Source organism: Bactrocera oleae, chromosome 4 (genome assembly GCF_042242935.1).
Source record: "Bactrocera oleae isolate idBacOlea1 chromosome 4, idBacOlea1, whole genome shotgun sequence".
Lineage (NCBI taxonomy): Eukaryota > Metazoa > Arthropoda > Insecta > Diptera > Tephritidae > Bactrocera > Bactrocera oleae.
The window spans coordinates 56,884,603-57,024,674 of NC_091538.1; the positions used below are offsets into that span (position 1 = coordinate 56,884,603).

Below are 140,072 nucleotides of genomic sequence, written 5' to 3' on the forward strand. Positions count from 1 at the left end.
CTTTTCTTTTTACATTTTTACGAAAGTTTATTTATAACTTAATGAGTTTAATTGTTTATAAAAAATTTGATAATAACTAAATGTTTATAGGTTGTTTAACTCATATAGTCAAAAATTGTATTAGATGTCTTCGATTCAACGTTTCTCTGCTCGCTATCTTTGCCTCAGAGGGCATATTAGCGCAAGATTATTTGAGCAAGTGTTTTTTGCAGTGTTCGATACGCTACTCTCAAACGCTTGGCGACTAGCAGATCGTTACTGTTATTTTATTTTATTGATTTTAATTTATGTCAAAAACTAAATATAACATAAAAGTTACTTTTTTTCTTTCTTCTTTTCTAGTGTCAACAAATGTTTAATGATTTTCATCAGTAAAATACATAAGTAAGTGATTTTTAATTATGATATATTTGAATATTTTAAATTTATTAGAAAAATTGCAATGCAGAGCTAATTTCGAATCGTAGCGAACTTTAGACACTCTCAAAATTTGTAATAAATATAGTGAAGCGAAATATATGAAGGTGCGTGAACAGAAATCATATAAGTTAGGCATACGTTATTTGGTGAAATATATAACCAATTCTTGTAACTAAATTTTAATATTTTATTTACATTTATTTTATTACATTCCCCACTTATTTCTATTAAAACACAAAATATCCACCTTAAAGTTAAATAAATATAGTATATCGCCATGCTAGTGCTCTGGAAGGGTATCAATTAATAATACTAGTTTTTGATACCGAATCACATTATAATAACTTATAATTCGAGTTCGGGATTCAAAGTTTAACATTCTCATCTGGAGTTACTGAGATTTCTTTCTCATTCAACTTTATGTACGAGAACGGTCTGATAAGTACTACAAATGGAAAACGGACATTTTGACCCGTTTGAAATAAACAGGATACGTAAAAACCCTTGGTTGACTCAAAATCCTGTCCGACATTTCACTTATTCAATTGTGCAAAGAATAAGAAGTCGCGTGGTATCAGGTACGAGATGTAGATCACATTCTGGTAATTCTAAAAAACGTTTGATTACCTTTGCAGCCGATGGAACAGTATCCGCTGGTTCAGATCAGGTACGCCAGATGAAGTCCACTATTTCGATATGTACAACATCCAAGCGTTATTTGATTTCGCTGCCAAAATCAAAAACTCGAATCACCGGCCGATATTGCTTTTTTTTAGTTTTTTTTTTCAAAATTCTCAGAGGTCTAAACAAAACTGAAGTTTTAGAGTAACTGTCTAAAAGAATATAGGTACTACGCATTTGTGAACTTCCTTTGTCATAGTAACGCCACTGAACGGAGCGGCTAAGGAACAGGAATCATACTATTATATGAGGGGTTAAGGGTACGGATGGATTACATTGTATGCCTTTTTTTTTCAATAACATCCGTTATAAAGAAAAAATACGTTACAATGTCAATCGGTGATACTGAGATCCACATATCTGGTAAATAGGTCGAGGGAAAGTTGAAACCTATTTGGATCACTTATAGGTCAGATTAGTAACGGTATGAGTATTTTTCGCTCATAGTTTTATTTGAATATCCGTGTTTTTTCAAATTTGCTAATTAACAAGTAAGGAAGCACTAAGTTCGGTTGTAACCAAACATTTTATACTAGATGGCAAGGATCAAGGCCAGCGAAATAACTATCTTTTAGGTAGTTTATGTTAGTTTGGGTAATATGTGGACCAATTTCACATATTTGCGTCATTAAACTATAGTACAAGTATATCCAATATTATTTTTGCTAAGATATCTTACTTACGGACCTTTATGTATAGTATAAAATCATGCAGATAGGGATAGTATTGACCCGATTTTATCTATTTGTGCTACATATTATTAACATAAAAAGATGCTCTTTGAGTTTGGTTAAGTTACTTCACATACCATCACCAATACATGAGTAGAGTCAGCTAGATGCTTGAAAATCTTAATATTAGTTATATGGGCGCTAGGGCAAGTCTTCGTCAGGTACGGGTTCTCTCTGAATTGCAATTATAGATCTCATACATTGAATGATAATTTCGGTAAATTTTCAACCATGAACACTTGGGTCCACATCTTCGGTATATGGGGGCTTGAACAGTTAAAGCCCGATTTTGACAATTTTTAGACTTGTGATGGCATATCTTAAAGGCACACTTTTTGCAAAGTTTTTTTTCAATAACAACCGGTTTACGGCGCCAAGAAACATGTGTGAGAAATTTTACCAAAATATCTCAATTTTTACTCATGTTACAGCTTGGCCGGACGGTTGGACGGACGGACAGACAGTCACCCGGATTTCAACTCGTCTCTTCATCGTGATCATTTATATAATATATAATATATATAACTCTATATCTATCTCCATTAGTTTTGGGTCTTACAAATGACTGTTAGGTGAACAAAACTATTATACTCTCTGTTGCAACATGTTGCAAGAGTATAAAAATTTCGTTAAATTGGAAGTGCGCGTAATTATAGTCAGAAATCGCCCATTTTCAAAAATAATTATAATTATTTGATGAAAAGTATAAATAAAATTGTGTTCAAATTTTGAAGTAAGTGAACCACAGTACACTAGCCCCAATGTTGAATTTTAACTTTCCTAAAGCTATTAATAAGCGTAATCGGTTATATAAGCGGTTATTAATGCGAAATGCAATGTTTCCACCAAATTGTTGCTGCTTCTTAAACATTTTTGAAACCACTTATGGTCTCGTCTTAACGATTGACCATGTTGCTATATATTACCTCTATATGTATTTCGATAACTACTAAGTGTAATAAAAAACCTTTATATGTGCAAAATTACTATTCTCTGTGCAAGATGGAGCAAGTTATAATATAAAAACGTATACAAGTATAAAAGTATGGGATATATAAGTATCTCGACTTTAAAGCCAGCCATATTTTGATACAAATAAAATAACCATAAAAAATTGGTATTGAAATCTATTCAATTATGTTTAGAGTAAAATTCAAAATTTGTATTCTACCAAAATATGTGCCAAATAACTGTCCCAACCTAACCCAAATACACTGCGTATACGCAATATTTTTGAGAAAATTAAATGCTGTTACTTCCTTGACAATTTCTCTATAATAATTTTCTGTAGAGTGTGTTTACGTGCGTGTAAGTTCTTGCATCGCCAAAACAACATTGCCCTACGACTATATCAAGTTACTTGTGACATACTTCCATATCAAACTCGAACTATGAAATACCACAGCGTAATAAATATGCCGCGTGTTCATGTTTCTTGTAGCGATAAAAGCGGAACAACGAAAAAATATTCACATGCGCATACGTATATTTGTTTTATCAATAAATTTACAAGTATTGATAGCAGCAGAGAGTTGATGATGATGTAGCAAAACAAAAATTACGACAATTATTTGAAGAGAAGTAACATTTCTATCGTTGACAAATGCAAGGTTAAGAGAAACTGCTATGAACTTGAATTTATTTTGAATGTATATATGTCTTGGAAAGCTTGCCTTTCCACATATAGAGGGACTTTTTTGTTATGTACCTTTACCACTTTGTTATATGTCCTATTTACTTGTATATAGTCTGGAAGCAGTGCGTCATGAACCATGAAGAGACATCCATTGTATGAAAATAACATAGAGTAATATTATATAGCATTTCTTGTGGTTTTGAGCTATCCACAATCAATGATTGCATCATCGATAATTGCCTATATTATTTATATCGAATTTAATTTATCATAAAATGGATTATGAAAAGTACTCAAAAGGCCAAAGGAAAATAAACAAACAACAAAAATTGCAACTTGTTGATTTTTAACTTTTTTGTAGTTGTTTCCAATCGCCTAAAGTAGTCAACAACCAAAACTACTTGTAGTCAAGCCATCACAATCAAAAAATAAAACTATAGTGGCTGGCAACAGCACGTGACTAACTTGCCTCACAGCCGCTGACAGGCTTATACAATCTCCACACTTTTGAAGTATATCTTTATACATACGTATATACCATTATAGCTATATTAGTAAGCTATATAGTCACCAGCTGCCGCACTCAGCTGACTGCAATGACAAGCGTAGGCAAAAGAAAGCAAAACAACGAAAAGATGCATTGCAAGTTATTGGCAAAGGAAAACGGTAATCGAAACAGCAAATTATACACCAACACATACATACACACAACACATTTTTTCCATTTCACTTTATGAGTAATGGAGATAAAGTATTTTCCGTCACAAAAGCAACGGCAACATTGAGGTTATTGCTAATATTATAGGCAAGTTGAAAGTGAAATGCCAACAACTGCAGTTTGTCATTGTATACGAGTGTACGTCGGTGGTAATAACGGTAATAGATAGCATAATAAAAGAGCAAATGGCGCTAATGTTGGCTGCTACTGTTATTCGTTAACATACCACTGTTAAGCGTCAGTGTCAGGAGCAACGCAGCTGCGTCGAGTTAGATATTAGATTTTTCAAATCAAAAATGCATACATTTTAAGTGCAGTTTTTATCCTTTTGTCGATTTGAACCAACAAAATTATTATCAAATTGTTATATTATATAATCATATCAGTTAAAAACATTTTCATATATTTTATCTATGCATCGGAACAGAAGTCTAGAGATTTCTTACTTGCAATCTAACCTTTACCTTATAACTAATCTTATCTAATCTTTGGCACTTGCTAAATTTAAATATAATTTAATTTTCAAAATTTTCTCAAAATCACCTAATAAAAATTTTTAAGTAACACATTTGTTTATTTAATATTTATATATTAATATGATTAATATTGAGTTATTTAATGCTATAATAATTAACGTACCATAATTTTGAAATATAAGTAGACCCTTATATATAAATATATATGTTTTCCTTTTGAAAGTATTTTCCAAATTTTTGTCGGAATATCCTTTTAAAAAAATGTTTATAATCCAACCGAATATTCTTTACACCGGGTCATCAGAGTTTTGGATATAATTCTCAATATCGCGCCAGTCGGTTTTTTTATAGCATAAGAAAGTACAAAAAGATCTGTATTCTGATTTGGATCGGTCAATTGTTGTTGTTGATTGTAGCGTAGCGTATATACGTAGTTGTTCGACGGGCCCAACAAATGAGCAGCTTCTTGGGTAGAAAAATATGTGCGGATCGATATTCAAAAACTGAGAGACTAAGTCGCGTATCTACAAACGGACGTATATGACTAATTCGACTCAGCTCCTCAAGCTAATAATTTATATATACTTCGATAGTTCGTTTTGGGTGTTACAAATATCGTGGCAAACTTAATGTACCCTGTTCAGTGAATAATAAAGATTTAGTAAAGTGTGTTGTCAATATAATCTCTTCTTATGCTAAATCGGATATAAAGACTCGGATGAGTTTCTAACGACTTTTTCTTAATTTTTTCATAAAACAACAGCCTCTAATTATGTAAGTCCTAGACCGTTAAAAAAATAGTCTCATCATAATTGGCTTAGTTCTGGATACAAAATAATAGTCACAACGGTCAATTCCATCTCAATATATTATATTCAAATACTTCCATAACAAACTTTCTATGGATAAAAATGTTACTTGTAAAACTGGTTAAATACTTTACCCACTGAAATTCTAAACCAAGTTTCGAATTTTCTAAATAGTCCTTAATATTCATTTGCATCCCATTGTTGGTCAAAAAATAAAAAAGTAATATATATGTGCCATATAAACGTCAAATTTTCACCAATATTTTCAATTGAAATTTCGAAAATTTGCAAATATCCGGACGAAGAATGGAAAATACATTACTTTTGTATCGGAACTTACTTTGGCATTGAAAGTGTCTCTCTCGAGTTCTCCAAAAGAAAGGAAAATTGAACTTGCTATCAATACACTGAAGCTTTATCAGCTACCAAATTCGTTTCAAACTTCGAAAATTCGAAAACTTACAGTCAACCTCCAAACGTTGGAAAAATTTAATTAGAAACACTTTCTCGTGCTATCCAGAGACATATTATCGCAAAGAAACCTTCTACAATATCGGTGATTTAGCCGTAATCGTAGATCTTTATATGCTGATTTTGAACTTTCAAAATGTGTTTAAAATTATTTACTTTTTTTCTGAAATCTATTTAATAATATTGACGCTTAAGTAAATAGTCCTTAAAAGCTCTTATATTTCTGAATTCAGCCATAACCTCTCATTCAGTTGTAACTTCCGCCGTTAATTTTACCATTTCACACACGTTATTCAATCTTTCTGCAAGTAACTCCAAAATAGCACACTGTTAGTTGGTCTCTTCACTTACCACCAACGACAGCATAACAGACGCAGCCGACGTCAACGACGCCACGAAGCTGTACATCGCGTCAGCTGTTATGTTAGGCCACTAACTAACTAACTCTTTCTGCTGCTTATGCTATCGCTGCCGGCACTACTAATGCCGCTGTAAACATCACTGCTAACTGGACAAGTTGGCCGTTTGCCAAGCAGCTGACTTGAGTGGCTCACTGCCGAACAGAATGGCATGGTTTAACCGGCTTGATTGACTGCGACTGAAACTGACACTAACGCTAACACACGACGCTAACGCTTGGTGCCGGTCGCTCGTCTGTTAGCTTTTTGCTGTGGGCTGTTTGTGCTACTGCTGCTGTTGCTGCTGCTGCTGGTGTGCGCGCCGTTTTTGCGCTGCAAACCACTATATCAGCTGAAATCAACTGCAGACTATGTTTATTTACGCTCGAACACCGAACGTGGTAGCAACGCGAATACAAAGCAACAACAAACGCTGCAAAATTTCAAACAATTTTTCAATTGAAAAAAATTGTATGCCTAAAAAGTGAAAATAAAAACTAAAGACTCTCGAAAATTACAAATTTTTAAGTGTAGAAATTACGCGTAAATTAACTGAAAGTGCCTGCAAAAGTGTGATCGAATCGCTACTTGGCTTAGATAAGCCAGATTGAGTTTGAAAGTAAACGGACAACAACGACAACACATGGTTATCACCAGCATAGAAGGTTGTTAAACAAAAAAATACAAACTAATTAAAATATGGAAATCGTAGCTCATGGTTTTTTATAAAACATATCGCAATTTTTTTAATAAAAAAAAATTACGGTTTTTTATTACAAATAAATTCGGTTTAAAAAATTACGGTTTTATAAAACTTCTTACAAAAAATTTAAATTATAAAATTTTAAATTAAAAAAAAAATCGTTTTTTATAAAAAAAAATCGTTCTTATATATAAAACCATTTACGTTTTTGTTTTAAATTTCGGTTTTTATCATAAACATTATAGTTATTTAATAAAAGAAAATAAGTTTCTATAAAAATAAATTTGAAAAATCGGTTTTTATAATTAAAAAAAAAAACGGTTTTATATAAAAAAAAATCGGTTTTATATAAACAAAAATCGGTTTTATATAAAAAAAAAATCGGTTTTATAAAAATACTAACGTTTTGTATATTAAATTAGTTATTTAATAAAACAAATTAGGTTTTCTTTAAAACACTACAAATTAATGGTTTTTAATTTCTAAAAAAATTAAAGGTTTTGAGAAAACTTTCTTTGTGTTTTCGTGTTCGAATTTTTTTTGTGAAAATTTTGTGTGTTGGCGGATGTTGCGCGCAAATAATTTGAAGATTGCAATTTGTGCGCTAAAAAAAGTCGGCAAATTTTTTTGTTTTTTTACTTTTACCAAAACACCTACGAACAATTGAAGCGTAACACTTTGGCAGCTGCACGAGCCGCACTTTCGTTTTCTTTGCAAGCATTTGGTTTTTACGAATACTATAACTATTTTTTGTGTTGATTATACATTGCCAAATACATTAACAGTTAGCTGCAGCCGCTTGATGGACAATATGTGTACGCCAACAATTGCTCAAGTGAAATTGCAACAAACAATTTTGCCACTATATTTGGTTTTATTTCATTTATGCCTTCCACCAACTTTTAACTTTGATTTTATGGCGCCCACTCGCACGCGCCTGCACATCCACCAACACACACACACTCACACACATACACGCTATTGTGCGCGTTGAAGCGTTGATTTAATTGTGACTTTCATTTCATCGAATGCCAACTCAGACGCATTTCTTATAGCTACAACTAGCCCTGAGCAAATTTTCGTATTGAAAAACAGACACACACACACGTATATAGTCAACCCACATTCGTTAGCTGATTTGTTGTTATTTTGCAACGCTTTTAATTGCAGACAAGTGCCATTGTGATTTTTACTAAACAGCACCAAATTAAAAGTACAAAACGAAAACACTTTTTTTCGCTAACACAAAATTCGCATTGCGAAAACATATTTATTTCCACCAACAAATAATCGTATCGCCAAAGCACCACTTAAAATCATAACAAAGCAGCAATGGAGGAGAAACGCGGTAAGTAAATTGTTAGAAAAAATAAAAAATCTTGAACAAAATATTGTTAAATGGCTATTGGGAAACACCTTATAGTGGGTCTCGGCAAAACACTTGTTCAATATTCAATGCCACATTAGGCATTGTTAGACAGGCGTACATACATATGTATGTCTGCATTATTATATTTGTGTTTTCGAAAAATGTGAATTGTAGATGAAATTTGAAAACAGACAACAATTTCACTTGGTTTTCATAAAAGGTAATAAATTTTTTTTTTCCAGAAAACAACAATTGGTTTTTCAATATAATAATAATTCAGGTTTCTTTATTTACAATAATTTCACTTTTGTACCAGTAAAAGGTGTTGAGCGTTATTGTTAGGCCGAAGAAAACAAAATCGACTTCTGTGAGCACGGTCTCAGCAAATCAAATGTTTAAATCACTGCACTTAAAGCATTATTAATGATCAACAGAAGTTTGCTTACAGGTGTTCAATTTCTCTCCCCTAATAAGTTTTTGCTAAAATGGTTTATATATTAGGGTATAGCATTAATGCTCCGACATATGGATGGACAAAATGAAATCTTCGCTAAAAGATATATAATTATCTACACTTCGGGTATTAGCTAATGTAAGGATTGGCAAAGACTTGTGCAGTAATGAAGTCCTGCAAAAATTTTGTAGCCCTGAAAAAACTGAATATATTTTATAATGGCACACTACTCACACACTCCTGCTTTGATAATATCAAATGAAGTCACTAAAGTGTCAAATATTAGTTCCAATAATATCACATTTTCGAAATTAAGGTGGATGGTTAAACGAGCTTTGAGAAATATTTTCTTACTAGTTTAAAATTTTTAATACATTTACCTTAAACATATACTTTCTAGTTCTTGTTTTTTTTTTCTTTTTTTTTAATTTCTGATTATTTAATCTTGCAAATGTTGCGAATTTTATAAGTATGATAACTGAGTTTAGATTAAACGCACCTTACACTACGACAGCTACAAGTCACCGGATTCATATTCATATGTATATTCCACTTTAAATGATTTACCTTACTTTCTTGTAAGGTTCCATTCCGGACTGCGGATACTACCTTTGTATTGTGCAATATATGACGGTTTATACAGTTGAAAGTACGAATTTCTCAGAAATCCATAGAGCTTTGTATTTATGTGATCTTCTCATTATTTTTAATTTTGCTAATTATTGTACTAGAGAGTCCTACTACAAATGTATTCAAAGTTGGTATAAATTTCTTAAGTCCGATTTTAAACAAATCTCTTGTAAGTTGAATCGCTCATCCCTTTCTTAACGCTTCTTTTAGGTTTTTGCAATGTACGTATTTATAGTTGAGTCACACTTAAGTACGGAAGCTATCACAGTAAAATCCCAAATTAGGTATCTAACTTTTCGGAATTTATTATATTAGGTATACGGGGATTGGACAAAGAGTCCAAAAGGATTGTTACAAAAAGTTGTAAATTGAACTTGGAGCTGTTAAAAATAAGGATCCTTCGAAACAACTAAGACTTATATTAAAAAAAAAAAAAACACTTAAAAGGGAATGCAAGAACTTGCTGAGAATCATTACTGTTTTTTTTTGTGATCCCAAGAACATGCAAGAATAAAACGAAACATTTGTCTCAACTTTTTAAAAATATATATTTAAAATTAACACAACTGAAGTTAAATATTTTGGTTAAATTATACAAATTAACGAGAACTAAGCATTTTTTGTTTATTTACATAAAATTAAATGAGTTAAATTGAGTATTATTGAAAAAACTAATTAATCACATTTGTTTTCGTTGTTTACTTTGCTATTTAAATCAATTTTCTTCTAATTTTTATAAATATTTTATAATGCTGCCTTTTAATAATTTCCTTCCATTACTTGAATCATGAATCATTAATCATTTTCAAAATAAATATTTATAAGATGTCACAGCTTTGATTATTATACCCTGAACTGGGTATATTAAGTTTGCCACGAAGTTTCTAACACCCAGAAGGAAACGTTGCAGACCCTATAAAATATATACATAAATGATCAGCATGATGACTAAGTTGATTTAGCCATGTCCGTCTGTCTGTCTGTCTTTTTGTATATATACAAACTAGTCCTTCAGGTTTTAAGCTATCGATCTGCACCTGTCCATTTTTTACTAAGGAGCTGCTCATTTATCGGAACGCATATAGCTGCCATACAAACTGAACAATCGGAATCAAGTGCTTGCATGGAAAACTTTTCTATTTGACGAGGTCTTCACGAAATTAGGCACGAGTTATGGTTAAGGCAACAATGTATTCTCCACAAAAATTGTTCATCGATCGAATTCAAGTTCTTGTAAGAAGCCTTTGTATTTGTTTGGGTATTGAGCTTCGGTACAACCGAAGTTAACGTTTTTTTTGTGACTTGTTGCACTATGCTGGTATTGACATACTAGCTGGAAAAAATATTTCTCTTCTTTGATGAGTGCAAAGTTCTTTCAGAATTTACCGTGCAATTAGCAAGTTTTTTAAAGTAATATCCAAGAGTTTAGAATGTTCTTCCATTGTTAGACATAATCTGCACTACATTTGTTTACATTGACAATAAGTTTGAAAGCTGCGGCTTTAGAAAATTATATACCTAAAAAAAACACCTTACATTTATATGGATTGTATTCAAAAGTGAGACTTTGAAGCCATAAGACCATAAATCTAATTTGAAACATTAAACAATTTTTAGTAGAAAAGAATTGGACAATAGCAAATACAATTTAAAGAAAATTGGCAACAATAAAAGTAGTCAATGCGGTTAAATACTAAACTCCCCATTCAAATTCAATAATCGTGGGTTGCGTTTAGACATTTTTCATTATTTGCTAACGACTTTGCAGAAAACCAATTTTTTAGTTTACTAAACAATAGTGTGTAATGTGTCGAATATTAGAGCAGAACGACCTATATCTATAACGTCACTTAAAATGCAGAAAAAACGTAAAATCACTTTTCGTAAGTTGGTGAAAGAAAAAACGATATAAAATAGAAAATACTTATGCAGAAAAAAATTTTAATTTTGGTTATAAATTGGTTATATCTGATAGCAGCAGCTAAAAATGTTGTACATATGTACGAGTATATATATGTAATATGATGTGCTGAATCGTAATCAATTTCAAAATTTTTGATCATTTTTAACACAACTTAATAAATTACAAATTAAAACAAAAAATTAATGAAATATCTCCAAATATTTTGTAAAATCTTTAATTATTGCTTTAATTTCAAGTTAAACAAGAAAAAACGTTAACTTCGGTTGCTATTATACCCTTTACAGCTACAAAGGTTCCTCACAATAACTTGATTCAGATTTAATTTCGTGAATCGGCAATAAAAAATAAAATTTTTTTCCAAGCAGCCACTTTACTCCAATCGTTCAGTTTATATGATAGCTGTATGACATAGCGATCCGATCAAAACAATTTTTTCGGAGATTATATTCTTGCCTTAGAAAATAACTAATGCCAAATTTCGTCTAGATAACTCGTCAAATGAAAAAGTTTTTCATACAAGGACTTTACTCCGATCGTTCAGTTAATATGGCAGCTATATGTTATAGACATCCGATCTGTACAATTTCTTCTTAGCTTGCACTATTGCTTTAAATAATATTCTGTGCCAAATTTCGTGAAGATACCTCGTGAAATGAAAGAGTTTTCCATACAAGCACTTGATTCCGATCGTTCAGTTTGTATCGCAGCTCTATGCTATAGTGGTCCAATATCGGCCGTTCCGACAAATGAGCAGCTTCTTGGTGAAAAAAGGGCAAGTGCAACATTACAGATCGATAGCTTAAAAACTGAGGGACTGTTTGCTTATATACAGACGGACGGACGGACGAACAGAGGGACATGGCTAAATCAACTCAGCTCATCATGCTGATGATTTATATATATATTTTAGAGGGTCTCCGACGTTTCCTTCTGGGTGTTACAATATATATTATATATACTGCCATTTAACCACATTTGTATTGTTATACTTAAATAAATTAAAAGTGCTTTTTTTTAAGTTAGAGTAATATAACATTTTATCAAGAGAACAGAATATAAATTATTACATTTTTTTTTGTTTTTGTATTTATTTTGGTCAACGTGAAATGCATACATAAACATTTTCTTGCACTCTGTTGTTTTTATAAGCCTGGAATAATTCTTACGCCGCAAAACAAGCAGATCATTATTTACCTGCACTGTTTTCATAATGATATACGTACTGACATATATAATATATATAAAGCTATATAGATTCATATATTCGTATTCGTTTATATATGTGTATGATTTATGTATATGTATGTATATATTTTTGTATTTGCAAGCATGTAAACAAAGAATGTTGAATAAATATGCAGCCGTCGTTTGCAGTCATTGATGTCATCGTAAAATTTTGAGATCACAAAAACAGTTAACGTCTGAATTCAATTTAACTTCTTAACCCCTTTTCACGCTTATATTTATGCCAAACAAATACACATTTTATTGCAAAAAAAATAAATAAAAAGACAGTTTAAAGTACAGATATAATATAATATATATCAGAGGCGCAGGCGGTTATATAATTAGGGGTATGAGGGTTAGGCATATTGCTATTAAAGGTAAAGCAATTTTTAGAAAGATATTTTTAAATAATTTGTGACTATACAGCCTCTGGCCAATAAATTATGAACCAACGCAATTCGAGGTAATGTTAATTTATTGTAGAAACTCTTCTTCTGTGTGAGACAATACTAATAACGCTTCCCGGCATCATCAGAAATATTGCACGAAGTTTGTAACACCCAGAATTAAACGTCGGAAACGCTATAAAAATATATATACTTGTAAATGATCAGCGTGACGAGCTCAGTTGATTTAACCATGAACTTCTCTCTGTCCGTCTGGCTGTATATATGCACGCGAACTAGTCTCTTAGTTTTTGAGATATCGATCTGAAATTTTGCACACATCCTTTTTCTCCCCAAGAAGTAACCATTTTTTAGAAGTACTAATTTTTCGGAACCACCAATATCGGACCACTATAGCATGTAGCTGCCATACAAACTGAACGATCAAAATCACGTTCTTGTATGGAACGTTTTTTATTTTTGAAGCGTATTCTACCTTCGGTGCAACCAAAATTAAACTTTTTTTTGTTTTTATTAAATAAGGGTTTGCAAGAAATTGAATTTTCGCTTTTCAAGATTTTCTTAACGTTTTCTCTTAGTTTTTCTTTACAATGGTATAAAAAATTTGTTTGAAATTATTTATGTGAGCTTTATCCACGGTTTACGGTAGTGTAAGATTAACCGAACGGTAGTGAGAGATATAACTAGATTTAATGTTCGATCTCTCGGTATATTATAAAAAGACTACGGACTGTTCTCACTAAAATCCAACACTTGGTGTTGATGCTTTTGAAGCTTTTGAAACTTGAAAGGGTGTTTTTTTTTTAAGGAATAGAACTTTAAATTGTAATAAAACATCGATGGATTACTCGATTGACAAACAAACCAAATTGAGAGTAAATCACTTGACAGCTGTTAAATCGGTCGCCATCTTGAACAGTAATGCCAACTTAAAGTTCTATACCTCGAAAAAAACAACCTTTAACATTCTGTAATATAATTTTGGAGTTAGTTTTACAATTTACATAAAGAAATTTGAAAAGTTTCATTTTTTTACAGTCTAAAAATTAATTTATTTAGTAAATAAAAAATAATTTTAAACATTTTTTTAAATATTTCTTGTGATTTTGCCCTTACTCAGAAATTATTAAAATTAAAAAATATTTCAATACTGTTGTCAGAAAATAATAGTTCAAACAAAAATGCATATTTATGAATTTATATGTATATATTTCATAGTTATATGCTACATACTTTCCCTGTTTTAGCTAACCACACGATTTCGAAGCCTCACCTCGCTCACAACCCTTTCTAGTACTGCTTACCTACACCTCTGCCATACTTAATATTATATATGTAATATAACTTTCCTAACACTATAAGCTCTTTAAATAAAATCTCGCGAATATTCCACAATATCGCTTGAAACAGTTAAGCCGCTGCTGGAAAAATGTATTTATGTGTGCGTGCTTTTGCGCAGCGTTTCCTTTGATAGCAATTAAAAATATCAAATGTTTATATGTATATACATATAATATAATGTTTTTTACAATCTACCCACAGCCGTAGGTGTTGGAGAAACCCACAAATAATGAAAATAGTAAAAAAAAATAAATAAAAAATTAAAAAAATAAACTTACGATCATTAAAAGTGAATGAATAAATCAAGAAAGTTACATTCACATTTTCAACTTCTGCAAATTGTACTTTTCCATCTTCGGCAAACTTCCTTCGGGTAATTTATGTGTTTCACGCTGCAATTTTTTTCTCTCGACTGATTACACATATACAATACTTATAGCATTTATTCACATGTGAATTGGTGTGTTCGGCTACCGCCGGGACTACTGACCGTTGCACGTCGAGTGTCATCAACTCTGTTTTGACTTCACCGGTGATTTAATTGAATGTTTGAATGTTTTAGTTTGTTGTAGTCACGTTTTACGCGCTGCGTAGTGCGGTTTTCGCCGGCTAAACACACATACATACACATATATGTGTGTGTTTATGTATATTTTTATGCCAACCATATTTCTTGTTTGTTTAAAAAAATATTCGAAATTTAGCTTCAACCTGCTGAAGTTCAAGTTTATCGTGACTAATATCCGCGCTTAGGTGATTGCCAAGCAAAAATTTGTCGGAATTTTTTTTCACATTTACCAGCAATTTATGTGGCCACCGGCAGTAGATTAACGTAATTTACCAACTGGCTCTATTGAAATTATAGTCAGCCACTATCGAACGCGTCTGGGGCCATAAATGTGGCGAGATAAAAAATCATGCACACAAAATATGTTTTGTGTATGTATAATATATTTGTATATATGATTATAGATTATGATATATGTTAGACTGTAAAAATAGAAAGAACACTTCAAAATTAATCTTTCCAACTAACTTTTTGTATAACGCTTTTTGGTTTGTTTATTCCTATAGCTAGAGTGTTAAGATTCATAGAAAACAGGATCCAATAAAAAGAACCAAAGTGTCGTAAAAATTTGTTAAGATATGTTACCAAATTATTGGATTCGATAAAGTGTTTTTTAGACGTTGAACAGTTGATTACTAGAAGGAATATAAACAATATCTGCAGATTGAAATATGATCGTTATTGGGTTTTAACTACTATAAATGATCTTGAATGATTTAAGTATCAGATTAATTCAAACTCATTTCCGCTTCTAAAAACTGTTTCTTATATGTGTGGGTACAATCAGCTGAAATTTTCGCGAGATGCTGATCGCTGAGAGATTTTTTTTCGAGAGACTAGTAAATTTAAACTATGAAAGAAGTTAAATAAAGAAAGAATTAAAGTAAAAAAAATGTAAATACAAAAAGGTAATAATAATTAAATGTCAATGTCAACATACGCTTTATTCACTCTGTGATTACAAACTGATAAACTTTTCGATTATATAACTGCAAAAAGGTGAAGTTAATTACTGTTAAGAATTTTAAAATAATAATTAAACCACATTTTTATATTCTAAATTTGTAGCTGTCTACAGAGAAACCAAATAACTTATTAAGTAGGCTCTACATCTAATAGCTATTTAGGGTATCACATGCAGTATATATGTATTTATAAAATAAATATTTCATAAAATAAAACAAATCTTCTTATCGATTACTTACCTCTCATTAGGTAGAAACACTTGTGCTGCATTTGAAATACCAGAAACAGACATATACACAGCTGTTTTAAGTATGTACAATAACAAAAACTATAGTAAATTCTTGAATATTTTTTTATCTATAAATTTGCGATTAAAAAACTAATAACAGTATTATTAGCCCCTTATCAGTTAGCTAATTACAAAACAGATGTAGTTAATAGTACCTGCCAAAAACAAATGTATCTATATATTTCCTGAAAACACAGTCGTAAATCAGTTAAATAATGATTTGTAACATTTTTTCATTGAATTAAAGGTTATATTCAGCATAGCTAGAATGAATCGATATATGTAGGTCAGATACGCCACTCTCATAGAGTTCTACAAAGTTATCTTGAAGGAACACAATTCCTATTCTTTTGACCAAAGCTGACGGCTTCTGGGCGTTTGCGTTATTCAGAGCGTCCAAGCGTTGACTGTACAGATCCGAATTAAGAGTTAAGAGAGGCTGTAGGAAAGCAGCTCATAGTAAATGCCAACCCCACCAAACACATAAGAAAACCTTACTGACTAGCAATCTTGCCTTGGCCACAGTTTACGCCAGCTCACCGCAATTCGACCACAACCGTTTCCGCTTATTACTATTATTATTATTACCAGTAGCTTAAATGGTTACAAACGGTTTTTTTGTACCATGTTCAGCTTTTGAGCATTCGAAACAGTGCTTACGTGGTGTTCGGACTCAACAATTTTCATTATTTTCTTCACATTTTCTACAATTTACCTTCCAGAGCGTGATTCAACTTTGATATCATATTTACCAGAACAAAACCAAAATTTCGCGTGATTGGCCGTTACAGTATCAGTACCATAAATAATATTATTTACAGTCATCTGGCTTACTTTTTCGCCTTATCGAATTCTTTCCATCTTTGACGCGTGCTCATTCAATCGCTGAACTGTCTGAAAATAATTTGTAGTATGACATTTCTAAACTAAAACTATCTTTTAGAAAAATAATAGATTTCTTTTTACAAGACCTTATATATACTATATACATACATATGTACATATATATAAAGTTCCACTAAATTTAGCTTCCCTGCTTACTACTTTTTATAAACAATAAAAAATTTTAATTTTCGGATTTTTTTTTGTTTATAGATTTAACTATTTTTCATATTTTTATAATAAAAAATTTAAATAATTGTTACAAACTATTTGTTGATATCATTTAAAAATAAATAGTTCTTAAAATTGTTGGTCGAAGGTGGAATTTTAAATAGATTCTCTACGACTTTTCATGCCGCTTCCAAGGCTCTGAATGAATAAGAAAATTATGAATAGGCGGGCATTGGTAGAAATTAATAATTCTAACCTTACTTTTAAAAGCTGCGCATCCATGAGCAGTCAAGTGATAATCATTTAATTTGCTCAATTGTGACTACATAATTGCTTTTCAATTGTATGTAAATTATCTAATAATAGAATATAACTGTGCTTTAAATTGTATAAACTAACATTCAATTCACTTCTGACACACATCGTGTGAAGTATATATTGATTTTGATTATTAAAACAACATTGAACAACGGAAATTCTCCGTTATTATTGAGCTATTTCAATAAGCAAAAATTTAAATTGATATTTTAAACATTGTCTGCGCATCAAACACAATCGCGTTCAGATAATTGTTTAACAATGATTATAATAATTACTGCTTTTTAATTTCCGTATTATACCCATTAAAAATACGAAATCAAATTTTTTTCTAAATATGAAACGTTTATGCATTTATATATATATATATACTTGTACGTATGTATACGTACGTATGCCTACATGCAATTAGTGAAAGAAATTCAAAAAAAAAATTAATAGTCATCTTCGTTATGGTGAATTATATTAAAAAATGTAACCATATTTTTCGATCTTATAATGTCTCTTATAACAAAAGGAATAACGAACCATTTGCCAGAATTTTACATCATAAAAAATATATAATTAAAGGTTCAGAGACAAAATTTAGCCTTTAGGTGATTATAGGATTGAAATAGATTTGAACACCCAATTAAATAAGCGGTTATATCTATTTGTGAATTTCAAAAAATCGAATTGAGAATATTTTGCGATCGACTAGAAATATCCACACGACCTTCTTAGATATATTTGTCATGTAATGATCGAAGAAATACGATTTTTGATAACAATTTCGATTTTTTAATACAAATTTATATATTCATCCCGTAATAAAAGAATTTAGGCCAAAAACCATATATTGTATATAATCCAATTTAGTTTATATTATATTTGGATGACGCTAGAGTCAATATTACTTTAAATCTAATTTGCCATATATTTTTTAAACGCTTTTATTAGCTTGTTTACATGAGAATTTTTACACTTCCAAAGAAATGCCTAATTTTCAATATGACTTAAGTTTTAGATTGTATAGAAAAATTAATAATTGTAACTTTATTGACAAACAAGACAAGTTCGACTTCTTGACTGCGTTGGCAGTGAGCAGCATTCATTAAGTTTGGTCAAATTTGACCCGGACTGACAACATTATTATTGCCTTCAAACTAGGCTCCTTTTCAGCTAATACAAACATGTCAACGCGTAATACAATTTTCCATGTACTTGTTATAAGTCTCGGCTGAGATGGCCTTCTGTGTGCCTTCAGTTTAAGTTTTTTCAGCTTCAACTAATATTTAGATGCGTGATTCGCTAGATTATTGGACGGTTTGGACGTCATATTCAAATACCCACGTTTCGCCAACAGAATTAAGTGTTTGATAAATGTAGAGTCCTCCGCTACATTGCTATGCGAAGCATTTCATATGGAACTATACTCAACATCGTTTTTGCAAAAAATTCTGGTCTTTTGGTACGAGTCTAGTATTGACACGTTTCATAACGAAAACATTAACCAAATGTGTTGAGTCAATCTAAAAGAGATCTTAAGATTTTCTGCTATCTTTCTGTTTTTTCAATGTTATCGCCATTAACAGAGTTGGATGGACGACTCGTATACAGCAAGTTGTCGATAACTTCACGATCTTCATGCTTGGGGCCACTAATACCCAATTTCCATTAAAAATTTTAAGTGATTTAATTACACTTAACCTATTCACTAATATAGACTGTTCTCACTGCACACTTGGAGATTTAAAAGACTAGCCGAACGTACAAGTAGGTGCGTAATTTTTCTCGCCACAACTCTATTAAATCGGCTTTAGTAGCCTCACTGCACATTACTCTCCTCTTGTGATACTATTTGCTGCTGCTATTTTTCCTTATTTATTGCTTTAATTTTTTACTTTTTGTATTATTTTTTTGTTTAATTTTTTTTTTTACTTTGACAGTTTGTAATGTCTAAATCAACAGTGATAAGTAATAAATTTTCCTACCGACAAACAGATGGCGCTCAATCAAAGTAACACAGGGAGATTTCGAGTAGATTAGCTTCATATATCCTCTGCGTCGAGATTAACAAGTGTCATTTTTGTATGGTGAAATTTTGCTAAATCTAATAAATTAGTAAGATAATCTACTTAACAGCCGAAACTCGTGATTAATTGTTGGTGTAAAATATTTCGGTTCACAATAAAGTAGACTCCCTCAAAATTACACATCTGCTGCACTTCTGTAACATTTTCAACGATTCCGTTGCCGTGTCTCCATTAGAAAACCAAAATTCAAGTAAACTAGTTGTTAAATTTTTTTTTCGAATATAAACGAGAGTAATTTTCTCCCCATCACAATCACAGCTAAGTCATAGAGAACAAACGCTTGAAATCAATACATTTGCCAAGACCATAGTGCCGCTAAAAGAGCATTCATTACGTATACGCAAACATATGCACAATCTATAAAAAGAGAAAAAATTAAAGATAAAATTTTTTGCCATTAAAACAGAAAAATATCAATTAAGCCTAACTACATATATCTAGTGCTATAAGTTTTCACATTTCCGTTCCAACCGCACTACTAACGCAAATTAAAATTAAATAATACTTGCTGTACTATTCCACTAGGAGATGACGTGTCATATAACAACTTTATAATAAAATTGCGATTATAAAATTCTAAAGCACAATAGTTTTTCAGCTAAGTATTTTTATTTTTTTATTTTTGTATTTTTGTTGCACCTGTGTGTGTGTGTGTGCTGCTTTATTAATTACTTTTAATTGCATAATAAACAAATTAGGGAATACCAAAGTGAAATGTGCTGTGTTAGGTGAGCGCTAGAGTGCTTAGAGTGCTCATTTAATATATACACATACAGTTACTAGTAAATATGAATGTGTATGCTGTCAACTTTTGCGTATTTCAAAGACAACCGTCATTTAGAAGTCATTAATTAGATCTATAAAAAGCGTGAGAAAGCAATTTATTTGACAAATAATTAAATATAAATTGAAGATGAACGGAAAAATTCATCACTTGAAAATTATTTACTTAGTGATGACAGCATTCAACTTATTTTAGGTGTTTTTTTATTCCGACAGACATTGTAAAATGTAATTTATTCTTACTCACAACACAAAAGCGCCAATTAACTCAATTATTGCGCCTAAAATTGCAATATTCTGAGAATTATTTTCTCTTACGTGAACTGTTTGCGATCATATTTTATAGTGGTAATTAAAGTCACCTTTTAGGAAAGTACTAGGTATTACCTCTTAAGTGATTTTTTTAACAATGCATATATTATATTCGAACTGTTTATGCAATAAATGTCTAACAAAAAAAATATATTCAAACAAATTTAATTTAATATAATGTGAAGGTTCAAAATAATAGTTAATGTAAAAGTAGATGCAAATCGCGCTCTGAAGGACATGCAAGTGATTTGTGAGGCAGAGGCAGAAAAGATCCCTGAAATAATTTGGAGCAAGGCCTCCGAGTTAATAGTGTTTTCCGCATAAAAATACGAGTCTGTTACGGTTACGTAAACGCGACTGTAATGACAACGGTTCTCTTCCTATATTTCTTCGCTTGGCATTTAAGCATTTCTGTGTAGAGAAGTGCTAAGTTTAGATCTCAATAAAAAACATTTCATTTATAATGCCCAAGAGAACGCCAATTTTTATCTTAGCGTTTTAGACTGTACTCTGTTTATACCCAAAAGTTGAATTACCATACGGCCTTACCTGCTTGAATATGGTATAAAGCTGCTACAACTAAATTTCTAAAGATATTGAAGAAACTTTTGGTCAAACGAATTATTCAATTATATTTTCGATGTAAAATACTAGATTATAGGTAAATATGGAATATCATACTGAGATTTGCGTTTAAATTGCTTTTTATGTCAAAATTTATAATTTAAAATTTTTATTACGACCTCTCAAGTCGTATAAGCTTCGGCAATAGTTGATTTATAAAACAGTATCGTGCACAACTTCAGCAGTATAGCCTTACAACCAATGTTGAAAAAAATATAACTACAATTCAAATATAGAAAAAACTTTAAAATATATAAAAAATAATAAATTTCTTAATAAATATAATAAATTATAAAGAAACTGCTTGCAAACAGCTTCCTTCGAAAATGTTCAATTATTCTATCACAAAATCTAAAATAATTCACCATAGACAAGAACAGGTAGTAATGACTTAATGCCTAGCCCAAACTGTATTGGTGGATTCATAAAAACCTATCAACCATACTCCTAGAGCTTCTGACGCATCACTATTGATGTGTGTGGCTTGAATTTGCCTTGATGGAACATAATTCCTTTCCTGATGGCCAAAGCTGACCACTTATGAGCTCACACCCATATATCGAGCTTCTTTTTATAACTAGCGTTATTTACATGGCACCAAACGGTTTTTTGTGTCATGCCTTGCTCTTGATCAATCGAAATAGTAATAGTGGTAATAAAAACCGGAACGGAATCGACGAAACCAAAATTGCGCATGATTGACTTCTACAGTATCAGGACCATAAACACTATTCACATTTTCACCCACTTGGCTTGCGTTTTCGCCTTTAACACAAGCAATCACAAAACTATCTTAAAATATATTTTTAAACAAAATTTTATCTTTCTAATACTATATTGTGTAACCCAATCGAACTTATGCAACGCGAGATACATTTCTTTTTACTTTATGTATATTTATGTACAAGTATATACAATATTATATTTTTTTTAATTTAAATTTACCTGTCTGTTAGCAATATAGGTAACACTTTTGTAGAAATTTAACAAAACAACATCGCCAAGCTTATAAAAACACGTCTAACTTTAGCAGCTGCTACAGACAAAATAAGCAATGAATACAGCTGACCAATCTTATCTTCAACTTCAGCGGCATGTATGTATGTACATATATCAAAATTATAAACAAAAAAAAATTTGACAATTGAACTCTCTAAACCTGTGAAATTTTAATTGTTAAAATTCCCGTTATTTTCTGAATACACCTTGTATAAATTAGTCATATAAGTACTTTTTTTTTGTAAATAAGATAATATTAGTATTAGCTTAATTTTATTAGAAAATATGAAATTTCTTGTACTCCAAGTTCAAAAATTCAAAAATTTGTCTTTTTCAAATAGTTTTCTTTTTGCTCAAAATGTTTTTTGTGTAGTTTGCCTTCTATCATAATCAAATTACTCATAACTACTCAACTGTCTTTATTTAGACTAACAGTTTTAAGAGACACTTAATGTCACTTATTTTAATATACAACCAAAATATTAAATACTATATCTAACTACTGGAGGTAAACATATAAAATAAAAAACTTATTTACTTGAGTACTCTAAAGTAAATAATATGCTATCACAGTTCACCTTAACCGCTTTCATATAAACATCTGCTTATACCATACGAATCTTAGCAAATAATTCTACTCAACAACAATTACACGCACGCGCTTCGTAACATTGCCTTAAACGGTTTTGCAGCTCAGCATTTATTTACCTATACTCTTAGAAAAATATGCCAATACTGTTAGACTTTCCTAATCTGCTTACTTTAATACCTGCTTGTCATGCAACCACATATTTGTATCTATCTAATATGTTCGAATATGCTGGTGCTGCAAGTTTAAATTGTTGCATGTCTGACTTTCCACCAGCTCACTAACTCTCCAACATTATCTTTTGCGCTTGTACTCATATATCATTACTTCTTCACTTTACTTCGCTTTTCTCTCCTCTCCCATTTTGAATTTCTTTCGTGTTTTGCTCGACATGTTTAGAAAGCTAAGCACAAAAACAGAAAGTAAACGCAAGTTAATACAATACAACAACAAATACAATGCATATAAAAAAACTAAAATGTGCCATTGAAAACAACAACAACACTGATAACAATAAACAATTTAACTGAATTGCCAAGTGAATGAACTCCGCACGTCACTAAGTGCAGAAACTCATCGATACAACAAGAAAGCAGTAATAACAATAATAACAATTAAGTTGTTGTCATTTCCGTAATACTTCTTAATGGGTGGAATTAAAAATCAATGACCTAGTAATCTGTTGCCTTATAAGGTGCTCGGTAAATACTTTGCAATTTTTTATTTATAATGTTAGAAAAATGGGAAGGTAAGCTGATTTGGAAGTACCATGAAGAATTAAACGTATAATACACAATCACATACAGTATACAGTAACAGTCTTATCATTTTGGTTATGATTTATGATGCCACATTGCTGCTGAAATAAATAAATACAGCTAAAACAGCCGTTAACGCAAGATATTACAATGGTTATAAAATATAGACACCTAACGGTTATTTGTAATACCTAAAAATAGTTGAGATACATATAGCGATTTTTGTATGAATGTGATCAGAATGACAAGACCAAATATTTTCTCGATATCTATTTAAATTGCCGATCCTAACAGGGATTTCACTTGTGCAGCTTATATCGCCGGTCTGTTGTCGTACTTAAAACTCCTATATAATTGTACATAAAGATTCTCACAAATCGAGGATGCGTTTTATGTTAAAAAAGGAATAACCACGCCTACTTCTCATAGAAGTCTCTACGCTTGTTTAAGGTTACATAATAAAACTAAGCCCAAATAAAGTTTTCTAAATCTGACAACTCTCATGTGAAGTAGGTTGAAATCAGTTCATTACTTTTCCTAACTTTTTTCTCATTGGTATTTATAGTACAAAAGAATTGTGATCTCAGAAGAGTACTTTGGACGAGCTTTGTTTTATAAAAACTATCGGTATTTCTTCCCATTGGTATTATTATTTTGTGACATCAAGCACTATGTCATGGTTTATTGGCTTTGTGTCTGCGAAATTTATCTGTATTCTCCCCATCAATCACTCAAGTACATTGTAGTTGTCTGTCTCTTTCCTTTACCTTGAAACTATTGATTGGATTTATATTTTTTACTGCTTATCCGTATGTTTTTCCAGCACCCAAAGCTCTACTCACAAAGTCTGATCGGTAAGTTTGAATGACAGCTATATGCTAGCTGAACAATAAATAGTCCATTCCACATTTCGTTAAGATATGTTGTCATACAAAAAAAGTTTTCAATACAAGGACTTAATTTTGAACGATCAGTTTGTATGGCTACTTTATCCTATAGTGGACCGATAATGGCGGTTTCGAAGAATGAGCAATGAAAACGACGACGCGCTGATCATCAGTTTTAGTTCAAGCTATAAAAGCAGCAAATTGCTAGTTTTAAACAATGCTTCTTCCAAATAATGGAAGTTTTCAGAAAATTAATTGCATGTCAGCATAAATTTTATACGAGCAATTTCTCAGCTGATGATGTAACTTTCGAGTGCATTAACTCATTTGCGAGTCGTTAATTATAGCTCTCATAAGAATTTTATAATTTTTGGAAATTTTTTGAAATTACTTTCCATTAGTAAATGCAGCAGACCTAAACAATAGCACAAACAATTTATCATATATAGCTATGTACATACATACATACAAGTATCTAGCAACACGCGAGCCGTCACTAAAGTGACTTATAATTAGATCATAGCGACACCTTTCCAAGTATGACTAAATTTGTAAATGGCAAGCCATTGAATGACAGGCTGTCTATTTTGCTTTTGTTTTTGTTTTCGTTTATCGGCGAAACTTTATGACCACTGCAGTGAGGTCGTTAAAGAGTTACAACGTAATTGAAGCAGGTTTAAATTTACTTATGTGGTGAAAATAAATAAACAAGGGCAAGAAAATATGACGCGTAAGGTTGGGCATTAAAAATGAACTAGCCTTTCACAAAATATATATGAGTAGTTGTTTGTAGGTTCATGAAGAAGTGTCCCAGTGACATTGACAAAGGCTGATTTGCAAATTTAAATAAATTCTTTATGTTCGCATTGACATAAGTGAAGTCTAATTATAGCCAGTTGCAAAACAAGCCAAATTACTACGTCAAAAAGCTTTCATTGCAGCTAGAGAGGGTTTAGAGTCATTTCATTCTTCATAGTATTTCTAAGGCTAAGTGCGTCTTTAAAATATAGTGTAAATTTATATATATATCTATATATATATATATATATATATACAACTTTATTAAGTACTCTTTCTTTAATAGCATTTTCACTTATGCGTGGACAGACCATTTGCATATAAGAAGAGAACTGTAAACTGTATATAATAGCCTAGCACATAAATAATGCCACGATACAAACACCAACTGTGGCACTCATGACTGCAGGTATTGTCTAGACTTAAAAATGTTACAAGTGTTTAGTAATATGTCCACATTTCTTATTTATAAAGGTATTACGAATCCTTACCTGGCTGTCATTAAATATAATACACTTGTCGGTTTTAGTGTGAGTATGAGAATGGTTTTAGAAGTCAGTAAGCACAAAGCTATTTTATTTTACAGGAATACCTTCGTTGAAATCACTATATTTACTTCAGCAATAGAGTCTTTATCAACAATAATTTTAGGTTTTGGTTTCACAGTTTTTAACATGCTCCTCCTTCATTATATCAATGACAAAAGTTTCCAAAAATAAATTTTACTTATTATCTAGTAATTCAATCGATAATTCTCAATGATAAATCTTCCCAACAATAATTAGTCAGACTGGGCCGAGTACACAAAACTTCACCAGCTACCTCTATCCTTTGCGAAGTCACGCCAGCTGCACATCCAAAAAGCAAACAAGCCGCTATGCACTTGCTCCTTCGGCTGAGTGCGTGGGTGCCCTTGCTTCCGTTGTCCATCCATAGGTCTCGAATCGAAGTTGCTTTTCGATTTAGTATCGTCATCCATATGTAGGACATGACTGAACAAGCGCATCTGTTAGGTTTTTTTGCGTTTAACTATAATATCTACATATGTCGCCATAGAGTTTATACAGTGGTTCCATCTTCGTCAAAACTCATCGCTCACGAGGTCGGCTCCAAATACCTTTCGGAGAACAGTTCTCTCGAATGCTCCAAATGCTTTCTCATCTCAGTTCGTCATCGTTCATATTTCCACGTCGTATAATGGGTCGGGAATGATAAGAGACTTATAGATCGTAATTTTTTGTTTTATAGTCGATATAGGGTTCTGCTTCTCAATGACCTTAAAGTAGCACTTGTTGGCAAGAGTTATTCTGCGCTTGATTACCTGGCAAGAAAGACGTTCACTTTTTCAAATTTAAAGCTGCCAATAGCGACTTAATTTCTAAGGTTCTAGGAAACTTTGTGAGTGGCCTCTAGGTATTTTGTCTTGCCCTCGTTCATCACAAAACTAACCGCTTTCGCTTCTTTTCATAGGCTGAAAAAGGCTGCACTATACGCTCTGTTATTAAAGACTACAATGTCAATATCATCTGCCTATCCCAGTAGCATACACTTTTTAGTATAGACAGTTACTTATCATGATTTTTTCTAGCATTATATTGAAGAAAATTATAGAAAATCAACCTGTAAAAAACTCGTTTGGTATCGAACAGCTGACTACGGGATCTCCCTTCTTGTGGATAAGGCAGTTGAGCTATAGCAAACGTTGCTTTGTTGTTATTTCAGTAGAAATATACTCAAACCAATTACGTATTTTTGTCATTCTGAGAACTATGTTGTTGTAAATTTTATTCATTTTGTTCTCGAGGGGCTTCGAAGTTACATTTTTCGGTTAACCGTTATAGTAGATGAACCTACAATTTTCGCGCGACATCTTATTTTTTTGTTTTCATTTAAGGTTGCGCTGAGTGAGTTTCGATGAGATTAATTTCCTTTTTCAATATTCATGTATAATAAATAACAGTATTATATTATAATTCTGCCAAAAATTTTGATACCTGTTTTCTTTCTAAACTTGTGATGAGGTGTTCCCATTGCCTTAATTGCTTTTATGCTCCGTAATGATTTTTTGAGTACAGTCTATTTGTCTATGAGATTATTCCATCATTACTATAAGAATTTTCTTGGTTTCGATAAATCATAAGTAATAACAAGTAAGGAAGGGCTAAGTTCGGATGTAACCGAACATTTTATACTCTCGCAAAGTCAAATGGTATACTCGTTTGAGATTTCTTTGTGGATTGACTGATATTTTCGGTAGAAGGTCAACTATAGGCACTGGGGTCCACATATTTAGTACTTAGGGGTTTGAACAGTTTTGGTTCGATTTAGACAATTTTTGGCCGCAAGGTGGCATACTTTAATTGCATTATTCACGCAAAGTTTTACCCCGATATAATCATTGTTACCTGATTTGCATAGTGGAAAGTGAAAGAATCAGATGGAATTTAAAATGGTGTTATATGGGAAATAGGCGTGGTTGTAGTCCGATTTCGCCCATTCGCACTATGACATAGAAACATGAAAAGAACGTTATGCACCGAATTTGGTTGAAACCGGTTGAGCAGATCTCAAGATATGGGTTTTCACCTAAAAGTGGGCTGTGCCACGCCCACTGTCTAATTTTGAACGCGGTTCCTATAAAGCCAATTTATACCATCTCAGAGATAAAATTTAATGTCTCTGGCGTGTTTAGTGCTGGATTTATCGCGCTTTTAGTAGTTTTTAACGGTACCGTTATATGGGGAGTGGGCGGAGTTGCCACCCGATTTCAACTATTTTCACACCGTCAATAGAAGTGTTAAAAACATTTGCTTCTAGTGAATTTTGTTATTATAGCATTAGCGGTTTAGGAGATATGCACATTAAACCTATTAGAGGCGGGACCACGCCCACTTTAAAAAAAAAGTTTTAACTGCAGATGCCCCTCCCTAATGTGATCCTGTGTACCAAATAACAGTCTTGTATCTTATTGCGGAGCTTAGTCATGGCAAGTTATTTTTTTTTTGATTAATGGCGTTTTGTGGGCGTGGCAGTGGTCCGATTACGCCCATCTACAATACCAACCGTCTCACGGTACCAAGAAACATGTCTACCAAGTTTCATAAAGATATCTCAATTTTTACTCAAGTTAGAGCTTGCACGGACGGACGGACGGACAGACAGTCACCCGGATTTCAACTCGTCTCTTCATCCTGATCATTTTATATACCCTATATCTAACTCGATTAGTTTTAGGTGATACAAACAACCGTTAGGTGAACAAAACTATTATACTCTGTAGCAACAGGTTGCGAGAGTATAAAAAAAAAACGAATATAAATCCACTTTACTTTCGTATTTTATGTATTTTCAACACTTCTCGAATATTTCGAAACTTCAAATATATTTCAAAAACATATTTTAAAACTTCAGAAGTCGTTTTTCATAATATTATATATCAACAGTTTTCAAGCGCGTGTGCTTCGTAATTGTACTTATTCTACTTCACTATTTTATTTAAATAACTTAAAAAGTAAACACAAGCATATATGTCCGTATGAAAAAGAAGCGAGAGACTCGTTCCAGCCATTCGGTGCGCATTGTCCCTGATTATAATAACTTCAACTATCCTTCGCCGAATTATAAACGGCGCACCTCAAGATCAGCGTCAAAATCACGTGATGGTAGTGTACCAAGAACATCTAATCAGCCAAAAAAATCGGCAAGTAATAGTTCTAATCCCCAACACAATTACTTATTCACTTCCTTAAACACAACTTGAAAGTTTTAGAAGTATACCTATATATATAATATTTCATATAACAAAACATTAAAAAGCAAATGCAGGAAAAAAATGCAAACTCGCTTTTCAATAAAAACTTTTCGACAGGAAGTTGCAAAGAATGGAATAGAGTTTCCGTTAACTTAAAAATATGCTAATCACTTCCTACACAAAGCAGGCAACAGCTTTTTGGACACGCCACGAAATTCTCAACTTGTGCCCCATTCAAAGCAACACAAAAGCGAAAAAAAACCTTTGCCAGCCTTGGCTAGAAGTTTAGAATGTCCTTGATTTGCCTCCTTCTATGTAAATGCAAACAGCAGATAGCACACGTTAATTTATTACTAAAATGAAATATGAGCAATTCAGCTAAGGTCCTTTAAAAGTTGTGCACTCATGCAACATTGCAAAATGTGTGGTCAGCAGTCAGAGACATTGTCTGCGACTATATTTATTGTGCAAAAACTCTTCGATTGTACTGTGTTATGAAATATCGATTTCACTCAACGTGTGATAGGGTAGTACGAAAAAAATACGCAATTAACTCATTTTTTTATAGGTAATTAGTTGGGAAAAACAATTTTAAATTGAAGTCTCGAAACTATTGATAGTTTTCTTTAATTAGTTATTCCACCATATTTCCATTTAATTCGGAGATCAAAAGAAAGAAATATCGAAAAAAAGAAACCGTATAAGCTGATTTCTGCATAGTGGTCCGACATAAATCTGATATAAAAACTAGCACTACCCATCCACCTTGTTCCATTTTTGGCTGTGACTTTACTGTTGCCTCATGTAGATATCTCTTAGAATAAGATTTTAAAAATAATTGATGATGAGTTGAAAAAGCTAGCCCAGCAGAGACATATAGGAATATGGAAAATTGTAGTAATACTACAATGGTTCTTCCGCCTTAAAATCGACGACAATGATTTGTGGTTTGGTTACAAATCTATAGCTAAGAGATTTTTTACCTAAGCTTCTTCTTTTTTACTTGAAAAACGATGTTAGTATAACGATTTCATTTTCTTACTTTATTTTTAATCTTTAGTAATATCGATATTACGGTCATCGCTTATTTTACTATCGATAGTACCTATATTACAACTCTATTCAGATCAATTAACAGCACGAAGCCTTTTGCAAATAAATTTTTTTTCGAAACAAATTTTGTTTTAGTTTTTGCTTTCTTATCGTTAAATTTTATGGCCAACACCTAACTCTTCGTGAAGTTAACTATTCCGCTAAAAAACCGTTCTGTAGCATGACTTTTGCTTCGGCACTTCAAGACACACCTTTGTCCTATTTTGCCCAGCAAGGCCTACTTTTCATATACATAACTTATTCCTTTGATCCAAATCCTTCTTTATGAATGTAGTTGCAAATGAATAATGAAAGGTGTGGACTAGTGAACTACAAATATATACTCGTATATGGTATATACAAACATAATTACTAGTATGCACCTTGACTTATTGTAGTTTGACATGTAAAGGTGCGTAAAAAAGGAAATGAATATTTAGTGTGAAGAAGGTGGTAATAAAATATCATTTGTATAACTCAGTTATATATACATACATATATATAGATAACCACTTTCATAAACTTTATTAAATACTATTCTGCACAAGTATTTGTATCTTCGCCTTCCTTGAACGCACGTGCCTCGTTTATTATTTTCATACGCTCAGCTGATTGACATGCGTGTAATCTTCGCTTATGTGCTTTATACACGCTATCCATTTTGTTTTGTTTTCCTTTCTTCAGCACCCATAAAATTTATAAAGTATAATAATATTGGCGGAATGTGCACGAGTATTGCAGTGTTTACCATCATATATTAGTAAGATATTTCTGACATCTTAATGGTGTTGCTTTAAATAACGGTACGCACAGTAATTCGCAAATGGAAAAAGTGCAGCAAGACTTTTTATGTACTATTGAAATATTTTGTATATAAATGTATACAATGCTGAAGTGTTAGTAGAATTATATTATATTACACGATAAGATCTCGATTAGCTTTTCAGTTATACAGCCTACTGAAATCTTTTCAGAAAATGTGATATTTGTATTATTTTTCCCGACCTCATATTCAAGGAATTTATTTGCCTTTCAAGACATTTCATAAAATTTTGTCTTAAAGATAATAATAACTCAGAAAATATTTAGTAGGCAACGTTAATTTCTAGATAAGTTAGAAATAATTGGCGCAATCTTGGTGTACAAAGCCGGTTCGAAACTTGAAGGTCCCTACATTTGCTAGATAATATGAAGATACACTCTTCATATAAGAGGAAATGCTCGTTAAAGTATCTCGTGGAGATATGTAAATGTGTAGGTATACAGATAACAGCTAAGTTTGCATTTAAATATATTTTTTTGTTGTTATAGCTATATTATTATCAACAACGAAACACAAGTGCTACTAATTTTTATAAATAAACTCTTGAAATACCATACCATATTCTAAAAAATAATTATTATGGCTAACCGAAACGTAATCAACGAAATCTCAAGTTAAACCAAACGAACTGACGAACTCCGACCAACACGATCTACTTTATAAAAACAAAAGTTTTAAAAACTGATAACTTGCTAATAAAATGCCGTCCAAACAATTAAACACAATTATTCAAATACAAGAATTAATTTAGACACTTTTTCATTGTTGATTGATAAAAGAAAACAAATAAAACAAATCTCTGTGAAATTCCGTTAAAGCAAAGGTGTCGATAAGTAAGTTAATGTTAAATGAAATTGATAAATGAGATGATTAAAAATGAGAAAACAAAGCAGTTAATTAAAATGTATTTTATGTTGTTGTCATAAAATTGCAGGTCTTTTTACCTTGTGATGAGTTATAGTTGTAAAATACAGGGTGACGCACGAATCGTGCTACAAAAACAAACCGTAATAACTTTTTCTTAATCAATGCATCTATACATCTACATCTATTTTTTTTCTTTATTGTATTGTAAATTTTTATTTTATTTTATATAATTAATTACAGCTGATAACAAAGAAGTTTTAGAGTATGCCGAATTAACTCACTCTGAATACCAAAGGCTAGTTTCTTATGAAAGAAATATACAAAAATGCAAATCACCGAATTTGCTAGTTAAAATGGGTGAATAAAAAAAAATCATTGCGTCATAAGATTTACAATGATCATAGTAGATAAGTAATGCATTAACTATCACCCAGAAGGTTGTAATTCATATTGAAGCCGAAGCAGTAACTAAAGTTATAGAGCTTATACATTTGTACATTTTAGAAGTACTACAAGTAGCTGCTGTTTCAAACCTGTTACCCAAAATATCACTAGCACTGCTAAAGACAGTATTTCGTAAAGCTAGAAAGCTTCTATAATTAGACCATGCGTATTGATGTAAAATTCAAAACATGAATTTAACCATGATCCCACAGGAAAACGAGAGACAAAAAGAAATTTTTTATGATTTTACCAAGCAGACTTCTTTTAAACAACTTCTCCAACTGGTATTCTTTAAGTTTTTTACTTTACGCGTATCTTTTGTAAGTGATTTGAAATATCCCACCTTTGTGCTGTTGCATTTGCTAATACTGTCCATTTTATAACAAGTCTGTTGCTTTTTATAATAAATATAAAAATATATACTACAAGTACATAGTGAAATGCTTTACTCACCGTTCCAGTATATGCCTAGCCTTATTTCAACATGGTTTAGGTAACGTTATAAGATACATACATAGTGTGGAGGTATTGTATTCGTAGTATATAGAATACAAAGAATGCAAAAAATATTTTTGTGAAGCAATGAGGCTACAGGAAGCTCAGTAAAATGTTAAGCCATAAATTAGGCGGAGCTGTCTAACGCTGTAGTAAAATAGGAAATGGTAAATTGCAATGCGGGCTTAAGGCCGGCATATGCCCGATGACACCTAAACAAAGGCATTGCCAATATACCTATTTTACTTGAGAATAATGACTACAACAATTACCGAACCTTTTAGGAGGAAATTTTATTTGATCAGTTAAATGGTGTAGAGGCTTTTACTTAAGAGAGGTATAAGTGGAATTTGCATATAATTGACATTTAAGACAATTTTGGTCTAATAGAAAAAGGATTGGCAAATAATGTGACAAAATAACTGTTACTTGATCATAAGGGCGCTGAGATCTGTCTCTAGAGTACTAATGTATTATTTTGAAACAAACTTTTCGAATTTTTTTGAGTTTAACATACTCTTTGTGTTTTGAAGATTTAGTGTGAATTATACCTTGAAGGAAATAATGTTCTCCGTGCAGATTAAACTCGATCTGGGAAAGGTTTTTCAAGAAAATACCTATATTTTAATAATCGTATTAACCATTTTTCATTAAATACTGTACACTTTTATTTACTCATAAGCTATTTTACTAAAAATAATTATGTACATACATATGAACTAGTGAGGAGTAGCATGCAAAATTTAGTAAGGCCAACAATGCCACTTATTTTAAAGTAAAGTGAAGTGTAGATAGCCCCTCGCAGTCATAGATTAGACTGCATACTCGAATCTGGCATTTAAACTACTGCGATTGAAATGGCCGATAAGTTAGGTAACGGCATTAAACTTGGCCATAACATGCATTTTAATACTTAATGGCCTTTTTTGTTAAATTGTAGTTGCTGGCTAGTACTTCTGACGTTGTCTTGGTCAAGTTTAAGAATTTATAAAAGCACTCACCTGTTTCTACTAAAAAAAAAATTTGATGTTTTGCATATTTTTTGTTTTCAAATTATGTTTATAACTTCGTAAAGATATGACGATAAATATTAATGATCTCTGTACAATTGTTCCCATTCTTTGATAAGTGTTAGACATTGTAGTCGTATATCTAATCTCAGGACCAACCCACGTACGAGCAGTTTTTGCAGCTTCATATTTTAATGTCGAGAGACTTTCGGAGAGTATTGGGCCTCTCGAGGTATTAAAAAGCGAAAAGGTCATTGAAGTCACTAGAATATTAGGTGATAATTAAAAGTTAAACAGATTGAAAGCCCTGAAGAACCCTCTGTTTGATTCTAAGTTTAAGTTCCTCAAAATTGTATCGACAGTTCAGATAGCATGTAGATGGACTATCACTTGGGGTAGGGAGTATTGAAATTTCTATGTTGTTCGTGGTTGACCGTGCCAAAATATTTCGACAGAAAGTAAAGTGCTACTAGATGTTTCTCTAACAGGGCGTATTTTAGTTCAAATAAAGAATTTCTGGTAATATACACCTTGCAGAAGCCCACTTGACGCCTAGCAGATCCAGGTAATCATCAAGTGTGCTAAACAAAACTGAGTAACAAATAATTCATTTTAATAAATAGTTAGTCAAACCTTTTTAGAATATCTTTTTTGACTATGGTCTTATACAGTCAATTAATTCGTTATACATACATAACCCTTTATTTCCAAGAAGAATTTCAATAAATATCCCTAACTTTTTCTATTTTTCCATATGCCAAATGAATAGCCTTTAGTACATTATATAATATAACTATATTAAAAGGAAATTATTAATACCCACATTGCCATAAATTTATATAAAGCTATTGTATTTTAAAGTAGTTTTGCCCTACTTCTTGTCAGCAACTATTATTTACTATTTTTACACTGATAAGATTCATATTATTTATACGATATTCGTCACCAATCAACATGCATATTAGGTAAATATTTTAGTTGTCAGCCTATAACCATAAATGCACAACTACAAACTTAATCAACCGAAAAGAAAATAATTTAATAAAAAATACTATTGTTTTATGTTCTTATCTCGGGCAGTTTATCACTTAACTAGTTTATAGTTTTAGCGGGTTTAAAGTTTCATATTCAAGTTATGGCCATGTGGAGCAAACTTGGGTCATTGACAGTATGTTGACGCTTGGTGAGCTGTTATAATATAAAATTTCTTTGAGGGTTGTTACTTCACTAAAATTTAATAGCACATTTTCGCAATTTACTACAAAATTTATACCACTATCTTTTAATATCAGTCGCCGTTCAGGTTCATTAACAGCCAGCATTTTTGTAGTTATTGTTTGTTTCCAAATATCGCAAACATACTATGGAATACCCATATATTTTTTCTTCCACACATTAGTAATTAAAAGGCAAATATTTTTTTCTTTCTAAATTTTATTGCTTTCGTCATCGGGGCTAGGTTTTATGTGTAGGAAAGCCTTCTATAAAAATCACATAATTATTGTCATAAAGGTAGTGCAAATATTGTACTGATTTACAAACATAATCTAAAAATCGTTGCTGAATGTATTTCACGTGCTTTCCCCAAAAGAACAGTTATGACAGTGGCGGTTTCTTTACTTTTATGTGCCCTAAAAATTTTACACTTTATCGATTTATGATTTGCAGCGTGCATTAAGCACTAATTTGCCGAATATTAATATCATGCCAACACCCAAAATTATCTTTTATGGCAGATTTATCAATGTGATTGGTTGTAGTTTAAAATTTTGAAATTTTCCATTAGGTATGATGCATATGTATGTAACTACATCGGTGTTTAACCTTATTTACACATAATATAACAACTATAAAAAGTAGCAGCTGCCAACAAATATTTAAAGTTTATTTTTTATAGGTCTAAATAAGAATTTGTTTAGATTTGATTTAGAGCAAATATTATTAAAAAAATTTATTTTTGAACTTTTCGTCGCAATTGCAAAAATGTTCACTACATTCCTTACCTAAATTAATATGACAGAACCTTTTCAATTTCTATATATACTTACGACATTTAAAGTAGATTCTTCAAACATGATATAAGTAACATTTTCATCTCCAGGAGACGATTTTTATTATGGAAGCTCTCTCTAGAACTCCATGGTCGTACTTACCCACAAGTTATCAATTGTTACCAATCTACAAAAATGAGAGATCTAGTATCGTAAGCATAGAACAATTTGTTGAAATATATAAGTCAAAGAAAGATGAATAGAGTTAAAAGTTTTCGACTGAAAAAATTTCGAAACCGCTTCACGAACTTTTACATTGTGGATCATTTTCATCTACTCATTAAAATATTTCTTTGAAAAATGTTAATTGTTAAAATACTTACATATACGAGTACACGAAAATATTCTTAAACAAGTATGAATATAAATGTGAATAAATCGTAAATATTGAGAAGAACTAGCTCGTCGTTCTTTATTAACATTATGATATTGCACAAAGTTCATAAGTTCAAAATCTGTAAACTTATTTAACTTTTTATGATACTGATCAATTATCTCTAATGCCAGAGGATGTTAATGATTTGCTAATGCCTTAAAAAACTTCTGTTACTAATCATCGTATTCGATTCCTAATTTCACAGTAAGAATTTATGTAGGCAACATTTCTTGGAATGAAGAATTGCCTACATTTAGGGTGAAGTCAAAAGAGCTTAAAATTGTATTGTTTTCAGCAAAGTGCAAGTAGTAATAATTTTCTTCGTTAACAAATGTATTCTTACTTTCTCTTTCAATTAAGTTATGAGAATATTATTAAAAGTATCTCAAAAATATTGCATACGTATATTGACTCAATTTCTATGACTAACACCATTCGACTTGCCCATATTTATTCACCACATTTTAAATAGTAACTGAAATGTTATGATTCACAAATGATGAACATCAAAAATTAACGATAACTTTTTTAAAATTTAAGCACACATACATACAACCACAAATGTACTTCTACAGCGCACTAAAATCTTTCAAATTCTTCCATTACAACTAATTTACATTATTGCATTTCTTATAACAGATGCACCCGCTATTGCGCAGGCGTAACTCTGCTGCTTTGCAATTTTATTTCTTTTTCTGATTTATTTAACCACCTAACAATAGGCGCTGATGGTAAGCCTCTGGGCCTATGGCATGATTTACTACGATAACTGCCTATACCTATTAATATATGGTTTGTGTATGTATGTATGTATCTTAGCGTAGATCGCTATTATTCATTGGGGCCGGGTATTGTTTACTTTTCACTTGATTTTAATTTATTGCTTCATGCCATCATGCTGTGTCATAAGCGCGTACGAGGAGCGTATAGCATTGCTAACACTCTATTAAAATCCTTGACAGGAAATGTCAAAAATATTTCAAAAAACCACAGACAAGGCAACGCTCGCCTACAAATTTGCTCCAATTAATCGCAACAAGCAACATAAAAAACAACAAACAATATTTATCAAATGTAGATATGTATGTATGTAGTCATTAGATAGCAACAATTAATCACAACCAAATTGCGTGGAACGAACGGCAGATATGTTTTTGCGAGTACTTGCTCGTTAAAAGGCTGTGCCTATTTTTCTCGCATGCGATTTTTTTTCAATTTTTCGCTAAATTTGCAAACTTATGCAGGCAGCTCACTTATATATTATATATATGTATGTATGTGTATGTTTATGCATGTTTATTGTGGAGCTGTTGTCAGTCATAAGCTAAAAATATTTAAATATTTTATTTCTTATATTATTTTTTGCTGTTCTAATTGTTTAATATATATTTTTATTGCTACTATTCTCTATTTATATCTCTACTTTATAAATTTTTTTTCGTTACCTTTTTTTATGTTTTCCTATATTTACTTATTTTTTTGTTTCATTTAAATGCTTTTTAATATTATATCATTTTTTTTTTATAAAATATGTTTGCTTGCTACTTAATAGTCACATATGTGAGCATACCAATATTTCAATTAACAAAGCATTAATGAAATTATTGTGGATTCTAACTAGTGATTACAAGCTTTTTAAATTTTTTTATAAGAAACGTCGTGTTCATAATATTAAGGCTATTTATTTATTTAAAAAATGTTGCATACCTAAAGTTATTTGCACTTTTTATTAGTTAACTTTTAGTTGTTTTTGCAAATGTGGGTGTATAATTTGCTCATCAATTATTAACACTTTGTTTAAATGTTTATTGTTATTAGTTGCTAATTAATTGTTAAAGAGAATATATTTGTATAAACATTCATAAAATTGGATAATTTAGTTTGTTTGATGAAAAACCTGTTAATATGAAAACTGTCATAAATCAATATTGATTGCTTTTAATAATAGGCATATTAAGGGCCTATTATATACAAGTAAACAAGAATTTAAGCAATAAATAATATTAAATGACCAATAAATAAACTATTTTATTCATCATGAGTGAATATAAAAATATTTTAAGAATTAAACAGTTGCCTATTTAAGATTTCATAACAACAGCATTTCTCCGCATTTCAACATTAAGGCGTGTGACTTTTTCAAAAACATTTTTTTGGAGCTAGCTGAATTTTTCACATAAATTTTTTTAACAAAATTAATTAAATTTTTGAACATAACAACAACGATTTATAACTAAAAAAATAGTGTTTCGATTAAAGGAAAACATGTTGATATAAAAAATAATAATAAATCAATATTAAACTAACTTTAAACCGAAAAAAAAAACTTAAGCTTCCCCAAAAGCTAAAATACCTTTCACAGGTGTATTCTTTAAACCGACTATTTGTATTTTAACTTGTTCGGCAATTGTAGCATTGCCTGAAACAATATGAAATTTCGTGTAGATATATTGTCAAAAAAAAGTTTTCCATTCCAGAACTTGATTTTGATCGTTCAGTTGATATGGCAGCTATGTATATGCTATAGTAATCCGAATATCGGCGGTTCCAACAAATAAGCAGCATCTCGGGAAGAAAAGCACGTGTGCAAAATTTCAGATCGATATCTTAAAAATTGAGGGACTTGCTTATATACAGACAGACAGGCATAGCTAAATCGGCTCAGATCATCACGCTGATCATATATACCATAAATATTATATGGTATATAATATATTATATGATATACATTCTTTAAAGGGTCTACGACGCTTCATTTCGGCTTCTACAAACTTCGTGGTACCGTGTTCAGGGTATAAATATTTACATATATTAAAAACCACTTACGTTCGAATAAACACATAAATTTTCAAATTGAGTAAATATAATATTATTATATTTTTTTAAGCCTTCATTGATTGGCGATCTAAAATTTCACAGCATTTTGCCGTATTTAAGCATTAATGCGTAGCCTCTCTTCAAAAAAAATTCCTCTTTGAGGCAGTTGAAACTGCTAACATGGAACGATTGACTACTGAGCTTTAAAATTACTATTTAGAATTAAATTTTAGTAATAAATAATAATTTTTGCCATTTCGTTTATCTTTCAGTTTATTCTTTAGTTTCATTTTGACACGAAAACATTTAGTAGTTTTTTTACGTGTTGTCTTCTAGTTTATTCACAAAATGTTTAAAAGATTAGTAAAAAAAAACCTGAAACTGGTTTTGGAACAAAACAACTAATTGGTAACGATTAAGGAAAATAAATTGAAACCCATTACATATAAATTTCTTGTAAATATGATATGACAGAAAAAAATTGCCAAAATTTTCGAAAGTAGCGACCAATCTTTCATCGTGTTATGTTTTCTGGTTACAATAAGTGTAATAAAGACATTGTTCTTCTTAATTTTTTATTTTTATTTTTTAATTTTTGTTTGTTTAAGAAGTTCAGTGATCTCAGTTCAGTAGTAGCTGTCGTAACAGTATACTACAGTATGTTTAGCAAAGAATGGGAAATCGATTTTTTGATTGATGAAAATTGATATCTATTTGCATTTTACCACTTGTTTGCGTTCGAAGCGAATCATATTATATATAAGCCAACTAACTTAGTAAGGAAGCTGAATAGTATCTTCAAATCTTGATTTATATGACGATATAGAAACAATAAAAAAATAGCTAATGCTAATGTTAGAAAATTTTTAAATAAATATGAAAAAATTGGAAAAAATACATATTTTTGTTATTACATCTTTCGGTAGTCTACATTTTAAAAAATAATACTTGTATACCATAATTTCAAATGAATTTTTGAAAAATTTTGAGTTACAACTTGTCAAAGTGCAGCCGCTCAGTTCTATCCGTTTAACTTTAAACGTGGTTTTCTCAAAACTGCATTTTACGAATTGGCTGCAGTTTCAACTCGAAGACAAATCATTTGATCGCCTTGATTTTTTTCTGTTTATTTTGTATATGATTCTCTGCTTTTCGTTTGTATAAAAAATTTAGCTTTAGCGGGCAAAAAATCATCTTATTTTTGAGCAAATTTTTACATTTCTTTCTGACATTTTATTAAATTTAAATTGGTTTAACAATTTAAAAGAGACAATAAATATATATTTTGTGAAATACGCATGCACCGTAGCAGCTTTTGACCATTTTTTAGTAAGTTGTGAAATAGTGAATAACTCGCTAAAAATTTAATTCTATTTTTCTGAAACTCTTTATGTTTATTCACTACGTTCCGCAATATTTTAGAACATTTCATGCAGTAGTTTTCTTTAATAAAAATTCCGTAAGATCGCTTTTTGATAAGCGTTTACAATAGTTGTACCCTTTAAATATTACCTACCATTGAACGGTAATTATAAAACAAGCTTAGAAAATTTCTCAAATTTTAATTAAAAAAGTTTCAAATCCCTCAAACAATGCAGTTAACTTTTTACATCCCTCCCCTCACCTGCATTCTAAGCTCTCAAGAGCACACATATTAAGTCAAGAACAAAGAAATGTTCAGCGTTCAAAAATAACTTTTCTCCAACAAAACCAATTGCACATTTATAATTATTTTCACACTCACGTAGGCACCGCTTGTTTATGGATCATAAAAAAACAACAACTCCAACAACAGCGCAGCGGTGAAAACTAATTAAAATAGCAAATATTTATTTATGGTCGGCAGTTGGCGCAAAATTGTTTATTTTCATATTGCTTACCCCCCTCTCCTGATTTTCCGAAGGCATTTCACAGATTAAAGTGTAGCAAGTGCGAAGCGCAGTTGCTATAAAGTACTGTTATTTATTAAAAAAAAAAAAAATGCAAATACAACAGCAAACAAATATTGGTTGCATTTAGCAGTATTAGCAGAACCAAACTGAAGCAATAAAATTAGTCAGCAAATAAACAAAAAAAAAAAACAAAAAATAAATACTACAGCACTTTTTCCACGTTGCTCGCTTAGCGCAAACTAACCGCCAGCAACAACAACAACAACAAGCGTAAGCAGTAACCCGTTCAGCCGCGCAACGAAGCGCTTAAAAAAATACATTGAAACGTGTCAGCGATTAATATTTAAGCAAAAACTATCAAACAAATAGATGTAAAAAATAAATATTAAACACAAAAAACTAAAAAAAACTATTCGCAAATATGCTGCAAAAACGTCGCTACCCGCTTGCTACTGCGTAAAAGCGAATACCGAATTGAAAGCGAATTAAATTTGGTATAATTACAAAGCGCGCGCATGTGACTAAAGTACTAATTAATGCTAATTTATGGCTTACTGTTTCACACATTAGTCAAATTGATTTCCCTTTTGCGAGCTACTGGATGCCCCGACAATATAAACATACTTTTATATGTTCGTATTTACTTTTATTTAACCAATTTTGCATGTCTTTTCATCATATCGATAAAAGAAATCTGCAGTTAATTGATTTTTTTTTTATTTAGCCAAAGTAAATTTTATTTGTTTGTTTTTAAATTTAGTGGGAAGCTCAATTCGTTGAAACATTGCCTAACTCATTGGTGCCAGATTGTTAGTGGTCTTGTTTTCTAAATATGATGCCGTGTGATTATGTGTTTTTCACTTTGATCTCTCCAATGCCTCTTTCAATCTATTTATGTCTCCTTCGCAATTCTAAGAACAAATGTTACTTGCAGAGCAACTGAATTTACTTACAATATTAGCGTGTGAAAAACAACGCTAGAAATTTTCTTATTTATGGCTGTTATTGTCCACACTTCTTGATATATATAATATTTATGGTATACATACAAATGTAGATGATCAAAGCCTATGATATGGCAAGCTACTTGACCGAGCCTCGCTTTCCTTTGTATAGTACTTTATTTTAATTCAACAAGGCAAGTATAACTCTTATGCGAACAGCCGATGGATTAGTAGTCTTTTTCAACACTGAAACACACATTTTTTTCGAACTTACGATTCAGTGGAAAATCTACCTTGTTAGTAAAAATAATCTTATAATTATAACTCGAACAGGGTATATGAAGTTTGTAACCAGAAGGAAGACCTTTCGGAGACCATGTAAAGTGTACTTAGTCCTGCCATAAGTTCTGTTACGAGTTTAGATCGCGGGAATCGAGGAGATTTCCCAACAAACCATTACAACAGCTGAATGGTAACCACGTTGAACCATTGTAATAAATTTTTTTGCGTCTTTGGAAGTTTTATACGTAGATTTTGTTGAAATTTTTTTGTGAACATTTTTTCATCTCTAAAAACGATACTTTCCGTTGACCGCGTTCCACTAAAGAAGCCGCTTGCATCTGTTAAGCTTAACATGCTTCAAGCGCGTTTTGAGAAAACGACCAGTTGACCGACGATACGCTTTCATGTGGAGATCATATCGAATAAATTTTATCATATATGGTATCTGGTCGATTTATTCATTTACCTTGATATATTTTTTTTGTTCTATAAGGGGATTTCTTCTAAAGCGAGTTCGCGAACAGTGTTTGTGGCTGAATTGGTTTGAATCAACTCGGCAATTGCACTTCTGTTTTTTTCCACACTTATAAAAAGCAATCACCCCAATACGAATTTCTTTAACTTCCCACTCCATTGTTTATTATAAAAATATTTTATATTAATTTGTAGACAAATCAATCAGACGATAAATCTTACAATTATATTACAAACATATTTGTTTATAAATATTTTGAGAAATGTGCCTAAAAAGGTGTAAAAAATCACCTTCAATAAATTTTCGCACACAATGAGGATAAATTGGCGTTGAAATATTTGCAAAAATTAATCTTTGTAAAATTTAGAAAAATTAATAACTTTATTAGTTAGCAATTGAAACGGCAAGAGCTTTAATTAAGAGATTTTTAACACGCACAACAAAAACGAATTAGCGAAGCGTGTAAAAAAAACAAAAAAAAACAACAAATTAGTTAAATAATAATGCAAAATCAAGTTCATTGTAACCGCTAGTGCAGTCGTGCAAGCTGTAAGCCGGTAGCGTAACTGACACCGCACACAGCTTAGCGCCTCGCCACCATCTCGTGGCACACACAACAAATAAGCAATCAACAGTGTGACCGTCAAGCCGACGTACAACAAGGTGACGACTTGAACTTCAACCGACACAACAAATGCCAATTGTTGTAAAATTTGCATTATCGCTATTATCGCTGTTATTGTTGTTGTTGTAACGACCATTGATAGCTACCGCAATTGCCGCGTTTTGTGGCAACTGCCAACCACATGCTGGCGCAACACAATGCTCACCGCTAAGGTGATAAATAATTTGATTTAATCTACCATATATATACACCTCACAGATACACACAGCGATACATTGTTATTGTTGCAATATATTGTAAATTAACTAACTACTATTGGCTGCCGCATTCTAATTGCCAGTTCGTGGCAACAATGGCATATTTCAACAACAAGCCATTAAGCGTCCGTCTCTCCTTTAAAGCCCCCATAATGCCTTAATCTGAGTTATTTTACTCGCAGTCACGTTTGAATTGGCGCAAATGAGCGATTTTTTTGTGTTTTGCAAATATTACGAAAAAAAGTTGCAACAAAATTTGTGTGCACTACGGTTTTTAATGTTTCTTTTACTCTTATATATTTTTTGTTATACTTTTCGTGTTTATTATTTTGACCTTTTTTAAACCCATATTTCGTCTCACACATATTCGGACTCATCTATTTAAATTTATTTTCACTTCACTTCCTTACTGTCTGGCATTTACCGTTATCGTTCGTTGCCGTTAAAAAATGAAACATTGTCATAAAGAAAGAAAAAACTAATTTTCGCTGTTATTCTATTTTTATCGCCAACTAATTTCTCAACTCACCGCTAATACCTTAATTACTTAGTACCCCAATACGTATTAACACCTAAGCGTGCGATAATGTTATGTGTACACGAGTATTTCACTGATACTCGGTCTTTGCGGGTTCAATTGCAACTCAAATAATCATATATGACGCCAATTTTTATTGAATACATAAATAATTGTGATTTTAAGGAATTCGAAAAAAACGATAACCGAAAGTTTGTACATATGCGAGTATATACATATATCGTACGATTGTTAGCTACCAAAAATTATTGAACTATTACGAATGACATATTTTTGGTACCTTAAACACCGAAATTTATGGAATAAATTTTCGAAATTCTGATAGCTGGTGATAAATATAAACTCTTAGCTATAAAGTTTAATTTTAAGCGAAAAATAATTTGAGAAATACCTGAAACTTTTTGACCTTCTGAGTAAAATACCACTATGCCAATTTGTTTCATAATAAATTAAAAAGTATAAGAAATCAATTTTGTTTCGAAAAGACCACCTGCCAACAAAAATATGTGGTAAATTTTTTCATTTGGGTTTCATTACTACATTTTGTTGTAAACTACTTTCGGAGGACTCATCGTTCATATTTCAAAATCTTTAAATTTAAGATCAATATCATAAAAGGTCGTTATTATATGTTTAAACTAAGCATACGTTTTTAGCTCTTCGTACACAGCCACCTCCATACACTTAAAAGAAAGATCTACTTCCTAAGATCCCAAAAGCAATATGTTAAAGAAGCAAATTAAACCTTTATGCTAGAACTACGCTTAAAAAAATGTTTGATCTATAATAAGAGAACTACTGCAGAGTTTCACATCTGCTTTCATCAGGTGGTGTTGAATCGGCTCAGCGAACGTTGAGCGAACACGAGTACGTTTCAGTCTACACAGGCTTCGGCCACTGGTTGACAGTCGCGATCAAATAAATTTCTGCTAAATGCGAAATATCCTTCAGAAAATATTACACGTGACCAAAACTTAGCGATATTTTATAGTTTTCAATGAATCTGACTCTTGACACTGGCAGTTTGTATGTAAATGTGCCACAAAAAGAGATTTATGAGAATCGATTCTTTGATAAAAAATCTCGGCAGATGCTGTAGCATAATTTTTGTAGTCATAACTAACTCTGCGAGTCGTAATCAAGTCGTCAGCCAATCTCATGATGTAGGATGCAATCGGCTTTAAAATACACATTCGTCCATATAAGCTAAAAAAAGAGAGTCAACATTGACCTCGTTTTCAAAAAAGTGCATGTAAAGTAAAAGAAATTATATATTGATGCATTTTACTTCCAGAGATTTATCAAAACGAAAAAAAAAAAACAAATTATAAATTCATTACAGCTTAACAAATACATCAGTTGTTTAACATGTCTGGATTTAACGGTCAATAAACCTACATAAATGTCAATATTAATACAATTAATTCAAGACAGTAATATATACAATTTTGGAGCCGGTAATTTAAAGCACCTTTAGCTAATATGCCAAAAAGTACCTTTTTAAATTGCGATTTTCGATAACAATGTGATTACACGCCCCCGCCAAAAAAGTAATAACCTGTTGAAATTATTTAGCGAAATAATTCAACATAAATACGGTGAAGAGTGTAGTAGAGTTGGGTCATAAAAATCGCATGCGCTTTGTGCTTAATAACAAAACGTGACTCAAATTAAATTAAAAATTGTCAGCGTCGTCGTCACACTGTCGTAAGCATACAAAAGTTTTTGCAAAATTTTTGGAGCAATGTTGTTATGTCTTATTGTTTTGTATGCATTTCGCTGTGTGATATATTTTTTTGTTCCAACTTATAATGACGTCTAACATTTGATATTTGCATTTCGATAAAATATTAAAATGTGCATTAGTCGCTGTCGTCATTCTGCTGTGAATAATGTACTGTCAAATTGTTATATTTAGTATTTGAAATATTCGTTTTATAAATTTTGATTTTTTTTTTTAACTTGATTATTCCTTCGAAATTGTTTTTATGTGCATTGAGTATCCTTTGAGAATGATAGCAGTAAAGATCTTGACAGTTTTGTGATATTTTCGTATCTTTACTTCTTTTCGAGTGCGTTTGACAGCTTTATACATAAGTTCGTGACGTCATAAGCGAAAAAAAGGAGAGTATTTTTTGCTTTCAATTTTTTTTTACTAATCCAAATTTAAATTTCATTATTATTTAAATTGTATGTATAAGTAAACAACCCCTTCTAAAATTAGGTTAAGTTAATTTATATTGGCTGGCTGTCCCACCATACATAGAACTCTTGGTCCTTTGTAATACCAGATGGAATTTCATTTTGGTTAGAGCTGAAGTATGCGTCGTACAGAACCTCAACGATTTTTGCGAATTCTAAGATAGACTTAATATATTTGATAATTCATCTAGTCCCTTGAACTCCTATATATCTAAGACGAGTTCTCGATAAGGTCTCAAAGAAGCAAAGGAGGTGTTGCAGCGTCTCTCTTATGCCTACTTGCTGCAGTTTCTGCATGTGTCATCGTTACTTATCTGGCTAGCATGTGATGCCAGTAAATTGTGACCTGTCAATAGGCCAACATCCGTCCTGCAGTCTTTTCGAGCCCGTTTGAGTAAACCGCATGTGTTTTTTTCTTCGGTGCCCTGGCACATGATCTTGGCGATGCTGCAAGTCCTTAAGATATTTGATCTCACGCTGATCGGTCTGTCAGCTCTTTCAGTAATTTTATTGTGTTTCGTTTTTAGCCACTTGCGTGTTTTCTGTGCTGATTCAGTACGACACTTTTGGCCAGCTCATTAGCTTAGTCGATTTAGTCATATTCGTTTGTCTACTTCTCCGACTTCTGTATATACCCGAACTAGTCTGCTGTTCATTTGTTGAAACCACTGATATATATATATCATATACTGGTTCAAAGTATATGATATAGCTGTCATACAAACTGAACCGATCCAAATCAAGTCATCTTTATGGAAAACTTCTCATCATAAATTTTATTTATTAATTTTCCGAAAAATATTCACAAAGACAAATATGTCGATCCATTATTTTCCCTATAATGTATTACTACAACCATTAAACGTATACGTTTTGCTGAATACTATAAATTATATAGCCTGAATGCACTTTTTCATTTATGATGCTTTTCAACACTTTCGGAAGTCATCAAGCACTATATAATAGCCAACAGTCTCGCGCTAACGTAGCGGTATCATTAATTTTGACAGCTGTTAACACATTCCGAGTGTTGACAGCGCCATCATGGTGAAAGAGCGAGCACAAATAAAATGAAAAATGATTGAAAAGTACATACGACATCCGCAAATGGTGGTTGGAAGGGATTTATTTCTTATCAAAAAATAAAATATTAAAAAGTAAATTTATTACATTATATCTAATTAATTGTCTACCAGATGCTTTCTCAACACGTGTCCGAATACGCACGCTCAATTGTTTTTTTCTTTTAGATTTTTACTATGTTAGTAAGGTTATAATAATGATAAAAATAAAAAATATATATTTTTTTAGTTTTATTCATATATTTGTAAATACTTAAAGATAACTATAATTCACAACACCTTCGGAAATTGATAAATATTTACGCTCTTCAGTAAATGCATGTCAACTACTCAGCAACGAGTTACATTGAAGACTGATAAGACAATGCACTACTCAAATGTAGTGGCACTCAAGAAATACATTACCCCACTCTCTCACCCACCACGTCACGCGCCCTTCGACGACTATCCCAACATTATTATCATTACGTGGCGCGTATACGTAATCTGTTCATGCCCATATTTTGTCATATCTTCCGCAGATAACTCGCACTGATATTCACACGCTACCCCACCACTATCATTGCTGTTGTTGCTTTTATCATTTTCATTTTGATTCTTGGCGCTCACTCAGGTGCGCCTTACACAGTCATAGCCACAGCCCTAATGAGCGCCACCCTAACACCCAGCACCCCGCCAACTTTAGCAGCAGTAAAGACAGTGAAATTTAACAGTAAAGCTGAGCCACCCCCGCCGAAAAAAAGCGATCGCACGCTGGCCATACGCTTCAGTTCAAAACTCGACTGTCAAGCAAGCGCACTTGTCGCCACTGCACTGCAAAGCACAACGAGAAAAATTCGAGGGATAATATTATATTGTTGAAAAATCGCCGACGACATCTTCTACCAGCGATTAGCGTGAAATATTCCATATTATTTAATATATAATTGAATATTACGCGCCAGTGTTTTATTTACCTTTGTCATTAAATCGACAATTATAGCGATTAATTAACAATACAACTTCACTTAATAACTGTTGTTGTGTTTTAATTTTTGCTATTATTCGCCGTCACTCGCGTGTATTGTGATCTGTTCGCTGTTACTTATTAATTGCTACTCGTGGAGTAAATCAAAATAACTCGTCAAAATAAATAAAGACAATAGTTAGTACGACTAGCAGAAACGTTGATAAATTTCGCACCGCTAAATTCGAAAAAACGTATCGTATTTGTTTACGGTGATAGAAAAGTGGTTACGCTCGCGTAAAGCATTCAGTTCGCACTTCGGCGTCGTCGGTGGCAACATCATTATCACTTTTACTCGTTTTGATTTCCTTACTTGACAACTCACTCATTGCCCGGCTGCATATCTTCAATTATCACCGAAAAAACACACGATCTCAAGTGAAATCTCTTCTTAAGTGCTTAGCTCGGGTGATACTGTAGTGATATTTAGTTGCATGGCGTCGGTAGATCTGCAGTCTCCTCCACAAGAAGACAATACAACACAAGTGCAAATCTCATACGAGCAGCGCGAAAAGAAAGTTTTCCAAGAAAATACCGAAATGACATTCTCGGCGGACCGCATTTCTGAGGGTAATTTTAGTTCAAAATAATTATTATTTTTTAAATCTGAGAATAATTTCACTTCAAAATAAAAGTTTTTTAAATTTTTGTGCGAGTTCAAAGAATATAGTTTAGAAATATTTTGTGAGCAAATATATTATATTGAAATATCTGGAAGTATTTTTTAAAACTTTGTGTGAAAATTTTCCGATTGTTTGCTAAAATATAAATATCGTATAGTATATGTTAAACTGAAGCAATTGTCAAAAAGTTGTATTTGTGTTAAAGAAAAAAACATTTTTTATTAAAGGGTATGACAACCAGGTTATTTGTGTTGAAATCAGGGTGCAAATAATGCATTAAAAACAGAATTTAATAAACATTTGAAATAATTTTGTTTATATTGAAATACCAAATAGTAAAAAAATAATTTTTAATTTTTAATCCCAAAAACGGTTTTAAAAAATTTTTAAAAAATGTGTAATTTAAAAACTGGATTAAAAGTTTATTTTCAATAAAAGATAATTAAATTTTAATTTTAATACCAAATAATTTTAATACCAATTAAAAAATAAAAAAAAATATCTAAAAAAATTTTATTACCAAAAAATAATTTTAAAAAAATATTGTAGAATTTTAATTGTTTCGCGTTTGCGGACTTCGTGTTTTAGCGTTTTGAACTAGAGCTCGCACAGAGCCATTATCCTCAATACTCCACTTGTCACCAAACTTACACACTCAAACGATATTTTAACACATTTTTATTCTGATTTTAGGATTAAAAATTAACTTAAAAATTTTTTCTATTAAATTAAAAATTTAAATATTTAATGTTCTCTCCAACCTCTTAAAATTAAATTGGTATTAAAAGTTTTAAAATAAATTCAATTTAATTTAATTAAAAATTAATTTTTAATTCAAAGTTCTTAGAAGAAAAATTCTCTACCCTGGTTAAATTAATACTTTTTTCAATATATTAATAATATATTATTTGTGCGATTTTGAAGAATTTAGCTGTAACAAGTTTTTTTTTTTTGAATACATTCTTTTTACTAAACTTTATTAATATTATATAATGAAAAGGAAACAAAATTATAGTTTCTTGATCTTCAAGAATTTCGTAATTTTTGTGTGAATTTAAAAATAAATATTTTTATAATTGATGTTTTACTTAATTGAAAATATAAATTACACAAATAATTTAAGTAAAAAGTATTTTATTTGCATTTATTTATTTTGGTTTTTGTTAACTTGAAAGAAAATAGTAGAATCATTTACCGTTTACTTAATTCATTGAAAACAAGTTTTTGAAACAAATACCATAAATTTAAAAATCATCCTATTGAGCAATGTTTAAATACATTTAACGAAAAATTTCAAAAAATATTTGAGTGCTGCGTTAATGATTATATAATAATAAAAATAACATAATCAATTCTAAAATTGTACAATTTCTAAATTCAATCAATCATCTTGGAGTGAATTTCCGATATATAGCATTTTATAATTCTTGAATTGTTAATAAGTTTGTAAATAAGTTATTTATCAATCATTATCAATTTTATTTTGGGCAGTTGCAAGTCGTTCTAATTAATTTGACAAGTTGTAAAATAATATAGACAACCCTTCGATGTAATATTTTACTTATCATTCGCGAAAATTGACACAAGATCAATTAGACTGACGAAAAAAAATATACCGTACAAGTACGAGAGTTGGAGGTACCTATCATTTGCTGACGATAAATTTTCAGATATGATAAAATAGTTTTCAATGTTTGTTACCATAAATATGTAAAAAACACAAATATTTTTTTAAATTTTTTACACAAACAAACACAAAGACAAAGTGTCTTATTATGCACTGAACAGGGTTTACTAAGTTTTCCACAGTGTTTGTAATACCCAAAAGGAAACGTCAGAGACCCTATAAAGTATATGTTTATATATAAATGATCAGCGTGACGAGCTGAGTCGATTAAGCCATGTCCATTCTGTATATGTATATTCGAGCTAGTCCCCCAGTTTTTGAGATATCGTTCTGAAATTTTGCAGCCGTCCTTTTCTCACCAAGAAGTTACTCATTTGTGCGAACAGTTGATCTCGGACTACTATTGCATAAAGCTGTCATACAAACTGAACGATCGCAATAAAGTATTTGTATGGAAAGTTTTCTCATTTGACGAGATCTCCGAAGAAATTTTTCTGATCTTATTACTTTAACATATAGCTCCCATACAAACTGGCCGCTCAAAAATAAGTTCTTCTAAGGAATCTTTTGTATTTGTGAAGGTTGTATAGCTTCGATGCAACCGAAGTTAGCGTTTTTTCTTGTTTTGCATTGAGATTACAAAAAACTTTTAAACTTTTATTGCACAATAAATTTATTTATATATATTATAGTTTTCAAAATAATACTGAACACGGCTGCGAGGCTTACATATGTTAAACCCATTTTTTTTTTCTAATTAAAAACTTTTATATTATTTAATAACTGTACCTACAACTTTCTAATTATATTTATCCGCTAGAAAACTTAGCTGAACATCAAAACTTGCTGAGATTATTATATGGTTGCTGAAATATGTGCTATTCCTGACACGCCATTTGGTTGTTTTCAAAAGTATTATTATTTAAATTTCTAAAATAATTTATTATCGCTTAGTCTTTGAACAGCTCAGACAAAAACAAATTGTAGAAAATATTAGTAAAAATTATCATTAACAAGAAACTCCTACTTAATTCCAATGCTTGACAATTTTATCTCAAACTTTTCACATGCGTTTCATATTCAAAAGCCTTTACTTAATCTTAAAAATTTAATTACGCACGAACTTGCGCTGAGCACACATTTATTTATAACCACTTGCATTCATACCTATATCTATGGTATATATACTTCTTTACACTTTTATATGTCATCTCACAAAAAGTGTTATAAATGTGCTTCCATATTCTGAAAGTGATTTATGACGACTTGTTTCGAAACCATTTTTAATAACCGTTATGCTACTAAAAGTAAAAATAATTTTTGTATTCGTATCTAAGATAAGTAAGTGAGATGATAGCAAAAGTGTAAGAAAATATTCAATGTCATAAAAATTATTGCTAAATATTTGCTTGCAGAATTTTTTATGACAATTCATATTTGATTTTGTGGTTTGGGCAATATTTTTTAAACAAAAACAAAGTGCGACGAAGTAAGTACATTAAAAAAATTGCATAATTACAGTTTGCAAAAGCTTTATTAGAAGATTATTTACGTTGACATTATTTGGAAGGAGTTTTAAGAAGAACTATTGGAATTTATTACTGCATAAATGGTTGCTTAAATGACTGGATAGCTTTTTGCTATATAAATATATTTTCTTAACTAGAAACGTTAGAGAAGTGAAAAGAAAAATTGCTGGTATTTTATTTGAAAATTATAGGTTATGTACTCTGTACCGTTGTCTTTTCTAATCGTTTTTATTGCATTGTTAATTTTTGTGTTTCGTGATACTTGATTTGTCTTTTCATAAGATCATTTAATTGCATACTTTTTAAAAATAAAGTTATAATTTCCAACATTCCATTAATGACATAACACTTTATAACATTTAAAATATCAATAATGGTATTTTAGATGACTTTTATTATAATATAATGTATGTATGCCCCTTTTGAACTCTATACATTTCCAGGGCAATGTCTGCAATCAACCAATTACTATTGATTTTATTGATAAGTTATTTTAATATTCTCTGCTATTATCTCTTCTCTGCTATTATCTCTAATGAAATATATAAATGAATTACGGTGACTGAACTCGACTAAAACACATTTTCTGCATCGTATGACATTTATTATTTGATGCACTAAAACCAAATACTTGCATTCTTGATAAAATTAGCAATCCAAAATACAAAATTTTTTTAAAATTATATAATTATATAATACATAGTGGTATTTTTGAAATAAAAAATATGTAAATTTCAACTCTCATTATCATCACTCCGAATAGGTGTCATTGCGGAATAGATATTTTATTAACTAAATGAATTTATCCGCTTTTTCCGTAAATTTTGATAAACGATATATGAACATTGCAGATTTTTATACCCTGAACCGGAACTAGAACCACAGTTTTTGAAATATCGATCAAAAATTTGCAAAAGTTCTTTTTCAGCAAGAAGCTGCTCAGTTGTCGGAACCACCGATATCGAACCATTATACTGGTAGGATATAAATGCCTTACAAACTGATCGATAAAACTTAAGTTCCTGTATGGAAAACTTTTTTATTTTGATAAGGTACCTTCATGAAATTTGGCATAAATTGTTATCCGAGGCAGCGCTGCAATCTCTGCACAAATTGTTCAGATCGGACCACTTTATCGTATTGCTGACTTCCAAATTGATGGATCAAAATCAAGATACGAATCTTTTTATACATTTTTATGCTATAAAAAATGCACCTGTGAAAGTATAGCTAGTATAAGCTTCGTGCAACCGAATTTGACGTTTTTTTCTTGTTTTATTTTCTTTTCCTATATGATTTATTTCTTTTTTGATTATTGACTACCCGTCAGTCGTATTCTTGAAAACATATCCTTAGAGAATTATTTTTTATATATATATTTTTGTTTTATAAACAGTTCAACTAAATAGATAGTCTTAAGCTTTATATATAATATACATAAGTACATTCTTATATTAACGAATCTTAAACAAATGGAGCAACAAAATTCTATAAATCAAATACTTCATACTTCAGTGTGACATATTTGTAGACATCAAGTGTCGCGTAGTTCCCCACCAATAAAATAGAGAAATTAGCAGCTTCATTTGTGTGCTAGCAACGAGTGTCAAAAACAACAACTGTGCATTCTCACCAATAAATTTGTGTGTGTTCTGGTATGCTTATACAAATATCAAAATTCACGCCTGTCAATCAAAACAAACACTTAGAATCAACGGGTGTTAAAATAAATATGAATATTTTTGGTATTTTCCGCTTCAATTTATGGCGGAAAAAAAGTATTCATACACAAAGAATTGTTTGTTTATTTGTATAAATAAAGTTAGTTATTGCTATCGGCAAAGCGCTACTCATTGTCTTTCGATGCTTAGTATCTTGACTTTGTTGATTGATTTGCTTCACAGTAATTTTACGTTCGAATGCCGGAACATCAAAATGCTTTTACTAGCCCTAATAACTTTGGTGCTCGTATGTTATAAAATATTACTTTGACAAATAAATCCGTTGTATTGTTTTGTTTTGCTAACTTCTGAAGCACAAATGAAATGAAAAATTACAAAACTAATGTTTTGTGGGTTTAATGAAGTGAAGAATGAAAAGTATGAATTTATATATTTATTTTTACATACGTTTTAAGGTACAAATAGCGTACACAAATATTTTGCTATAGTGCTTGGGGATTTAATTTATTATTTTGAATATTTAGATACACCTATACAAACGCAAATATATTTTTCATTAATAATTGCTGCATGAACTGTTCTTTCTGCTAATTTTGCATAACTCTTTAAAAAAAAAAAAATTATTTTTTTATATATCAAATCAAATTATAATTTTTTTACTCTCGCAACATGTTGCTACAGAGTATAATAGTTTTTTTTTTTTTATTTTAAATAAATATGTATATGGTATTATATGTACAAGTATATAATAAAAATTATTTAATATATCTCTTCCCTTCCATTACAGACATTCCGAAAATTATTGGTGTCAGTGACATCACAGAGAATAAGAAGATATGGCGCGCTCTAATTGGCGAATTCTTGGGCACCTTCTTCTTGGTCGCCATCGGTGTAGGCAGTTGTACCGGCGGTGATACGTACACAGCATCGGTGCCACAAATTGCATTCTGCTTCGGTTTGGTGGTGGCCACTATGGCGCTGGTAAGTGCAAAATAACATTATTTATTTATAAGTAAAGTATAAAATTTCGAACAAACCAACAAATACCAAAATTAATGAATAAATGAATCAAAAATAAATCAAGCTTGTGCTCAATTTAGAAACTATAAAGTTTTTTACTATATATTGCTTTTTTCATTAAATTTGTTTAACATATATGATTTATTTATTTTTTAATTTATGTTTTTATATAAACTCAATCTCCTACTTTCGAAATTCTTAAATGAATTCTAATTTTTTTATAATTTTTTTGTTTTTACATAAATTAAATGCACCCGTGCTCATTTGCAAGGTTAAACTCGTAATTAAAGCTAAATGATCGCGCTTTTCAATTGCTCATCTCCATTTAATTACCGTAGAACAAGCTTGCAAAATATTGGTTATTAAACCAATTTGCACATCATTGTTTATTGGGGTAGGTTTCTGCCAATCAAAGTGCAACTAGGTAATCTGTACATAAATGAGCCAATAAAGCAAGTCACAGATGGCTACAAAGTAAATATTTGTGTAGAAAATCCCTATTTTTTTGAAAAAATTACTAACTTTTATTAAAAAAAAAGTTCCAATATTCGAAATCGCCGAAAATATTTGCATACACGTTAGCGAAAAATTTTGAAATAAAATTTTGTACTGTTTTCTGACCTTAAACTTTGATATTAAAAACAACTTTTACATCCTAGCTCATTGTCTTTGCAGTAAGATTGTCTTATGATAGAACATAATTGTTTCACTATCAAGCAGATGGTAGCGTTTTATATAGTATTCCGCCTTTTCTAATTAAATATTTTTTCATTCGTCAGTTTACTCCTACCCATGCACATATTTTTAAATACTTGTATTATTAATCTTCGAATATGTCTCAATTAGGATACTTGAATCCAAGAAATTATAAACGATCTTGCCTTCGACAAGGTTAGGTTAGGTTAGGCTAAATAGTCGATTGGAATAGAGATCTCACTTCCATAACTTATAACGCCTATCCATTGTGGTACCTAGAACTCCTATAAAATTTATCATAAAAACCATCTTAAATCGGCAAAGCGCTTTAGCTGATCACAAGCTTGTTGAGACGGCCAATGTCAGTTTCGGCTATGTATCCTGGTTCGCTGAAGGTATAGCTGCCGAGATGTTTCGAACTCAGTCTTGCAAAAGCTAGACAATGGAGGAGAAAGTGCTACGATGTTTTCACCTGACGTTCTTTCATACAATTTTGAGAATTGGCGTCCGACTGAATTGTTAGCCTTATAGCATGAATGCCTATTGGACAATAACCTGGCACCCAAACGAGTTTGATGATAAAGTAGCTTGATGTTATTTCTAGTCCAAACATACGCTGCTTGACTAGCTTTATACGCAAGGTTCGCGCGCTCAGAGCTAGTATTGCCGCTCTGTTTGCGGAGTGAATGTTCACCTCTCTGAAAGGAGCTGCACTTCGGATGAGTTAGTCTACTGCTATCTTAATAGCAGCCACTTCGGACTGAAAAAAAAAACTACAGCCTAAAGCTAAGCTTGAGGGAGAGCTCCTTACAGAAAACTCCACTCCAAATCGACCAAATAAGTCTTCGAAAAAAGCTAACACCATGTACTTCTATAAAGTTTTCTCACTTGGTTTTCTTTATTTCTTTAGGTCTTTTAAATTTTATCACTTTTCACTGTGTCTGCTTGCTTTGTCGTTCTGATACCATGCAATTTCTTGGTGCTTCTTCTGGTGTGCTTTAAAGCAAGATGTGTTTGTTAGAATTATTATTTTCGATATGATTCGATTAGATACCTGAACTTCCAAGATGGCGAGGGGATCTCACTGAAACTGCTATATGCATTTCTTTGTGAATACTGTTAAAAACCTAGGTACTTTACCTAGATGTTTAAAAGTGTAAGAACCGAGGTATTTTAGTTTTGGTCTGTCTTAGGCAAAACACTCAAGCAGGAGGAAATCTTAAATTTGAGAAGTGTCGGAGTATATAGCTTCTATATCGAGGCCTTACAGCTGCTTTACACCACTTATACTAACTATACAAAAGGTTTTCTTCGCTTCGCTATCTGATCGCTATACTTCTTCATAAAATTATTCCTTTTATCTCTATTGATGCTTTTTAGCTTGTTTAGGGGTTACAAATTCTTAAAACGTCCCTTCTTTTTCGATAAAATTCCAACATAATATTCTAAAATTCTTAGAAATGTTGAAGTTTTTAGTACAGCCTTCTTCAGCATTAGTATTGTCAAAAAAGCAAATTTTTACACAGAAATATTTTTCACTGTAATTCTCAGCACATGTGACCACTGTGCAGCGACTTTTTAACACACTTTTAATAAACTAGTAATGAACTCATATTTAGGCCTAAGCCACATATTTCTAAGACATTGGCATTTACTTTTCAGAGTTGTCAAACCAGCTAGGCATGAAAGCAAAAAATTAAAACAGACAATTAACTGCGAATGAAATAATAAAACTCAGGGCATAAAAATGTTTTTATTTTCATTTTTTCTTTTTTCGTTGTAAAAAGACGTAATGTTGCAAGTGCAACAAACAGCAAATACAAATGAAAACCAGCCAGCAAATTGTATTGCCGACTAAACCACATTTTCTGTATTTTCTGTGAATGAGAGCGAGCGGCGGCTGCGCGTGCGTGACAGCGAACACTAAACGCACAGCATTAAGACGAGTATCGGCAACTAAAACGTTCAACTGATTTGTCAGCAAACGCCAACTGAAGCGCTTGCAACGCTTAATTACGCGCGTGCACACGCACACACATATGCTTAGATGTATATTTGTATATGTTTGTATATATGTGTGTTTGTAAGTAAATGTGCGACTATTTATGCACGCACGTACTTAAGCAATGACAAGTGCAACGCGCTTGCGTGCAACGAAGTTCTAGATTGAGGTAGGTCGCCGCGCAGTAAATGCCGGCGACGTCTAGCAGAGGGCGCGGCGGTGCAAATGGCAGGCATTTGTCGTAATTAGCTTTAATCAACGCGAGCTTAGGCGCTCGTTTATTATGCATCTGTGTATGTTTGTATATTGTTGTTAATATTGTATTTTTTTTTTGTTCAATTACATGCAATCTTGTTCTATTTGTTGCTGCACGATGCCACTGCCACTGAGTTGGCTATTGCTCATAGTTCACTGCACGCCACTGTAGCATTGAGCAAGTTGCAGCATTGCAAATGTCAGCGCATTACTGCATTTGACGCAGAGTGATCGCCCAAAGTATTTTCGCTCATTTCTATCCTGCGGTTATCATCCATCAGTTAATTGTTGGTATGCCAACTAATATTTAGTAGAAAAAATTTATTTTTTTTTAATTCGCCCGAACAATAGCCCGTGCTCGGCTTATATTTATTGTTTGATCTAAAAAATAACATATTAATCAAAATAATAATTTAATTTAAAACATTTAAAAAAAAATGTATAAAAATAGTTGCATTTAATTGCATGTTGTTTGGATTTGCAAGGAACAATCGCTGCGCTTTTCGTGTGAGCATATGTGTATATACGCGGTTATATGTACATTAAGGTGGTCCTTAAATAAATTTTGATTTTAGAAGTAAATTTCATATATGATTTTAAAAAAATACAGAAAAATAAATAAAATAGTCTAAATTTTAGCTTTATTAGTTCGAACATTTTCAGACGTGCGGTTTTTGATGGGTCATGCGTCTTATAAAGATTATCTTGTCGGTCTATTTGGCTACCACATTTATTTTGCAGAATCGGTAATATACCGCCAATAACGCACAGAATGTTGATGGCCAACTGAAATATCAGCATTGTTTGCTAAGGCTCACAAAAAGTAGTCAAACTGAGTAAAATAACCTGAACGAGGCACCTAATTAACGAACCTTGAGAAATCTTGGTTTTCCCGCTACAAATAGGTTAAATTTGCTTATTTGAGGACCGGTTAAGCAAGAAATTTTGCTTATCTTTTTTGCAGAGTCTTCTCTTGCAAATTCTTCTCTTTACTGTTTAGAATCCGAATTTTGAAAATTAACTTTAAAGATTTTTCAAATGTGAAGGGTAATAATATACCGTTAACAACTGTCAAAAATATGTGCTTACTTCTCCAGCTTGGTTGACAGCTGTCTTTGTATGAAATTCTTCTTCAAAACAAACAGCTTATATAAAAAATAACTATTAAATCACTTTTTTTTTAACCATCTAAGTTGTAGCTTTGCCTGTACACCATTTACCCCTTATGTTAGTAACCAACTTTACCGACGTCTTTTAGCAACCGGGTACCGGGGTATTATTCTGATCTGAGTATTATTATTATTTTGTTTATTTTATTAAAAATTTTTTAGAAAAAAATTTTTTCTTCAAATATTAATAGTCAGTGACAATTTAAAGAAAAAAAAATAACAACGTGGAATAAAAAAAATGAACTCACAAATAGCTTTCTTTTAAGTTAAAAAACGACGATTTGAGAGCTTAAAATGAAATATTGAATTTTTTTTAAGCTATTCACACAAATTCGCCGCGGTGGGTGATTCAGTTCTTTTGGTAAAAGAACTGAATATTTTGGTTCGAGTCTCGCTTTGCCATGCTTCATGCCCAAAAAGATTAGATGTTGAGATCCTCTGAAATTTCACTGATGCCAACACGAAGATTTTCAAGCAATGTTTCTTTAAATGTTTCGATGTTATCGTCATTTACAGAGTTAGATGGACGAATCTCACGCTCAATGACTTCACGACCTTCATTGAATGCTTTGTGCCTCGTAAATACTTACATATGTATGTTTCTAATAAAGTAAACTCCCCAAAACACTTCAGCAACATTTTCAGTAGTTCCGTAACCGTGATTCCATTGGACACACAAAACTTCAAGCAAGGTTGCAAGCAAAAAAAAAAAAAATTTTTAAAGCTTTACAAAATTATTGCTTAATTTGTTACCGAAATAAATTTTTTCATAACAAAATTTCCAAAACCACACAGCTTACATGAAACTTAACAGTATGTGTGTGAAATAATAGTATTTTGAGAATAAAGACCTACCAACCATAGTCCTATCGGTTTTTCGGCATTAATATTAATAAACTTTTTTTAAATTTTTTTAAGCTAATCAAAATTTTATTGCCCTGTGTATCTTTATTTCGGTTGAGGGAGACTACAAAAATCATTCATAAAATGTTTAAGCACCTCCCTAGCCTAGCATATACATCGATACCTACATATATTCTTGTAAATATACGCTCAGTTCAACCTTAACATTACAAAAAGTATATGCATACATTGTTGTTGCCTGGTAAGCACTGTCAATAATAAGTTTAACTTATCAACCAACCCAGCTTTCCATCACTCAGCTGAACTCGACAAGCCCATTGTTCTGTTTTGGTTTTTTTTTGCACATTTTCTCATGTTGATTTATGTAATATCATTTACCGTTCAATTTATGCGCAAACAATGTGAGTGCATATGAGTGCACATATACAAACAATGCACACAAGTGTACTTGTACACATGTATGCTATGTATGAAGTCCATGTAAACAGGTGTTTTACTTGAATTGTATTATTTTAGCAATCGCTGTTGTTTTTGCTTTTTTGCAATCATTGTTTTTTTTTTTAATTTTTGTTTTTCTTGTTGTCAGCTATACTTTTATTTTTAGTGTAGGCCAGGCAATTTAATTGCTAATCACAAGTATTGCACGCGAATTTATGAAGCAATAAATACCACAACAACAATAACAACAACCACAACCACTTAACCGTCACAGTAGGCGTTCAATTATTGTTAACATGATTATAATGAATATATGCGATATATCTGCCATGGCAATACTACAAGTATAGATAACAATGTATGCGATATCGCTTTGATATTAACAGAGTCAATTGTTATGATATTTACTTGCGCGTATTTGCACAAATGTTTGGAAGCCCATGTGATATTGTGCATACGTAGGCAGCAATGCAACGTCAGACCACAAAAGTCAACGGGTTTGAAACACCGAAATGTGTCGAGAGAAAGATAATGATATTTTTATCTTTTCGTTTTTTTCGTTTCGCCTTGTCCTTGGTCGAAATGAGCTTGTGCTTTCTTAGTTAATTATAGTTGTCACTATTTGCCATTCTTAGGTTGGAATTATCATTATTTGTTTATTTATCTTTTTATTGTTAGTTGTTTTCACGATAACTCTGTGCTGTATATTTATTTAAATTAATGAAATTAGGCGGAATAACGGTGACAGAAGTTAAGTTTATTTTTATAAATCAAGAAGCATTTAATAGTATTACACCTATTTTCGTTCTCAAATATTTTATATAAAAATATACTTGTATATACATATGTAACATATATGTGGATATATTTATTCTGTTGACTTCCTTCAGTTAAAAATTTTAATTTATTAAAGGTTTCTCTGTTGATCATTCTTGGTATGAGCCTAATATTACTATCAGTATCGCCCATTGTGACATATTCTTCATTTTACTTAGCAGTCTTAATTGATGCCTACATTACCTATGTTATGTCAAATAATTCTGTAAAACGTAGCTGGGTTTGAGGTCCGATTTTTCTCAATTTTACATCATACTAAGTTAAAGCCATATAGGTTCAAATTGTTCAAGTAATTTAGTAGATATAAAATTTCACTCAAATGTAAGCGAAACCAAGGACCCTAGTATTTACATACATATATTCGATGCATAAATTTTTATAGTTATAAGACCGAAATACTTAGTTTTGCCATAAATTCTGTTACAAAGTTTATCAATTCAGCCCGAAAAACCGTTCGCGAACGCTTAGCAGCAATCCACTTAGAAAACAGAAAATTATGTCAAGGGATATTGATATATCGTCGAGATTAATGTCACGACTTATTCGAGATGATCTCCCTATGAATACCTATGTCGATCAACTGGTCATCTTCTGACAACGCACTTGAAACAACTTAGGCTCAACTGATGCAAGCGGCTTCTTCTTCAACCGCCATGAAATTATGCTTATAAAAGACGAAAAAAAAACCGTGAAAGAAGTTTTTAATAAGCAAAACGACAAATGGAGACCGTTGGATCTTCTAGCAAGATTCTGCTTCAGCCGTCAAGTCAAAAACCACCAGTAATGGCTTAAAAGCAATATTTGTGATTTCATAACTGCAGATGAGTGGCCATCTGAAAGTCCAGACTTGAATCCATTGGACTATAGTTTGTGTTCAGTGTTGTAGAGCATGGCTTTTCGAATACCCCACAGAAAGTGGAAATTCTCAAAAAATCTTTGGTTCGAGCAGCGTCGTCAATACTAAGAGAAACTGTGCGTGCTGCTATTGACCAATAACCGTATCATTTGAGGGATTGTGTGTGAGCAAAAGATAAACATTTCTAATAAAATGTTGCACATCACTTATTTAATATATGCATTGTTAAATATGATTAATTTTATTTAAAAATATTTTGTAGTTTCATTTTTATAACGGCCTGAACTTGTTACCGCATTTACTTTACTTTTTTTATCAAACGAAATTACTCAGTGGAGTACGTAATATTTCAGCTTACTCCAGTTTCTTTTCTTTAAAGTGTAAAGTAAAAGTTTAAAAGAATCAAAATTAAAGAAATCAAAAAAAAAGTTTTAAAGTCTGGCTCCATAATTTTTAAACCTAAACGTCATCATTAACCTGACTAATTCTAGATATTTCTACAATTTTCCAAAAACCATCTAGTTGACTGAAAAACAGTTTCGATTTGCCGTTACTATGTCTTTAAAATGAATGACAATAAGACATTCAGCAGCAGAACGCCATTTATTATATGAGAATATTATGCAAACTGCTGCCTAATCCTATTACGACTCTCACCTGGCAAAATAGCTTGCCAACGCGGAAGTATTGCCAATTGCCAGGTGATTCTTGAATGCATATCCATATTTTTTTATTAAAGTCTTAAAAACCAGCATTGATTACCCGAAAACTACTATATATGGATATTGCGTAACATAATTAAATGATGTTTTTATAAGCGTAACTTAGTGATTATTTTGAAATACTATTTCTCAGTATTAGTACTAGCAACTATTAAACTTGATTTATTGCGTTTCAGGCAGCGATAATAGCCTTTTATTTATTTTGATGGGCTGACATTAAAACTTTTAACGATATGGCGAATGCAATTAAAGGCCATACATAATGTGATTAACTAATGTTTTAATAACAAAAACAATAATCAAATTTAAAACGTGTAACACAGCAAAATAATTGTTTACTATAGTAATTAAATTGCACGTAACTCTTTGAATCACATTAATTTGTTATGGCAAATAATTTCGATACCGCTGACTTTTATGATTCTCCTAACTGTTTATTTTTCATAACTGTTTATAGAAAAAGTTGTATATAAAACTGCATTAAAGACCTTGAAAATACAGAAATATGAAAATACTATGTTACCTATATAAGTATGTTAAACATAGATGAATTGCTATTGTTGTAAGGGTAAAAATGCTTGATGAGATAAAAAAAAATTATGGACAACTGATAGATATTGATTAATATACATACCGAAATATTCAAAAAGTATGTGTCACGTTGTTTGTCCGAGGTTGAATTCCAAACTACTGAACCAATTTTAATAAAATTTAGCGGACTGTGTCCAGTTTAGTCCAACTTAAAAGATAAGATATAAACTATCTCAATTATATTAAAATTCGAAACAATTCATAAATAAAAACTATATTTCTTAATAATTTTTTTTTCTATGTACAAAATTCAAAAAAAAATATTGTTATTTATTTAATTTTATTTTTTATCAATCATTTTTTATAATTAAGAAATGTTGATTGATTTTTGTCGAATAAAAGTATTCTAAAGTTGATATTTTATTTTCCAAATCCCTGTAATGTTTGTCTAGAGATAAGGCCGAGATCTCTACAAACAGAATGTTCTTTTCCAAATAGTTAGTAGTAGCTGGTTTATCAGCATAAGCCAATGAGTTTTCATACCAGAAACACACTTACCCCCCCTCACAAAATATAGTCCAAATGAAGCAAATCACGACACATTAGGTAGTCAACAGACAGTTTTATTTCTTGACATGATTCGTCTTAGAGTTTGACGCTATGGCTTACGCGGCTTGTTGTAAATTCCTGATGAAAGCCTGTTGGAATTCAGTCGATTTATATTGATCTGATTAATTCTTTGACTTAGATATCATATATACCATAGAATTTCAATCTTTAGTTTTAAAAATCTTATTCATAACCCATTAAAGCTTTGGGCAATCAAACCATAACAGTCACTAAATTTTCTGCATTAAAGGGAGCCCAAAGAGTTTACAGGAGCTTTCATACGACACCACAAAATTATTGAAACCTGGGAAGTACTCTGTAAGTTTGCGGAACCCAACTCGAGTTCTGGAAATATACCTTCACAAATCTCAAGCGTTGTTCCGGTGTAAGTCTTTCCAAATTTCAAATGCATATGCTAACTTTGACAGCTATTCTTCCAGGAAATAAGTAAATACATTTTTTTTATTTATTTAAACAATATCGTTAACCCCATTTCATTTATAACGGTAAGTTTTACCATACATAGAATTTTGATAGCATTTTAATATTTTCGGTGAATATCAAGCTTAAGAAAATGTCTTAGAATATCCGTGACTTGCTGAGTACTAAACATATCAAATACATGTGGTAACCGCTGTTCATGTAGAACTAAGCCTCTTGGAATTTCTCTGAGGCTACCTTTTAAATAAAATTTTATTTGCTTAGATAATATTTTTGAGACGTAGCTTTTTTCTTCTTTGTTTTAATTGCTTATAAAAGTGTACGTAAATGAAAATTTACTTCACACTCACAGCCATCAATTCGCTTAAAATGATCTTAATACCTTTTGCGTAACTCTCATAAAAATTATGGAATACCCATATTTGCCGTATATTGCCAATTTATGCACAATATGGCAACACTAAAAGCAATTGCAGAAAAATTTTGAGTTCAAAAACAGTCATAGTTGTGCTGATTGATGAATGGTTTATAAATAAATGAGTTCAGCCTAACCACAATAGCTGGAAAATGCTGCCAGGCATACAAATGATGAATTATACAAATATGTTCATAACAAATGACATATAATATATTTATCACTTTCGTCGCGTAGAAAATCTTTTGGCATGAAAAATGCATTTTAGTGATTAGTATTCCTGATTTACCATGCGATTTTCTTGCGATAGATAGCATTAAACTGTCTCGTTACAGCAGCAGGAAGCAAAATTTGTAACTATAAAGCATTCATTTACATAAATACTATGTCATTTCTGTGAAGCGCCACAGCGCGATGCAAATGCTTATGATTACATTACAGCTTTTACATAAAATAATAAGGACTTTATAAATAGTAAGTTGTTTATTACAAAACAGTTTCAAAGGCAATTGCCAGTTAGCGCACCCACGCATCGCTGGATATATGCCAAGACAGCAACGCATTCTCTCACTCGCCACAATAAATACAAGTGTCGTTTGGTATGTGCCAAGAATTTTAAAGACTATTGCAAGCAAGCAAACTGGGTTCAATTCTATTTAATTAGATGGCTTGGTCTAGATATGCATAAATTAATGTAATTATATAAGTAATCATGAAAAACACCTTCCAATAATGCAGTCCAAACAAAACGCAATTTTACGCAACTCTTTGGAATTTTAATCTATCTCTAAACCAATAATTATAGCAATTATAATAGTAATATGTTCTATGGTCTGCATCGATATAAGCGACAGAAAATTTACATTTTTAAAAACTACAATAGAATTTGATTTAATTAATTTGTCCGTTATCTATGTCGATCGGGAATTGTGAAATAAATGGTATTATTTTCGATATGTGAATTTCAAAAAGAAATAAAAGGCATATAACTTAATGTTATGACCAAAAATTTAGTTTTATTATAAAGATAGGCGTTTGCCATTATGTTTTAAAACCAATGATTTCCTCTGCCCATATAACACACACCAATCAGTGACTTTTTGAAACAAATGCGACAATTTTGTTTACTAACTTACCCATTCAACCAAAAGTGAGCTTCATCGCTGAGCAAAATATTCTTATGAAAATCGGAATCGGTGGCCATCTCTATTTGGACTAATCCCCGAAGGTGCGACACGCTTGATGATCGTTCGGCTTGAGTTTTTGCATTAGTTGGATTTTGTAAGTCCGTAAACCAAGATACTTTCACAAAATTTTCCATAAAGTAGATGGGCACAGCTCCAATTGTTGCGAGCGATGGCGACTGAACTCATTCGGTTCTTCTTCTTTGTTCATTATGAAATGGCAAACCAAACTGCGTATAAATCAAGTGACAGCTGTCAAAAATACCCGCTCCAAAAAATATATGGCCTCATTGAAAACTACACGTTTGCCCATTACTATAGTATCTTTATTAAGTATACTGGGCATTACGTCAAATTCAATGGCAGTCTTACTCAGATCCGTGAAAACGGTTGTCATTTATTTTGAAAACAATTTATGACAGCACTTTTCAAACCCAATTGTTAACAAAATTGATCTTAATTCCTAAATTTGAACCATTTTATCGATGAATAATATCTGATGATATGTTTTGTCATTTTGCATCATTAAATGTGACGTTGGGAAAACGTTTGTCATTGTACTTAAAACAATTTCAGAAAACACTTTGTTTTACGAAATTATTAACGAATCTAATGTATATTCCGCAATTTGATAACATTTTGCTTTGCACGGTATGTCATGGGAATTATGATATTGTCAATTCAGTGTCATTAAATTTGGCATAATGGAAACAACACATTAGGCTTGAGTACTATAATCTCCTTTTAATAAACATCGAATTAAATGTTTTTACTACATTGAATGGGAGTGACGTGTCACTGCAGCACCATTTGATGAACATATTTACCGTCTGAATAAATTTGACACGAACTGACAAAAAAAAAACTACATTTACAAGTATTTCAATACAATCTTTAATATCAAATGTAATTTAAATCCATTTTTCCGTACACATGTTATAAGTCTTGGCTGGGACGGCCTTCAGTCAATTTTTTTTTTTTTTTGGTTTCGACTCATATTTGCAGTGCCATTCGCTAAATGGCTGCACAATTTCGACGTCATACTCATAAACCCATGTTTGATAAATATAAGGCTCTCAGCTACGGTGTATAGTATCTCTTTTGCTACCTCTACTCGATTATATGGAAGATTTTTTCATCATAACTCCGGCTTTACTCATCAGAGAGGAAATATATAATAAACCTCATAATTTTTGATCGGTTCCAAATGCTTTTCTCTTCCAATTTTCAAAAGCGAAAAATATTCTCTTAGGTTATATACTAGAAGGTTTTGAGATTATCTACCTAGAGAAGCAGTCCTAGCTTATATTAGATCCACCTATATATAAGAAAAGACACCACATTTCCTCTCCAAAAGTTTTATATCTCTTTTACCCACTATTTGTTGGCTGTGACAAAGAAGTGCGTCGATCCATGAACGTGCAATAAAAGTCAAAGTCAGCAACTAAAGGCGAACAGCCAAGTGCAATGAGTTAAGTAAGCATTGAATTTGACAACGTCGCAGCAGTCAATTAATCGCCGCATACCCCGCCTCGGCTGACTACAAGTTCAGAGCTGCCTTTCAAGGCACGCAACGTGGCCACACTAAATCTAATAGTAAGCCTAGTTTAATAGCCAAAGCAGACTGCCGCGAGTCTTTGCCAAACGAGCGCTGGTCAAACAGGCTTCTAACGCAAATCGATGGGCCAATGGCTAGTCAAGCAGGCAGGCAATCGCTGGTCGTTATCGTTTTAACAATCTTGAGCATATAAATTGAAGTTATGAGTTACGACTGCGGTGACGCTGTATGGCACTGATGGTCGCGTTTCTGCAACTGGCATTTGTCGACACTGCAAGTGCGCTTACAACGCAGTGAGGCTGGATTTGTCAAAGCTGCATATGGCTACGAGCAGTCTGGCGCGCATGCGCGTATATAAAAATCTGGGGTGCATGCAAGTGTGCGTGCGCAATCGTAAGAGCGCGTAATTATTTGTTTACACGGCATTTGGTGGCATTTAAAAATGCGTTAAAATGTGTTAAACGCTGTCGTTGCCACTGTCATTCTGCGCGAGTTGTGCGCATGTGCGCCATTTCGGCTACTAACCAGCTAAATAAAAGTGAAACAGCAGTCGTGGCCATTGCCGCTGTCGTTGTCACATGGTCAACGGGCGCATTTGTGGTGTGGTGCGTGGCAAATTTTGTGGCGTGCATCAATTTGTGGCGTTCGCTTGTCTGCTCGAATTTTTCTGCGCTGGCGTACACGCACATATTCATATATTTGTATATATGTATATTTATGAACTGTTATTGTCAAATGTCGTGCAATTATTTAGTGACTGTATGACTGCGGGCCTGTCGAACCATTAGCCGAGCGGATTGCTGTTGGATAATCATTTTGCGCCCAGATTTGATTTGTGCGGTTTGTCGGCTTCGACATTCCTACGGTTCGTTGAACAGATGTGGTCACAAGTTTTTTCTATAAGCTTTATTTCTAAATTATGTCTTTGTCGCCATGTTACGCTTAATGCGTTTGCGTCCGCACTGAATTTTTGAATGCACTGGTTATTCAATGAAAAATGTTGCAGAATTTTATGATTTCGCAGAACTGCATTTGGCGGCACGAAATATGTAAAGTAAATGTTGTTTGCATAATTTAAATTTTCATTCAGTCCATTTTAGTGCATTTTCCATTTACGCTGCGGCCTTTGCGTAACAAAATTTTTATGTGATTTTTTTTTTTGTTAATTTGGAATTTCCGTCGCTATAAAAGTTCATTTTCTGTGTAAATAGCAATTGCTGACGTAATTATTATATGACCTCATTACAATGCAATGATATAATTTTTTTTAATTAAAACAAGTAATAACATTTGTTGACAAAGTTTAGTCTTAAATTTAAATGAATCTTATGTAATTTAAGTAATCTGAATTTATTGCGGACAATTTGGTGTATTTTCATCAACTTATCTTAAACTTGTTGATCTTTTTCATCAATAATAATATCTTGGGGTCTGTAGCTTAAAAAAGTTATAACATACAAAAGAGATAGGAAATATTAAGTATCATGCTTTCACCTAAGTTGACTTAAACTTTTTCTAATGTAAATCACAAGTTGATAAAAACTAGTTTCATCCATATTACATGTAATTTTAGAACAAAAATGTTATCCACGCCGTGGCTTGCCGTTTCTCAGATAATTTCTCAGAAATACGGTCCCCATAAGAACGTTGGTTAACCAATACTCAGAAAAACAAATAAGATCAATGTAGATTTTATGACTGTGTGTGAGTGTTTTTCTTTTTATTTTCTTTACAAATGTCTTGCTTGGTAAAATATTATCAGCTTATTATTCTGAGCTATAATGAGAGCTTTTAATTTCCAAAGACATAAATAGCAATTATTCCATCAAAAAAATAACTATATTGTACATTGAATACCCATCAATTATTTTTAATTCTCAACACAAAGAAGTGGATTTGTTGTGAAAGATGATTGAATGAAGAAGTCATCACTGATTATTATTATTATTATTTTTATTATTATTATTATTATTATTATTATTTAGAACGATTGAAGAAACCAAATAGGACAATATAGTCTATGATAGTGTTTAGACAATACTCGTATATTTAATATATTTACAAACATACGTCGGAATTCCGCACAATAAAATTTCATAATATTAGTTTTTAATATTAGAAAAAATAGGCACATCTTTTTCGAAAAATGTTCTCGTAAATTATTGCTAAGTTTACAATGATCAGGATTTCTATACAGTAGGTTCAACAAGAAACCAATCGGCTTAAGTCACGGAAAAAATAAAGCTCTCTTAAAAAATTCCACAAAAATTAAAAAAATCTTTATAATTTATTCAATGCGCAAATATATTAATAAGGCGTCCAGTCACCAACAGTCTTTATAATTCCCTTTCAACGAGAAAGCATGCTATGGACTAATCTTTCAGCATATGACTATGTTAAATTTTGCCATATTGCTCTCATATTCCGTTTTAATTGTTTTATTGGTCGTTTTACGTTCTTGCAAGTCTTTACTTTTTGATGGTATATAACAGACTCGTATACACATTACTATGGAAAAGTTGCTCAGAAAATGTAAAAAAGACCCCATTAAACGGTATAAAACTGCTTTTTTTACAGCTGCTACTACGAAATAATAAGTAGGTGAAACAAAAAAGCAGCTTTAAATCGTTTTTCAGCTGTTTTGTGGGACATATTCTGAGAAAATTTACCGTAGTATACCATCTGAAAGTAGGGACTTGCGTGAAAATTTAAAAAAAAAAATGATATTTTGACTTAAGATTTGTTGATTGAAAATTAGGTTTTTTTTGTTCGATTTTATGTCAATATAAGGAGAAAAAATAAATATTTTAAATTGAAAAAATACAGTGCATTTAGAACATAAGACGGTAGGTTTCTACCAAATTTCGTTAAAGAAAAAAAAATGTTTATACAAGATAAAAATAAAAAAACCCAAAAAGTTGGTTATTGAAATTTTTTACATACATTTTGAGGTGATGTGAAAAAAGTCTATAAACAAAAGTTATAGAACTTTTCAATACCTACAACATTGCCATATTACTTTTTTTATAATACCCGTAGTTTTGCTGTAAATCAGGATAAATCGTTTTTTACCCTTAAAAATCAGCCACGCCCCTACTCTTTGTTTTCCCGAACTCAAATCGCGTGTAAATTATTTTTCCTTAATGTTTGGCATTTCAGCTTTCGTTCCCGAAGTGTTTCAATCTACTAGGATTTTTTTTTTATTTTTCAAATTATCTACGCTGGTCTAATAATGATTTTTTTGGAGATAAAATTTTCTAAATCACGAACGTTATGGAAGTGTTCGTTATAAATAAAATTAAAACTATATATATTTGCTTTGAAGATATTTAGTTCATTCAAATAGGCAATTAGTTCTGACCAACGGACCGTTTTGACATTTCTTTAAATTATAGCAAGAGATAATGAAGAAAAAAACGAGGACTGGCAAGCAAGCTGCCTGTGATTGGTAGCCGATAGTTATGCATAATGTAAATTTTGGTATACGATTGCCTAGCGACTAATATACTCGCGCTAGTAACCGTACACAATTGGGATGTAAACTAATTAAAAGTGTTGAATTAATATTATCTTATATAATTTATTGCATTTTTTCAAATAACTGCGATCATACTTTTTTACTTTCTTAAATAACCCAATAAACCCATTAACATGTTGTAATTCACCGCGATCTTCTATAAATATGTTCGAAGAAGCAGCATTTGGGCAGCTAAGTGACCATGTCGTATGAGTAATATTTTTCACAAGCAATAAAACAATCACACTATGATTTATGCCATAAGAAAGGGAGATCGCAAAGCTATCAAAGATCAAGGTGTGTACATATTCTAATGTAACAACACTTCGTGAATAAATATGGGTTTCAAACGATTTGTTATTAAATCTGATTTGATAGGCTGCCTTTGCTGTAATTTTGTGCTGTTTAATCGCTTTGCGAGAGATCTGTGAGAATATGGTATTTATTATTATGAGCACATTGCGTTTACTGACTCAATAGCATCTTGCTTATTAACTTCACTGCCGTATTTAATGCGCGAGTTAAAGAACGTTTTACGAAACTCAGCATAAAATTATATGCAGCGCAAGAATATATACAAAAATATGTATGTTACTATAAAATAAAGTCAAAAGCGTAAGACAATCGCCGACAGATAGGCGCGTACAAAGCGTACAATAACTCTATCGAGCTGTAGCTTAACAAAAACAATAACGCATGCGCCCATAACCATAAACAATGCGAAGATGTGATCTGAACATGTCACGGTGTGCGCCTGGCAGCGCTAAGCAATCACAATTCAAACGCTTTTGCGCCTTAGAGCGTTTAACACACACATATACTCACATGCATACATACACACATACATATGGTACATACTTATATTTAAAATACATGCTGGCTGTTGTGTTGGCAATAAGGCGCTGCTCAAGGCCATCGCGCAAACTATCTACGCATGTATTGAAACAAAAACAAAAGCAATGCCATAAAAACAGAATGAAATCATGCCAATCACCGCTGCCGCACAAACGGATCTGCGGTCAAATCGGGGCGGCGCGGCGCGTCGCGTACTCTTTCGACTGCCAACACGCTTGTGCGCAATCGAAAGTGTTTTGATTGAAAATACATAAAAGTTGCCAGCAGAAAAATCTAAAAAGAAGCATATAAATAATGCTAGGTATTAAAATGTTAAAATGTGTGTATTGCTCCGTGTTGTAGGCCTAAAAGTGTTGTCGCAGACAGCTTGGTGTTGCATTTGCCAATTTGCCTAGCAATGCTTGCCACTACCGCTGGCCGCCTATCACACTGTTGGGCTGTCCGCGGCCATTTAGTGACCGCCTTTAAGCGCTAGCCGTGACTCTGGCATGTCGCATTCGGCTCAGCTTGGCGGCTTGGCGCGCTAATGATTGTTGATACCGATAAATTGTAGGCCTTTGCCAAGCTGACGCATGTAAGCAAAATAATATTAACTATTATATATTACTATATATACTATACTAAATGTTGTGAATAAATAATATCATTCAAAAACACGCTTAGAAGTCAACGCACAGCTGCTGCGCCTGCATTGGTCGCTCACACATACATGTGCAGTTATGCGGGTTTTTCCAAGCACGCTTTAAATTTTGTAGCATGTACATCGCCCAGCCGTAATCCGCGTTTATTGTGGTCCATTCACATTTATTTTTTTTTTTTTTGGTTTTTTTTATTTACTTTTTTTTTACCTTACATTTCTATCTAACTTTTTTTTTTTTTGGTTCTTGGTTTTTTTTTTTTTTTTGCTTCAGTAAGCTTCGCATTATGCCGCTTAGCGCGCACGCAAAACTTTAATTGCGATTTTTGTCTTAATTTAGTCGTTTTAGAATCACTTGTGTTTTAGTGGCGATTAACGCACTTTATTTATTCGGTTTTTTAAAAACATTTATTCGCGCTTGTATTTGGTTTCTCTCTTTTTTTTAATTTAGCTGCCCGCCACCTTCAATATGTTTTGTATAGGTGTTTTTGCAAAAAAATCTACCAGTTTTAATATGCTGTTTGCAAAAAATATAAGTAAAATAATTTACTAAAAATATGAGTCTTATTCTAAATTATAGTTTCACAGTTGTTCAAAGAAAACAGGTTTTCTAAACAATTTTTTCATTCAGAATTTTACACGATTATATATAAGTAGATATGTATAGCTACCTATTTTGCTAATGTTTTTATTCCCTGAACAGTATATATTAAATTTCCCACGATATTTGTAATACCCAAAAGTAAATATCGGAGATTCTATAAAAAAAAACATATAAATTATCATCGTGACAAGCTGAGTCGTTTTAGCTATGCCCGTCTGTCTGCCTGTATATACTCGCTATCGCTCAGCATTTTGCACATGCCCATCTCTCATCAAGTAGCTGCTTCTTAGGCAAAACCGCCGATATCGAACCAGTATAGCATATAGCTGCCATACAAACTGTTTGATCAAAATCAAGTCGTTGTTTGGAAAACTTTGTTATTTGACGATTTGAATACTGTATAGCTCACATCTACATATAATACATATGTCAAATATTTGATAAATTACATACAACTAAATCCCAAAAAGTCTCTTTAGACATATTTACTCGTACATATACATTTTTACTAAAAAAATATTATTCTTATATTTTTTTCAATGCATAATTATGGTATACTTACTGAGAGATAGTGATAAGTATGAGATTATATAAAATTAAAATTTTACGTTAAATTTTCAAAACGTTGAACTAAGGTGATCTAGCAATATCTACCTGCTTATTTGTCGCTAGAAATGCGAAATAAGCCTTAAAATTTACAGGCGCAACTTAAATTCGATACAGGGTTGTATTTTAATAATTTATTATTTACTACATCGAATGAAACAACTTTGACATAAGCGAAAGATCACGCCACAAACAAGAATTCTCTATCCTTGCCTTAGAGTAGTAACCTTAACCTGTAAAAGTACTGTAAAAGTTTAATGATATTTCGTTCAATCGTTTTCTTGTTATTAGTCTCAAAGTGACGCTATCTCGAATTTAAGATTTTATATAATAATATTAATGTTTATAATAATGTATATAATATATATAATATAATAAATACTCAATGAGACTCCTTCAAAATCTCAGTTAGAAGTTTACAAAATAAATCACATAATTTAACTGATTTGAAGTAGAAGTTTTGAATGCTTTATTTATCTTCAATATATATGTATATTGTCTAAGAAAAGTCTAAATGTTTTTAAAAGTGGTTTTTTTATACAGATATTCATATGTGAGTTACCTATGTACCTACTCTTTACAAAAAGATATTTTTCTAAGAATTTTTGTATTGAGTCCATTACTTTAATTTATAGCAATAAAAAATCTGCTTTAAATTTGCCAAAATTCAAAGGATGGCGAATCGAACAAACAACTTGTATAATCAGTTATATTTGCATAACAAATAACAAGCGATTATACGATTTTCGTAAGCTACATATGTGGTTACCTCTCCACTCAACTAGATGAAAGGGTTATAGCTTTTCCATGAATTTTTTTTTTTTTTTCAAAACAGCGTACAGCTAACACATTTGTACCTAGCAGAGAAAAGACCAATCTATCGTTGTATTTTTTTTACATATTTCTACTTTGAATCGATATCTTTAGATTACTAGTAGTTAAGTTTATATCTTTCGATGTTAACCTTTCCCTTTGAGAAGGAATATGCATCTTTATAGTTTGAAGTTAGTCGAATAACAATTATGCCACTTTGAAGAAATAAATATCTGCTTTTAGGAAGGTCTTTATCAAAATTAGTAACATATTTGTTCAAAATAGCATAATTGTGGTTTCAGTTTTTTAAAAGAACTCAACTTACTAGCCTATAAGCATCTTAAAAGTGCTACCTCTTACTCACGCATCTACCATATATTTAATTCACCTGTGGCGTAAAGCCTTCAACACATTCTTTATATACTAATACAATAACAAAAAACTTATGTTAAGTCATCGATAATCAACTAAATGTACAAGTACATATTCAAATTTAATCGCTGATCTGCCTTTTTAATTTTTTCACAAATAATCACTTTCAGTTTCAACAACGCATAATCGGCGAATGAGGTTTTAAAAATCATTGCATTGTAGATGTCAAGTGTTGATGCAGTATAAGTGCATGCGTCATATAATTCTTGTTTAAATATATGTATATAATACATAAGTAACCTGCAGAGATATTTAGAGTCTAAAAGGTACTTACGAAGTGTTTCAACAATTCTGAACAGCTGATCGATTGTGCCAGTAGCATACTGCATACCCAGCCGTAGCGAGCGCCGCGGTGTAAATACGAGCTTTCCAGCCACTCTCTGTAAGGTATACAGATACTATAGTAGAGCGGTATATTGGCTTGCTATTATATATGTTAAAGTTTATGCCAATCTATTTGATTTATACCAGTTAGTTGTTCGTTTCGACACTCCTTAAATTATAGCTGTTGGAAAGCTATTACTATAAAACGGATAGGCAGTTAGGATATTGTTCAAGAAACGACTTTGAAGCTATACTATCATTGTACTATATAACTTAGAACTATTTTATTTGAGTATTTATGGCCACTTTAGATCATATTGGTTCTCTGGGAATATATTTATTCCTACTATCGCTACTATACTGGAACCAATGCTAATTATCTGTAATTCTGCTAATTAAAATAATCAAAACTCACCTTATTTCTTTCTTACTTTTTAGAACTTTCTATGTTTGGCACGCCTTTGCATTATAAGACCTCGATATTATCAAACAAATACTTACAAATTTCGCCCGTTTAATTGATTACAATTAATAAATTTAACTACCATTAATAACTTCTTATCGATTAAAATATTTTCGACAAAAGAGTAAATTTTTGATCATATTTGAACCCGGTCGATTGGTTTACTCAAAAATTCCGAAAACTTGTATCCACTGTATTTATCCATCTCTAACCCATAAGTTCTCGAACCAAACTATAAATACTGTCTAAAAAGACTCGCAATAATTTTCTCACAGTCATGAACTACTCAACACATCACCGTGTCTCGATACCTTCTTGGCACAAACTATTTACAGGCAACTTATCACTTGTAACTGTCTTAACATTTATTTAAATCTCTGACAAATTGTGTCATTATATGCGATGAACTTTAAACGAAAGAAATATACGCATGCATGCGCAATGACTTTCAATAAATTTTCAAAGAATTCTTTTTCTTTGCTCCTTTTTGCCATAAAAGACACTTGCGTACGCGCATAAGTGAGAGCGCATTATTTATTATGCCTCGATTTCACACACATTTCAAGGCATTGTGCAGCAGTGAAGGAATAATTTAATTTGCACAGAATGACTGCGCATGCGCGCACCTAAAACACAATTTAGCAATGCAAATTTCAGCACAATTGAATTTCAACAACTATCTTGTACAAAAATTTTTTTTAGACATATGGCGATTTACTTATATGTATAAAGTACTATGCATACATACATACATGTATATAGAATTAAGTGAACATAGGTATGTAAAACTTGTATATTAGAAGCGTAACTTAAGTCAAAACATATAATAACCGAAAACCAAGCACTTAAAGATATATTTTCGGGTAATCCTTCTTAAAGTGTATACTTATTTTAATGGGACAGCAACACCATTTTTATTATACCGTTGTGTTGTGCTCAGCGTACTAAGAGGGTTATTGTAGACACCTAATTACATTATCACGTTTTTTGAGTTAAGACTAGACTCTACTAATAAGCAAACAATTTATTTTTTAAATCACGCGTGTTTGCTTACAGAGCTATACAATGTGATTACTTATTTAAGTTATTATAAATATTTAAACGTGGGAAGGGAGAGCTTTTAAGAGGCACAACTGGTGTTGCAGCGTAAATAAGGTAGTTTTTGGGTATTAAAAAATAAAAATATATACTGTATCCATTTTCTTCAAATTTTAAGTGCATATTCATACATATTTCAAAAATATGTAGTTTTTTGAAAAAAAAAAAAAATTAAAAGCGGATGCATCTTAAAGAGCTGTAACTCAAAAATTATTTGAGATATCGATTTATTTAATTTTAGTATGTTATTTTTAAAAGCACGACCTATCGCAAAATAAAAAGGTGACTTTTTTATGATTATTTTTTTCTCTCAAATAAAAGTTTTTATAACAGCTTTATGGCGAATTTGACAACGCTCAAAGTCTACGATTTGGCCATAGAGCCTTGCAAGAAGTCTCTGTAAGAAGTACTAGCATTGGGCTAAACCGTAAGGTTTTTTTTTATAATATTCAAGTATATTTCCAGTGAAGTTGTTACCTTCAAAGACGTCGAGGATTTCCTGTGATCGATATTTACTTGAAGATTGCGTCAACGATGCATACTCACACAGTTGACGTTCTAGGTCAAGAAGAAACCACTTGCTTTGGATTATTTCACTGCCAGACTATTGCACTTCTACAATAAATGTCATGAATTCAGTAACAGTATTCCAGAAGCAGGGTTACGTTTGATAGCTAAAAGATGGTATTCTTTTGCACTGACGTAATTTTGAAACTTCTGATCTATAGCGTCGCAAAAGCCTTCTGACGAAAACTTGATCAGGTTAAGCTCTGTATGTTATCCAATCAAGCACTGAATAAATTGGTGTTGTTATTGTGTATTCTCCAAAATTTTGGAAAAACGCCGTCACCACAGCTTTTGGCTTGATATATATACATAAATCTGCTTTCGAACTTTTATATGTAGCGCCGATTCTTCTGAGATTAGTCTCATCAAGCCAAATTCTTTAGTGGTTATGAACATCATAAGGTAGAATAAACAGAAAGATGACCAGATTAAACTGAGCATAAACTCTTTGAATAACAACGAGTAGCTTTCGAAAGTAGCCTTGAAATCCTTAACCTATGAAGTATTTGACTCCCCTTCCACACTTTTATTATATCCTGAAAATGTTATATTAAATTTTGCCACGAAGTTTCTAACGCCCAGAAGAAACCGTCGGTGACCTCTCCAAATATATACCAATTAAATAATATAAATATATGTATATGTATGTACTCGAACTAAGTAGTCCCTCAGTTTGAGATATCGTTTCGCAATTTTGCCTACGTCCTTTTCTCCCCAAGAAGCTACTCGGACCACTATTGCTGTCATAAAAACTGAGCAATCAGTATCAAGTCCTTGTATGGAAATCTTTTATATATGTAAAGATATCAGCACGAAATATTATTGTTCAAGCCAACGATACAATTTCCGAACAAATTGTTCAGATCGGGTCACTATAGCATATAGCTGCTATACAAACTGATCGATCGCAATATCGTTCTTGTATGGAAAACTTTTTTATTTGTGAAGGGTATTATAGCTTCGTTGCAACCGAAGCTAACGTTTTTTATTTACTTCATCTAACATGCCTCAGCGTGGACTCATTAAAGTAATACTCTAGTACAATACTCTAACCTAACCTAATTTTATGAATTTTTCAAATAACTAATAATTTATCATATCTTTCTCCTTACAGGGTCTGGGTCATATCAGCGGTTGTCACATTAATCCAGCCGTAACTGTCGGCTTTCTCGTTGTTGGTGAGATGAGCATTCTGAAGAGTGTGCTCTACATCATTGTGCAGCTAATTGGCGCCATAGCCGGAGCAGCGGTGATAACTGTAAATAAAAGCCATATAAATTAACGAAAAATATAAGTGATATTGATTTTTTATTATCATTTTGTTAGGCTGCGGTAACCGAGGAAGTAGCCGGTGCCAATTTGGGTGTTTCCTTATATGCCAGCACACTCGATGCTGGACGCGTAGTACTCATTGAGGCTTTGATCACCTTTTTGCTTGTGTTCGTGGTCAAAGCTGTGTGCGATCCCGGACGCACAGACATCAAGGGCTCGGCGCCATTAGCTATTGGTCTCTCCATCACGGCTGGACACTTGTGTGCTGTAAGTATTATAGAAAGATTAGACTTTATTAAGGGCAAACATTAAAATTTTCATATTTATTTATTTAATTTTATTATTTTTTATTTAATTTAATTTTTTCTTACCCACAGGTCAAATTGACTGGCTCCAGCATGAATCCGGCACGTTCCTTTGGTCCAGCTGTCATTCAAAATGTATGGACGGATCATTGGGCTTACTGGGTGGGACCGCTTGCCGGTGCCGTTGTTGCCGCCATCATTTACAGATTTGTCTTTAAGGTGCGCAAGGGCGATGATGAAGATCATTCGTATGATTTCTAAACCATGCCGCATAAATATGTAGCTGTAAAATGAGTACAGCAATAAAAAGCAGCTATGTGAGGCACACAACCACAGCAATACATACATACATACTATCATATGCATGTGCCTCGAAATGCATGTGCTTGCAAATGACAACGGACATTTTTGATTTTTGTTTTTGTTTAATTTTGCTTATTTTAATATTTATCAGCGTAATGAGCTACATACATTACATGCATACTTGCATATAAGTATGTATGCACGCACTTGTATTGAAAATGAATATGAAAATGTTACGTATACGCCACGCCACCATTTGTATTATGCATAATTTTATTTGTAATTTTAATTTAGTGAAATAAGCACCATATATATATATATGTATATGTTTAAATATCGACACTTGCAACTCATATGCCAAAAGTACAATCATTCATACCGGAAATTGACCGCTTACCAAGCAGCAGCGCACTGCACTCATTCGCCCACACGCACCCATTCCGAAATCCACACATTCCCGCCGCCCAAAGTTGCCTTAGTGAGCAAGTATTTGGTTGCTTACACGAAGAAATTATAATTAATGTAAATTTTTTAAACAGAAAAGTTGCACATTTTTGCAAAAAAAAAAAACTTGTAAATTTTTGCAGGAAAATGTTTGGAAATTTTTTTCATACGCTAGCGCACAATTTTCGCAACAAACAAATTTAAAAAAAAAAACTTCCGCAGTTTTGTCTGCAGCAGCAAAAAGTAAATTATTCACAACACACACGTTGTTTCTATAGTTACAGTAAATCGCATACATGAAAATTTTGTATTTTTGTATGTCAACACTTTGAAAAAGTTCCAAGAAAAAAAGTTGTATATACTTGTATAACAACAACAAGCTACATATCACCGCTGCTAACCAATCAGCCGTTTTACGACACACACTTTTCATAGATATATATATATATATAATATATATACACATACATTGTAGTTACATAATTACAATTTGTTTATAATTTTAGAAAATAAGCGAGGATTAACAAACGCAGCAGTGAAATGAAATTTACAATTCAACAGTTGTTTGCAACAATTTGCCTTAAACGATTAAGCAAATTACGTTAAAGCATATATTTACATGTTTAAAGCCTTAAATTTCATATATACAAAGCAATTATGTATTTATGTATAGATATATATATATGTACTATATAACATGTGTATGTGCATATGTACTTTTATTTAATTTATACATACATACATACATATGTATTTATATGGTGAACAGGCACATAAACTGTTGCGCCATCATAAATGTTATTAATATTTAAATAAATAAATAAATGCTACAAAAATATTTAAATTTTATTGGTTTTTCATTGAAAATTTTATATATCAGGAAAATGTTTGATGTAAGTATTAAATTTTTGCAATAATAAAGACTAGTTTCTAACTAAAAATAAGTTTTTTATATAAATAAGTTTTTTAAAAACAAATAATTTGTTTTTATTATAATTAAATTTTTCTATATAAATAAATTTTTAAAAGTAAATATTTTTTTCTGGTATAAAAAAAATAATTTTTTATATAAATACATTTTGTTGTATAAATAATTATTTTTAATACATATTTTTAAGATAGTATGTATTGTAAATAATTTTTTTTAATAATTATTTTTTTTAATAAATTAATTTTAATAAAACAATTTCTTTTTAATAAATTATTTACCAAATTCATATTAAAAAAAATTTATATTTTTAATAATATAACTAACTAACTATAACAAAAATAAATAATAAATTATTTTTTAATAAATTTTTTTTTATATAAAATATTTTTTTATATAAATAAATCCTTTTAATAAAACCATTTCTTTTCAATAAATTATTTACCAAATTCATATTAAAAAAAATAATTTTTTAACTTAACTTTTTTTTTTTATTATTTATTTTTATTTATTTATTATATGAAAAATACAATAATAATACAATTATTACTATACAAAGTAAAAGGAGCACTAGCTTCAGAGGCTTACAGCTTTTTTTTTATATAAATACTTTTTTTTTAATACAAATAATTTTTTTTTAATATAATTAAATTTTTATCAATATGAATAGTTATTTTTTATTATTTTTTTGTAATACAAATTAATTATTATTATTGTTCTATACACAAATTTAATAAAAATCCTAACATTATCGTAAAATATTATATAGGAATCAAGAGCAAATGGTATATATAAATAAAATCATTTTTACCGGTTCGTAGTTCTAGTGTTAAATACACATTTTTATTCCATTCTATTTATTTACTTCCTCCCATTTCCATTCCACCCGCATTTCGTTCAAAAGTTCTAAATTCACCCACATTTTCATTTCGCATACATGCACGACATACCCCTAAAATCCGCCATGTAAATCGGCAAACCGCAAATTGTTGAAATTCTAAATCAGTAAACTTGCATTTTACCAGGCGATCAAAATCGTGCAGCAACTGTCCCACACAAATTTTATCAGCAACATTCCTCACAAGTATAGCATAAATTTAGGCGTTACTTGTCCTACATTCACAATAACAGTGATTTGTGTCTGAGCTGAAATGTTTCATACTAAGCACCCGGTACTACAAACATATACTTTGTTGGTAGGAACTCGCCGTTTATTTCTTTCAGTTTATGCATTTATAAATAAGTGCATATGTATATATTTACATACTTACGCTGGTTGCATTGTATAAAGATTTATTTATACAATGACTGGTTGCCACGCTGTACATTTTTATAAGAAAACACACGTATTTTTATTAAAAAAAATTTATTAACAACTATGTTTATAGAATAATTATTTCATAATTTTATTATACTATAATTTATATTTTTACCAATTATTATGGTCGTCTTCATTCCATCTCCTTCAATGCTAGGAAACACCTGCTCTCTTACCTGCACACGCGAACACACTCACGCACTCACCTGGTCCGAAATCTTTTATTTCAAAAGTCAGTAAACTTGCATTTTACCCGGCAAACAGAAGCGCCCAGGCGGTGTTTGTTTTGCACAATTATAACAAAGCGCGTGACGTCAGTGCATTTTGTGGCGCAACAACAAAGACGCTGATAAACTGTGCATTCACAATGAATATTTTGGTTTGTGTCGCGACTAAAGTTTACTTTTAGCACACCCTGTGGACAGCTGTATAGCGTTGACTTTATATCTTGTTTTTGTTTCACATATTAGCAAGCAAAAACAAATACCATTTTGCAAAGGGAAACGTTATTGAATTTTATCAGTGAACGCATAAGTGACTTCGATTTGTTGTTATATTTGCTATACGATAATCGGTATAGGTACATTTTAGTGTATTAGTATGTACATTAGGGTTAATAGTTTGCTCATTTGTATATATTTTTTTGATTAGGGATGCCAGAATAGGTAAGCGACTTAATATGATATTTTTATGTAAGAGTAAAAAAAAAAACATTACTTATTCATAGAAAAATATGCAACTAGTAAAACAATTAAAAATATTACTATAAATTAAGAAATTACAAATTTTTATGAAATAATTAATAAAACGGAGTTTTCAGTGTTCGTAATCGCGGTTGCTCCAAGCTCTATTACAGAGAACGTATATCATAGAGAAGGTTCCATCAGAAAACTTAGAACAACTTCTAAGTTCTCTGGTAGCACATCCTATTCAAGCTGCAAAAGCTTTTGGCAAGTCATCAAACTTGTATGAGGTCTCGGATTATCCTAATGGAACACTACACCTTTTCTATTGACTCATTATGGCTTCTTCTGTTTGAGTGCATCACTCAATTTGTCCAGCTGATCACAATACACTTCAGAATTAATCGTGGTATTGTCACACAAAAGCTCAACATAAGCGAACCCTTTGAAATCCCACCAAACAGACAACACAACCTTTATTTGGTGACGATCGGCCTTCGAAGTGGTTTGAGCTGGTTCATCCTTTTTGGATCATGATCTTATATATATATATATATATATATATTATTGTAAACAAACCACTTTTCGTCGCCAGTAACAATGCACTTTAAAAATAGATTACTACTTCGACGTTTGATAAGCAAATTAGTGTCGTTAATGCGACGAAGCAAATTTCATCTGTAAGGACATGAGGAACCCATATGCCCAGCTTCGAAATTAATCCTGCACGTTTCATGTGCTCGTGAACGGTCGCGTTATACAAATTTAATATTTCAGCAATCTCTCGAGCTGTTATTCGATGATTTGCATTGATCAACGACTTCACTTTATCGCCGCTCGGCTTCAAGAATCCTTCCAGGACGTAGTGCATCCTCAAGATCGCATTTGCCGAAAAGAAATTTTGCAAACCAATTTTGGCATTATCGTTCGCATGTTTTCTCAAAAGCCTTACTATATCAGCTGTTCAAATATATAACGGTAAAGCGTTTAAGTGCGAAGTTGGCTGCGAAAAAGTGCAATAAGATCAGCTGTTGGCATCAAACGCAATTACTTAGTAAACGACCCTATAGTATTTTATGCAAAATTCAACTTTTTCAATTCGAAGCTATCTTTACATTTTCTGCTTTTGGTGGAGCAAAATGATGTTTCCTTGTAACTGATAGCATCAAGTTATAGTCAAGAATTATGTTAGAGAATACATGGAACCAATCATTCATTATATTCGTAAATTCTACTGTCTCTCAGTGGCGATGTTCATAACATCATGTAATGGCGCTTGCGATGTTATGAGGAAAGTGTTAAACAATCAACCTAACTTTCTGATGAACAATTCGAAATTTTCGAGAAATTTAATGTGATCAAGCTTTAGGAATTAAGAGTCTTCAACTTTTTACTACATTTGGAAATTCGTTAAGAAACTTTAACAAATAACTTTGTAATAAAAGGTGTGAGAAACCTGCAAAATTTTATACGCTGTTAGGAATGCTGATAAAACTTGGATAATCTCAAATGATGTTAGACCAGAAACATTTCATTTTTTTCACCCATGCAATAATAGTTTCACTACTTATCAATTTTTAATTGTGCTTATAAATAAAAAAAATATATTAAAAATCTACGTGAAAAACAGAAGTAGTGAGTAGTCATAGGAAGCAAAGTACACTCTTAGTCATGGTTGAAGTAAATTATGGATATATATAGAACTTATTGCAAAATATACATATGTATAACTATCTACTTGCATACGCACATATTAGTCTTAATCAATTTGCTCTCGCTTTCAAGCCAACAATTTTTAATCCAGATACGTAACTTTAACACTCACATATTTGCTCACACATATTTGCATACATATTTGTTAGTAAATATACAAAATTAGTCAGTATGTAAATACTCTTACTTGGGACATATAATATGTACGTAACATACATATACATACATGTTTTCATATGTACATATGTATGTGCAGTGACAACTGAAAATTGCCGCTTTGCTATTTAAAATAACAGAACGAAAGCAGCCTCTGACTAAGGCAATTTTTCAGAATTTTATACAAGTTAAATGGCAAATAAAAATATTTATTTATATAGGTATGTTTTTATTTACTGTAACGTCAACGGCGCTACTTGACTTTGCGCTTCTTATCATTTAAATTACAATATATGAATGTAGGTAACCCCTTGCAAATAGAGGGCACACATACAATGCAAATGTATTTGTATGCTTCCTCACTTTATTGCTTGCTGATACCTTTCTTCATTCATTTATTTCCATTTAGTATACATACATATATACATACATACATGGGGCTTCCAGTGTCAAGGACCGGCTTATCAATTTCCCGTGAAAACAATATTTTGGGAAGCACAATACTCGTGTGTGAAAGTGTGAGTAAAAATAATATATGAACCGTAAGCACACGCTAAAATTTGCTAAGAGCAGAAATCATCACCTATGTGTGGGGTCTACCAACAAGAACGACGTGCTGTTAAATGAGTTTTTTTATACTCTCGCAACATGTTGTTACAGAGTATAATAGTTTTGTTCACCTAACGGTTGTTTGTATCACCTAAAACTAATCGAGTTAGATAAAGGGTTATATATATTATATATAAATGATCACGATGAAGAGACGAGTTGAAATCCGGGTGACTGTCGGTCCGTCCGTCTGTGCAAGCTGTAACATGAGTAAAAATTGAGATATCTTTATGAAACTTGGTGCACATGTGTCTTGATACCGTAAGACGCTTGATATTGCGTAATCAGACCACTGCCACGCCCACAAAACGCCATTAATCAAAACAAATAAATAGCCTAACTAAGCAACCCTGCCCACTCCCCATATAACGGTACTGTTAAAAACTGCCACCGCCTACTTTTAGGCGAAAACCCATATCTTGGGATCTGCTTAACCGATTTGAACCAAATGCGGTGCATAACATTCTTTTCATATTTCTATATGATAGTGCGAAAATGGGCGAAATCGGGTTACCATTTTAAATTCCACTTTGCGTTAAAGTATTTTACCTTGTGACTAAAAATTGTCTAAAACGAATCAAAACTGTTCAAGTCCTTAAGCACTGGATATGTGGACCCCAATGCCTATAGTTGACTTTTTGCCGAAAATATCGGTCAATGTGTGAGATATATAATTGAAATTCATACAATTGAAATTCATTCATCGGATCAACACTTGTTTTAATAAAAAACATTTGCCAACACTTGAAGTAATTTCCTGGGTTTTGATCCTTGCAAGTTGCGAGAGTATAAAATGTTCGGTTACACCCGAACTTAGAACTTTCTTACGTGTTTTTTGTTTTGTTATGCAAATAATTTTATGCTACATATGATTTGAACAAAATGTCGACCAAAAAAACGAATTTTCTATAGACTCAATACACTCATACTTTACAGGAACCGCTCGTGAAGAAAATCGAGTATTTTTCAGAACCAGCTATACTATTTTCAGTGATAAATGAATATATTGTTATAATCCAGAAAGTACAGAAAATTATACAAATAGAGCTGGATCATAGCGATCGAAAAGAAGAAAGTAACAATTTTCTGAAGAATGTACCAACTTCTTCGTTTGTTTTTGAAAGACCAAAAAGCTTAGAAGCAATAAGCGTAGAAGCATAGAATTTCGTTTAAAAAAATCAAATTAGGTGCTCCAAAACATTAGAAATGTTGATGAAGGCATGGTTTTGATGAATTTACTATAAGTAAAAACAAGTAACGAAGGGCTAAGGTCGGGTGTAACCGAACATTTTATATCTTGCAACTGCTGGGGAAGTACCTTCTGCACAACGATACATTGTTATTAGAAAAACAGGTTCTTTCAATTTCATTAAGGTAACTCAGATATTGACCGATATATGCGGTATAAAGTCATCCGAAAGTTCGAAAACCTTTCTCTTACATATATGAACTATTGATCCGATTACAGACATACTATTTTCAGAAAAAGATTATTTTCGAATCTACATAATATACTTGTATCTTAAAGACCAATATTTTCAATAAAAAGTTCGCAATAAGAACAAGATTCCACATATTCGATATCTGGGGGCTTAGACAATGCTTGCTTTCGCAATGTGCTGTAATCATATTAGAATAATATTACCCAAATTTGATTGAAATCGGTCGAGTAGATCCCGAGATATGGGGTTTCACCTAAATATGGGCGGTGTCACGCCCAGCGTCCAAATTTGACACCGGCTCCTATAAAACCCTCTCATACTATCCCGGGTGTAAAATTTTCTGTCTCTGATGTTTTTAGTTATTGATTTATCGCACTTTTAGTAGTTTTTAACAAAACCGTTATATGGGGAGTGGGCGGGAATATCATCCAATTTCTTCTATTTTTAGACTGTCGTAAAACGGGTTCAAATTGTTGGTCCTGTGTCAATTTGGGTGATATTTGTTTTGGAAGATATATAAATTAACCTTATTAGGTGGCGGGGCTACGTTAACTTTTTAGAGATTTTCAAACCACAGGTGCCCCTCCTTAATGTGATTCGTTGTGCCAAATTTCATTTCTGTATCTTAATTTACGGCTTAGTTGTGTCACTTTATACATTTCCGATTAATGGCGTTTTGTGGGTGTGGCAGTGGTCCGATTACGCCCATTTACGAACTGGTTCTTACATTTTTTCCAAGGCATACGTGTACTAAGTTTCATCAAGATATCTTAGGTTTTACTCAAGTTACAGCTTGCACGAACAGACGAATAGACGGATGGGCAGACACACGAATTTTAACTCGTCATCTTGATCATTTATATACTATATAACCCTTTATCCATCTCGATAATTTTTAGGTGATACAAACAACGGTTAAGTGAACAAAACTTATTATACTCTGTAGCAACATGTTGCAAGAATAAAGTACGAGAATTTTTAAGAAATCTGGGAAGATGAATGTATGTCAACAACCGGGGAAAAGATGATATAAGTGTAGAAAATAGTGCTGGGGGAGCAGCTTTAGATGAACTAGTTATTTTTTTTGGTACTTTCCTTTGCATTTTTTAGGAAGCTTTTGGCAAAAGATGTCAATGTGCGAATTTTGATACCAAAACGCAACAGTTCGGTTCATAAAAGTGAAATATTATACTTATATGTCAAAAGCCTAATTCGCTTAAAAGGGTTACAACTGACGACAAATCATGGGTATAGAGTATAGAGCTGCGACCGAAAAAGCTGCATCTCTAGAAAGCATTTTCAATATACGAGTCCTATTACTTTGAAGGGGAAAGCAAATATCTTTTGAAGTAGTTTTGTAAAATATGAAAAATCACCGTACTTTTAAAACTTTTGTATGCACATACATACATACTTGTATGTACTTGTAAGCACTTAAACGTAGTTTTTGCTAAGCTCGCAAGCATAGATCTGGATTGGTGTTTTCCAATGACAAGTGTAAAACTTACTCAGAATGGCACCAAACTGAACGTTAGTGGAAAATATGTTAGCAAATATGTACATACTTACATATGTACTTATAGATAAACAAAGTTTATTTTTTTATAATTTTTTTTGTTTTACCACACTTATGGCTAAGTATATATATATGTGTGTATGTGTGTATATAAGCATGCACATTGGATTATCAACAGCTTAGCCGGTTAAACAGCCATGCAATTGAGCGAATTACTCACCGATTTTGCACCGATATACCGAACATTGAGCGTCAAACGCGAATATCGGTTGCCCACAAACGCCTATCGCATTTCGAGGTGAAGAGCAGCAAGTGGTTGCAGACCCATTGAAGCTGAGGTGCCAACTCCGCCAGCATTGTTTACAAGCCAAAGCCAAAGCCAGAGCCAAAGGTGTTTAAAAATAGTTTATGCAATAAATACGCGCACCACACCAACATACATATGCATATGTAAATACATATATATGTACATAGGTGTATAGTTATGTATATGTTTGTATGTAGAAGCCGCTGGATTTAAGCCCGAAAAATATACATTGCCGATATGTCAAGGCGTTTAATTAATTAAACCGCGAGTTATCAACTTTATGACGAAGGAATTTGCACTAAAATGCTGGCGGTTATACAACAATGCACCAACAACAACAAACGAACTTGTATGCAGTGTGTGACTGACTGAAAACGATCATATTTCGTCGTTCACATGTGCGCGATTATTCTGCCAGGCAGCGCGATGCGACGCTGAGCTTAAGCCAATATTTCAGAGGGAATACAATTTGATGACACGAGTAGTGCAATCCAGTAGGAAAGAAGTTCTGTTGGCGAGAAGACGCCACAAATAGCAAAAGGCGGTGTTTTATTTGACTCTTTATTTAACAGCGCGAGATTTTAACAAAAGTGAAATGGTAATTGTGTAATAAAAATATTATTGTAAATTAAAGTTAAGACAATATTGCAATCTATTCAATAGGCGAGAATGTTGTTCATATTGTGCGGGGCTTTGCTTTTGAATTTCGCCTTGACGCAAGATTTCGAACCAGATCCATTGGAGCCGGAGATAATAGAAACGACTACGTTAAAGGCAAACACTGAGCCACCCACAACAACTAGTGTGCCCATCACAGATGCACCAACAACAACAACAATAATAACAACAACAAAAGAAACACCCATCTACACTACGCCCCCGATAACAACGGATGGTTTTCCCACTACCACCATTGCTGTAACAGAGGAGACCATAACGCCAATAACAACAACAGCAGCAAGCCCTCCGCCTACCACGCCAAGAGAAGAGCCAATACCAACGTCTGTAACGAATATTGATTACACAACAACCACTACCACCACAACCACCACTGCTAAACCGTTGCCCTTTATTCCAACAACTGCTAAACCTTTCCCCTTTATTCCATCGACCACTACCCCCATAACACCAGTGATCACGACCAGACAGACAGGTTATCCGCCGTATCGTCCAGTAAAACCATGGAATCCATATACGCCACCCACTCAACCGCCAAAACCCACCTATCCACAAAGTCGCTGCTATTACCGCTCGCAACGTAGTTCACCGCATCTGCAATGGAAATGTGGCTGTAAGTAGCAAACTCCAAGTTCTAAAAGAACGTCCTCTATTTATTTTGTACGTTAACATGTGTTTGAATATTCATGCGACAATCTATTATATGTTATTACCATATGAGTCTATATGAGTGTCAAATACCAAATATGGCAAATTTTCTTAGTTTGTGAATTCTCAAAACTTTCTTAGACACGAATCATTCGGAATATGAAGTTGTATATTTAGTATGTGCTTGTGAGATTATTTAGATGTTATAGATAAATTGTGATGAATCATCAAACTAGGCAGAAAAACAAATTTTATTTAAACTTGACTAGTCTGAAAAGGCCTACTTTTATACCAATTACCAAAATACCTAAACAGGTTATATTAAGTTTGCCACGAAGTTTGGAGTACCCAGCAAAAAACGTCGGAGAACCTGTAATAAAGTTAAAAACGTGATGAGCTGATTCGATTGAGCCAATTACGTCTGTCTGTCCGTCCGCCCGTTTGTCTGTTAATACCCAAACGTGTCTCTCAGTTTTTTAAGATTAGTCGGAATCGCCTATATTGGACCACTATAGCATATAGCTGCCATACAAACTGAAATATCTAAATCAAGTTCTTGTATAGAAACGTTTTTATTTGTGAAGAACCAGTATATTGAAACGAAATTTTTAAATTTTTGATTACAGAAAAACTTTCAAACATGAGATGAAAAAATAATTTAAATATTGTAGTTTTGCTGAATTTAAAATGGTATTATCAACCTAAGTTCCAAGTGTATAACTTATCGCCGAGTTTGAATATTTATTTTCATAGAAAACCCCAACTAAGATAAATTTCGTTTCAAATTGATTCTCTGATTGCAATTCAATTGATGACAATGATATTAATGGTATTAGACAGTTTGGACAGTTAGCTCTAGTCGACATACAGAGTGGGAGTATAAGTTTTCAACATAATTAAACTTTGTATTCTAAAATATGCCTAAAAAAAACACACATTTTTTAATATTTTGCAATATTTTGCTCAGTGGCAACTTTGTTCAAAAATATGCTCAACTCACAACCTACCCGTATTCCTTCCAGAAGAATTTCTTAAAATCAGTTTTATTTGGTTTTTCTCGTTTTTTTGCAATAAGGGACTGATTTTCCCAAACACATTTCTCTTTTATGTTTATGCTGCATACTTGTAATAGTATTTTCTTTACTTTGTTCGAAATTAGTAATTTTAATTGCTCAAGAACGATATTTATGTCAACAAACCTTATATAAATCTACAAGTATATCTTGGAAACTGATTAAGGTTAAAAATAGATATGAATATACTTCTTTTAAATAATAAAACTAATTAAAAAAATATGCCAAGCAATTTTGTAGCCTATAACTAATAATATTAACAAACAATCATACTTCCTTTTAAACAATTTTACATCTTTTAGACCAGGATAGATAATTTTTGAAAACAAAAAAAATTCTTAGTAGAATAAAACCCAACGGAAGCGAAAGTTAAAATAGCAAGCATTAAGAGAAAAATTATGTACAGGCGATCTGAATTCGGTAAAGGGAAGGAAAAGGGCTTGGCTGACTCGTAGTTTTGCCGGAAATCGAGATAAACCGCTTTTGACCCCTAAAAATTCAATCACGCCGCTCTGCTTACTTTTCCCGACCACAGATTTCCAATGGGTCACAACCGACTATTAATTTTTTTCTTCCTTATAAATTAAGATCAGTAAACAAATATCACAAAAAATTTCGCATGAATTCATTGAATTTCTTAGGAAGACATAATATTTAAAATTTGTTCTTTTAACAACAACAACAAAAACCTTTTTAAACACAAACTTTCTAAGGAAATTTGTTTTAATCTCGCTGATTCTTATCAACAATTATATTGTATAAACGAAACAATTAACTAGAGATTCTAAAAATTTATTCATGTTAGGAACCAAAATTGTGAAAATTAGACGGGTTTATGGAAGCCAACAGAAAATTTTAAGTACAGAGTTAGCACAAATGTTAATTAACAGATTACAGCTACACTATGGAGTTTCAGCATTCCTCGATATTATTACTATAAGTATTTAGTTTTTATTTGCGTCCTTTCTATTCCTAAAACACTCTGTTACACCCTCAGATGTTTATATGTAGCATATATTGCAACATGCAACAAAGCTTTAGAACTGTTATATGTACATAAAATATACTTAATAGCATGATATATTCACTCTATTAGAGCAGATTATTCACTCATTAGCGCTTCTTTGACAATATGCTAGTCGATTTTTGAAAAGTGCTCCATACCGTTTAAATTATTTTACAACTCATATTACTTTCAAAACATCAATTCGATCATTAAATCGATTGTTAGCCCTGTCAATGGCGTAGTATAATTTAACAGAAATGCATTCTTATACACTCGCAACTATTTGTTACAGAGTATTATAGTTTAGTGCCTCTAACCGTTTTTTGTAGCACCACCTAAAACTAATCGAGATAGATATAGAGTTATAATTATAATATATATACGTATATATAAATGATCAGGCAGTATGAAGAGTCGAGTTGAATTGCGAGAAACTAAGATATCAGCAAATAGCATCTTCAAGATACGCCATCTCTAACCCAAAAATGGTCGGAATATGCCCTAAGATACCGAATATGTGGAATTCGATGCCTATATTTGACTTTCTATCGAAAATATCGGTCAATCTGTGGGATTTATTAATGAAATTCAAAGAGCAAATAATGTACCCTTATGTCAAATGTAGGTAAAATCCCTAACATACAAAATTTCATACTTTCTGTTGACTTTATATCGTATATATCGGTCAATATAAGAGTTATCTTAATGAAAGTTTGAGATTCCTAGAATACCTTAACAATAATTCCAGGTGGCAAAAAGGTATGAAATCGGACCAATACTACCCCTAGCCCCCATATACCTAACATACTGATTTCAGACTATCCAGTCCACTTTAAGCGGTTTATTTAGATAAATATGTGAAATATTTAAACGAAATTAAGTGTTTCCTAAACACTAGCTGAATATGAATGAATTAACCTTACCTTTATTATAACGGTATACTTGCCGCCAGTTACTTGTTACTTATATTCTCAATATCACATTTGAGTTTGAGTTTGGCTTTAATATATATGTATAAATATTTTGGTTGTAATACATTTTCCCGGCTTTGATTCTAGCAAGTTGCAAGTGTATAACATGTTTGGTTACACCCGAACTTAACACTTTCTTACTTGTGTTTTTTTTTTTTTTTTTATTAATATTATTCACTTTTTCTCACTCCACAGATTGGCAATATGTAACGCATGAGCATTGCTATCGTTGTTGCCTCTACACCGATGTCAGCTATGCCGGTTGCAACGAAGTCAATCGCTATTACTGCACACAAACGCAACAACAAAAATTCAAAAATACGAATGCATACAGCAATTATTGGCTGTACTACTAATGGACAGATGCATGGACCCGTTTATATATACATACATATATATATATATATATATATACAAATGTACCTTCTGCAATTGTAGTGCTGACTGTATGAATTTTATAGTGGAAATTGAAGCGAATTTAAGCACGTGGAACCTATTAAGTATCGGTCATACAGCTTTTGTGTATATTTTTTAAAATTTTTTTATACGATTTTTTCAATTTTATATGTAATGTTGTGCAATTTTTTCCATTATTTAATATTATATATGCTTGTATTTGTTCGTCAGTTTGTAAATAAAAATTGTATACGATTTAAAGCTGAAAATAAAACTTTAATAAATATTGAATGTCAATGACGATTACACAATTACAAATTGCCGCGCAACCAACTCGAATTTCATTACTAATGACAATGGCACAAAAACAATTAGCTACATAAGTATATATAACTACGCTTTAATTGAGATTATAGAAATTACCCAAGTGCAGGAAGCAGTCCTTTGCATGCTGTTGACACTGGCAAAAATCGGGGAAGGGCGGTGCCAACACCTCATACATAATCTTTAGTAAGTCAATGAATTTATTCAGCGACTTTGAGTAGTCGCCGGCTTCGTAGAGACGCTTGGCGGTGCGTGTCATCAATTCGGTATCCTAAAAAATTTAAATTAAAAAATATAATATAATAAAATGAAACAATGGTAATCAATAAAATTAAAAAGCAAAACAAAAACTTTATGCACGCGCACCTGCATCACTTTGAGGCCCTTCAAAATGTTAGTGCTCTCGCCGCAAGTCACGCATTTAATCATGAAATCATTGCACGTTGCCGGCACCTCAATTATTGCCCGACACTGTTTCGGCCCGTCGCAGCGGAAACGTATGATATCGGTCGGCATGTGTTCGAAGGTGGGCCAATTTTCCAGACACGGATCACAGGTGCAATCAAACCAGTACAGCTCTTTAAGTTGTGCCTGACGCTTTTCGCGCCCTTGCTGCGTATAAATGGGACCATAATTTTCAGCGATTTGCAGACCCGCCTCGATGGGCCGTATGGTGTTCACATGTATGGTAGTGCCGCGATGGTATCTACGATACAACAAAAAAATAAAATACTCTGTTTTTTTAATATGATCTGCATAATATCCACCTCACAACACCAGGGTCACAAGAGTGATTGAAGAGCGCCAAAGTCGGATATAATCCACCACCAATGAAGACCGTCTTCTCATTGCCATCAGCCTTCTTTGCATGCAATTCGGCCACTTCGTGTGTGTTGAATTGTATGAATTGCAAACTGCGCAATATTATGCCGCCAATAGTGATCAGATCTTCAGATTTAGGTGTTTCACCAAAGTAGCCAGCTTCTGCGAGACACTTGGTTAGAAAGCGTGCCATTAGTGTATGCTGGAAAATATTGGATGGTGGTCTCGATTTTTCGTGACGTTCCAGATGTGAGACGCGTCTATAGTCGTCGGAAGGTAGTCTGTGGTATACAAAATAATTATAAGTGTTAATAGCAGTATTCGCCCTTTTGGAGTAGTGAATCGAACTGTATACAATATCATAGATGACTAACGATGGCAAAATAGAGATTTACATACAGAAAACTTTCTATATATTTGAGTACTACTAATAGTGCTTATAAGGAGATGTTCCAGTTTAGGTAATAAATATAATAAGAACTACTGCTCTGAATCTAGTGTTTTCTCTAGATATGAACGGACGGATCTAAAAACAGGAGAAACATATTTATGGGTTTGGTACCAACTGTCTATTATAATTCGCATTTAATCGTCGTTTCTCAAGCCAAGGTTCCTATCTCAACATATGGCGAAATAGTGTCAAAGATATGTGGAAGATGTCTTCGGCAGAAAGCAAATCTGGTTGTATATTAAACAAATATATCTGTCTTTACGGTTTTGTCGCGTTTCAATAAAGATTAAATCTGGTCCTGGTAAGTTTCAGATTGGTTGTCATCGAAGTCATCTTATGTTACCGTAGGCCCAGGAAACGTGCTGTTTCGCCGGGGTCGAGTTTCTGCGACAGCTTGGCGCGGAGTATATTATATTACTTGACCGGAAGCATGCACTCGATGTAAATGTTCAACAGGCGACATAAAGAGGCATTATGTAATCGTCCGGAGTTCAGTATTTTGTAACGTCTGAAGCTTTTTCATCTGCGTTTCACTACATTCATTATTCTGGTCTTATTCCTTTATATATGCTAAATTCAATAGCCTGCTGATTCGGATGTCGTCTATAAGGGCTTATGGTTATGGTAATTTTTAATAAACCAACAAAATATTTTAAATAAAGTAATTATAAATCCTACTCCGACACTATGTATATATAAAAACAACCTGAAAATACTTACTTCAGTATTTCATCCAGAGGTAAATCCTTTTCGATATCATCTTTAATTTTTAAGTAATATTCCAAAGGCTTATTGGCAAGAATACGCAAAGCCATATGACAATTAACTGAGGCGCCGGAACGCCAAATTGTAGGCAAGAGACCGCATTCGTATTTATGATAAGTGGAACTGGCTTTGGATAAACATTCCTCGGAGCAGTAGAGCACATCAGCACACTTTGGACAAGCGACTGGTATGGCGGTTCTGAAAGTAAGAATAATAAACATTAAAACGCTATATATTATATTAAAGAATATATCGAATAAAAATTACCTAATAAAACAATTATCGCAATGTGTTTTGGAGAATTTCTCCAATAGCACCGCCACAAATGGTTTTTCCACCAATATCTCCTCACCCACAGTAATATCAGTAGCGGCACGCGCAAAACGACCCTCTGAGGGATTCTGATCGAAGCGCACATTGTCGCTGAGAAACTCCTTCTCATCGGGTATCGCCATTGTCAATTTAGCTTCACCGAACTTCTGCTGCTTAGCCGCTTGCTTAGCGGTTAACGGATCTCTTTCCAGCATTTTTATCATAGTCATAGCATCCAAGCTCAGTTTGCTGCGTCTATCCGAAGGCACTTTGGCATCATCCAAAGCAGTAATGCATTTTCTACAATTGAAATATAGATATTTTACAAAGGTAGTTTTTTAAATGTGTGTATGCATCTCACTTGAAAGAAGCTATAGTACTGTTGTAGGCTTTCTTTACCATATAGCAACGCGCCTGACGCTCGTACAGCTTGTAGATGAGATCCTTTGGATAACCCAAATCGATGGAGCGCTGAACATCAATCAGAGTCTCATCATATTTCTCCATGTGAAAAAGAGTGGCAGAGCGATTAGCCAAGATGATGGCACGTTCACTCACTAACAAGGTATTAAAGTAGTTTCAATAAAATATAATTAATAAATCTTGTATGTAAAACACTCACCTTTGTCCTCTGGCAAGGCCATATAACTTTTTGTATAGAAAAGCATCGCCTCAAACCAATTTTTAGCTTTGAATGCCTGATTACCCTTCTCCTTGAGTTGAGCTGCAGTGTCGACATTTTTACCAGCGAACTCTCTTTTAACTTGCAGTTGCCCATCATGCTCACGTATACCGGGAAATTGTTCGACAAATATTAGCCGCTCGTAATCGTTGCGACATGCAGCTATCTTACCAATCTGCACATCAAAAACGTCCGATTGCGAGTTTTTCAGGTTAAGATAGTATTCAGGGAAAAAGCCGGTTTTCTCAACCAAAGTCATTTTTACTAAAGTATCTGCTTGGGTTTGGTATTGATTTTTTTGAGAAAAATATTTAACGATTTAGTATATATAAATATATTTATGTAAAATATTTTCAATATTCTTAATATAAATTGTAGAAGTTTTCTTTCACAAAACTGCAGCCAAACTGAAAATGTGGAAAATCTGCCCGTAACGTGGTGTTTCAGTATCTGTAGTCGAAATATATTTTTAGACTTGCTAAGAGCATTCTGTCGAAACGAAGAGAAAGTCGTCTATGCTCAGAGAAAGCTTTGCTGTTCTTTACTTATGTTCAAATAGTAAAATTGTTTTGTTTACAAACAAAAATTGCCGCGAAAAGATAATGCACTAGGCGGTATCAGAATAAAGATATTAAGAGTGTAGAAAGAAAATGGTCAAAATTACATGTGTATCTTTAGTTTGTTTTCTTCGATATCCTCTCAACACTTTCATGCCGGTTCGAAACGCAAATACAGCCGGCGTAGCGAAAGATATATCGAACATGAGGAGCACTTCGTTAATCATGTGTAGGAATTTTAATTGAAGTAAGAGCTTAGAAAGTTATATAAAGATAGTCGCACCTCTTGTAAAATGGAATGGATTAAAGCTTGTACTCTTCAAAATAGCGTTTTTTTTGACATGTGGTTTTTAATCAGGCAATCCTTGCTTCGGAGTTGGTCTTGTTGGCAGCTGATTTATACTTTACTTATACTTGATTAATATTTAGTTTGGTTTGCCATTTGATAATGAACAGACTTACCCCGACATAATCGCCCAGCAAAGTCGGTAAATCCATGGATCGGTTGCGCACCACGTTTACTCTAGTGGCTAATTTGCATACCCTGGGATACCGTAAAATGCGTACCGAAGACGTTATTGCTGCTGTGTAGCAGAGTGTCAAAGAAGACCTGAATGAGTCCATTCGCCATCGCTCGCGCCAATTGGAGCTGTGTCCATCTACTTTATGGAAGATTTTGCGAAACTGAAGCCGAATAACCTTCAAACGCGTCGCACGTCCGGTGAATGGGCCCAAATCGAGGTGGCCACCTATCCTGATTATCACAAGAAAAGTTTGTTCAAGATGAAGTTCACTTTTGGTTGAATGAATCCGTTATAAAATTGTCTCATTTGGAGTAATGATAATCCACAAGCCATTGTTGAGACGTCGTTACATCCACAAAAAGACATTGTTTGGTCTGCTCTATTTTTCAAATTTCTTCAAAAATGAAGCCGTTCATAACATAATGTTGCCGTCAATGGGGCTTTTGGTTAGCGTATTATCCCGTGACGTGGCTCTGTTGCGTGGTCTCCAAGACGTTTTATCATCGCTGGGTCCAATATTTGCTAAAGGAGAAAGCACTAATTTCAAATATTTGAACTGCGATAATTCAAGAACTAAACCGTTTTTTTAAGAGTAAGTTGAGCACTAAATCCATAAAATTTGATAACTAATTAAGCTAAATATTGGTAATTATTTTAAATTGTCAGAGTTATATCTAAAACTCAAGTTCTGTACCTCCAAATTATGTATATACATATGTATGTCTATGGAAGCCTGGGATCCGATGAATCAAGCATAACCAAAACATCTGTAAATCTGATCTGAGTATTTTTCAGTATACGATAAAGGTCTCTAGGATTCAGGAATATACCTACATATTTCAGCAAGAAAAGGACTGAAAACCTTTTAAATATATATGTATTTCAAAAATTAATACACATATATAAGTTCAGTCGGATGCACCCAGTCGAATTCAACGAACACTGACCCTTTGGAAAATTTTGTCTAGCACTGTATAACTTTGGTTGTCCCTAAGCGTTATTTTCAAACGAGATGTGCCGACTACTCTAGCCAAGGGACATAATATATTCTTATATATCTTGATGAATTTTGCAAAAGTAGCCTTTTGTATTATAAAAAACATAATAATAAGAGATATCCGCATAATCAGAACATTACCAATAATACAAAAAGAGTGTATTAGCCAAAAATAAAAGTGGAATTATAATTGCGGAAATAAAAATTAGAGGGATTGTCTGATCATCTCAAAAGAACGCAACATTTTATAAATATCAGCGCTCTCTATTGGACAATTTCGGTAAATATGGTGACAATTGCGCCATCTAGCGTAAGCAACTCGCTAGCAGAAACCGAAAGGTTGGATTATTCGAAAAGCAGTTGGGCCGCTGAAGAGTGTTGTGAATATAGTTAAAATTGCCCAAAAGGGCATTTATTATGGCTCAAGAGATTGAATGATAATTTTAAGAATTAAGAATTAATCTTTATAATTGATATGTATGTAAATAATAATTTTTGAAAATTATTAATTAACTGCTTTTAATATAGTATATCTCACATATGCCCGAAAAAGTTTTAATATGGATATTAACATAATCATTATTTGAAACCGAAGATGTTTTATAATTTATTCTTAAAGCTTTGGAAATGTCAAAAATGATGTTTATATTATTATTGTAATATAATATACCGTTTTAATCCAAATACGATTTAAAGAAAATTTTGCCTCCGAAGCACCACTTTTTTATTAGCAGACATCATATTAAGCTCTTAGAACTTTTATGACGTATAACTTATACATGCATACACCTAAATTCATATACCTATGCAATTTGACATTGATATTCACTTTAGGCAAATGAGGCACAGTGACTCATATTGGACATTTAACTGTTTATAACAACAACTAGAAGCTTTCGAAATGTTTAAACTTCTTCCAGCTCTTACGAAATGTCTATTTTAGGCCACAGTAAGATAATTTTTGGCGCCAACACCCATACACGCATACACATACACATGTTCTTCTCCACATATGGCGCTGCTATTTTGGCGCAATCAGCCCCAAGCGCCTCTTTAGCTCAGTGGCAGAGCACTGGTCTTGTAAACCAGGGGTCGTGAGTTCAATCCTCACAGGAGGCAAATATACTAATATTTTTAGGCTAATTATTTTATACATATTGTACATTCGAGAGTGTATATACTTGTATGTAGAAATTATGGGCAATAAAAAGTTAAATGGGGGTCACTTGTACTTAAAGAGAAAATATTTAGAAAAATATAATATAATAACTGGACAAGAGTACTTAATTGTTCTAGGCTAAAAATATAACTCTATACTATGTAAGTTGGACTATTAACTGGCTGCCTTTGACGTTTAACTTACTAAATTCTTCCCAGTTCTAATATTTCGAAGTTGAATTTTAGCAAATATAGTTTTTTATTTTTTGATAAATTAAATATATAGGTACATTAAGAGGCAAATTTTACCCCGACAGCTTTTAATACTAATGCATACTTCGTTTGAAATGTTTTACTCACCTACCACCCGATCCTTTGCCTTCATACATACAATCTACGTATATGTATGTATGTCACAGACACTTTGATTTATGATTATTATTATTGCACGCATTTTAATATTTTTCGCGAATTTCGCAAAACCCCTTTTCTATTGTACTGAGCTCTTAGCAACCCTTCTGTATTATAACAATATTAAGGTGAAAATAATTGTAAGGGGTTGGTTGCAAACATTTAGATTAATTACGCGCGTTTTGACTTTTGAATAATAAATTGAAAATCCCATTAATGAGGCTATTATATTGTAAAGGGTTTAGCATTACTGGGCAGATAAGAATCATAATAAAAAGTCCATGAATAATCGCGAAATGAAATGAATATTGTTAAAATGGCACAATAAGTTAATATTTTGTGCTATATTAAAAACATGTGTACATATGTACATATATTGTGAATCAAATATTTAGATCTAATAAATCTAAAAAGTAGACAATTTACTTATATCAATGCCTCCTGTGAGGATTGAACTCACGACCCCTGGTTTACAAGACCAGTGCTCTGCCACTGAGCTAAAGAGGCTTACTTATTTTCAAAAATTATTTTTCCCAATATTTTTAAATGTTAGCAAATAAAAGTGGAGTTTAGAATATATATTTAGCAAATATACAAAAAGTTAAGAAATTGTTTATCAAAATTCATTAAATGAAAAAACATTGCTATGTTTTGATAACACCAAAAACATATGTACCGTATGGAAGCATAAAGAGAAGTGTTGAAGATAACAGGCGAGAGAAATCATGTAATATTTCCCATAGTCGTTTAGGTGTAAAAAAGTATAACAATTTTCTATGGAATATAAAAAAAATGTATCAAAAGTTTTTTCCTGAATTCGAACAGGAAGTGTACAGATTAGACAACATTAGAAATAATAACACTGGTAAACAAAATGCAACTTTTTGTTATGAATTTTATAAACTGTTTCTTACTAATTTGACGTCGCTGATTTCAAATTTACTCTCTCAGTTTCTTTCTAGCAACTCTAGTTTTAGTGATGCGGTACTTCTTGAAATATCGTTACACAACTTACTTAAATTAATTTGTGGAACAAAAAATTACTAAACTTCATAAATAAACCGATATGTCTACATTAACTTATTTAAATAATCCGAATGGTTTTTTGTTTTTACTGACTATATGTTCATAGAATGTCATTTAAATGCGTCTGATTCTATAAAAAAGACCTATTTAGACTACTTTTGGTAAAACATACCATAACTGGCTGATATACGTCGATCTTAAAATGGTACATTTTCTTCTGGGTCAACAAGGAGGATATCCCAAATAACCCTGTTTCCTGTGCTTATGGGATAGCCAAGGTAAGACAGAATACTGGACTAAAAAAGTTTGGCCTTTGAGAGTGAATTTAGTACCTGGTAGTATGAATGCGATGAATGCCTCTTCCAAGATCCAGAGAGATAAAGTTAGGTCTGATAACACAGTTTGTAAAAGCTCTGAACATGGATGGGAAATGTTTTAAATATATCAGTAAAATATTTCCGAAATTGAGCTGGTATTTTTGACGGTCCTCAAATCAAGGAACTAATGATGGACCAACATTTTACTGATGACAGAAAAGGAGAAATCTGTATGGATTGAATTTATATCGGTTGTGCAAAATTTCTTAGGAAATAAATATTCTCTAGACTATATTCCACATATTGAGCAACTCATGTTGCACTTCTATAGACTAGGATGTAGCATGAGCATCAAGATGGACTTTCCCTTCAGCCATTTAGACAGAGAATTCAAAACAAGTCTGATCTTTCTACTCATGCAAGAAAAGCACAAAAAAAAATTTTTAATGCTAAAGATGTAGTATTTTTGGCTAAAATGTAATTTGTTCATATTTCGAAAACCAGAGCTGCTAGTGAAAAACTAATTACAGATTTGGAATAAACGTGGCCGAATCATACGAAATCGGGTACGAAACTTCATATAGCAAAACTACTGTTTCTCAGTGTTATTTGATAAAAAAAAAAACATTAATGTTAAATTTTCCAGGAGCGAATTTTATTCAAATTTTGTCAAATTATTAAAATTATGATTATTCTACAGTAATATCACAATGATTGTTTTAATTTCATAATGTTATTTTATTTTTTGGGAAATATTGTAATCAACACTTTGTTGCGCCTCCTTTTGCCTTAATCACCACCATAATCCTTGCTGGCATTATACAATAACCTTTTACAGTAATCCGACCTCCATGTCATCATACCACGTCTTCAAAAGGACTAATAAAAAGATATTAAACACTTGGATTCATTCGAGAAAATTATAGTCTGTCACTGTTCCACCGACCATTTTACAAGCACTTTCGCCGCTTTCATACCGCTGTTTCCTCATTCGTTGGCTCGAAATTTTTTTATACTTTTTCTTTTTGCAGAACGTCGGCCTTTGAATACCACCACTCTGTGTCCCTGGCGAACCGTTGATGCATTTACTATCACTCCCGTCGCATCCATCAATATCTAATAAGAATTTAAAGCGATTCAGTAGACCGTCGGATGAGCCTGTCCTGAGTGACTGTCGCCTTTCGGACCGGCACTGTCAGACCCAATATTTCCAGGCAAACAAATCCGAACAACGAACAAATGTTCTTTTTTAGTTAAGATGACTTTAGTTTGAATACCGAAAAGTATTGAAATTGCAACATTTTTTACTTTTAATTTCAAACAAGTTATTCCGATTGCGAACAATTTTATTGATTATACCTGATTACAAAATTAAATAAAACTGGAAATCTCGATAAAATAGAGAAATTTTTCGAATATTTAAATAATAAAGTAAATCAATATTAAATTCAAGCCTCCGAAAGCTTTATTTAGCTATATATTCTTGCAAACAAACCTTGGAAAATTTTAATAATTTTAGTCGTATGACTCAATTACAAAATCTACATCAGCTCGCTTTACACCATCAGTTTCCCAACGGGTTTGTATTTCATAAGATCCAAGGGGCAATGGTATAAAACTGGACAATTTATCATCGATAAAAAATCGATCTAAAATAATATCGTGCTGGAAGAAAATTAATTGAATGTTTAAGTTTTTTAATATAATCGGTCAAATGTTTTCAATACGCACATCATAAGGACAAGAGTGATTTGCATTACTGTGACTTTTAAGACCCAAAAAATTGTAGAAAATATCAGCCAACGGATTGCGACGTTTGTTGCGAAGGAAAGCGCAACCGTCAATGTTATACTCATAAATCGGACGACTGCGATAGTCATTTCGCTTCTTCAGTTGTAAAAATATCTTTTAAGGTTCTCAAATTGATTAATATATTCAAACTAAATATAAAACTACACTTGTCAACACACCTTCACATTATTGATAGGCACTTGCAGCAACTTCACGTAAATCGATAACTCATTGGTGTTTCGTCTTACGGCTTTCAGGCGACACGTTTTGAATTTGGCAAACGATTCGTCCGGCGAATAACATTTTACATTTGTCATTTTAAATTTCTACATATTTAAAAAAGACATATTATAACTCATTACAACATTGTAGGCATTGAAAACTTACACTTTCTGCACACCCAAGTTTAATTGCAACAAGAAACAGCAAGAAACTTGTTTTCGAAAATATCAACATTTTTCGCACATGGAACCGAGTTGAATGAAGGATGCGACTCAAATGAGTTTTAAATTACTTTTATTGGAGTTAAATTCGGTAACATATGTATATATGTATATGTAATTAATATTATCAAATATCAATAAATGTTGATGACGTTGAATTAAATATCATGATAGATCAATTAAAAGGTAGTTAATTACCAAAATATTGCAAATACTAGACAATTGTACTCATAATTGTATATATAAATGTGCCTTTGTTATTAATATGAGAGCGATCCCAGTATATCATATGTACCATACCTTAAAACAAGAAAAAACGATAAACTCGTTTGCGCCGAAGCTATAATACCCTTCACAAATAAAGAAGTTTCCCATACAATATTTTGAATGTTTGGTTTGTCGGGTAGCTATATGTTTTAGACAATAAACCGTGCCAAATTTCGCGAAGATATCTTGACAAACTAAAAGCTTTCCATACAACGACTTGATTTTGATCGATCAGTTTGTATGGCAACTATATATTATACTATAGTGGTCCGATACCGGCGGTTCCGAAAAGAGAGCAGCTTCTTGATGAGTATATTTTATAGGGTCTCCGCTGTTTCTTTCTGGGTGTTACAAACTTCGTTAAAAAATAAATATACCCTGTTTAGGGTATACAAATTTAGGTGACATGGCAACATATTCGTAATGCTTACTTAACTCAGCGACCCGATATTTAACTATTTCAAACGAAGGAGCAAATTGTAGTAAGAGAAGAGTTTAATTCTTATGTAACACCAGTTGTCTTCGATTCGTCAAGTGTTAGAGAGTAGCGAATCGAACAAACTTTACCAGCTGTTCAAACTGACTGGGAAATAACCATATCAAACATACGTGCTCCTAGCTCCTAATCTTTGTAATAATAATATTTCGAAGAAATTTTGAAATTTAAAATAGATCTCTTCAGATACATGCGTTATGCCTCCTGTGAGGATTGAACTCACGACCCCTGGTTTACAAGACCAGTGCTCTGCCACTGAGCTAAAGAGGCGCCTAATTAAATTTAAATCAATAGCCAAATATGATTTGATATCTAATTACAACATTTAATCAATTCAAAAATCATTTGAAGTTCGAAGCTGCTGTATTCAAATACCATGTATGTACAAATAGTTTTCGCGTTAAGTTAACTAAAAAAGATACATATTAATATGTTTATTGAAAGTATTTTGAAGTGAAGAATTTGAATTTGACGATAAATGTTCCAATTTGTAGAGCGTTGCATATAGGACACCGATTGTTACAGATCTTTTTAAACAATGCCAGCTTAGAGATGTGCGCTATTACACTCAAATTTCACTTAACTGCATTGCCTAACTACTTACTACGCTAGCTGATCATATAAAAGATCTTACAAGTTTAATCGTTTTAGAGAAGATCCACTATAAAAAACCTTAACGCAGTGTTTTGCCTCCTGTGAGGTTTGAACTCACGACCCCTGGTTTACGAGACCAGTGCTCTACCACTGAGCTAAAGAGGCTCCTAAAAAGCTCTTATCCACTTCAAAGGTTTCAAGAAATCAACTTCAATTTTGTATATTAAATTTTTTATTAAATTTTTTAGTTATATAGGTCAGTAATTTTAGTGATATCTTGTACTAAATTGTATGTAGACTTATAACTTAGAAGTAAACTACTGCAGTTTATTATTTAATTGAACCCAAGCAGTAATAAAACGGTGCTTAAATACGACAGTTTATAATACTAGTTGCTTATTAGAATTATACTAGTAATCATTATGAAAGGTATGTTAGTTTTAGATAACTTTTAGAAAAAACTTTATAAATATTTGCAAGAATACTAGAGTATAATTGGTATGTATTTTAGGGATAGAGGGAGACCGAATGTTGAATTTGAAGATCTTGTGTAAAATTGAAGAATGATAATGACGAGCTCTTTATTTATATTACATCGAATAAATGTAAATGAAAGGCGCGTCCAGAAAACGGAAATATGTCAAACACTACAACTAAGGAACATTTATGCACTAATGACGTTCGATATATCGCGCAGTGCAGATCGGAAACAGGCACTCTATGTCATTTAGGGTCTACAAACCCTTACCAAAACTTCAATAAGTATGGATACCTAGTACACTGCGGCTTCATTTAGGGAGGTATACATCCACACCGATAACAAAGTTGCCTACAGGCCTTAAGCTCGCTGACAGTGAGCTCAGAGCTAGTCAATGAGTGCATGACAGACTAGCAGTAGCATCAAGCTACTTCCATATTGTTACTATAAAGCCGATAAACATGCAAGAAAGGACAAGCAGGTGTTCCTCTGTCTTCGTGTATTCGGGCGTTTGAGCTATGGGACTCCCGCGAGCTCAGCAAATGTTGGTCAGCAATCAGCACTTATGGGTTTTCGAAAGCCTTCTGGCCTAGAGTGGAGCTTAAAAGGTACATAGAGCTCTTAGCTCTTAGCAAAGTTCACATCCCCGCAGTGATAGGTGTCACGCCGTATGGCTAAGGATTTTAGAGAACGCAACTTTTCAAAGTTGCAGAGAGGTAGATGAGGTGGAAACATCTCGATACTTTCTCCTTCACTGTTCAGCTTTCGCCAGACCAAGGTTGAAGCATCTTAGTTACCATACGAACCCGGCGAATCAGCGCTTTGTCGATATGCGACGGTCTTTTTGATCCATACCTAGGAGGTATGACAATCCCAACGGTCAGGTGGCAACGCTGCAGGCAACTGCAGGACAATTGGTAAGAGTGATCGAGAAAAAAGAAGTTGGCGAGAGTGATCAAGCAAGAAGAAGTTGGCAAGTGTGATTAAGAAGAGAGAAGAAAAAGTGAAGCGTCACGGAGCAGACGTAGAGTTGAATTTTCCTACTGATAAACTTACACAAATAATTTATAATTTTAAGTCTTAAATTTATAAAAAAAAACATTAAAATATAAACTTTTCTATAAATATTACATACATATATATTATTATGGAAATTATAACAGTTTAAACTCATATTTAAGCTCGTACCAGAACTCGAGTAGCACATACAGACATTCGCTTATTCATGGCCATACCTTAGGGCTATTGAACCCAAAATTTCGAATTTACAGCAGAAGAAGTCTGGATATACCATATACGCAAAATTGGTTATGGACTGGAGAATTACTAGATGATAGTATAATTTTCTGATCTACAAATATGTTAGCAGAAAAACTTAAAACAGAACATACATAACTCTCTAACCGAGAAGATGTTAGTCCTCAATTCAAATTTTTCCAATTTTTCTAATGAGTGTCCAATACAAGTGACCGGTGCTTTCGATTAGTTACACATTGAGAATAACACTAGTTAATTACTTTCATTTTTTAAATCCTGTCCCGAACATGACGAATTGACACAGTCTCAACAAAGTTAATGTTTATGAAGAACGGGTTTAAAATACATACGAATAGGTATATACTAATTAAGTAAGGTAGGGGTTGATGCCTCCTGTGAGGATTGAAGTCACGACCCCTGGTTTACAAGACCAGTGCTCTCCCACAGAGCTAAAGAGGCGCACGAATGTATCGTGTTGTATAAAAAACCTGATTTTTTTAATTTTAGTAAAAGCTTTTATAAAAAAATATTTTATTTATCATTTCTAATTGGTGTAAAAGCAGTTCCATGTCATAGTCTTGTATTATATATATATCTCATTGTCATAATTCTAGAAAACTTCTAAAACTTTACTCTATTTCAACAGCTTTTCATTGTAAGCTTCAAATAATATATAGAAAGAAAAGCACTCTAGACTTAAAACAACGTCTCTAGAATTATTTATTAGTTTATTTAAAAATCACATGCCGACAGTCCATAAATTATTTCCTCATACATACATGTATGTATATACTTTTATATTTTTTTTTAGATTTAACGACAGCAAATCTACACTATATCAAATTGTCTTTCGCGTTCAATCTGTTGATTCAAGTCATTCACATTGCACTGTTCTTGACTCTCCTGCAGCTCGTTACTAGTTTGCATGTCGTGTATGGCGAATGGTCGGGGTATGCCCTCCTGTGACTCTCGTTTCGGTGTGCTCCATGTAAATTTGGAAAAGCTTACGTTTATTTTGCCACCACTTCGCATTCTTGCCCAGGGTCGCACCACTGGCGTGCCAATACGCTGTCCCGTTATGTTGGTGTTGTTGATGGTTGCCGACGGTGTTGACATTTGAGGTGTTGCCTGTGATTTCGAGTGTGTTTCCTTACGAACACCTACCATTAACGCTTCACGACGCGCATTCTCCTGAAACTGCTTGACGCGCTCTCTCATTGCCGTTTCGCGTTTTACCTCTTTGTCGATTTCCGTACGCCGCTTTTGCTCAAACCGCTCAACAACTAGCTTATCACGCTCTTTATTACGCTCTACAATTAAATCGGAAATTTCTAAACGTTTTTGCTTCAATTCGTCTTTGGAGAGCTTTTGAAAAACTTCTGGCCAGATGCCTTTCTGCTTTTTAACGAGCACAATACGCGCTTCATTCTTGAAAATGCGACAAAAACTGGTTACCTCGTCGATCTCGTGCACCAGATGGCGTTCGAAAAATATTGGTGGATTATTGAATTTGATATATTGTGGCAATAGGATCACATCCGGTTTGCGCGTTATGAGCCGATTCAATTCGATAATTATTTTGATATCTTCTTCGGTTTGTGTTACTTGCACCATGGCTGTTGGTTTATAGACGACTGTGTACAGACCGCAAAGTTATTTTTCTGTTGTCTCAACAAATGTTGACCTCTGTCTGATCTAGGCGAAATCGAAGTGAATAAAAATTGTATTTTCATTGATTGCTGTCGCTCGATTTGGATTTGTTTTTGACTTCCGTGTTTGTTTTATACATCAAAGTATTGTATCAATATCAATATTTATTTACTTTTTCTTTCAATACCTGTCTACCGCATTCGATAGATTTATCGACCAAACAATACAGTTGATAGCTTTTCGTCCTGCTTGGTCGCTTGAGCAGCGAAATGACGACCACCGTTTTGCATAAAAGTTTATGCAAGTAAACACTTACATACTTATAATAATATCAACAAGGAGGTGGTTCAACAATATATCCGAGAATGTACACCAATATTTAGCATGAGAGCGTTTTGAACGTATTTTAAATCGTAAGTAGTAGTTTATACTACAAAACTTTAATTAACAAGAAAAAAGTTAATTTCGGCTACACCGAAGCGATAATGCCCTTTACATGTTCAAGTTTCCCTTACAAGAACTTGATTTTGATAGGTTAGTTTGTCTGGCAGCTATAAGCTATAGTTGCCCGATCTGAACAATATGTACCGTTACCTTGGACAACAGTTCATGCGAAATTTCATTTAGATATTTTTCCAAATAAAAAAGCTTTTCATATAAGAACTTAATTTTGAGAAAAGGATCGACATCTCAAACACTGTGGGACCACTTCGCATTAGTAGATGGCGATATTGCCTTCAATTGAATATTAATTTTCAGAATGATGTATGTATACTCGTATACTACATATATGGATCACCATATCTTCACTTTTTATGGTTTAGTTGTATTTTTTAGAGACATATATGTATATGTATATGAGCCAAAAATTTTTAAAAGTTATACATCGTCGTCTACTAGGCGTTAGTATTGTTGGTCCTATAATAGTATAAGACTGAATAACTTTCAGTTCTACTTCTGACATTATTTTTTTTTAATATTCACGAAAAATTGTGAATAATCTTAATAATTCAGTTTCGGCTCAGTCTGATTATGCCGTACCCAGTTAAGAAGATATTTTTTTGAAAGTATTCTGACTTTTGTTAGATTTTTTTCAAATAGACCATATTGAAAACAAATCTGTCACAAGAAAACTAAATATAACTACCACTAATTGCGTCAGACTTAATCTAAAAAAAAGAAAATATTTGGATTTCTACATATGTTTTATATATGAGATCTCACTATTACAAAATTGTATAAATAAAATATATATTAATTTATGGAAAGTAATTTTAGTACCACCTCTTAAGCGATGAGTAAATATACAAATAATCGTCGATACATGGAAATCAAATTGCAGTACTGTGCCAAAAGTGTTGTTTGCATAACTATGCTAATCAAGCATTACCATCTTGCACATTACATTTTGCAACCCTTCTTATAATTATGACCCGCTGGAAAATAAAGCTTAACTTGCTATAATTAGGTTAGGTTTGCTGCTGCTGCGGCTAATCCTCTAGTTGTCAATCCCACTTAGACTACTACAGGCAAATTTTTTGAGAAACTAGAAGCCTTATGTATTTGGGTCACAAATCACAAATCTGTTTAGGTATTTTAACACTCCGCTTACCAGTCCATCAGGAACGCTGAAGTTATGAGTTCTAAGTAGTTTTAACACTGATCTCGCACAGGTGGGACAATCAAAAAGGAAGGGTTCAAATAATTCTATCTCGTCTCCTTTTAAATAAATTTTTGTAACAAGCAAGCGCTTAGATTTTTAAGATTACTTGTCTTCAAAAGCTTACTTGGAAAATTTTTATTTAATTTTTTATTAGAATAGTCGTCAAAAATGTTTTTAAACTCTTCTCTTATTTTTCCAATAGGGTATATCTACCTATATTTACTTATTGAAGCAAATAGTAATAAACAATAAAGAGTATATGCAAACAAATATGCTTTATGTGGAAATGGGGTTTATGGAAAATAAATAAGTCATTAGTTGAAATAAAAGAGAGTAAAGGAAATAATTAGCTATGTAGCACGTGTAATTTCTTCCAACAAGCGGTACACTTACACTCGTACGATTCTACTGAATATACACCATTACTCTCTTCCATCAATGCCCTATTTATTTTTGGAAACACGCATCTAATTTTTTAAATATCTAGTATACTGACTGTAAGCACATACATATGTAGACCAAGTGTATATCAATATACTTGAAATAATGGGATATATGAATATATTTTTATATATTTTATTACAACATCCCAAATGTCCTATATACCGGCTAAGTTAGGGTTTCTCTCTAATGTTGGAATGTTCGTTCGTTCGTTAAATTCGTTGTATGTAGTGTATCAAATCCGGTTGACATTGATTGAACACAATCCAAAGAACGATTTTTGAAAATCTAAATAAAATATATTGGGTCTTTAACACGAGAAAGGCTCGCAGAATTTTTGGAAGTCACTCAAGCAGTCAATTCAAAACGTTTAAACGCAGAGAAACGATACCGACAACAACGTATCAAATTGAAGCGAGCGATTGCCGAAAGTTTCAATTGCAGTTCTTTTGGGATGGAATTCACAATTTACCAGAAAGGTGGGAAAATTTTATAGATTTAGAGAAGCAATACTTTGAATAATACAATATACTTTGAAATGTACGAGTTTTTCTTAAGTAAACGTTCAAATTTAATAAACAAAACCACACGTATATAGTTAAAGGGCCTTTTTGATCCTCTAAACTTATTTTTAGGATTTTATGATCTCTTACTAGTTAAAAAATTAAGTTTAATCAACTCGTATTAGTACAGGCAACTCACTCACTATCGATTTCATCGAGTGGTTAAAGACAAATCTATGGCAACTGTACTGCCAATTAGCTTGCCAGAAAGTTTGTATTAAAAGTACCTCAGTACTTTTTTTGACAGTCTCACTTTGATGAGCACGTTTACTCTCATTCTTTTAGACAAATAAATAGAAATCCAAATTAATAAAAAAATGTATATATTCAAAATGGTTTTTCGATATATGAAGGTTTATTACGTTGTCAAAAGAAGGTCAAAACTGTAAATATCCAAATATAACCAACAAACTGGGGATCAGCTACCAAGATCTAACCTAATTTAATCTACCAAGCCACAACACCTATGTTATTAGATATGATAAGGATATTCAAGTTTTTTAAGACTCAATTCTTATTCATTCAAAGTTTTAGGGGATTTAAAACTAAAGTCAAAGAGGCATCTTTTAGGGTTCCGTATTTTCGTACCATAATAATGTCTCACCAATTTTATAAGAATATGTTTATGCATATGCATAAAACAACAACACTACTAAACAAAATTTCAAATTTGTAATGAGCAGCACAGAACAAAGTGTGTAGTTGACTCAGATGTGTCTTATTTTCAAAAAAAAAGTAAAATCAAATACATCAAGGTATTCATGATCATTAATTGAATTATTACAACGGCGAAAAACCGGTTCTTTGACTTAACGTATAACCCAAATTTAACAAATGTTTTAGTTTTGATATCGCAACTTTTCTTTGCAACAACTGGCAACTGAACCCTTAAACCAGTCACATAAATCAAAAATATATCCACAGCTCGAGTAAGACACGTGTCCTGCTTCAGCCGTACAAATGATTGTCAGCCATTTGTGTTACAAAAGTTGCACATGCGAACACGACATATGGAAAAGTAAGTGAATAAGCGTGTAAAATAAGCAGCCAGAACATTTGTCATAAATTTATTGCGTCCAACAAGCAGATGTATATATGTAGGTATATATGTACAGTTGTGGATGTATCATGTAAAACTATGTAGTGGAAATGTTGACACTTTGCGCTTGTAAAACGTCACGCATGCGCACAAATACCCGTCTCACCCATAGACAGCGGCAAATAGCTAACGGGCTATCTATCTATCTGTCTGTCTGTGATGGTCATGGTCGCGGTGATGATCATGTCAGCCGTCAATCAAAGTCGTGCAGACAGACGGGGTAATAGTTGTAAAGAGTGTGTTTGTGTGTGGAATCAAACACATGTGTAGTAACTACAATAACAATAATAACAGAGTAACGCAGCGCCAGCTTATAATAGACGAAATTTGAATGAAAAGCAGAAGGCAAGTGAACGGCAACGTGTTAAATTCGCATGCCGGCCAATGACAAGCGACAACAACAGCAATAACAGCGACAAAATTAATGGCACAGCTGTTCGGCGGTTTAGATATATCACATATTTGTCTATACTCGTATACATTTTCCTAGATTTTTTTCTATTTGCCGAGCCATGTCCAGCCGTAGAGGGCCATCACATCGCTACTCATTGATTTTTTCTCTTTAGCATTAATTTTTTTTTTTGTATTTGTAGTGTCTGATCGCCTAATCGGTCACTCGTGACCACACTTTTAGTGGTTGCTCGATTTAGCGCCTATTTTGCTGCTAAATTTTCGATCTGCACAAATAATAATCATCGACGCTTTTCCGCTGTATTTCTGATTTTATTCAATATATTTGGATGCAAAAAGAAATCGCTTAGGGCCACAGCCCAAAAACAATTGTCGACCGTCATTATTATCATCTTTACATTTGGTGCAACCTTTCCACCTTTGGCTGTAACACACACACACGCACACATGCTGCTGTAGTGGGACACGTGATAACTGCCCTTGCACTGAAAGGCGAGATCTACACCACTACTGTATAAGTGTTGCAACATTTGCCACATGCTGCGTTGCATTTATCGAGGCGTTCACTGTTTGACTGCAGCATTCCAACCCCCATGCAATGCAGCATAAGTCCCCTCGCTGATTGCAGACCCATTGTTCTTTTGTTGGAGATGTACATGCACAGATCAAGCAACATTTGAGTAATTGTCCTGACAATATCGAGATTGAATTATAGTTACATTTGTATGACAGTTACATGTGCGTATTGTGACGAGTTAAATTTTTTATTGCTTGATATGTCATAAAAAAGAGATAACAAGCGCATGCTGTCTATAAATATTGAGTGAGTAGACAAAAATTGAGTAATTTTTAATAAGCAGTAGACATGTGTAACATCCTGATTATTTGCGTGATTTCCTGCCTTTGTTTAAAATACAATGAGGCTATATGAAGTTACAAATATAGACACAGGCATAATGTAGATAAATAGATACTTCATGTAATCTGAAATGGTAGCTGTGATCGCTGGTTAAAAAAAATCAGAGAAATTTTTTCTAGCGAAAATTGTGTTTGCCCTCGAGATTACGCAAATCCAATAAAACTGATTTATTACAGCAGTTATTTAAATATTTGGGGAAAGGGATTTAGTGATGGTCGGTGATGTTTAATTATAGAATACTGACTATAGTAATATTTAGGGTTTGGTTAATTTAAATTGACTAGAGTAAGATTACTAATGAAACATTTTTATCATAAATAAAACGCATTTAAACATGAAGAAGCGGAACTCTTCCAAATTTTAAGCATTTATCTGTAACATAATCTAATACAAATAGAAAAACTACCGTTTGTTAGACTCGCATCCACAGTCATACTATTCCTCCGATTCCGATTTACATTTTTCAAACTATTAACTTGATATAATTTCGAACAGAAGGCGTCAGTTTATTTAGAGTCGTTATGAGTCAAATTCGATATATATTAAGCAAAAGAGAGGGAACTATATCAAATCGCCGCTAGCTGACGCCAAAGTCGTATTATTACAAAACAAATATACCATATAATTAAATTTGACCCGGACTGACAACACAATTTTTATATTTTCACCTTCAAAATAGGCCACCGATCTCAATACAAGTATGGTAACGCTTACTCCAAGTTTTCATAAACTTGTTCTAAGCCTGGGCTGGGATGGCCTTCAGCGGTTTTTTTTGGTTTCGGCTTATTTTCAGAGTGCCATTCGCTTAATTGTTGGACAGCTTTTTTTTCAATGGCAAAAATTGCCAGACAAACTTTTCGACTCAAATTTATGCTCAACGAGTAACTTTTTTAAGACAGAAAACAAGGCGCACGTATTCTACTCTGGAGAATACAGTTCGTAGCCTTATTCGAGAGTACATTTTTCTTTGCTTCGACAAATGCTGGCCTCTTTTCTACAGTTACATAAATCGTTCCAATAATTCGGCATAGTAGAACTCTGTGATCATTTCGCCCTTCTCTAGGTAATCGACGCAGTTCACAACTTTTAAATCCCGGAAAACGGAGGTCATCCCCTTTGCGGAAAATAAAACAGCCTTCGCCTTCTTCGGAGCAGGTTTGCCGAGTGAAGTCCACTGTTTCGACTGTTACTTGGTTTCTGAGGTGTGTACTACATATCTATGGTTTGATAACGCTGAAACTGAAGTGTGACGTGACTTCACGTTTTCACCGTGCCGACAGCTTTCTCAAACTCAATATTGCGAGTCCGATCCAGCGCAAATTGTAACAGTAGTCATCTATGACAATGAACGACACGAATTTTTTTTTTGCAATGGTGCCGTCAATGGGGGAGAAGCTAAGTACTTGCTGGACCGCTATGGATTAAAATACCTAGGCCTAGTTTATGAGATCTTCTAATTATATTAGTATCTATAGTATATGTATGTATGTTAAATAAAGTTTTCTCATCTTCTGAGCTGCATACAAATTCTTCGTCCAACTGCAGGTTAGACAACTCAAAATATGGGAACGCATTGTAGTAAATAGTTTCAGAAATGGCTGCGCATTGTTGAGAATATTAATTGTTTAGTATTTGAATCAAATTTTTTTTTAAATTCTCATTTAATTTTATTTTCCAATTTTTAATTCCTCACTTGCAAGAGCAAACATTACGCCACTTAAAGGATTTAAATTAAAATAAATTCAATTGTATTTGTAATCTATTACATAGACAAAATTTTATGGGTGTCTCCAAATGTCTACACGGCTGTCTATTGCTCACCAAAGTCATTATGAATGCAAATCGTGTCACCGGTATTGCTTGTAATGTGCGATTTGGACAGAACGGACTGTTTGAGTGTTTGACAACAACATTAAGAACCTTGTAAACCAGAGGAGCCAAGTTGTGCGCAAACAAATGCCGACGAATAAATGTAGACAATAAATTATCCGAATTACTTGTAAATCGTTTTCGTTTTGTGGAAAAAATAACTGTATTTATTTTTAATTTATAGTGTAGTATTCTAATGAATTTTAATGCGAGCAAACTTTGAATAAAATATGTTAAACATCAAATATACGCAGCAAAGCATTGAAGAATTGCTGTACAGACATAAATGAACCGATTTCATACATTTTAGATAGTGAATTAAAATGAGCTAAAGGAAACAACGATATACAGTATAGAGTCTACCGAAGGGTCGAAGGTGTTAGAATTGTGGATTCATAGGAGGGTAAGGACTGATTTCAACTATTATTGATGACAGAGATCTTTTGACAAATGACAGTCAAAATGGCCTTATGTTGAAAATGAGCGTGATTGTAGTCATCACTAACTGCTGGAGTCATCTATTGGCAAACAGCGGGAACTTAGTTGCGTACCTGATAGTAATGCTAATGACCTCAATTTATATGAAACATCTACCTTGGTTGTCTGTAAATTTGTTTTTGTTTTTAAAACTCACAAAATCTATGAGATGAAAGGAGGTGAAAACTGAAGAAGCTGAATTTAGTGTAGGATTGTGGTTATTATTATCAATAAAACCTTCGCACTAAATTACTATGCAATGAAGTTTATAACATCTTACGAATTAGCTGCAGCATCTAATTAATTTATAATTTACGAAGAGTGTGACCAAAAATAGTTAAAAGAGTCTAGCCGGCAAACTGCAGAGAGAAAAAGATAAGTTAAAAACAAAAACCCAATCAATCACTTTTTTAGGTCATTGAATAAAATGTAAATAAAATCTCAACAATTTTCGCACATTTTTTTCAACGCCGATACGCACATGTTGCTGGCAGTTGTTCAGCTTTCTTCCAATCGCTAACATATATACATATTTATACATTATATATGTTTTTATGCCGCAAAAATCTTGAATTTGTGACCCACTTCTATTAATCGCTCAAGTGTTATTTTTGTTTTTGGTAGATAACTCAAAATATAAGACATGATTTTTAATTGTCAATGCACACAATTAGTGGGTGGGCAAGTATAAATTGGTATGTGATTACTTGTCTTATTCGACGGTGTATTGGCTGTCTCGCATGCCTAGGCAAATGGGTGTCGTCAGTTCCACCCCAGCAAATATGCTCAATGTACGAATAAATAAATAATAATTTAATCAAAAAAGTAATTGCCTCGACTCTAGAGTTTCATGGCTTGATGAACTAGCAATCACTTGATATATTATGTGAATGTTTGTTTGTAAATGCGCACAATCTTATGCTAATGGAAGCCATTGCAATGGAACTCAGTTAATGTATGTAGAGTCTCACCTCAGTATTTCTATTAATCCAATATGATTTTTGAATAATTTTCAAATATTATTTGTATACCTTTAGCAGGGTATAGTAAGTTTGCCAAGATGTTTACAACAACCAAAGGTAAAAGTCGGAGAGCCTATGAAGTATATAGGTATTATGCGACGCGTTACACTAGTACTATGGACAATAACGCCATCTCTTAGATAAAAACCGAACGAACTTTTTACTTGACCTAACATATAAATGATCAGCGTGATGAGCTAAGTCGATTTGACCATGACCATCTAGCTACTAGAGGCTTCTACCGAAATAGTCCTCGATTTCTGAGACATCGATCTGAAATGTTGCAAACGTCCTTTTATCCACAAGAAACGGCTTATTTGTTGCAACTGCCGATATGGGATTACTATAGAAACACAAACACAAACTGATCGATCAAAATTATGTCCTTGTATGGGAAACGCCACAATCTCCTAACAATTTCTTCAGATCGGACCAATATATTAAAAAGCTGATAATCAAACTGATCAATCAAAATTAACATTTTTATACTTAGATAGAGTAGTCAGTAATTCGACTAGTTTACTATTTGTTTTTCCAAAATGAAATAAATGGGAAGACCATCAGACTTATAATAATTATAGAACTATTAATTCATAGGATATTTGATTGCGTTAAGATCTATACAGCGTGGGCCATTTTTAAGACAATATGTCACCAGAATCATTAAACGAAACTTTGCTTTTGAAATAATACGATCTGGCCGCCCTGGCAATGCTAACCTTTAATGCGTCCAGGGAAATGTTCTTACTCTATAATCATAGTTAAATTTGCTCTGAATTGAGCATTTCAAGATATACATATATTTATCTCCAACTCAATCGGTCAAAATATGTCAAATTATTCAAAGTTTACATACTGGCATAAAAGATAACGGACCCTATATAGTTTATGTTTGAGCAGATATTAGACTGGTATATTTCTGATCGAAATCTGAAGAATGATTTGCAAAACATCAACGCAAAAAACATCACTTGCTTGTATAGAAAAAACACACGATCGACTGTTGGTCTTATGGTTCATACTAGTTGTATAGTAATTCGTAACCAGTTTAATTATCTGTAGGGTATGATTTATAATGCCTAATTATTTAAAAGCATGATTTTTTTTATGAACCGAGTTAGCGAGTTTAGCATTTTAATTGCTTTTAAATATATATATATAATCTATATGCACTATATTAAGGTGGTTCTAAAAAGTTTAATTGAACAACTTATTTCAATCTTGTCGCATGAATAAATATAAATATAATCAGTAACAGGGCTACTGTTCGCATCGCTCTATGATAAACTCAAAATATTATACTTAATTTTTTTTTTACTTAATACCAAAGTCAACAATTTCATATTCAAAGATAATACATATACCATACTTGTAAAAATAATCGCATATAGTAAGAGTAATCTGAAAACCTGTGCTACTCGTTTTGACTGTTTAACAATCGGGACTAAATTCAACAAATTATATTAATTTTATCATATACTAAAATATTGCCGACCGATCTTTTTAAGCTCAATAAAAGATTTCTTCCTATTTTAAGAGTCCCCGTATTATACATATTATGCATTAATTGTGTGGTGTATATTAATACAAATTTATTGCCACTACACAATTAATGCAAATTCACGACGTATTTATTAGCAGCATATTATTGATTGTGGGATTGTCTAATTGTTATACACTTGTGCAATTTTTAATTCACCAATTAAATGTGATCAATATGTCTGTCACTTCATAGAAATTTATTTACATCGAGCATCAACGGTAAAGTAGCTGAATATATGTACTTTTAAAAGTTCTAAATATAGTTTTGTTGTAAATGTCATCCGTCAGTAAGCTCTTCGTCTTATTTCTAGTATATTTTCAACAGCTTATTTCTTATTAAGCTCTCAAAGCTCCCTATCATACAATTTAGTCAGATATGTAATACTACACGCAAATCTGATGAGACAATAGCGGTTACCTAAGAAAACAACAACAGATACCGAGGTATATCTTTTGCCCAAAAGCTCAAAAAGATTGATTGCACACCCTCCATTATTTACTGATTCTCAAGCCAATTCGATTCACAAAAACCGCTCAATACCCTTTCCTCGACCTTTCTAAAACACTCTCATTCATTTTTGTCATCATTCACGATCATGTCATTAGTCGAGATTTGATTTGTCGATTAGTGAAAGTGGCGCTAAGTTTTTCAGCTCGCTTCGACAGTTATGTTTATTAGCAATGGACATTTTTGTTGCTGCCAAGAAGTGTTTTGCATTTACCTAAATTTTTTTAGAAATTTGCACAGTTCCAAAAACCTATTTACATGGCATCTAAATCTTTTACCTGTCAAGTTCGTTAAGTAATGTCATCGACGTCATATTACAAAATGCATTTCTCACGGCAGCTAGTTGTACGTTACCTAATTAGTAATGCGACACACCTAACTTTAGATTACTATTAACACCCGCTACATAATCAAATTATGGATATAAAAATATGTTAGAGCTATTGTTATACAATACTTATTTTGTACAACCCACATATGGTACATACTTCACACATAATAAAATCTATTACTTTGAAATATTTATTTCGGGCTGAATTAATAATTAGGAGCAAAAACGAGTCATATGTGCTAATCAATATATTCTATCTGAAAAAATGTTTTCACAACAGAAAGGAAAGGAGGATAAGGAACTTAAAAATCTATAACAGAAAGATTGCCGTAACTACTTTTAGACAAAAAATTTATTATTTAAAGGCTTCCTTTATCCCCTAAATTTCCTGAGGACTCACCTTCAAACATTATTTAGGTGAGGTCGAGCATATAGGAAAATAGTGGAATGCTAAACAAGCACAGAGGGTTGTGGAAACGACTTAGTTCTGTCTTTGTAGAGGTACAAGCTTCGTCAAAAAACAAAATTGACGCTATTGGGGTGAGCTTAATCTTCGTTTGGTTCAGGAAACGCAAATTGATCGTTTCGTGCGGATTGCGGTAAGTTTAGCGACTCGTTAATTTAAAAAAACGGCACAGTCAAATGACCGCCACGTTGATGCAATTTACCGCCACAAGATTATTTTTTCAGGGGGTGTGTTAAATCAAAGGTTAACGCCAATCAACCAGCAACGCGCGAGGAGCTCTTCAGCCGAAATGCTGCACCGGGTCATCGAATCATCAAAAATTGGCGTAAATAAGTGAGGATATGCAAACGAAGCTGTGGTTCAAATCATAAATGGCATAAAATTATCTACATAACAAAAAAAAAAGAAATAAAAAAAAAACAGAACCCGTTTTTACCAAATTTTAGTGTTTTATTTAATTTAATCATCACGTCGTTCTTGTTGGTAGCCACTATATATGTATGTGCCCCACCTACAATGTACACTCGCACAAATGCATTTTCTCTCCTTGAGCATGACATATTGCTTCCGAATAAGTGAGTGCTCAAAGACAGACGGTAACACTCGAGCGATTATGCGCTGACCCGACTACAACGACAAACTTAACGTTACGTAAAATTGCAAAAAACAGTCATGTTTGCGCAATCAAGCGTTAAAATGTGCATTCTATACATCCAGACTCTGAATTATATCGCAGCAAATGCAAAATATAAAAACAAAATCGAAAACGTTTAGCAGCGAGATGTTACAAAAGCAGTAAAAAATACAGAGACTAAATTAAAACTCATTGCAGTACGCCTAAATAAATGTATTTGTTAGTCTTAAAGGTTTAGTAGTTTGTAGATACTTTAATTAGTCAGCACTTACGGTCGCATCATTAATTTCGGCCAAGTGTTTGTATGCCATAAGTTCCGACTAAAATTTCAACTCATTCATCATTTTGCAATTCACGTTCGCCATAGTCATATAATTTAGCTGAAAGAGCTAATTAGATCGTGAAATATGCTTTCGCTTAGCAATCGAAATCTGTTGGGCGCCTCAGGTGGAGATTTTGCCAACAATCAATGATCTTGTGACTCGACTCCGAGAATCTCGAGCTCTAAGCAACAGGAAACTTCTACAATATTTTGCACTTTTTGTTAATTAGTGTGCTAATTGTTGCTCTTTTTCGCTTTGAAATTAAAATTCTCGTGTTGAAAACAATGAACTAATGGCTGTCACTTGTTAAACCTGTGGCATCATTAGCAAAGTGTGGCGGGATGCTACAGTAACATACCATATAAGTATGTATATACCTGTGTATATGTACACATAAAATATAATACAGATATGTAATCACGGTGAATTAGGTTGAGTTGTGGGGCAATGGAAGTACACAAATAAAAAAACGGCCAATAAAAAGCAGTCACAACTCGAATCAAAAATTATGGCCGAGGCTGTGGAAGATGAAAAATATATTAAAGAAAAAGACAAACATATATGAACAACTATTAATATACCCTGAACAGGGTATATTAAGTTTGCCACGAAGTTTGTTAGTCTGAAAAGTCGAAGACCGTATAAAATATATATATATAAATGATCAGCATGATGAGCTGAGTTAAATTAGCCATGTCCGTCTGTCTGTATGTATACAAACTAGTTCCTCAGTTTAAAAGCTATCGATTTGAAATTTTTCACCTGTGCTTTTCTCACTAAGAATTTGCTCATTTGTAGGGCGGCCGATATCGGACCACTTTAGCATATAGCTGTCATATAAATTGAATAGCTGATCGGAATCAAGAACTTGTAAGGAACATTTGTATTTGTGAAGGGTATTATAGCTTCGGTGCAAACATAGTTAATGTTTTTTTTATTTTTTTTTAAATAATGCAAGTCATAAAACAACAAAGTAATAAAACAAAATGCTAAGCGTTTGAAATGGATGAGAAGACTGAAGCCCTCAAAAGCATCGAAATGTCATTGACTCTTGAAGAAATAGTAGAAAAATTATTATTTTTAACGGAGGGATTTCTTAAATAGTTGTGTCATACAAAATTATGTTTGGTAGTTCTGACATATGCTAAAAATGTTCAAGTATAACTATCATGCTATAATATATTTTACCTTTAAAAAATAAATTAAAAGTATAGAAACAAAAAAAAATATTTCTTTTTATGAACTGAGACTATTTATTTTCTAGTGTAGTAATAAAATTTAAACTTAAATAATAAAAATCATTAATTTTTTTAATTTTTAAAACTTTATTAAAATATATATATCTAATCTTAAAAGCAGAAATTTTAGGAATATTATCGAAAAATACCTTTTTACAATCCTCAAATTTAGTTTTCAATTGAAATGATTTTGATAACGTAGTTTTATTATTTTTTTCTTGAATGAATACCGTTTTAAAGTTAATAAATGTTAATTTTAGAAACTTTTAGATTTTTTTTAATTTTGTTTGCCAATTTTCTCCCTAGGATATATTAAACCTAAAATTCAGTATGCATGTACATACGAGTATGTATATATTTTCCCGTTATTTCTAATTTGGCAAAAGTTCACTTGAAACAACTATGATGAGCTGACAATACATTGACTATTAAAATAATTTATTATTATTGTTTTTATTTTATTTATAAAATCTATTATGCCATGGGAGTTCAGCTTTTATCTATTTAATGGCTAATAGGAATATCAATAACATATATTTTGAACGATAACTAATGCGACCTTTTGGTTCTTGGTCAAAATTTTATTTTGCGTGAAATTTCCGTAAGGGATTCTAACGAGGTTTAAAATTAAATGGTTTAAAGAATACTCCGCAGGTTATTTTGGAAAATTCTCACTAGTTGATAGGTTACAGCCGAAAATAGAACCATTTGTAGGAGAAGAAAAATATTTTATTCCATCTAACTTCATTATTTTTTCAAAGAATCGCATTATAAATTAGTATAGGAGCCTTTGATAATTGGTAAAAAGTGAAAAAAAGGCATAGTAGATTGAAAACTAATGGAAACAAAAGATAAAATATCAAAAGTTATAGGAAAAGTAATTTACTATCAAGTCGTCATAAAATGGTTTAACTCGATTTTCGGCAAAACTGCGATTTACATAGAAAAAAGTTACATGGCAAAGTTGTAGGTAAGAAAAAGATCTACAACACTTTTTTCACATAATTGCAAAATTTATGTGAAAACCTCAAGTATCATATGTGCTATCATATTATGTGTAAATATCATATGTATGAAGGACGTTAATATTAATCTAAATGAACCTTAGAGTATTTGACTAAAATAATTTGTGAGAATTTTAAGAACCGCATGGGATGAAACTTTCGGTACAATGATTGCACTGTTAAGGATGCACACCGAAACTCTGAGCGTGGCCGGCCAAGTGGCGTAGGTAAAGTGAGCGACTTTTGGATTTTGGAGTTGATACCAATTAGCAAATGCAAAAAATACACACGATGAAATATCACGAAAAGATTTTCGATGTTTTACTACGTAATGTGTCGATCACTATTTTCACATTCAATTGTTTTTTTTTTATAAATTTTATTTTTTCAGACTACAGAGATTACATGTTCCGTTAACAGAGTGAAATAAATGTTAAATATTCATAAATCTTCATGGATTCATATATTGTTTCAACCCGAAACTAAATGAAACTTAGTTTACGGATCATGTGTTCTGTACCTAATCAATTCACTTATGGTATTTACTGTAAAAAAATATATATAATAAACCCTTTAAATAAAAACTTCAGTAATTTTTTTAGTTTCTAACTGATAAGCCTAATGGAAAAGTCAATGCATGTTTCTATTAAAAATAAGTCAATTTCCATTTCACCTCAAACATTCACACAATCATATCTCTACTCGTATGGCAGCTTTATGTTAAAAATGGCTGTCAACCAAATACACTTTTCAACGCTTGTGCCTGCTTTAAACGTTATTACATATACTTATACAAATATGTATGTGATTATGTACATGAACATAGTACAAGTCCTACCAGTTAAGCTCTGTGACACGTTTGTCTACATGACATCGACTTCAAATTGCAAATTAGAGCTGGTTAAATAATGCAATTTTATTGCCATTAGACGGAAAAACTGTCAAAAGTGAATGAAAAACAATTGAAATTACGTTAGTTTGCTTGCACGAAATGACACCATGATGATGAGGGCAGCAAAAGACATTGTGACTATTTTTTCTAAGATTTTAAAACAGACACCAAACATTGTATTTTTAGGTCTTTAAGGAGGTAAACATGGAAAAAATGGAAGGACAAAAAAATCTCGGTTTAGTGGGTCAGCTTTGTCAGTTTTAAATCGTAAACATTATGATTCTAGTGGGTAATTTTAAACACTTTTGTGCATAAATACATAAACATATGTTTGTATATAATCACGTAGATAATTACAAAATTAGATTTTCTGTAACTTTTTATAGAACTTACATTTGTCATATACTCATCGCATGTGCTCGAACTTAATTGTTAATTATCTAATAAATAGAACAAGTCACCGAACATTTTATACTATCGCAATTTCCAATATTTCATAAGAATAAAAAGAAACCGAATGGATTATAATCAAATTTAGTAGCTTATTAACTTAGGTCAACCGAATAATCAGAAGTCGTTATATTAGCGATATGAGGTTTAGGGCAAGATTTGGACCAATTCGATTCATATTCCGTGCTCCACTTCATTATTTTTAAGAAAAATGTTTCACTCAATTTCATTAAAATATACGAAAAACATAAAATCTTTAAAGTAAGATGGACAGCCATAGTGTATGGAAATCCCTATATCGCGTATATTGAGGCTAGGGGAAGTTCTGGACTCATTGCATTAATGTTTGGCATTGTTCAAAATATACTCGAGAGCATGTTTTCATGCAATTTTGTGAATATATAATAATTCCCACATTGACCGACATATTGGACATAAATTCGGCTAGACTTACGAAAATCATTATAAGTGTTCGATTTCACACATTTTCGACTTTAAACTATAGTGTACTCTAGTATACATATTTATACGTTCACTTCATTTTGTTAACATATCTTAGATAGATATGGATAGAGATATGCACCCCGACCTATGGTCTATTGTGCCCTCTCCTACGTCACAACGACTCATCTAGCCCCAGCATATTGATAAACTCCAATATTCTGCTGGGTGCTAGTGAAACGATGCGATCCCTGTTTGGAAACATGCATCCCAGGGCCTTAATATCTTACATATTGACCGATATATACGGTATGAAGCTAACCGGAAGATTGAAATTCTAATATAAGGTATATGGCGGCAAAAGACTACATTGACCCGATTTTATCAATTTTTGGTATTACTATATATCATTTCCAGAAATAGTTGCTATCTGAGTTTTATTAAGAAATCTCACAGATTGATTAATATATTTAAGCTGGTGATTGAAAATCTACACAAGAACTTCGAAAGAAGCAAACAATTTTATTCTAAAAGTTCAACGTGGTTAATATCCAGATGCTGTAATAGTTTGGTGGGGAGTCTCTGTTACACCTCTTCACTACTGTGAAAATGGGGTTAAAATTGTGGCAAAAGTGTACCAACAGGATGTTTTCGAAGGCTTGGTAAAGCAGTTAAGCAATATTCTCATCGATGGAAAGCATTGAATCTTTTCGCAGGATGCTGCTTCAGCACACAAGGCCAATTATTAGCCATATTTGAATTCATTGAACAACAGTTTGTGGCCTGTCAAATACTCTACAGAAATTTCGAAAGTTTCAAAAAATTTATGAATCGTGCAGAGTCGTCAATACCAATAGAAACTGTGCATGCTGCTATTAATCAGTGGTCGACCTGTTAGGGAGCTTGTGAGAAAGCAAAAGATGACCATTTCGAATAAAATGTCCCACATCGCTCGCTTAATGTATGCATTATTAATAAAATTAATTTAATTAAAAAATGTATAATAGTTTAATTTTTACAACGGACTGAACTTGTAACAGAATTTATGGCAGAACCAGGTATTATTCTTTTTTGTATTTAGAAAGATTGCATTGACAAACAGTGTTTTTTTTTGTGAGAATATATGCTCATTACAAATATATAATATTTTTGTTTCAATCACATCCAGTTTTTTTAAAACAGCTTCATGTTCATTTCTGGCCTCATAACATATATGCAGTATACAGTGTGGCCCAAGCGTAAATCACTTACTCCAGGCCATAAATATGTTAAAAATTATTCTTTAGTGAGCTCTGAAGACATTTTTTTTACCACCATTGCACATAAAGCTAGGTCTGATAAAAAATTTTGTAAAAGCAAAAGCTATGGCTACAGTGGATTTGTATATCTGCAAGAGAAACTCCCCAAACTCAGCGAAGCAAAAATTAAAGAGGGAATATTTGTAGCTCCCCAATCCGGCAACTGATAAAGGATGAGAGCTTTGAAGAAAAGCTGATTAATCTTCAAAAACTGGCCTGGAAATGTTTTGTGAACGTTTTCCAAAATTTAGTAGTAATTAATAGGAAAATTACAAAGACTTAATAAGTGAACATATAATGTCATATAAAGCTGTGGGGTGTAATATGTCCTAAAAATTACATAGGACTTTCATCTGGATTTCTTTTCTGCAAATTTGGTTGCTGTGAGTGACCAACAAGGTGAGAGGTTCCATCAGGACATGACCTATATCCACAGAAAAAAGTCCATCGATGTGATGTCACACGATCTTGGTGGCCAATCGACCGGCCCAAAATATGAAGTTATCTGCTCACCAAAGTGTTCTCTCAATAAATCCATTGATTGATGCGATGTGTGGGGAGTGGCGCCGTCTGGTTGAAACCAAATGTCGCCGAAATCACGAGCTTCAATTTCAGGCATCAAATAGTCGATTATCATGGCGCGAAAACGGTCGCCATTGATGGTTACGTTCTCACCTGCATCATTTTTGAAGAAATATGGACCGAAGACACCACCGGCCTACAAACCACACCAAACAGTTGTTTTTTCTGGATGAAATAGCAGCTCTTGAATCTCTTCAGGTTGGCAAATTGAGCCTTATCGCTGAACAAAATTTCGCTCGAAACCCGTATTTATATTAAATTATTATCCATAAGCCGTTTATGTTGACCAGAAGTTGAGCGAAGCGCACGAAACACTTTATTTACAGACCCTTAATTTTCGTAATAAAGTCGAAGTATTTGTAAACGTTGTGCAGGTGTAAGTCTTTTCATGAGGAAATGCCAAACAATACTGAACAAAAATAACATGACAGCTTAACACAATTCCCGCGTGATCTGTTAATAAAAGGTTATTGAAAAAAGTAACTCTAACTGGATCCCCCGTTATATAAGCAAGGTGTTAAGAAACATTAGGAGGCATAAAACTGCATGGATATTATTTGCCGAACAACAACGATCAAAAACATGGAAATAGAGGAAGAAAAATTTAGTCATAAGTATATTTAACATAGTTATGTTAACATATATATTTAGTCTGTTAATTCAACCCCAATCCACCAGAGTTTGTAAGTTCTTTCATATTAATTTAGTTACCAAATTTTCTTTAACATATTAAATTATAAAATATTAAAATTTATTTCTATTAATTGTGAGAAACAGTGGAACATATGGTATAACAGCGGCCTAATGACTTTTATTGCGGACAACATGCTTTGTAAGAAGTGAAAGACACCGCTGGAGTTCTTTGTTTATTGTATAGGAAGGAGAAAGAAATCAACAACAAAAAGAAGTTTAACAGTTGCTATTTGAGAAAGGACATCATGTGGCTAATGTGTTAATGTGCACATAAGAAAGGGATAATCCAGAGTTTGATGATTAGAAAAGAAAAATGAGGGCAACACAAAAGAAATCAAACATATGTTTTAAAAAGAAATCCAGCCAGGCGGGACAAAGGGAGTAATAAAAGAAAATGAGAACTGACGAAAAAAATATCCAATATTTAGGGTTAATACTATAAAAGGCAGCGTACTGATAAATCATCAAATGCGATTACCGGAAAACGTGCCATGTGTTGGACACAACAAATCATTGAATTGCAATTATTGGCGATTTAATTTGCTAAATGCACTTAACCGGAGCTCAAATGACGAAATCGCAAAAAAAAACAACAAAAAATCTAGTGAACGCAGCAAAGCAATTTAATGCCCTTAAAAATCGCATTAGCCCATCTACTTTGCTTTATTTAGTATGAAATGCCATGAGCGGAAAAGTAGCTCACATGCGAAGGCACACACAAAGACACACGTTTGTGTGTAAATATATCATGCATGTTGCATGCAACACCCAATCATATATGTGTGCCCTCGTATAATCCGCACTGCTTAACACATCAAACGCTTGACAATTCGTCAAAGCGGCAACTGTGTCGTTGACATGTGTGCGGTGCGACAACAATGTCATAAGGAAAAGGTATCCAGCCGCTGGCATTAATCTCACAGCGAGCCGTGCCAAAAAAGGAAAAGTAGTAAGAAAAAAAATGAAAAGCAATCATTGATTACAACATTCAGAATAGTGGCAAAAAACGATTGCTTGCTTGTTGTACAAAAACAAAATCGTTGCGTCAGTTGATGCGTAATAATTGCTGACAGCCATCAATCAAGCACACAAAGGTAAATATGAAATGAAACAGCCGAAAAAATTATTAATTAAAGCGAGAAAAAAATTCACGTGTGCGCACGCGCCTCAGCAGGCTGCACTTGCAAAAAGTTAAGCCGGCGGCAAGTAAATACAAAAACTGAATGAAAAGCATGGAAATCGCAAAAACTGCAACCACAATAGATAACGGAAAATTGTGTATTGTATTTGTTGTAGCTGTAATTGCAGCGAAATGAAAACAATAGACATTTTTCACACGGAAGAACGCAAGTTGCAAACAACACAACGTCTTCCCAAATTTTTCACGCTGCACAGTGTTTGAAGTTTTATCAAATATATTTGTAAAATTTTTGATGAGTCTAAATTTATTAAAGTCTTACTGTATCGATCATTACCTGACGAATATATCTTAGAAGGTCGTGTAAAAATGTCAAGTCGATTAATTCACTTGTTTCGGAGAAACTTTCATCAGATATTCTGAGCGAGAAAAACGCGTTTAAAGATTTGAGGTAGATAATTAAAGAATTCTTACATATGTATATACTCATACATATATGTAAATAAATTCTTTGAAATTCACAAGTGAATATAACCCCTCCAGAAGGTTATAAATTTCGATTTCCATTTTAATCAAATAGGAATTTTTTCAGCTAATCGAAGATCTCATGCGTCGAGAATCACAATATTTCGTTTCGAGTTCAGCTATTAAATAGAACTCTCGAGCCATCGACCATTACATTGTACGCCCTTACTTACATTTACCGATTATGATGAAACGAGCTCAATGCAGGTAAATTGTAAATTAAGAATTATGGTTACCGAGTAGAAAACATTAATAAAAAAATCTTTACAATGAATATAAATCGAAAAGACAGATATTTTTCAATAGAAAACGAAATAGAAAAGGCTATACTAATTTTATCAGATACACACATCGACTGAATAGCTTGTCGGTAATCTCAAATGTAAATTGTTTGACAACAGGGTAATGCTGGAACATAACGAGTAGAGAAACATTGAGTCGAAGACTGTCATTATATAATATTAATATAGAAAGTCAGAAAATTGATGTGAAACCAGTTAATGTTTAAGTATCTTAAATGTACAATATGTATTTTATTGGGCTTGATTCTGTACAAGTCGGTCGGACCAATTTAGGAATTTTGGGTAACTTACTGTCAAATATTAGAAAGTACATTTTCAAGCAAATCATATAACATACGAGCACCGTTTTTAAGAAATATTGAGATATAGGATAATATGATTTGATAGAGATTGTAAGTATTATATAGATTATATAGAATTTCTCAAAATGATGCACATAAAACCCTTTGCAAGAAGTCAGTTAACATCTCAATTGGACCTAACAACGAAAGTGGATATTCCATAGTGTTCTATTTTGGGCCTTTCGATGTCCCACAATCACAAATCAGATCTGAAAGATATGCATTTTGTGGACTCCTGTCAACAAGGCGTCAATCGTCTCGGGCTTATCTGCGTAGTTAAACGACCTCACATAACCCTAATAAAAATAGTCCAGCGGTGTTAAATCGAACGACCTTGGCCCACGACACGAATTAATGCGCTCACCAAATGTTTTCTTCAATAAAATGATTGCTTCGTTGACTGTAGGTATGCCATGTAGCGCCGTCTTGGGCATCCACATCAACATCGTCCAATTCAAGCACGAAAAACTTATTAATCATGACTCTATAACGTTCCCCATTGACTGTGAAATTATGGCAGGCTCCATTTTTAAAGAAACATAGACCAATGATTCCCTCTGCCCATTGATCACATCAAACAGTCTCAACGATGGCTTGTGGATTATCATCATCACTGAACAATTTTTCTGAACAGGGTATATGAAGTTTGCCACGAAGTTTGTACTACCCAGAAGGAAACATCGGAGACCCTATAAAATATATACATAAATGATCAGCATGATGAGCTGAGTTGATTTAGCCATGTCCGTCTGTCTGTATATATACGGACTAGTCACTCAGGTTTTAAGCTATCTCTGAATCTGAACTTTTGCACCGGTCCTTTTCTTACTAAAAAGCTGCTCATTTGTCCGAACGGCCGATATCGGACCACTATAATATATAGTTGCTATATAAACTGAACGATCGGAATCAAGATCTTGTATGGAAAACACTTTCATTTGATGAGGTATCTTCACGAAATTTGGCAAGGATTATTATTTAAAGCAATAATACAATCTTCGAAGAAATCCTATTGATCGGATGATTATAGCATATAGTTGCCATATTAACGAACGATCGGAATAAAGTGTTTGCATGGAAAACTTTTTAATTTGTCAAAGTATCTTCACGAAATTTCGCATAAAATATTATTTAAAGTAGCAATGTAATCACCGAAGAAATTGGTCAGATCATATCACTAAATCTAATAGCTGCCATACAACAAACGGAATCAAGTTCTTGTATAGAACCTTTTGTATTTTTGAAGGGTATTATAACTTCGGTGCAACCGAACATTTTTTCTTGTTTTGAACTTAGATTATATCGGTTTTAGGGTACTTGAGATATTCGTGTAAACTTTTTTAGGTTTTTTGAATTCTTTTTCTTTTGGATTCGGTAAGGTTTTTGCGTCAGGTCAATGGAAGAAACAATTATATATATTTTATAATGATAAACAAGTATATTTAATTTTTCTCTGATATATAGGTATGTATGTAATTAAAATGTTCACCATTTATAAATCTCTAATAAATATTCGATCAAACCATTCCACAAATGTACTACTGTCTCATCAAACAAATAAAAATATACGCTAACAATAGCACAACAGGCCATAGCGGCGCTACGTAATTGAGCGGTTGGCTTGCACAAAGATGGTCGAGTCAACAGCTGTTAGCGCTGAGAAAAAAGTAACGCAATGTAAATTGAGATGCAACAAATGGAAAATGTACTGCGTTTAAATAAATGAAATAAAACTAAAAATTTTAATATCAACAACAAATAGATGAGATAAGCGAACAAACGGCGGAATGGAATATTTTACGCGAAATAAAGTTTAAACCAAACAAACATTTCATTACTAAATACACACTTTCGCAATTAATAAACCTTAACATTAAAACCGAAATGCATATTATGCGCATAAAACACGCATGCGCAACAATTTCTGCTTTAACCCTCAAAGCATGCATCGTTTAATGCGCCAACTTTTTTTCTATAGCTTTTCGATGGCTTGTAATCGCATTGATAATCGCCTGATCGGCGCAGTTTTTACGCTTCAGTAAGCTTCCACGCTTTTGAGTGAGCAGACGCAAACACACGTCAATGCATTTAGCGATATAATTATTCATTATACATAAACATACATATATAAATGCACACACTCATACAAGCAATACTTTATTATGCACTTTCGCAATTTCCGTTGAATTAACTTCCGGTCGGAAGGGTGAAATAAAATGCAAATTCGCAGTGCAACCTTTTGCCCACTTTAATTATTTCCGGTCAATTTTCAACTAACTGTGCTAAACTGCCCAACGGCGGGGTTCGATTTTTTACATACATATATACACACATACTTGTATGTATACAAATATACATATAAACGCGTGCTTATAAGTTTGTAAAACGATATGTTTTAAACTGCTCACACTGATTACCACACCAAATGTGCGCAGCGCCAATTTTCAATGTCTGAAAATGCACGAAATCTACTTGTATGTTACACATTTCAGGCATTGAAAACCAAATTGCATTCACGCTTGTAAATGTAGCATACACAATTTAACTGCATTGCAACTGTAATTGAATTGCTGGTCAATGTATTTGCCCACGATAACTCGACTAATGATCTGGTATACGATAAAAGGCATTTAAAATGATTTAATTTGTGCATGAAAAGCTTTAGAGATCATGTGAAAAGTATACTCACACACACAAATACATTTAACAAGTATATACAAATATTGTAAAATAAACCGCGAATAAAATATATTTTCACTTTTGGACGGTGTATAATTGAAACTGCTGCGAAAAGTGATCTAAAATTGAGCCTCTCGGCTGAAGTTTATTTGAGCCAGCTGCGGCGATCAATCGGCCGAAATAATTTTTAAAACAAAATGGCAAGTCTTATCTTTATAATAAAGTTAAATAAATTCTTGACCAAAACATTAAATTATATGCTTTTTTTATTTTTAAAAACCACATGTTTAAAAAATCACCCTTTACTAATCTGATATATTACTTATTTAATAACCATTGCTAGTAGAGCCACATTGAGAAAGGTGATTCTAGAGGTAGACCCAATAGCCGCCTTTTTGTATCAAGTTTCAAAATTTTTATACACTAAAATATATTTTTAACAAACCTTTTAAAGAGTTAGGCCAGGATTAGATAGCACTGGATAGGGTAGTACTAACGTCGTCCGATTTGAAAGATGAAGTTTCAAGAAAAAAGCATTCGACCCAAAAAGTGGATTGAACAGAGTCGTATATCCTAATCAAATGAGCAATGTGTGGGAAAATGCTGGCTTTAAGTAAATCAGAGGTTTGAGAAGTTTGATTTTCCTGTGCTTAGTGGCCTTGCGGGATATAAACATTGGGACTAGGTTCCCTTCATATAAAACTATCATTGTGGCGGATATTCGCAGACCGCAAAAAAATGTTCGCCGGTAAGACATTTCGCTCGAATGAAGAGCTTATCACTGAAACTGGGGCCTATTTTAAGGCAAAAGACAAATCGTTCTACAAAAGTGGTATTGAAATGTTAGAGTGGCGCTGGAATGATTGCGTTGCTCTTAATGGAGATTATATTGATGAAAAAATCCACTTTTAAAAAAATAGTTCTTTGTTAGGCGCGGGTCTTTTCACCCCTTTTGTTATATATGTGTATATATATATTGCAACATGAATAACACTACATTTGCATTTCTATGAATATATATAACCTCAAAATTTGCAACTTATTCAAAGATTATACAAATATCCAATTTCTCGAACATTATATCTCTTTTTATACCTCAACTAATCTCGAGCAATTGACTTTTGACTAAAATCCAATAACGCGTAGAGATTATGGATGTTATGAAATGACTTCAATTGACCAGATAAAAGCACGTTTTCACACAAAGAAATACATACTTAAATGAACCCTCTTCAATAAAATATTCACAAAAGTAAATATCAACCATTAATTGACCTAACAGAGGCGCCAGCCAGTCACCAATGCAACTAAAAATAACACACAAACACACACAAATAATAAAATCATCAACTCCACAGCTGAAGTACCACAATCGAAAACACCATCAGTGACAGCAGTGCTCGAGATAGGCACCATAACAAAACATACTATATTTTTTTTCAAAAAAAAGAAAATTGAAAAGGGTTGCTTTACATGGGTTGTAGTACTCGAAGGAATTAGAGCGGCAACACAAAAAACCAAAACAAAGCAAACGCAAAACAGGCGGCATTGAAATGAAAAGACAAAAAATCTATAAATCAAAATCGGGAAATAATGAGAAAAAGGATAAATGCATACCAAACTGAAATTACACACAACAACAATGAAGGAAGCGGAAGAGTGCAATCATTAAAATTAGAAATTAGGGTTGCACTGCAGCACATATGTGTTCGATCGGCAGCTCGCCTGATAGCTCCGTTAAGAGCGGTAGGGTAGCGAGCACTCAACAATCGACAGATTGCGTCGTAGAGTGCTGCGAATGATGCACTGCCGCCGGTGTTGTTTTGTTGTTGTTGTTGATTGATGTGGTGGTGGTGCGTGCCAGAAACGGTATTTTTCAAAATTAGACCGATTCAACGTAGGAAATGCTAGAGCGTTAATTTTCGCCCCTCAAATGTTTCCGTTTTAATTAGTATTCGAAGTGAAAAAGTTTATAAAAAAATTACCAAAGTAAATTCAAATTTTGTTTGTTGTGATTCATTTTGTTGATTTTTGGTTGAATCACTGTGTTGGGTAATAAATTGCAGTTTTAGGCAAAAAAAATATATAAAGAAATTTATAAATAAAAAGTGTTGGTTAATTTTTAAAACACGTTTTCATGTTCTTTTCTATCACTTCTAATAATGTGGCAACAACAACAACGAAGCAGCTGTTATGCAAATATGGCATTGTTTAAGTATATTGTTCTTCTATATTTGTTGGTGTCGAACGGTAAAAAGATCTATTCATGTCGAGAGGAAAGTCATCATCATTTGTATTAGTAATGTACAAAAAAGAGCACATCCAAATTTTTTCTAGACATATAAGCAGTTACAAAAGCATTAAATATTATAATTGGAAGAGCTTCTTAATAAGTAACGAATAAAATACATTTATATTCACTTACCGGGCTTTTGTTAACGAAAGCATTAAATTATGGGACCATAAAGTAGTATAGTTCAACAGTTTACTGTTTAAAAATATGTAAAATAAAAATTAAATATAAAAATATAAATAAATATAACACACTTTTATCTTATTAAATAGTAGGAGATTACATTGAGAATTAAATATTTCAAGCATATAGAAACTCTTACGTAATATATATTTCCAACTTAAAATTGTTTTAACCCCTTTCGTTTGATATCTGTATTGTAATAATTCATTCACATTATTTTGTTTACTTATTTAAATTTTGTACGCAGGTGGCAACCGCTTTTAAAATATTTTCAACTGTAAGCTTTCTCAAATCTCTACCCTTATTACAGTGGTTATATTATTTATATTATATTTGTTTTTGCCTTAGAACTTTTAAATAGGTGGAAGCACTCTTATTTTATCTGTATTTTAAATGGATCTGGATGTTACGATGTTTCTACCACGCTCAGATAAGCCTTTTTTCAAAAATATATATAATCAATTATATAAAATTTTAATTAATTTTATAACTTTTGCACGTCTTTCTCGATAGATTCAAGTCAAATTGAGGACTCTGTAAGATCCTACCAAGCATATATGTATCAATCCGGGCATTTGGCATGTCTTGGGAACCTAAGTGTTTTAAAAGGGCTTATGAGTTAAGTTTGACAGAAATATATAACCAAAAGGAATACACTACTCGCTGCCTCACACTGATTTCTTTTACATAGAGATAAAGTGAGGAGCGGCTTACACTTCTAAAAAAGTTCATAAATTGTAATAATAATTTAAAAATGTTAATGAATTACTAAGACAACAAAGGAGCGATATTTCATGAACTGTAGAAGTACCGTTGACGATACGGTCTAGAGTTTAACCAGCTATATTTTCAGTCAACACTAAAATCAATGGATTCCAAAGGTCATTGCTTTCAATAACGGTAGTTAGCTAAATTTTTTCCAAATGTATATATAACTAAAGCCAATCGGGCTAAGTCTGCTTTCTCAAGGCTGATATAGATCTGTTTGTCACTTAAGTGTCTAACTAGAAGTGTATGTAAATGCATAACTCATTTAAAGTTTCCTTATAACTATCATCATCAGCATATGAAGTTAATTTTTTAACAACTACCCTCCAGGATATTAGTTATTACGACTACTCAAAATCAGGTGAAATCAGTCCAGCTAGCGGAGAGCCTTCTTATTTTTCCTTCACCATTTATCCTACCAGAAAATTATAAGGGTTATTTCTAAGTATACTTACAGTATATAATGGACACAATCTAACTGGATTGCTTTTTTTCCGTATAGCTCAAAAGCCGGCGACACAGTCAATATAGATTTAGAAGATGGTGCATAATTATCTTTTTGCATGTCGACTTTTTACTCAATAACTATAAAGGTTAATAAGTGCGATGGGATAAGTTAACAAAAATTGGTAGCAAGGAACAAAGGAACTTCAGCAATTATAATAATTCAGTAGATGAATATACCAATAAAAATTGCTTCATTATTAAAAAACGAACTTTTCAGTTCCAAACAACACAATTTAATTAGACGATGGAATGGAATAGATGGTACACTCGTACTTACAATAGCTTTTTTTGCAATAGGCGAGTGGCAAAATAAAATTCAATTATATTAAAGTTTCCCTGAAAATATTTAACAACAATGATAAAATGTCATCTGTTAAGCAAACGCTCTTGTTTGTTTTTAGTGTGTTAAAAAATTTATTGTGCTTTTAAAGGTTGCCTTATAAATATTTTATCAAGTTGTAATATTACTGTATTGCTTGGTAGGAATTTCATGGTTTCATCAAGTATTCTTTTGCTGTTCGCTTATAAGAGAAAGAAAAATTGGGCTTATAGGGTAATCAGGCAAGCAAGGTATAAATTTATGCAAATATAAAAATAAAAATTGCATATACCTTATACAAGTATATTAAATAAAGGAATTATAAGTAGAAAAGGATATGACAATCCATATAGCGCAATCGTATTCAAATAAAACTGTGCCTGATTAGTATGTGACAGCCTATAAAACTGTCACATTAGCTTACTCAACGGCTATTGTTTAGATTTTCACTCTAAAGCAATAGAAAACATATCAAATTTCATACTAAAACAAGAGACATAACATCAAAATGAAAATAAGATAGCAAAATGTATGAAAACCGTGCGCTATATATGTTTCCATTAATATAGCCATACATACATTTAGTACCCGTCGAGTGCATTTTCTCCTTCATGCTACCCAGTGGCATATAGCAAATGCGAACACGCATGAAATCGATTTGCAACGAGGCAAATGCACTTCAGTTGTTGACAAGTGCAACGATGCATGCGCACTTGTAGCTACCCGCGGAGGTCCACACCTTCCTAAATACATATATATATACATACAGCGCATGTTCAGAAACAAAGAACGAAATATATGGTATTTCTTACATTTACCTTTTTAGTATAAATATTTAGTTACAAAACCATTTTTTAATGCGTCAGTGCGTATTTCTGTGGAAATGTCGGCCAAGCGGTAATAATTGCAGCACTTGACTTGTACGTAGTCCGTTAAGGGGAAACCTTAGAAGCAAATAATGTTTAAACAGCGAGACGCTGGAAGTGGGTGTCACACTAATTGTAGTACGTTTAAGTGTATGGAAAATTATGATAAAGAAGAAATGTCAATGAGTTGGCAAAAAGAGGGAACCAAACAGTCAAAAAAAGAATATATATATTTATATATATTTGTTTTCTCAAACTTTTTTTCAAGAATCAGTAAAACAAAATTTTTTCTCAAATTTTTATTTTTTTCTCAAATTTTTTTAACTTCCCGCTAAGAAAATTGAAAATTTTCTAAAAATCGGGAAGATATTGGTTTCACCCCATTTTGCAAAAATCGAGTTCTCAACAGATCTCGACGTTTTGAGGGTCGAGGAAGCTTCCCCGAACATTTCTACGATGATGTCCGTATGTCTGTATGTATGTGGGGATGTATGTGTGTGTGTGTGGATGTATGTGACCCTCTTATAACTTTTAAACGGCTCAACCGATTTGAATAAACTAAACGGCATTCCAAAGGGTTTCATTGCACTTGAATTTCGTGTGAGTTTGGACCCAATCGGACCAGTAGATTTTGAGAAATCTCAAAAATAAAAATTTTGAAAAATCGTTTTTTTCGAATTTCTTCCAAACGACCTGACCGATCGACACCAAGAACTAATCAGTTCTAAACCTTAAAAAAACACATCGTTTGCCGCAAACCGGGTCGAAATCGGTTGATTTACTTGCGAGATATTGAAAACGAAAAATTTCGAAGAGCTCAAAAGCAGTGAAAAAAGCGAAATTTGAACGTTAGCGTATGAAATTAGCGGGAAGTTGCAGGGATGGCCCTTGAGGCCAACCGTTTCCCACATTTTTTTCTCAAAATTTCTTCATCATTAGTTCTTTTTTTGTAATTTTTCTTGATATACAAGTATGGAAAGAAACAGTTACGAAAAGAATCAAAAAAATTTTTTTTTTCTTTTTTTCCATTCTCAAAAAAAATGCTCAATATTTTCGGTTAGTTTTTTTTAGTACAGATATATGTATGTAGTTACTCTAATATTAAGTGAAGAAAGGAACATAACATACATATTTGTTTTCTCAAACTTTTTTTCAAGAATCATTAAAAAAAAATTTGATAATTTTTTTCTATTCTCAAAAAAAAAATACTCAACATTTTTGGTTAGTTTTTTTTAGTATAGATATACATATGAATGTAGTTACTATAATATTAATTGAATATTTAATTTTTTTCAAATAAAATAAAATTTCTCAAAATAATATTTTTCCGCAAAACTTTTTTATCAAAATTTTTTCCTATTTCTAAAACGAATTTTTGGTTAGTTTTTTTTTTTAGTGCAAGTTAGTTACTCTAATATTAATTAATTATTTGCACACTATTTTGGCTTTAATACAAAACACAAGTAGCCGATTAGTGTCTGACTGACAATAACAAAAACATGTCAAAATTTTAGTCTTCATTAATTTATAACTTAATATCGCCAAAAAGGTTGAAATCAAATATTTAAAGTTAATTCATTGACAAAATTTAGTGGGCGTCTGCTTGAATTTTTTTATTGCTTATATGTATGAATATTTATATAAATATTTGTGTTTACGTATGTACATACATACATGTGTAAATGTCACACATGTGTGCTTTACTAATCAGCTAACGAGCGTTATTTATATTCCATTTTTTGTATTTACACACGTAAACAAATTTGTCCACAAATGCGCTCAAATAGTTGGCAGCGCCATGCAATGCTCGAACGAATGGTTGAAAGCGCATCGGTTGCGTTCAAATAGCTTCAAACTTGTTTTGTTTTGTTGCGCTAAATTAAGTTCGGCGTTAATTCCGTTCGCGAGATAATAAATAATAAATTTATATAGAAAATTTATAAAAAGTCTAGATACCAGAATATTTTCTTAAATCTATGTAAAAGGAAGTTGAATGAGTTACAACAATTAGAGTTCAGGAACAACTAAAACGATTTTGAAGATATCTGATTTGCTGAGTTCGTGTCTCCCTTGAATAGCAGAAACACCATATAAATATCGGAGAGATGCACTTAATTTAAAAATATCAATATTTGACGATATCGGCTTAGATGAATTTTTAATTTCAGGAACTACTCTAATTGGATAATTAGCAATAATAACGAACTGATTCACTAATTTTTATCATAAAAACGATAAGAGTTCCATTCAATAAAATAATACTTAAATTTAATTTAATAACATCATTACAAAATACCAACAAGAGACTAGAGTTACGAACACACATCAGATATCGTCTGAATATGAAGCGGTCGAATGAAAACAGTATAAAAAAGCTGGATATCGGTTAACAAACAACTAGAAACAGATATGTGCAGATTCTATGGCAGCAGGTTTTACGATACTGAAATTGACTCGGATTCGGCTCCGACCAAGAGCTGTGGTTTCAGCTATCTAATCCTGTTTGGTAAATTTTAAGACAATTCTTTCTTTATTGTTTCTACGACAACATACATATTCCCCTTGTTTTTCTTTTTTGAAGTTGAGCACAGAGGTCCAAATTTTCGAACAAAAAGCCTGAAGGTTACAGGTTACATAGAGAGGCTGTCAAAAATTTAAAACTCCTATTCAAATGTTTTAACACAAATATTTCAAATTTAAGCAATTTAAGTAAATAAAAATATGCACATCTTAGGGTACACAAAAATTTGCTTTTAATGCAATTGATATTAATTTTGC

At 32.4% G+C, this 140,072-nt stretch overlaps 5 protein-coding genes, 1 long non-coding RNA gene and 5 other non-coding genes across 13 annotated transcripts; 3 read left to right on the forward strand and 8 right to left on the reverse strand.

Annotated features, from left to right (window-relative positions):
• The first annotated feature begins 6,700 nt into the window (after positions 1–6,700).
• Drip (aquaporin homolog protein drip) lies at positions 6,701–80,585 on the forward strand. 3 transcript variants are annotated; one of them, XM_070108729.1, is made up of 6 exons: positions 6,702–7,005; positions 8,214–8,391; positions 54,692–54,885; positions 78,532–78,675; positions 78,744–78,956; positions 79,067–80,585. In XM_070108729.1, exons 2-6 carry the CDS (start codon positions 8,376–8,378, stop codon positions 79,253–79,255), a joined length of 756 nt encoding a protein of 251 aa, XP_069964830.1. In that variant the 5' UTR covers positions 6,702–7,005; positions 8,214–8,375; the 3' UTR covers positions 79,256–80,585. The 3 variants fall into 3 exon arrangements, with proteins under 3 accessions (XP_069964829.1, XP_069964830.1, XP_014094480.1); XM_070108728.1 differs by lacking the exon at positions 8,214–8,391 and having other exon boundaries at positions 6,701–7,005; XM_014239005.3 differs by lacking the exons at positions 6,702–7,005; positions 8,214–8,391 and adding an exon at positions 48,216–49,013.
• Positions 19,861–22,476, reverse strand: LOC138857140 (uncharacterized). Its single transcript, XR_011396140.1, has 2 exons — positions 22,329–22,476; positions 19,861–20,021 (listed from the first exon to the last, which is right to left on the reverse strand). It is a non-coding gene; the product is annotated as an uncharacterized lncRNA (long non-coding RNA).
• Positions 80,586–88,824: 8,239 nt separating the features above from the next.
• On the forward strand, positions 88,825–93,482 carry LOC106620491 (salivary glue protein Sgs-3). The gene is made up of 3 exons (XM_014239002.3): positions 88,825–89,011; positions 89,077–89,704; positions 92,985–93,482. The coding sequence occupies exons 1-3, from the start codon at positions 89,009–89,011 to the stop codon at positions 93,143–93,145; spliced, it is 792 nt and encodes a 263-aa protein (XP_014094477.2). The 5' UTR covers positions 88,825–89,008; the 3' UTR covers positions 93,146–93,482.
• Smyd4-3 (SET and MYND domain containing, class 4, member 3) lies at positions 93,441–96,953 on the reverse strand. Its single transcript, XM_014239004.3, has 7 exons — positions 96,482–96,953; positions 96,221–96,416; positions 95,815–96,159; positions 95,503–95,745; positions 94,277–94,612; positions 93,876–94,215; positions 93,441–93,780 (listed from the first exon to the last, which is right to left on the reverse strand). The coding sequence occupies exons 1-7, from the start codon at positions 96,798–96,800 to the stop codon at positions 93,586–93,588; spliced, it is 1,974 nt and encodes a 657-aa protein (XP_014094479.3). The 5' UTR covers positions 96,801–96,953; the 3' UTR covers positions 93,441–93,585.
• Positions 96,954–99,666: 2,713 nt separating this feature from the next.
• TRNAT-UGU (transfer RNA threonine (anticodon UGU)) lies at positions 99,667–99,738 on the forward strand. The gene has a single exon. It is a non-coding gene; the product is annotated as a tRNA-Thr (tRNA).
• Positions 99,739–100,623: 885 nt separating this feature from the next.
• TRNAT-UGU (transfer RNA threonine (anticodon UGU)) lies at positions 100,624–100,695 on the reverse strand. Its single transcript has one exon. It is a non-coding gene; the product is annotated as a tRNA-Thr (tRNA).
• A 2,336-nt stretch (positions 100,696–103,031) lies between these two features.
• Positions 103,032–103,817, reverse strand: LOC106620489 (uncharacterized). Its single transcript, XM_014239000.3, has 4 exons — positions 103,710–103,817; positions 103,502–103,648; positions 103,263–103,436; positions 103,032–103,196 (listed from the first exon to the last, which is right to left on the reverse strand). The coding sequence occupies exons 1-4, from the start codon at positions 103,776–103,778 to the stop codon at positions 103,047–103,049; spliced, it is 540 nt and encodes a 179-aa protein (XP_014094475.3). The 5' UTR covers positions 103,779–103,817; the 3' UTR covers positions 103,032–103,046.
• A 909-nt stretch (positions 103,818–104,726) lies between these two features.
• TRNAT-UGU (transfer RNA threonine (anticodon UGU)) lies at positions 104,727–104,798 on the reverse strand. The gene has a single exon. It is a non-coding gene; the product is annotated as a tRNA-Thr (tRNA).
• A 417-nt stretch (positions 104,799–105,215) lies between these two features.
• Positions 105,216–105,287, reverse strand: TRNAT-CGU (transfer RNA threonine (anticodon CGU)). The gene has a single exon. It is a non-coding gene; the product is annotated as a tRNA-Thr (tRNA).
• A 1,957-nt stretch (positions 105,288–107,244) lies between these two features.
• On the reverse strand, positions 107,245–107,316 carry TRNAT-UGU (transfer RNA threonine (anticodon UGU)). The gene has a single exon. It is a non-coding gene; the product is annotated as a tRNA-Thr (tRNA).
• A 237-nt stretch (positions 107,317–107,553) lies between these two features.
• Positions 107,554–108,633, reverse strand: Dnaaf4 (Dynein axonemal assembly factor 4). Its single transcript, XM_014239003.3, has one exon. It carries the CDS (start codon positions 108,469–108,471, stop codon positions 107,686–107,688), a length of 786 nt encoding a protein of 261 aa, XP_014094478.3. The 5' UTR covers positions 108,472–108,633; the 3' UTR covers positions 107,554–107,685.
• Positions 108,634–140,072: the final 31,439 nt, after the last annotated feature.

Bases quoted from the DNA above. Each gene is read 5' to 3' on its own strand.
- Drip (XM_014239005.3), top strand. From the start codon at position 48,878: ATGGCGTCGGTAGATCTGCAGTCTCCTCCACAAGAAGACAATACAACA. The intron at 78,676-78,743 runs GTAAATAAAAGC...TCATTTTGTTAG, and splicing joins CCGGAGCAGCGGTGATAACT to GCTGCGGTAACCGAGGAAGT. The intron at 78,957-79,066 runs GTAAGTATTATA...TCTTACCCACAG, and splicing joins CGGCTGGACACTTGTGTGCT to GTCAAATTGACTGGCTCCAG.
- LOC106620491 (XM_014239002.3), top strand. The intron at 89,705-92,984 runs GTAAGTAGCAAA...CTCACTCCACAG, and splicing joins TCTGCAATGGAAATGTGGCT to ATTGGCAATATGTAACGCAT.
- Smyd4-3 (XM_014239004.3), bottom strand. From the start codon at position 96,800: ATGACTTTGGTTGAGAAAACCGGCTTTTTCCCTGAATACTATCTTAAC. The intron at 96,417-96,481 runs GTGAGTGTTTTA...ATACCTTGTTAG, and splicing joins GGCCTTGCCAGAGGACAAAG to TGAGTGAACGTGCCATCATC. The intron at 94,216-94,276 runs GTGGATATTATG...GTTGTATCGTAG, and splicing joins TGTGACCCTGGTGTTGTGAG to ATACCATCGCGGCACTACCA.
- LOC106620489 (XM_014239000.3), bottom strand. From the start codon at position 103,778: ATGTTGATATTTTCGAAAACAAGTTTCTTGCTGTTTCTTGTTGCAATT. The intron at 103,437-103,501 runs GTGTGTTGACAA...GAACCTTAAAAG, and splicing joins TGCCTATCAATAATGTGAAG to ATATTTTTACAACTGAAGAA. The intron at 103,197-103,262 runs GTGCGTATTGAA...ATTTTCTTCCAG, and splicing joins ATCACTCTTGTCCTTATGAT to CACGATATTATTTTAGATCG.
- Dnaaf4 (XM_014239003.3), bottom strand. From the start codon at position 108,471: ATGGTGCAAGTAACACAAACCGAAGAAGATATCAAAATAATTATCGAA.